Source organism: Gambusia affinis, linkage group LG02 (genome assembly GCF_019740435.1).
Source record: "Gambusia affinis linkage group LG02, SWU_Gaff_1.0, whole genome shotgun sequence".
Taxonomy (NCBI): domain Eukaryota; kingdom Metazoa; phylum Chordata; class Actinopteri; order Cyprinodontiformes; family Poeciliidae; genus Gambusia; species Gambusia affinis.
In genome coordinates this window covers 7,719,061-7,863,239 of record NC_057869.1, presented here as the reverse complement: position 1 = coordinate 7,863,239, position 144,179 = coordinate 7,719,061, and the positions used below count along the sequence as shown (strand labels likewise).

At 37.8% G+C, this 144,179-nt stretch overlaps 2 protein-coding genes and 1 long non-coding RNA gene across 9 annotated transcripts; 1 reads left to right on the top strand and 2 right to left on the bottom strand.

Moving 5' to 3' along the window:
• Nucleotides 1-46,236: 46,236 nt before the first annotated feature.
• Nucleotides 46,237-53,104, bottom strand: LOC122820408 (retinoblastoma-like protein 2). The gene is made up of 14 exons (XM_044097798.1): nucleotides 53,099-53,104; nucleotides 52,889-52,975; nucleotides 52,539-52,645; nucleotides 52,340-52,446; nucleotides 51,884-52,021; nucleotides 51,635-51,802; nucleotides 51,477-51,528; nucleotides 51,288-51,397; nucleotides 51,037-51,213; nucleotides 50,369-50,440; nucleotides 49,709-49,769; nucleotides 49,033-49,172; nucleotides 48,752-48,910; nucleotides 46,237-48,642 (listed from the first exon to the last, which is right to left on the bottom strand). Exons 2-14 carry the CDS (start codon nucleotides 52,960-52,962, stop codon nucleotides 48,442-48,444), a joined length of 1,566 nt encoding a protein of 521 aa, XP_043953733.1. The 5' UTR covers nucleotides 52,963-52,975; nucleotides 53,099-53,104; the 3' UTR covers nucleotides 46,237-48,441.
• A 3,195-nt stretch (nucleotides 53,105-56,299) lies between these two features.
• Nucleotides 56,300-143,276, bottom strand: chd9 (chromodomain helicase DNA binding protein 9). Of its 7 annotated transcripts, none has more exons than XM_044102526.1 (39): nucleotides 142,996-143,276; nucleotides 135,208-136,829; nucleotides 106,195-106,607; nucleotides 93,004-93,112; nucleotides 90,897-91,043; nucleotides 89,171-89,239; nucleotides 89,004-89,059; nucleotides 87,322-87,439; nucleotides 86,884-86,970; nucleotides 86,484-86,621; nucleotides 86,100-86,221; nucleotides 84,545-84,788; nucleotides 81,658-81,834; nucleotides 81,425-81,568; nucleotides 80,825-81,080; nucleotides 79,033-79,243; nucleotides 77,692-77,887; nucleotides 77,386-77,568; nucleotides 75,335-75,520; nucleotides 75,085-75,195; nucleotides 74,773-74,969; nucleotides 73,887-74,086; nucleotides 73,625-73,784; nucleotides 70,164-70,253; nucleotides 68,926-69,029; nucleotides 68,538-68,655; nucleotides 68,393-68,450; nucleotides 67,054-67,102; nucleotides 66,634-66,886; nucleotides 66,326-66,531; nucleotides 64,816-65,694; nucleotides 64,250-64,419; nucleotides 63,215-63,445; nucleotides 62,099-62,276; nucleotides 61,644-61,792; nucleotides 61,302-61,523; nucleotides 61,037-61,186; nucleotides 60,591-60,695; nucleotides 56,300-59,800 (listed from the first exon to the last, which is right to left on the bottom strand). In XM_044102526.1, the coding sequence occupies exons 2-39, from the start codon at nucleotides 136,741-136,743 to the stop codon at nucleotides 58,799-58,801; spliced, it is 9,024 nt and encodes a 3,007-aa protein (XP_043958461.1). In that variant the 5' UTR covers nucleotides 136,744-136,829; nucleotides 142,996-143,276; the 3' UTR covers nucleotides 56,300-58,798. The 7 variants fall into 7 exon arrangements, with proteins under 7 accessions (XP_043958461.1, XP_043958470.1, XP_043958485.1 ...); XM_044102535.1 differs by having other exon boundaries at nucleotides 62,099-62,273; XM_044102550.1 differs by having other exon boundaries at nucleotides 63,266-63,445.
• Nucleotides 110,656-114,088, top strand: LOC122823198. Its single transcript, XR_006369303.1, has 2 exons — nucleotides 110,656-110,787; nucleotides 113,597-114,088. It is a non-coding gene; the product is annotated as an uncharacterized LOC122823198 (long non-coding RNA).
• Nucleotides 143,277-144,179: the final 903 nt, after the last annotated feature.

The following is a 144,179-nucleotide window of genomic DNA, read 5'->3' as shown; positions in this document are numbered from 1 at the left end:
TAAAACATTCTCTTATTAAAGATCGAGGTTTTTTTATTACTTCTTTTGAGGACTTGAGGAAAAGGTCATTCCGTCTAGTGTTTCCTACATTAGGCAGAGACAATAAAGCTGACAAACAGGAGGAACTTGTTAAAAATCTAAAAGTAATGTAAAAGAGTATAAAAATAATCATGTGTAGACAAGCTTACCAGGTGATGTTCCCTGAACTCTGAAAGGCAGCTGCGCCATCAGTAGCACAATGCCACACCTTTTGGGAGCACAAGACTTCTATTCATTTGCACACTTTACAAATGCAAGCAAAAAAGTAGCCATTAAAAACAGGACGATTCTCAGTTCCTACCCTCTTCAGAATGTGTTCAAGGAGGCCAGACAGAGAGCATGATTTTTATTCAGGTCATCTGGTAGAGTCCCTCTATGAATGGAAACAAAGATGCAATACAGTAACTAGTTTGCTTCCATTCTTCCCCACAACACTCTGCAAAGTGGTCTCACAGTTAGCATCATAATAAAGTCCCTTTTAATGGCGCAAATAAGAATATGAGAGGAAGTGAAGTGCCCAAGGGAACGGTTTTGTCTTCTGATGCAGTGAATGTTTTTTTCCTAATCAAATCTGAACACATGGCTGATGAGTGGGGGCCCTGTGCTAATTGGCACCGCTTGTCTGCTGGTGGTTGTGCGCCTTTAAGGACCCAGCAGCATCCTGTTGGTATTCAGGGGACTACTTTGTGCTCCTGGAAGTGATGCCACATTATTAGTTGGAGGTACCCAGGACCCATCCACTTACTTAACAACGGGGTCTTTCCCTCAGCAGTAAGAGGGATCCAACCCCTCAGCTATGTGATAAACATCCCTTGAGATGATAGCTCTGGAAGGGTTTCAAGCTGAGAGCAACACTTAGGAACAAGCCAATCTCTGTGCTCAAAGCTAAATTGACAAAGGATTTTTTTAGAAGAAAAAAAAAACTAATTACGGTAGTTATAATTAACCTTCCATCTAAAAGTATAACAGTATTTATTTTAGGAAATTCTTACATTTGGATTTTGATGAGTTGTTCTTATGAACTCAAAATAGTTCCAATTTTGTAAAATTGCTCCGATTTTTTTATGCTCCGATTTTCCCCTTATGACAATCTTAGAACATTCCGAGTTCTAAGGTTGTCACAGGATTATCCTGTCTGTGTGGTGTGTTACATGGAACGTCGGACCGCTCCAATCTAAAATCGGGCATATTCAACATGTTTGATTGTCTTGGACCTTCTGTCGCAGCGTGTGGGGTTTTCCCTGATTGGGAGCGAGAACGCCACCTGTTGAATGTGACAGGTAGCCAATCAGAAAGTGTGGTGACGTTTGCACGGGGAATCCCAAGCAGCTGACATGGCGCAATCTAGAGTCCGATTTAGTGCAGCAAGTAGAGCTGCTACTCCCGCCGTCTTTTATCCAACGCTTTTTTTCTCCATTGCCTCATTAACGAGCCGGTCACCATATCATGCAGAGCAGGTTTGGAATGTGGGAATCATCTACTGGGATAAATCCATCCTCCTGTCTCTTCTCTGGGCCTTTCCAAAGACATTTGTTTACTCATTACTCATTTTGCTGCTTGAGAGCTCAATGTTGGCACGCAAGACGTAACCAAGAGAATTGGTTAAAGGATTTTCAAAGTAAAAACTCCTCCAGACTCACATAATACATAAAATGGAAATAATTAATTATTTCTTGTGCGACCCGGTACCAATTGTTCCACAGACCGGTACCAGTCTGTGGCCCAGGGGTTGGCGACCACTGCTTTAGATCGCAGGTGTCAAACTCCAGTCCTGGAGGGCTACTGCCCTGCAACTTTTAGATGTACCTCTGCTGCACCACACCTGGTTTCTGAGATTTTTTTTTTTTTCTGGGACACTGAATTTTTTTAGTTTTTCTTTTCTAGGTCACTGATTTTTATTTTATTTTTACAAAAAAATTCTGAATTTATTTATTTTTTTTCTGGGCCATAATTTTTTTTTTCCAGTGGCCCTAATCCTCTTCTGTATGTATGGGTTACAATAACATGCTGTACAATATTATAACATAAATACTGTGCAATTATCAGAAATAGTGCTCTCCGATCCAAGGAATGTGCAACTGAGTAGCATGACATATTTTAAGGCAACAGACTATATACAATTTATAAAAAATTAAAATGGTTCAGAAAAACAAATGTGTAATACCAGCAGAAATGTTATTTTAAAAATAATTAAAGCATACCAGCAGAGATGTAAACACTTAATGAGTTTGTTGGGAGCACTGATGGTTATGGAGTCTAACAGCTGTTCAGAGAACCAGCAGGATTGTATAAAATTCTTTAACAACATGATTTATCATGTTGTTAAAGCAAATATCACCTGGAAAGTAAAGAGAAGATTTGTGATACCTAGCTATGATTATTGAGTGATTCTCTATAAGAGCATTGTTTTATTATGTCAGTACAGCTTATAATAATGTAGGCCAAAGAACAGTGAATTATTCATCACTCTATACACTGACAAAGTCTCTACAATATGTTATCAAATCTTGAATTTTAGAACTTGCTCAACATTTAGAAAGAAATAATTGTCTATTGACTCTTGCGAGCAGCACTCTCACTTAAAAATTATCACATACTCTGCTAACAAAAACCACAAAGTTCAACCCCACCCAGTTAAATATTAAACATTTACATTCAGGAAAGGACAACATCCTCTAACCTTTGACTTCTATTAGCTAAAATATATTCAGAGATCACAAATGCCCCTCAATACTTTTCTTTTAACTTCACTGCAAGTTCTCTGCTCTGGCCTCATCCTTTTTGACCTTAAGAATACTATTAATATGTATATGTCAAAAATCAAGTTTAGCTTGAAACATGTTTCTATAAAGGTCAAGTTTTTATAGAAATGATGAGAGTTAAAGGTTGGTGATGAAAGGATAGAAAACATGCTCTTTTTTGATTAAAATAAGGGAATAAATGCTACTACTTTCTGTAAGTATATTCTTTTCAAGGAGTGTGGTAATATTAATTTTGAATTATCAGAATTTTTGGTGCTATTCCTATCTTAACATACATATTTTTTAGGAGTAATTTAATGCATCAGTTTGCCTGTTTAATTGAAGGATTGTGTGTGTTTTAATGGAGGTGAAGGGAGATGGGCTGATGAAGATTAATTTCATGTTTCATCTTGAAATTAATTTCTTTTGATTCCATCTATTCATAAAGGGGCAACAAACAAAAGTTATCTCAGTAGAAATATGCATTCATTTATTACCTCAGACTGATTATGGCTGCATTATTTATATGAACGTCTCTGTTGGCTTTCTCATGTGCTAGAAGCTGTTTGCAGATGGTTTCATTGGTATATTTGGTATATTTTCATATACAAGCAATAACTGGATTCCTACTAGCAGAGCTAAATTTCTGTATGACACCTAAGCAGAGCAAACATAGCATAATTTGTTATATGGATTGTCCTAAGATCATTATATAGCTATTAGTGTATCAATATCAATATATTACAGTTTTGCATTCATTTTGCATTTATTTTATATATGCACTATACTTTTAATCTTGCCAAGTGAAAAGCAAAACTTATTTTGTTCACTTATTTTTTTGTTCTCTTGTTACAAAACAAATAAAATAAAACATTTTCACCGACATATAATGCAACGAAATGTTATTTTTAGCTGCTGTCACACTGAAAGGTCTGCAACTTTGAAACCATAAACCACGTAGGAAACATGACAAACAAGTAGAAGCTACTGTTGTCAGAGAGGAAATAAACTTCTCTTAGTTGCATGCAAAATGTTATGTGTGGCACATGCAGTTGGACTGAACTCAACACATTTTGCTAAGAAGCATGGGCAGACTTTTAAATCTCTGGCGTTACAAAGTTGGCAGAGACAAATCCAGAATGACTTACAGCTGCAATTGCAGCAAAAGGTTGTTGTGCAAAGTATTGACTCAGGCCGGATGAATAAAAATGTATGCCAAACGTTTCAGATTTCCAATCCGCATATAAGAACTATGCACAACTTTATGTTGGCCAATAAATGAAATCACAATAAAATACTCTAATATTTATGGCTGTAATTGGACAAAAAACGAAAAAGGTCAAGGGACATGAATACATTGGAAGGTAGTGTAAAAGCATTAAATTTACAGAATGGAAATGTCATTGAAATTAGTCTTTTTTTAAATCGAAATAGTCTAGAGATTTTACTGTGACTGACAGGAAATTATCAGTGGAGGTGGGCAAATTTGTTTGATTTCTCTCATATTTCTCTAGCAGAATCAATGGATAAACCAGCATCTGCATTTGTGACTTGATTGAGCAATTTGAATGTGGGACTGAAGTAATTAGTCCTGTGTCGTTTTGGTGAGTAATGTTTAATTTTAGTTTTCAAATGCCTTAATTAGGTGTGCACCAATCCTCAAAGGGCCAAAAAGCTGTTAACTATATAATTCTTAGTGCTAAAACCTGCCAGGCAGAGAAGGAAGAGGGTGGCCATAAAAAAGCTGACAACAGCAGATGAGACAACTGTACCAAGTAACCTGACAATCTGTTTTGAAGGAAAATGTGTAAACAGTCATCTAATTTAAACTAAAACTAGAGGAAAAGGTCACAGGTCAGAGCACAGAGGCATTCCCGTACTGAAGATGTCTATTATTTCTCTTTGCTTTGTCCATTTAGCCATTCCTCTTGAAGATTTAAGAGCATATACCATGCTGCAGTATGTGCCCATATTTAAACACGCCTACACTGAGATAAACAAAAAGATAGACTGAGTACTGTTCCATGTATATATCTGACTTCAAATAAGAGGCAAACCAAAGCAGACAAATATAATAGCAGGATGAGCCTTGTGGTTCCCCAGCCTTGTTGAAAGCCTTTTAATTATATTGTATAAATAGATCCTGTTTAGATGAATTGTTGGCATGTCTTCAACAAACACAGATGAATCGTTTTGATCAGAGTTTCAGTGTGTATTGCACACAGAAAGAAGCTGTATGAATACTTTTTCAGTAATAATTTGGCAGATGTGACATGAATTCTGGAGAGTTCACATGCTCATTGCTGCACATCATCTGTTCATTTCTTTTTTTACCCCATAAAAGTTCATGTCTGCAAAAAAAAAAAAAAAACATGATATGGTATACTTAAAGTTTATTTTACATGATGCATCTGAATCTTTCATATATACAAAAGCCTCTGGTCTGTGTAGCCATGTGTTTTCTATACGAAAATAGAAAACACATGTCCTTTCCTCCGACTTTGAACCTCTAGTGAGTGTCAGAATAAAAGCTGTGACATAAAACAGCATAAACAAGGCAAACAAAGAAAGCCAGCTTTATACCTCAGGAGCAGCAACATGCTTTTTTTGGTTTATGTTTTGCCTTTGCCATTTCCTCTGTGGCTGAGTTCAGAGAAAACTGACTGTGAGTAAAGAGTCGAATAATAAGAGCACTCACTCATCCTGAGGGTGGATGTGGATTTAAGAAATGAAACAAAAGAATAATCCACTGATGAAAATAAATTAACATCAGCAGTTTTTTTAGATCGAATGAGAGAAAGTCTAAAAGAAAAATACAGTCAAAAGGAGGATATGTGACATTTAATATGATGACCTCAGTAAGAGAGCCCTGGATGTATGTTTTGTTCATTTGTGTCAAAGTTTAGGAGGGGCTCTGATATCTTTTTAAATTCAAAGTTTTAGGTTAATCTAGATTTAAATAATTATTAGTAATGGAGCACTTGAAACACATGGTTACAGGCTGCAAAAAACATTTTGAACTCTTGTTTAGTTTATTCCAATGTGCTATATGTGGTATTAAATCTTTGCACAGTACCACTTCAGAGCAAAAAGGAGCACCCACAAACTATCAGATGGCAATCATAATGTCATGTTGGGTGCATTGAAATGCTTATTGCATACATGGAATGTTTAACACCAGATGCTGCACAAGGGATTCTGCTTATTTTCTTAAGGAAAAACACAACTGTTTTCCCCCTCTCTATTTGCATCACAGAACAAAATGAGCAGCAAGCAAGAAATGAGGAAGCAATTAAACACCATAACAAAAAGAGTTTAACCTCATGTGTGCCATGTGGGTTTAATACACTGCTAACCAAATGTAGTTCAAAATTATTTCTTTTGGAATATTTTTTGAAAGTGATTTTTTATTATTTTGGTCCTCATCTGACCACATTTATGCTATTTTACTGGTATGTTTGTTATTTTAAGAGTGAAAGATACTTTTCCAGTGAAGATCAAAAAGTTCATAAGGGCTTGTATTATGTATTTTTCGGGCACATATAATACCATTTTACCTTCAGTTGTATTGGATCTGTGTTTACTTTCCATGTATTTTTAATGCATCGGATCATGATGATGTATCTGCTCATTGTCTCTGCTACACAGCAGAACTCTACCTACCTAATCCAGTATTAATTATTTCCAAATTTCACTTTTTACGCTTGTTCAAAACCTGCACATTTTAATAGGACCTCAGAGTTCAAACATCATAAAGACAAATTAACTGCAGATTTCCATTAACACTTGAAGATAATTTTTACTTTTACAAGAAGTAGTGAAGAGAAAAGCTAAATGAAATGTATCTTAAATATCGTGATGCCTTTCTGCATGGCTGCACATCCCCAAATTGACATTAATCTTGGTGTGAAAAAAAAGTAATTTGCAGTGGTTAGTAAAACCATCTCTGTTAGTAACTCTGTAATCTATCACAAGGAGTTAATGAGGAGGAGTTCAACACAAGCAAAATATTGACAAATAAATATGTGATGCTCTGAAATAAAGTGTACAGAAATTTCCTTGGTGTTTATGATTGCATAACATGCTTCCTTTGAATTACCTGCTCTGGTGCTTTCCAGCGGGGTGTATATATATTTCTCAGCAGCAACATGTGTTGTTTTGAAGAAGGACACACCAAGTCAAGCGTGCCTCAAGAGAGATTGTAAAAGGTTAACACAGCAATAGCTACACAGTTTCTCTCCACCACAAACCTTCTTTGTAATACCACCGTTTTCAAATGTTGGGTTAATTGTTTGATATCAGAAAAGTTGTCTTGTGTCTGCCCTCTTAAAAGGCAAATAATCAATAGAAAACCTTATAGAACTTGGGAAAATACAGTAAAATAAAGATTGAATATACCATGTTATATGTAATGTGTCAGAAAATAAGCAATGGTCAGCTTGGTTTGTTTTATTACAATCTTTCATCTGTACCACAGAAACCAAATTAAATTTAGAAAAATATGTCTCTCCTAAAGTAACTATAATCACTTTTCCGCATTAGAAAGTGTAATTTGTATGTATTTTGAAGATGTTGAAGTGATTTTGAAGATTTGAAGTGCACTTCAAATGAGTATTTGTGGTCTGTGCAATAGCTGGGCACCATTTATTTTTAAGGTGATTTTAAAAGTTGCAGAGGATTTTATTTAGGGGCATCAGAGCAAACAGGACTGGATATAAATACATACTATATGGCGTTTATTCGTAAAAAGTGAAATAAAATAAAATAAAATAAAAAATCTAAGAAACTCTGCTGTGTGTTGGTCTGTGTATTGTTTCCCTTAAAATACATTGTAGATTATGGTTGTAATGCATAAGAATACAAAATAAAAAGTTAAAAAATACAAGTACATTTGGAAGGCACTGGAAAAGATTTAAAAAATACATTAGGTTGCAAAAACACTGCATTTATATTAACTTCCACTGTCAAACAGAGCAGAATGAACTTGCAAAACACTTTGTGACTAGAACACTAGACTTTTCACATTTCTCCAACAATATGGGTATCACCAGTAATTAAGTCAGCCTAACAAAAGCACTGATGATACAGTAATGAAATAATCCATGTCACGATTTCTTCCTCGAAGTCATTTAGAAAACTACTGTAATTGAGGAGCAGTTGTGTTATTCCCAGTTCCATTAAAATTTCATCACTCTCACACATTTTCATGAATGCCATTATTCAAATTATGCTAAATCACATCAGCTTCTCTGCTTGGCAGTGCAATGTCAACCATTCCAATGACCAAGGCAGCAATCTTTAAGTCTGGAGAAGCTCTGCATGTGATTTGACTGCATGCTTTGAAAAATTACAGAGTAATGACCATTGATTTGAGATATTTGCCAACTAAAGGAGAAAAAAATACTGAAACCTGTGTTTTTATAACAGACATGTGCTTTATTCCTATGACTGATTTATTCAACGCAAACATAAATAATAAATATGTTTTCTCATAACTGAAAATGTTCCTACTCATTTTTCAGTTCAAGGGAGTTTGTATTCTGCTGCCCCTTTAAGCCACCTGCCAACATCTTAAGAGCTGCCTATCTTAACCTAAGCCACAGGAACATTATTATGACTATTGCAGAGATTTTGTGGTCTGGCTGTTAATATTACATGATAAATAGCTTGATGAATCGAACAAAGCGGTGTGTAATATTAGCTGACCCCATGTTATTAGCTCTGAGAGGAGCCATTAGTGGGTTGACTTAACCTGCCTTAATGAGGTCTCCCTGTTCTGGGAGTGGAGGGACAATTGGTGCATGCAATATAGAGGGCTGAAGTCATGGAACACACACAGTGCCGTTCACAGTTTCTGTGTTTTAGCTTTTTCCTCATAACACCAGCAATGAATGAGGGAGGAAAAGGAACTGGCAAATTTTACTTTAATGACAGTAATCTTTCAGTTTGAAGCATCTTGTTCCTGTCCTTAACGCAGGACAACCAACATCATGTAACCTGGAAATGTACGTTTGTTAAATTATTCAATCAGGAATAGAGGTAATGTAGGTGCAGCTCAACAAGTTCAAATATTGAAACATTAAGTTACTAATTAAAGAAGAGAAACTCATGTCAGTATTCAACAGAACTTTTTGTTAATTTTGGTGATTATGTTTTACAGATCACAAAATGAGAATAGTCCATGTGAGGTTTTTCAAAATATTTATGTGTTTTAATAATAAGCAGGGTGAGCTTGAATTACTTAGTTAAGTGTACTCCAGTAAAAGTTCAGCTACATTTTTCATAGCTCCTGTATCACCACAATACTACATATTTGAAAGTTACATTTTATAATTTTTTTTCATAAGAGTAATTCAAAGAATTGTAACAGAATTACATTATGTTATAGCTAAAAAACTAAATTAATTATTTTTAGAACATTTTGGGTTTGATTCAATGTGACATAATACATTTTAATGAAGAAAGTATGTGAAGTATTGTTAAACAATTAGAAAGGTCTTTTTAGAAGAGAGCCTTTAATAAAAAGAGTGAAACTTAGTGCAACATGTTACTTTTACCATTTCCACACCCTGTGATGAATTGACTTGTTGATGTTTCAAGTCAATAATCTGCCATCTACTGAGAAAGTTTACAGCACTTCATATTAACATTTACTGACAGCTTTTAGGAGTTGCCTATTTCATTTTCCAGCAGAAATTGTTATCTACCGGCACTGCGAAAAATACCAACACCTGCTTTAATAACCACAGTACCACCTTGCTTTACTGAACAGCAAATCTACTTTACCCAAACCTGCAGAATATATTTAAAGTATTCTCAAGCAGATGAGACGAGAGACACCATACCCAACAACGCAGACAAGCTGAATTAAAGGCATCAGGACTTCCTCTGCGTCTCATGAGATCCACAGGCTAATCACTTCCATGCCATGCTGCATTGATGCAGTAATTCATGCTAAATGAAATTACCCATTTACTGAACTGATTTTTTATTTTTTATTTTTTTACTATTTTTTGCTGTTTATACCTTTTACAGATTTTGCAATAGGCTCACACAGTAACCAGAGTAACTATTCACTTCACATCAGGCTTTTAGCATGAGTTAAAATGACAAATAAACTCCTTGAACTTTTTATCTATTAATCATGTGTAATAATACATTTTTATGAGAAATTCTGGGTTTTGCAATTCATCATAACCAAAACTGAATAAGAAATTAATTATATCATGGCGTGTCTAATGAGCTGCACCTTTTAAACTGACTTAATGTTTTCCCTCCTGCATGGTGATCAGGCTGACTGTGAACCAACCATGTTGTAAGCAGGTTTATTTTCAAATGGATGTTTTGTCCTTCAAGCAGTCAATGTTCCTTTTCCACTTTCCGTGCTACCCTGGCTACTGCTGTTTTTGCATGACAAGCAATAGCTCCATTCTTATCAGGCTCCGTGGAACAAAATATTCATTTTTCTGCACTACTCAGCAAAGCAGTTTTGTCAGCACTTTGTCACTCTCTCAACTCCAGCAAAATAATTAATGTCCTTGTCAATCACACATTAGCGTTATATTTGGAGATCTTTCACATGTGAAAGGGAAATCGCATGCTGTCTCACTGAGCAAACAAGAACAGATAAGGGGTCTTGAACTATGGCATTTTTTAAGCTGATATTGTGATGGAAGTGTGCATAGAAGTTTAGCAATTATGTTCAATTACGTAATATACTCATTTAAAGGGTTTATTTTTTTAGCTTTTATTACTTCATTGTAATTTATAATTTGTTACAGAAAACAAATGGACAAAGTAAATCAGAAATATTAAATGTCTGTATTTTGTAAAGTTTAACAAATTTTGGAGATTATAAACAGGAGCAATGTAATCCATAGTCACTTTTAAGATCACAGAAGATTCATTAAAATCAGCTTTATTATGAAATCTGATGGGAGCTTTTTCCTTCATTAATCGTGTTTGTGAAATGTCCTCAAGATAAAGAGTAAAATGTGCAATTGTGATGAAAAAAATATTGATGAGTTTTCATTGCAAATATTTTTTCAGATAACAATAATAAATTGATGTTTTGCTCATTTACAACTCACAGTGCTATTTATGAATTCTCTATCTGTGCTGGTTTAGAAAAGTAGAAGCATAAATAACAATGAATTGGTCTAAATACCAAAAATGAATATATATATATATATATATTTATATATATATATTCTTTTTTTTTCTGCGATGTCGAATACAGTTTTATTATAATCCAGTGTTTCCATTCTAGCTATAATTTTTCATGTCAATCACACTAGTTGAATGGCTAAATTACTAAAATGACACAATGTTCAGCAGTTAAACTATAACTATGGGATAATTTTATGCATCTCGTCTGTCAGTCATCAGCTGCATGTGAAACTGGCTTGAATCTTCTCCTCATGTGTCCTTGTGTGAATGACTGAGGAATGAAAAAAGCATTTATGTATCAAGATATGAAATCTTCTTTCACTGCCTGTTATCAGGGCTGTGCTTTATAAAGAGACACATCCAACCAAACCCTTCAAGCAATAGATGTCCATCAACTACCACTTTATAAACTTTTTACATCAGACAGTCTTTATTTAGTCCAAAAATACGTTAAAGTTTATCTTTCCAAACCTATTTTTGTCCTGTCTATACGTAACTGAAAAATCGACATTTAGAAAAAGCCTAACACATTCGTTTGCACGTTTAATCACCAATCTTTAACAATTTCTCAACTACATTCAGACATCAGAAATCACAGAGGACATCCCAATTAATAACATATCATAGAAAATGACAGTTGAATGTTTGCTTTTGTTTTAGTTTGTTTATCTGTATTTTCAACATAAATGATGCTTTCTCTTTGTAAAAAAACATCTTCCCCTCTGTTTAAACTGAGTTGCTCAAAACAGAGAAGTTTGTTGCATCAAGATCCAAATGATATGCATCCTTTCCATTGATAGTTTTTGGGAAACCCTCGACAGATACATGGGGAGACACAAATCTGACCTCCGGTTCTGAGCTCAGATCAGTGTTTCTCTCTGAAATTCCCTCAAGTTAATTTCTAATTGTCATTATTTTAGTTTCTTATAAGTAAAATGTGGTATGTGTTTGTGTTCTTAGAGGTTTTTGACATTTAAATTTATTCCCATTTTTCTTCTTCTAAGACCATCTTGTGAACAGCAGTTTTCAAGTCTTGCCACATATTCTTGATAGTACATTTAAGTCTGGACTTTGACTGGACCATTTTTACAAAGGAAAATGCATTGAGCTTAACCATTCCATTGTGACATGGTCTGTCTAACTAAAAGGAAAAACCTCCATTCCAATCTGATTTTTATGCTAATTTTTTTTACATGGTTTTTGGAGAAACTACAAATAGTGGTCATATTGACAGATTCTCCTACATGACCTGTGGATGTCTGCAACTCCTCCTGAACTACCATACACCTTTTGACTCTCTTTGAGTAATATTTTTCTTGATAAGCATGTAAGGTGGACTACCACGTCTTAGTAGGTTTTCAGGTGGAACATTTTGTTTTGATTTGCAGATGATAGACTGAATAATGCTTTGTGAGATGATTTGACAACCCAACCCTGCTTGAACTGCTCCACAACTCTATCCCTGACCTGTCTGTTGTGCTGCTTGGTCTTCATCATACTGTTTGCTTGTTTGCTATTTGAACAAGTTCAAAGCAGTCTATGAGAAATTGTGTGATTATATACCACAATAAAACAGCATTTGCATTGTTTAATTCTACACATCCACAAAGAGGATTCCTGGCTTGACATCTGAAGTCTTTTATGCCACTGTCTTCATGCAGGGTTCTATTTCACAAATGTTCTGCACTTGTACTTCTTGTGACATTTGTTGTTGTCAGAAGACAAACATTACTGCGTAAAACTGGAAATTAACCGCTGTCTCCTCTAACAAAAACAGTCGAAGGGAACAAGACGTCGACGTGACAAGTTTGCAAGGTGACATGTTGACATATTATTATTGTGGTTATTGTTTGAGGTATTATTTTGTGGCAGCGACTTGAATTTCTCCCCGTGGGTGTCAGGTGATTGACAGTCAGCACAGCATAAAAGAACACGGAGTCTAAGATGAAAACTCAAAAATCCAGCCGCAAAAAGAGGAGACAACATAACAGATATGACAAAAAAAAAAAAAAAAAAGCATAGACTTCACCCAGATGAGGTAATCTAATTTGTCATAATGAAATAATCTGGCTGTCTCACATTCTCTTGCTAAAAACTAGACATAAAATCTGCCTTGACATCTTTTGGAAGATAGCAGAATGAAGGTCGACACATATAACTGACCCACGTGTTTACAAGGTGAAGATGAAGATATATAGAGGGTATCTGGGTAAGAAAGGAAGATGAGGCAGAAATATTATCTGTCAGTCATGCGATAGACCCTCATTACACTCAGACATCACCAAAGCAGAACCACTCTGCAAGTGTTTATTACACTGGGATTCAGGGAGAAATCGATCCAAAATGACAGCTGTTAGGTCTCGTCCTGCAGAGAATGAAGTTAACCTGCACAGACTGGATGCCTCTGTGACTGGTTTACCAGAAGTTACTGTGTTCGACTGTCCAGGGGACAGATTCTATCTAAAGATGCTATCTGGTTTCATTATGGCTTCTGGCAGTTGCATGAAAAAAGGGGGCTGAGGAGAAAGAGAGGTTTAAAAATAAATATTGTATAGATTGTGTTGAGATGTGGATGTTCTTATCTGTGTAGAAAGTTAATAGAAAAAAAGAGACTTGTTTTACAGTACTGAAGTAGTATCAGATTGCAGTGATAAAACATACAGTTAAATTTAAAATTCAAAAGTTCAAATGATATCTTCTGATTTCAGTTGCTAGCTACAACAACACACCTGTTTTAAACAGTCTGTGATCCTTTTCCTTAGGCAGAACGTTGTATTTTGAATGTATATTGTAGTTCCCAGAAGGATAAAGACACGAACAACTGCAAAAAGGCAACACTTCCAGAACGCTGTACTGTTGTGGGTCTGTGGGGAGCCCAGAGCATAGCACAGCTGTTAAGTACTTTTAGCAGCGCTATTGTTCAGTGAAACAAAACAGCCCATTCAGGTTGGCTGGTTTCCAGAGCGCTCCTATAGCAGCCAAATGTTTATCATTGTTTTGACACTGCATAGGACAGGACAGCATGGGGTGTGTCTATAGATAGCAATGGTGGGTTTATTTGCAAGTGGAGGGAAAGAGAGGTTAAGGCTACAGAGAGCATCAATGCCACGCGAGCAAATTAGAGTTGCATTGTTATAGACTATTGGCTGCGCTCTCTGACATTTCCCGGTAATATGCATCATTATTTTTTTTCTTTGAGGACAACCCTATTTAGATGAAGTAGGGCTGATAATGCAAACATCATGTTCATCTCTAACAACAACAAGACATGCCTTTAATAGATGCATTTCCTGCAGAATGATCATGAGTGTTTGCAAAGATCGCCGGTTCCTCTGACATCAGTTCTACCAGAATTGGTCCAGTCTTAGGTGGAACAGCACAGGACTCATATGAAAGGTGCTACATTATCTGTTAAAGGCAGTCCGATAGCTGATTGTGCTTCCACTCTTTCCTTACTCGTTTAATGTCTTGGTGCATACAGCCAGGACAGTTCTGCTTTATTCTAATTGCATACTTTCGATTAAAAAAGCTTGTTTTCCTTGATTACTTTGATGTTGAAATGGGAGCAGGGGAGCAATTCACATTCATTCGACAGTATGCTCCCCCTCGTACCCCACCCGCCTTCTACCCTCACTCACTCTTTTGTGCTAACAGCAGTATTCCTATTTATATATTGGCAGTGGAACTAAATTACTGCAAACATCTCTGTGGGCCAGCCAGGCATAACAGATTGGCAGGGTCTTGCATTATGTCAGTGCCCCCTACTGGCTGCTTTTGGTTGCACACTATTGTTCATTCCAGGCACGTATGGCATTCAGAGTTGGTAGAAACACAGTGGAATGAGATTTTTTTTTTCTTCTTCTTTTTTACTGCCCTGCTGGAATATTTACTAAAAGAATCCTTCATGACTGCAGCTTCACTCTCCGTGTACCACTGTTTGCACACACCAGAAATAAGCCTTACCTATATTTTAAGCATTTAGATAGATTCAATCATTGTGTGCAGAATTCTGGAAAACATTCACTTCTCATTTATTTATAAAAATAGAAAGAATAGATTGTTAGCATCCATGCAGCCATGTTTAGGTCAAAAGGAAGATCCACTGATGCACAAACTGAAGTGAAAAAGCTTAATTATAAAGAAAATTAAATAAAATTAATCAAAAAGAAAACCTAACTCAGTTTACTCAAAAGTGTTCATTCAGTTCTTGGTTGGTGTTTCCCTTTGCATTAATTACTGCATAAAAGGAAGGTGGCATGAAGGTTATCGTGGTGAAGGGTTAAGGAAGTTGAGGGTTGCTGTAATAGCTGATTTCAGGTTGTCTGCAATGTTAGCCTGAAGTCTTTTATTTCCCACTTGACACTACCCCACAGTTTATGAGGTTTGGGTCAGGTGAATTAGCCAGCTCAGCAAAGTGAAGCCATGCCTGTTTAAACCGGGTATTTGGTACATTTGGCAGTGTTGGCAGGTGCCATGTCATGTTGGAAAGTGGAATCAGTATTCCCATAAAGCTTGTCAGCAAAAGGGGGCATAAAGTGCTCTAAAATGCTCTAAAATTCATGCCTAATCTCAAGCATCTTGGATTTTTTGTTTTTTATGTTATTTTTGTCTCTGCTTTGGGAGTGGCTCAACTTGAGTAATGGACTGTTGAATGGACTTTACTTTACAATTCTCTCAAGACTGCAGTCATCCTCTTTCCCTACGACTTTCCGCTTTTTCCCTCCTCTTAATTTTTCATTATTGTGGAAACGTTTTAGTTTGTTTGAAATGTAGCAATCTGTATGCAATAAATATGAGTTTTACCTTCTGAATAGAAGCACAGAAATAAGCTGTTATTGTAGTTTATGTATTCGCAATAAAATCATCTTAATCTCATATTTGAAGCAGTATCTCATCTCTTGAGATATGAATCCTGGAGAAGGGGCTGACAGGGCAATTTGCTGTATAAGAAAACACTGAAATAGGATGACATTGGGGGTTTAAGGAATTCTTAAGCTATACAGCTTCAAAATGTTACATTCTGAACCTATAACAGCCATACATGGAGCAAAGACATGATCATCTGTGTATCATCCATGGTATTCATTGATGCTAACCCACAAGAGTACAGAGGCAGGACTGTGGGTTGACTTTCCTGCTGAGATGTGAGCATCTCTCCCCAGAGTCCCATCACACAGCGCTACAACACAAGCAAACATCAAGGGACTTTTGCTCTTTTATATTTCAATTCCCTCCCCATTTCTTCTCGCCTAACAGTGGAAAGAAAAAGCAAGTTGCACCAAATGTAACAAACAACAAATAAAACTGGTCTATTAGTACTCACATACAAGTTCAATTAGGAGTGTGAACTGCAGAGTGCTCAGCTGGAGCAAAAGCCTGGAGATTAAAGCAAACAGATAAAAAACAGAGTTGTTTTTGTTGTATCTCTCTAAAGAGAAACAGGCAGCGATGGAAACAGAAGTCATGCAACAGAAAGCTCTGTTCAAGCTGAACTGCACCGTAATTAATGGCAGACCTAAACGGGGTCAAATGCGGCCAGCCTAACAGTATTATCTATGCAATATTTGGATGAAGAAATATGGACTGACTATGAATTAAATTTACATACCATTTAAGGCCTTGACACTTGTTACTACATAGACATTTTTGGAGCAACTCTAACATGACTTAAATACCAGTTTTGCCGAAATGTTTTAGCTTATAATACAGAAAAAATCTGTATTTTTTTTTTTTTTGTCAAGTGACTTCTCGTAGTTTAATGGACTGAGTCTACAGACAAGCTCCTTCCTTGTCCCGTGTCAAAGCCTGCGCCAGCTGCATCTCAGGATGAGGCTGTTTGTCTTCATTAGCATCTTGTGTTTCTTCTGTGTTTTCATTATCATGGTCCTCACATGTATTTGTCAACTTCAGTGAAAGGCTTTCGACACAACAGAAACTGGGTCACGCCTTAATCATTTTCATGCTATCTCCACCGCTCTCTGAGGTGTTTGTCTTCCATTAGGCGAAGAGAGACTTTCCCACACTGAAGGGGACGGGGAGGGGGTTTTCTTTTTTGAGCAGCTGCTACAACACAAACCTGACGGTCTTAAGAGCACACGGGAATTAAACTTTGGATTTTGTTTCCAAACGTACCTCATCTCTCACCTGAAAGATAGTAGCAATGACCCCCGGATGAGGTGAAGGTTAATTTGTTCATTTTGGAGAAAATCAGCTGCACAAACCCACTTAGCAGCAACAGCAGAACTGAGATGTTTACTGAGGAAACCGTTTGGTGTCCATTGCACTATTTAGTGAGAATGGAATTGCAATTATGTCGAATGTAAACTTTGAAACAAAATAGAAACTCTTGAAGTAATATATCAAAAATATAGACATACTGAATAATACATAGTCAAAATACCTGTGGAAGTAAACAAAATCCTGGTTAATGTTGCTCGGCTCAGGCACAGATGACATTCGGAGTTGTCTTTATGAATTAAAAAAAAGGTTTTATTTACCTTTATACAAAAATATATCTTGACATACGCAGGGCCTAACTAACTTTTCCCAGAAGAACAGAAACTGAGCACTGCACTCCAACTTTCCAGGAACACACATCAAAACAGTCGCATTCAATGACATAAGGGAAATATCAGTTACTAAGTTATCAAGCTACAATGAAAAATGAATTAACTTATTATAATAAACAAAACAAATTGGGTGGGGTGCCTGTGAACTATAATACACATAAACAATACAATAAATAAACAAACTAAAAAAATTCAGTGTCTCTCACATTAACTTATACTATAAGTGTATTGATGGCTGTGAAGGGGGAAAAATGTATTTTTCTTCTAAATCAATCAATTACTTTCACCTTGTTTTATTTTTATGAGAAATGTCTTTCATTTCAGAGAAAAACCCCATAATTTCATGAAAATAATTTTAAATGTCATTCTGCCAGGGATATGAAAAGATACTTCACTAGTTCTACTTTATAACTGCAGATAAAAGAGAGATTTTATGGACCACATCACTGAATGGTTACTTTGTTCCTTAATTTGGATTCAGAACTTGGTTGACTGCAGAGGACAAAGTACTTCAAAAAAGGTATTTATTTATTCTTTTATTTTTTATGAAATAAAAGAAATAAAATACCCAGACTTTTCTGCACTCCAAAAATGTCAACAGTTAATAAAAGCAGGGTTGAGTAGAAGAACTGTGGATTATTTTAAAGCTTTTTGAATTTCTAAAATAGTGTTTATTTGTCATAGTTTTCTGATTATTTTTGACCTCTTTAAAATTCAGATACTACATAAAAATAGTCATAAGTGTTCCTGGACAACACTGAGTCCGTTACCTGTGCATGAACTCCCACAATGACAAAACCCATTTCATGCACTCATATGAATCTGCCTAATTGTGTTCATGTAATGATGTCAACCTCAAACACGCTCACCCACCTCCAAACAACGGTACTAATGCATAATGATTATCTTGACCTCTAATTACGCTGCTTGAGGAGCAATAGTTATTATATTTCTATGTTTTGAGACTATGCTGTGGAGAACAAATTAAGGCACCGTCAGCAGTTTAATGAGCCTTTCAACTATTGTTTTAATCTTTTCTGTGGAAGCACATTCTCATTCCTTGCTCTCAACAAAATGAAGGCACATACTCCTCTTGGTGGGTACGTTTCTGTGATTAGCAGCTGTGACTTAATCTCTTTGTTAATTAACCTTGTTCTTTACTTCCATCCTTCACTAATTTCTATGAGAGACAATGAGGACGCTTCACCAACTGTGAGCAGGAATATTCTGAACACATGTTAACAGAGATATGCCATATCTCGTTGAGGGAACTTTAACAAGGGCGGCATAAAATTGACCGAAAAAATGATCTGAAATCATTAATTTTACTCTAAGTTCATCTTGTGGTCACACATATGCAGGTCCTGGCTTCACACACTCATTTGTTGTTATAATTGAAAATCAAAACTAAAGCACTGTGGTTCCAACTACCACAATAGTTGAATGGAAGGAGAGCTGAACAATATATTTCAACCATCACTGAAAAATCCATGTTGTGCAACTGAGCGACAGTCAGCCAAAGTGTAAAAGAGGATACACTATCGATGCACTTAATTGTATTTTCCATGGAAATATTGATGTGGGCTTCAGGTCAGATGGGTCTATTTCTTTCAAGGTTTTGAATGTTTTATAAAAATCAGCAAGAGCAACTAAGTGTAATTATGGATCCTTCTTCCAGCTGTGTTTTGTTGTAGACTACCTGTGTTTGTCTAATATACACATGGCAGTATTATATTCTAAAATCGTATCTTCTTGTTGTAATCTATCACTGAATAAAGTTAAAAGGAAAAGAAAACAGTTTGTGAGTAGTGAGCTTAATAACAAAATCAACTCTCATGAGGGGAGCTCTGTGTCCTCAAGCAGTCTGGGCTGAATAGCTGGAGGCAGAACATAAGAAACAGGTCAGTGTGTTTACTGATCAGGGCTGAGCTGCCAGAGCTGCTGGATAACAGAGCTGTGTAGTGCTCTGGTTTCCACTGTTTTCAGAGCCAGGGTTGGTACTACTGCCCTGGGCCAAACCCTGCAGGATTATTTATACATGTCATGAATATATCTCAGAACTATTTCTCTTCTTGGACAAACCTGTAAAGATGAAGTCCATTACATGCCAACTGCAATCCTTTAAGCCTCTACAATGTTTACCTTGTCTCTGTTAATGTAACGTGAAAACCAAGAACTTAATTCATAAAAAGAGTCAAAGATAATTAAATAAAATCAGGGTTCTTGGTGATCAACTGAATTTGAGTTGATTTTTTAAAACAAATGTGCTAAAATGTGCTGCCGCTGTCAATATGAACAACACATGCTTTAAATACAGCATGTATTGTTTATGTTGATAGTTTTGATATTTTAAAAATGCTAAAATGTTGGCCTGTTTTGTGATTTTAATGATGACAGCATTCCACTAAAATAACATACAGGCTGCAAAACATTTGCAGCCACATAAGGGAGCATTTTCATTAACAAATTCCGTATAAAATGTTTTACCCACCACCCTAAGAAAGTGAAAATCAAAGCACTGTTGCTGGAGTAAATGTGCAAAATTTAAATATGTAAGATATTTAAAAAAGAGAAGAAACTGACCTTAGGGTCAGATAATTGGAGATAATTTTGATTTATAGATAAATCTCTTCAGCTCCTGTTGTTAAACAGTTTTAAAGAAGAGCTAACCCAGTGCTCACATGCTTTCTGTGAGCTTTCCTGTTTACCACAATTGGTAGTATTCATATGTGTTGGAAGAGGATCCATCAAGGAAAAAGACACTAAATAATTAATTTAATTGTAAAATGGAAAATTGTAACATTATAACACTTCTTAGTAATCCCTTTAAATTATAAGTGTGTGTGTGTGTGTGTGTGTGTGTGTGTGTGTGTCCACTGTGCAAGAAAGTGCTGATTATTCCTATTAGATTTGTATAGTGTTTCAGGCAGAGTAACAGCAGTGTCATCTGCCAGTGTTATTTCATGCTCGGTTGGGTGTGAATCAATTTCATTCCCAGGAACAATTACTGAAGATTGCAGTTTTTTTCTTTTCCTTCCAATCATACCATTTGAATGAAATCATTGTGCTCTGCTCAACATAGTGCCACAATCAAAACACACTGGCTGCTCAACGCTGTGATCATGCGATGTCTGCGACAGATCATTTCTGAGGAAAAAAAAAGTTTTTTCTTTTGCTAACTGCAGTGTTTGCTTTGGTTTCCCTGGATTTAAAACCACAGCATAATATACTTGTTTTTTCTCTCCAGTTTTCTTTGAGTCAATAAATACCATTCCTGACCCAGTGACCTCTGGCTCAGAGAGTTTACATTGTTGGGGCAGGCCAGTCAAACAATAGCCGGAATGGGTAGGTGATTAAGCCTAACACACTCTCCCATTACACATATAAAGAATATGGACTTGGTGACGGACAGAGATCCTGGATTTCATCAGCCTGGTTGGGCCAACATTCCTAGCTCATCTAACTCAGATGGTGAATGAGGTGGAAAATGAGAGCGGGGCAGAAATCACAAGAATCCTCACTCCAGCAATTTAAAAAGAAGCTCATCTGACTCAGACTGAGCAGCTATCGCTAACATAGCAACAGGCATTCAGACCCACTTAGAACTACCTGGAGGAAAGAGTTGATCCATTATCCAGCCACTATGTTAAGATAGTTCTTATGTAAGATGTTAACCAGACCCCATCAATCAAACTATCTTTATCTATTAGAATATTTCATACTGAACAAGGGCAGCATAAGGTGCTTTACACAGAAAAAAAAGAAAACATAAAAAAAATGAACTAAAGAAGACAATAAACAAAATTAACAGAAGTGTGTCATTAACAGGGATATTGTTGATTTGAAGACATCACAAATATGAAGTGTTACTTCAAAGTATTACTATAATGAAATGTAAAAAAACAATGTGCAGTAAAAACCCAAGTAATTATAACTGAGTAAATACCCACCTCTGTGTAAGACTAAACAACAAATGAATGATCAGACCGTTAATTTTTGAGATTCATTCAGTTAAAGCTGATGTGAATCAAATTATTTTCTGTCTTGATTTGAAGGAGACAGTAGCACTTTTTAGAGTTTGATGTTAATGCATGGACTCTAAAATCACAATAGGTGTTAAATGTAAGATTACCAATAAAAATAATGACTATGAATGGACATTGTTTCACAATAACAATATGGTAAATAGCTTACACTCCACTTGATGGCTTTCTTGAAATGAAGTCAAGCTAAGCATAAACATCACACTGGTACTAAGTAATGAGGCTAAAGTCCAAATCCACCTGAATATAGTTTTCACCCAGCAGCAAATGCCACAAGGTTTTATGAGCAGACATGAAATCATACAGCAGCAATCTACTGTGACATGGGGACACTGAGTTTGACTATTCTCAACCAACTTATATAATAAAACAAATACAAAGTGGTTAAAGAAATCATCATTTGACCGTTTTCAAGCTGTTTAATGTTTTGTAATTATTTGTTAATTTGACAAAATGAAACCAAATCTCCAATTAGTCCTATGCTCTCTATTTGATGAAATGCGGCGAGATGTTATCTACAGAAATGTATAAAATCTATTGTTCAAAGCAGAATAAAATGAGATGATGTGTTTGTAAACATCAACTTAAAATTGAGGATTTTTTTGGGGCCGTTACAGTCTTAGTTAACATAACCACGATCATATATTTATGATCATATATTAGTGATTATCATATATTTGTTGCTTTTATCAAATATTCAGTCTGGTGATGTCAAATTTTATTTTGAAAACAGGTAAAGGATTTGTGGTAAGATGTATTCTTAAATCCACAAAAAATATCATGTCCAGACTCATAGTAAGGAAGATGTTTTATGTTTATGTCACAGAGAAACTGTTGGAATACAGTGTGCACACTGCATGCATGAATTACCCATCTTTTTCCTGTCCATATCACACAGATCACCAATTGCTTTCAACTGTGCTCTAATCATCAAGACCTGATTTTTCACTCACGTTTCCACTATATCAAGTTGACAGGAATAGAAGCTATTTCTGACAGAACCACAAAAGCATAAAAAAGCAACTAATGGAAGAGAAATCAACTGAGATCCTCATCTTTTTTTTTCTTTTTTTCCAGCATTGGGTATTTGTAGCGTGGTGCATTGTTCAGTGCATCAACCTCCCACCCACACTTCGCAGATCTCAACTGACACTGCGTTTGTTGTTTGTTGTGTTGCTCCGGCCTTATTTCTATTTATCCTGCAAGACAGCAATACAAATAGATGAAGTGCAACAACATGACATTTTCTGTACTTCAATTACTTTGCAGGGCTGGGCCACGTGGGTTAAAAGCCAACAAACCATAACTTTCCCTGACATTTCCTCCCCTCGCAGTGACCGTTGATGGATTCTCCCTGACAAAGCATTCATTATCGCAAAGAACAGAGAGTGCACTAAAATCTCTTCTCTTTTCTGCCCTCCCCACCTACCCCCAACTTTCATTCTGTGCCTCCCTGTCCAAATCGAGATGAACTCAGCTGCAGAAGCAGAATGGGTTCCACACACACCGTCAGAGGAGGAGAGCGTTGAATCGCTGCAGGATATTTACTGGCCATCAAAAAGTATATCCTTATAGCAGGCCAGCGGTTGTGGTGCGCTGGGCAGAGGGGCATATCAAATGGAAACAACTGCTCTGTGCCAGCTCAGATTTGATTCTAGTACAACGGAAAAGCCTGCTATGGAAATGAGCTGCGATGGCATGCCATTGAAGATTAACTTCCTTTCATCATTTATCTCAGAGTTCAGTGCACAGAAGCTCAGTGGTCCAAGATACATCAAGTCACTACATGTCTGTAGATGTATGTAGCTCAACATATAATATTCAGACAGCTCAATTTGTGGAGAAGTTTGAACATGCATGTGTAGCACCAAATCTTTTGGTCAGAAATATTACCTGTGCTTCTTTCCTTGTTTTTAAAGCAGACACAGTCAAACTTGTGTGAGGCAACCTGTCAGAGTCTCTATATTACATTTCTGCTTTATAGATACGACCACACATGTACACACACACACACAGGCCTTGTCCACCCAGAGGCAGAAGACTGATTGTCTGATAGCATTAGCATTCCTGTCAAACCCTGATAGAAGCAACACAGGAGCCAGACTCACTTCCAGAGCTTCGCAGACAGAAACATATCCATTCACAGTGGACAGGCTAATAAATAAAAGAGTAACCCTGTGACAGTAACAAGCCTATAAAGAATAGCTATGTTTTACAAGTGAATCAGACAGACAGACAAGAAAGATGGTTATCTTGCCAGAGTCACATACTTTGTACCTTACAACGCTTGGAGGACGTTGAGACTCAACTCAACTGTAGGTTGACTCTGCTTCCTCTGGATTTTGTTGTTGCATTTTTAGGCTAAGTTTATGTAACTTGAGTATAACCTGAATTCACTACAAGCTAAATAAAAACAATAAAGAGTTGGTCCTTCAAAAGTAAAGTGCAGCGATACCATTACTTTTTATGTTTAAGAATTTTACTTATCAGAAGTCATTTTGATTTTCCGACAAAACAAAATTATAGATCATAGCCTGAAGTTTAAAATGTATGTCCAGATAGGATTGTTCACCAAATTTTCTTTTCCTTTCTATTCAGGTTTGTAGCACACACTAGCTAAGCACACTTTCATATGTAAAATCTTAAAACTTAAAGGATTAAAAAAAGACAAGCACATGGGAGTTGAGAACATAGAGGAAAGAGTGCTTATCATTACCAATAACAAACGATGATATTTCGTTTGGTATGCTAAATCCTGGCAGCAGTGCAGGACTTATGAACACTCAAGAGAAAAGTAGTAGTAGCAAATGTTTCAGATTTCTGCTCAGAAAAGTGGTAATTTATCATGTGTGGAGGAAGAAATGTCACAGAGCAGTTATGTAGAGACTTAAACCAGCACCCTACCCAGAGATTTAAAAGCACCTGTTTGGTAAGCTCGGTCTACCTGTTATGGTAATTATAAAAAAGCTGTCATTTGAAAGACTTCAATTCTGGCACAATTTAGAAAGATGTTAAAATTTTAGCTATTGTTCTGAACAACGTTTAACAATACTAAGGGAGAAAAGTATCCTTAATAAACAGAACTAATAAAAAAGGAAAGGGAGGTCACTTTCATTAAAACATTATTAAAAGAAGTGTCATGTTATCAAATACTGTTATATTTATTTCAAAAAATTTACCAAAATGTCATCAAAACCCCTACAGTACTATTTATTTATCAATTTCTGTTCAAACTTAAATTATGTTTTAAAACAGAACTAAGGTATAGGATTATTCCAAAGTTACAAATCAATCTCTGTGTAAATACTTGAAACAGTTCAGATTTAAAAATTTAAATAGCAACACTAAGATCCAGGCTTATACAGAGAACTAAGCCAGAAGTGGATGTTACACAGTAGATCTGGTTTCTGGTTTGGCTGTCATGACACATACACAGCTGGAAGATGCAGCAGCACTAAAGAAAATGACTCCATGCTAGCATAACGTATAGATGTCAGATACAGGATCATAACCTCTGATGTTTTCTTAAAGAAAAATTGAAGTTCCACCCAATCAGAGCATCCTAACTATGTAATATCATTAGCTATGTGGCATAGCGTGCTAGCCCATGCCCTGTTCACTGACACTGTAATCAGCAGCACGCAGCAAACATATAAACACATTTGTTTTAATTACACTGTGCCACTTTGACTCCATCAAATCTAATACATATTAGAAGCGATGTAACACAGCTGTTGCCATGGTATCACTTCTCCTTCAAGAGTGGGGGCTGGGAAACTGAGTCCCTCCAGATAAATCAACAAATTAGTTTAACTGGATATCTAGATGCATGCATGTGGGTTTGTGGTCAGAATAAGAACACGTGTGCATACAGTTTTAGAATATTGGAGGTCATTCATGGTTGTGATGGTGGATGCTGTTTGGTGGATTAGAGAAACTGATGGCTTGTTTATGTTTCTGTGAGTAGGATGGGGGGTTGTGGTTTTAAAAAAAATCGAATGCCACACTCAGGTATGTCAGTGCAACCATGTGTCACATGTACCATATGCTTCCAGCAGCTCTGCCGCTGGAGGTACACTGAGCCATAATGTACACCCAGATCTGTGAGCTGATCCAGGGGGACAGTGTGTGCCACAGTTACAGGGAAGCAGCCTGGAGGGCCTTAAGAAGCTCAGGTTTCTAGACAAAGCCACAAAAGAAATTCAAACCCTTCTTATTATTTATTATGAACACAGTTGGTCATGTGGTGTCAGAAAAATATAAAGCTTTGTGTTATCAGCCTGGCTATGGTAAAAAATATTGAAATTCATCATAAGTTGAGCTTGGCAGCGAATGTAGGTATTGAATAAGAGTGGCCTCAAATAAGAGCCTTGAGGAACCCCCATTTGTGATCTTTATTCACTCAGATCAATAAGACTTAATACAAAATTTTGGTATGAAACATTTTACCATTGAATCAAACAACCACAGCCACTTTTTCAGCTTATTTATTAATGTATTATAAACACACAGCAGTGCAATTCAGTAGTAATAGGATCAAAGATCAAAGTTCATTACTGTTAGGATGTATGTCTTTCAAAACTTTTAATATTGAAGCTTCAATTTAGTGATGTAGTCTTGGAGCACAAAAAATATCAGTATTTACAGTTAAAATAGCTACATAGGAGCAAAAAATAATCTAAATTGTTAAAGATAAATGTATGAAAATTTTTACTTTATTATTCTGTCATTTTACCAATGATATTGGTTTGATATTGGTTTAACTAAGGTTTTACTAATTGTATTGGTTAAACTAACTAAAGAAGCACAATAAATACATTATTTATTGAGTTTATGAACTATTCAAACTGCCTTAATATCAGGTCAAATTGTCAACTAAAAAAATTTACAAAAATGAGAAGCCTGAAAATTAAATTGCTGTTTATTTGTATAAAAATGTCTTATTCCAGTATAAATGAAGAAATAATAAATACATTCATTATAAATTCACATAAATACATTATTAAGTTTTAGAAAATGTTTTTAAGTGAGTGTAAATGCATTTTCTAAAAGAAAAACCTTTTAAGAAATTCTTAAGAGCATGGATAGCAAAACGTTTTGTTTTTTTTTGCTGGATTTGAATCAGTCAGTCTTATCTTGGAGGAAAGCGGTAATTTCAACTCATTCTTGACCATGAAATATAATGACTTTTATGCTTGTGTTAAGAATGTTTTGGGGAAAAAACATCTTAACAGAGGCCCTTAAACTTGTCACAGTTGTCATCTTGGCAGATTTCCGGCCAACGGATACAACGTGTGACATCCAAAGCTGTTGCTGCTCTAATGTGCAAACATTGCTGTTTGAGCTCTTCTGGTTTGATCCAGCACTCTCCCCTCTGCCTCTTGAAGAGTGGCAACCCAAAGCTGTGTGCAGTTACACATCTCTGATCCTGTAATTAAAGTCATTTCAGTGCCTAGTAAAACCATAAGTGGAAACAGCTGTTTATTTGTTTTGTCTTTTGCTTTCCCAGTCCACATCATGACCAATCTAACATTTGCAAAATAGAAACTATGTTTTCAATGGGCATAAACCTGTTTGGTCCGAATTACACTTGTCTGTAACCACGAGCCAACAAAAAGTGGAGCACTAACATGTATGGCATCCTCTTCCATGCTCCAAAGGGCACAGGATTTGGCGAAATCACTGTCAAACAAGAGGTCCAGCTGTGCACCGAGCCAAACAACAAAGACAAAAATGAAAATGGATGCAACTGATGGGAATAACAAACATATGGATATGCTTAAATGGAGATATAAAGGTAACTAAAAGCATACTGACAGAAAAGAAAACAACTAGATGGTGAGAGATTGGAGTTGCATTCATGCAAACATTTCCCAGAGGCAGCTACATTGTGGGAAAATATAAACACACTTCCTCTGTTTTAATGGATGGGAATTCAAATGCAGAGGGTTTATTTTATTGTATTTAGAACTTTTTATTTTCAGTTATGTTCAGGCTTGTGGCAAACAGTAATTGAAGGAAAATCGTGAGCATTGGGCTCTCAAAAACGCTGCTGAAAGAATTATGTCACATTTACAACTCTGAACACCATAATCCATACCACAGTGATCACTTGAGATAAAAGTAGCAATGGCAAAGTCTGTAGTTCAAATGTAAGATTATTATTAGAGCTTCTATATGACTAAAAATATGCTGACAAGAAAAGTCAGACCAAATGATGTATAAGAACAGCAGCTTAGAGACCTATGAAAAAGGCATCCAAACCTAGGATTTATAAGCCATCTGTGGAATGCACCATTTGTTTTTAATTTGTGATAGTGAAGATAAATTGCTAGTAACAAAAGTGTAGTAAAAGAAATTATATAAAACAACTTGATCGCATTTGTTTCTACTCATGTTTTAACCAGCATTATTTCTTTTATGTGCATGGGAACCGGCTTTCTTTTCCTTCCAAACAACTGTGTTTCCAAAAATGTCCACATAATTCTGACAAATGCTGCAAATCAGTGGTCCCCAACCACCAGGCCGCAGACCGGTACCAGTCTGTGGACCAATTGGTGTCCGTTCTATGTATTGAGTCTGGAGGAGCTTTTATTTTGAAAACCCCAAACCGGATGCTGTCGGTTACGTCTTGCGCGCCAACATGCAGCAGAATGAGTAAGAAACAACAGCGTCGGTCTCGATCCTCACAACAGTGATGGTCTTGCCAAATCCTCTTCTCTGCTGATGCAAACATTGTATTCTTGTTTGGTGTTGTTTATTAGATTTTATGATAAAATCTGAAGAAACAAAATACTTTGGTAGTTTAACAATTCATTCATGTAGCAAACAGTCTCCTCATGACAGTCAGCAGCTTGGTCACACACTCCTGTGGGATGCACCATCATTCTTCAACCAGTATTGTCATGAATGTGGCGATGTTGATATAAGCAAATTGATGCCATATATAGTTAATAAGACTTGAGGTAAGAAATGCAGACTTGACCCTCCACTCACATAGTTCGGACATAGCGTCTGTTAAACCCTGCCCTGTGGGGTCAACAGTGGGGAAAAATGAGTTCTTGTAGCTGAAAGGTCAAACCCAGGGGGTCAGAGTGTATTACAAACACATTTTAAATGAATATTGGCTATATCTTGCAATTTCACTCATCATCAAGAATACAAAAACACAATAGAACAGAATTATTATAACCTGTGTTTTGCCCCCTGAGGTCAGATCAGCATTCACTACTCTAAAAAACCCAGTCTTTACATAATAACCCTTCATTTTTATTCTGTTTTCCCTGTGATGGTCATTGTTTGTATTCCTCCTGCCTGTATACATTACATTTCACAGACTATTGCTCCGTTCCCACATAATGACCTGCAGGATCTGCTGTCTGATTTGTTATAAAATGTGAGGAGACATGACAGTGAAAATGACTTCCAATTCAACTGTGGAGAGGAAAGCTCTGAGGAAAAACACACATCAGATAAATAACAAATAGAGAAGCAGACTCTGCCATCAAAATATGCAATCATGATGCAACCGAGCAGCACAGCAACAGAAAATACACGATTAAAGTTATCTGAGCAATCAAAACAGAGGAGGTATTTTAGGTTTGAACTGTGTTTTATAAAATTACATTTAGTCAGAGACTGTAGTTGGATTATAATTGTGCTTGTTGTTTTCATTTAGGAAGATTTATTCTAGTCTTGAATGATACTGTCATTCAAACTCTATTTTACGGTAATATAATATTTTTACAAACTGCAAACTCTAATAGGCTAAGTGAGATAAATCTGAAACACAGTGTAGATCATTTTACTGCTGACTACAATATTACATTTCTCAAAAATTAATAGACTTTACTGTAAATGTGCAATTATTTTGAATACTATTTATGTATTCTTTGAAACTGGGAAAAATCTGCACTGACATGCTGTAATGCTTTTTTAGTTTTGACCAAATGACCCAAGAACAACAATAATTAGATTTATAGGTACAGCTCATCGTGGATTCAGTAGTGACGATACGTTATGGTGTGATCAAGTACACTTCTCGATCTTTGATTCCTTTAACTAGGACTAGTCTAGGCCTCATATTCAAAATGCCACAATAGCTGCAACAACGCAGAATATTTAATATGTTTCTGTCTGCCAGTCCCCAGGAGCCAAGAAGAGACAGAGCACACAGGCAGCTATTCTAATGTGTGCTTGGCTCTCTTCCTTAACTCGGCTGCAACTATCATGGACAGGGAAAAGATGGTTTTTATATGTATCTATTTCTGAGTGGCGGCAGATGTTCCAATCCTCCAGCAGCTCTCTGTTCCAGGGGGAAATCAGAGAAAACTACGCACTATAAAATTAAACCACTGACACTTCACTGGGCCTGAAACCAAATAGGGCCGGCAGCTCTGGCAAGCTGGAGCCAATCCATCATTTCTCATTTTTAGAAGGTTCCATCTGTGCTGACTTTCATTAACACTGGCTATTTCTACACAGAGATGTTTTATTACACATAAACATACAAAGTCCAGCCGTGTTTGAAATCAGATTAAAATATACCAGGGCAGTCGGATAACATGTAAAATGCTTAAAGTTACATTGTAATCTGATTTTATCTGAACTGATTTCAGTGTCTTTATGCATGCTGCATGCAGTTGTGTCCCTCACAGGCAGAGAAGTAATGTCTCAGTGTCCTCTGGAAATCCCAAACTATTCCATGAAATCAGCAAACTTATCTAAACAGGTGTTCCAATCCGCTATAATCTGATCCAGGTGTTGCATATCAATAATAAATAAAAGGAGCCTTGAGAAGCACCTCTTGAGAGCAGATTTGTAATTGACCAATGACAGAAAGGAGTCCACAAGTGATGCCTCAAGTCATAGTGACAGATTACTTATAGCTGCGATGAAGTGTGTCAGTAACATGAGCCGAAATATGTGGAACCGTTTGTTTTGGGACACAAAGTAACTGACACAGTATATTTTAGTAAAGTTCTGACTTCTCTTTCATGATATTACTTGTAATGCTGACAAAAAATAAGCTGCACAGGCACTTATGTTGCTTTTGAAACTCATATTGTGAATCTGAAAGCCTAGCAGATTGTACTTTCATCTTACTTCAGCAGACATTCATTATGACACAACTGGATGTAATTTAGCATAATGAGATATAATTGCAAAATTTTGAGACTTTTAATATCTCAAGCTGTAGATGTTGGTGTATGATAGTAAAATTGCAGTTTGTATCTTCCCTTAACATCATGAAGTGAATAATATTTTAGGATTGCTGGGTTCTGTTTGTCTTTATGTTTATGAGCATTTTGGCATGTAATGAATTTGTGGCTAATGATAATAAGAAATGGTTTACAGTGTTATAAACCATAGAGGAAAATCAAGTCTTCATAAAATAAGAATGAAAAGGTTCTTAGATTATTTACTGCAGTCTGACTGGAGTCTGAAACAGCTTGCAGAATTTACCACCTATAAAAAGTAAAGAAAATGTTCATATAAAGATTGAAAGTAATTAGTTTTGTACATACTACTCATCACACATGATTAATATTTTTCAAGGAAAATGGCCGTTTTTTATGATCTCCATGGACATGCATTGTGATTTTAGTGACAGTAGTCGATATGTTTCCATGTTTCACACTGTGACCTTTTAGCCTCTAAAACTGCTTCACTAGTAGCCAACAAACACCCAGTTGAACCTGGATAAGGGGGTTAGGCCTCAGGCATTATAAAAAGAGTAAAGATCAAAAGAGACCCAGCAGCGGACAGAGCGTTCAAGCAGGTAGACTGGTGGAACAAAGCTTTTTTAATTACCCTTTTAATTGCCCCTTTAACAGTACGAATTAGCATTTTAATGACGGGGATGTAATTAGGGTGGAAAAGGCTGCGGAGCTGCAGGCTGCTAATAATGCCTCTCAGCTCAGAGATCACAGCAACAGGAGACAAGAGCAGCTGCACCTGAGCGCCAACACACACTGTTCCAGTCAACCAAAAAAGAACAGATGCTGAGTATACACATGCATACACAGCATGCACAGACACTCACCCAGACATATATCTGTGGCTGTCTGTAGACAAAGCATTTCTGAGAGGCACTGCATTCAACCTTATTGCTGTTTAATGCTCCGATCTCACCACATGCACATCTATGCAATATATTGGGTATTTTTGGTCACACAATACAATTGCAACACTTGATTTTGAGGGGTTGCTTTTGTGGAGAAAAAAAAAAGTGATACAAAGATATTTTATGTTTTTGGTCAGGTACAGTAACCAAAACTATTTCTATTCTTTTTATGTGAATGTAAAATATAATGAGAAAGATACTTTGACAGAATGATCTATTTCTTTCTTCAAATTTAGAAGTTCACATCCATTTCCTTTGTTATTTGGTTCCACTGCTTCAAACACTTAGAGCATTTTTTAAATAACTTTGGTGATACTACAAATGGAATGTTTAAAATGGATTGTTTTTGCTTATGAAATTTAAAAGAAAACAATACTGTAGCTTCTAATAAAAACTTGCAGTTCTGGAGTAAAACTCAGCTAAAAATGAGTTTTAATTCATTTTTAACTGAATTAAAAATTAATTGAAACTCATTTTTAGTTCAAACTATTCAAACAGATAAAAGGGTAAATACGTTAAAACAAACAAATCAAAACAATCTTAGTTGGCATTTATCTTTTACCTACCTACCTAACAAACAAACCAACTAACTAACCAACTAACTAACTAACTAACTAACTAACTAACTAACTAACTAACCACATAGATACTGTTCTAATTCAAATGATCAAGCAGCCACATAAAGACATTTTCTGTGGATTATGTTTTGATTAGTTTTTGTTTTTTGCATTTGCAACATGTCTGATATTTATTTATATCACATACTGAACACACAGTTTGTGATATAAATCCTACGTATTGGTCTCTTAAAGACAATACACAGGAGCCTAAAACAGCAATAAACAAACTGGAACAAAGAATAAAAGTTTCTTTCCACATGGATCCGCTCAACAATTCAATCATGCGCACAATATTCTAGAATCCAAGTTACAGTTCTCAAAGAGTTTTTTCAATTTTTGCTGAAAATATCTGTCCTTTCAACAGTAATGTCCTAGTTTTATAGAAACAAAGACATTTAGGTTGTAAACAACCTAAGAAAATCTGGGTGACGTTGCATTCCCTCAGACAATGGAGCCTTGTTCCAGTTTGGATCTCACATTTAGGACTAGTTAGGGAAACTCCACTGTTATACTTACTGTAAACATATCATCAGGTTGGTTCATGTAAGGTTTGTTTGCTGAGCCCTGTCTGTTCCTCAGGCACATAAGTGCCCTCTTACTCCTCCAACAACTAATGTTGACCTACCCCTAGACAGGGGTAGGTCAGTTCTTTTAGAGAAATACATAAATTTGTGAGACAACACTAGCAGATAGTAACATAAAATCCCCAGATGCTCTGCATCAGCGCTCTCCTTATTCCCAAAATCTGTCCTTGGCAATTACAGTCCAGGTTTTGGAAGCTAATATACATCCTGGAACTTCCACTTAAAAATAAAGGAAAACAGGCCCCTTGGTTTCTTGTTTCAGTCACTGGTGGTGCATAACTTTCCTGTTTGGTAAACTCCTGGATAGAACAGAGTCTTCAGTTCATCAGATCTGCATACTTGAACAAGGGTCAGTGTATTTGAATTATATTTACCATGTAAATCAAATTAAAAGTTGAAAATATTAGCACCTCATTTGAACAAATTACCAAGCATGGTGTTTTTTTTAAAGAAGCAATTGTACTCAAACTGTCCTTCACACAAAATAGGCCAACACAGCTAATTGGCGTATAGCATTTGTCTGGTACATCTTACAAATGAAACAGAACATTGCAACTCAATACTAAAACAATCATAGCAAAACAACTATTTAACGCAGCATCCTAGCCCTGAACTCTGCAACCTTAGGATTCACTTTGGTTGTCTCAATATCTATTTCATAAATGGCAGTCTGCAGAAAGTTGTTCACATTGACCAGATCATGATCATATGAATTGCCGAACACAAAGTAAGCTTTAAAAAGCTCATCAAAACAGGCAAGAGAACCTTGTGATTTACAAGGTATGGCATGTTTGTCAATCACAATGAAGTACTTGTGAATCACGCTCCTCTGAGTCCCTACTGCAAGCAGGTATGGTTGACGGCTTTCTGCGATGCCATCAAGGTGCTCCTGGATGCTGTTTCCTGTCTGTGGCAAAAACAGAATAAAACATGATTAGTCTTGGGTTTCAAAGAAGACAGGGTTCAAATAGATAAAGCAAATTACTTTTCCGGACCTTAAGCTACCTGATGTTAAACCTCAAGAGCCCTGTCTTCAGCAAAGTAAGGAACCTTTATTTACTGAACAAAGATTGTTCAAGCATAATACTAACACAGGAAGTTAATAAAACATTTTAGGAAATCTCTTTTAGCTACTTGAAAAAGTGTAATGGTTAGTATGTTAGTATGAAGCTTTAAAAGTAAGGTTTTAAAACTTTACCGAAGCAGCCCATGAAATACAGAACATTGCATTTATCCAGGCCATGGTAACATTGTAATTAGGTAATAAATATACATTATTATATGTTTTTTGTTTCTTTTAATGATTGTGTTTTGTGGGTTACAGTGCAAAAATTCATTCAATTTGGTTACAAATAATATAATGTCCTTTAGAAACTGTTTCAGTAATTCTCCACTTGAGGGCAGCATTGGCCTACAAATGACAAAGAGATCGACTGTGAAATTCACATACGCGCCAGGAATAAATAGTGTTGTATCTCCTCCCTGCATCGACCGATATTCACCAGATTTTTTTGTGCGTGTCGGAGAGCGCTGCCGAACACATTCATGTGTATGGCCTCGTAGACGGGTGGGGAAAATGCGTGACAGCTTCGCCCGTTCGCCACTGCAGAAACAGCTCTGGAAACTGTGCGAGAGCTTCTGCGGTGGCTGGAAACCCCGCGGTGGCCAATAGGCCGGAGCGGAGCTTGCTGCGAGGGCCGCATGACGCCGCTGTGCGGCTTTCATTTGCACTTGTTATGGTTAATATATATATATATATATATGTGTGTGTAATAAAAAGCATTTAAAATGCACTTAAATTCAAAAGTACACACACACTACAGGAAACCCCCATCAGTGTATCAGACACTGGGAAGCTTTGATGACCATCCTGTAGCAGTTCACATGCAGAATATTCACTGAAGAATAGAAAATGAAAGTTGTTTAGCTAAAGGCTTTCCAGCTAATTAAAAGACTAACCTAGTGTAGCCATGTGACCATTTAGATTCATTTGGCACTGATGCAAAGGGAAAGAGCTGTAAATCTCATTATGAAATGATGGTGAGGATCAAATTAGCGATCATCAGTGGAGCTGCTTTTAAATGCTTATCATCATGTCCCTGTTTGTGCATGCTAAGAAAGCTGTTCACCTGTCCAGGCATCATTTTGTAGAACATGTTCCAGTATTAGCTGGTTCCTCAGGGAAATTTGATTTAAATAATCTCCCCTAATGAGACACTCCTCAGGCAGTTGGTATGGCACGGTTAAATAGTGAGTAGTATACAAATTTGTGTGCAAGTAATCTTTAAAACTGAGTACTACAAATTCAAACATGTAATTCTGCAATTCTAAAATCCAAAATGCGTTTTAATATGCCTGTTCATTTTTGTTTTTACTAATTTGTGACTTTATTCAACAACCTGCTGTCTCCATCTGCTTGTATTTTCCTCTTTGCTGAATGCAAGTATTGGGTGTCAATTGCCAGTTTTGTTCAAATGCCAAAATGTTAATTTTATTTTTATGAATAATTTTTTTATTGAGTTTTGCACCAAATAATTACCAAAATATCATCAAATATTTTATAGAAAACTATCTCAAAAATGTCCATATCAGTTATGATATATTTTATGAGTTAAAATATTAAAAAATTAAACTTTTACTTTAAATGTCATCATTACACTGAAATGCATTTATAACTGAATTTAGTCTTTAGCATATTATTTATTTGTATTATATATTTTTATTAGAATTTGACATTTTTTGTGATAAACTTAATATCTAGCTCACCAGTCTTACAGTGTGACAATATTTATATAGATGTTTCGTCAAAAGAATCTAATAAGCAGTTAATCTTTCAAAGTAATATGCAAAGTAATAACTCCTCCTGCAGATTTCTGTATTTTCTCTCTTTCTTTAGTATTGGCACCAAAAATAGCAACTCAGAGTGTCACAATTCCTGCAGCCTTCTGTATCTATTACTAATTTATTGCTACCGTATATCTCTAACCCTCTTTAGAGATTGCTCATGTTGGGATTGCTTGACCAAAGCCTGGGCGATTAGATGAAGGTGGTGCAAACACAGAGAACAGCAACGTCTTTGTGCAGCGTTACTGCTGTGAGAAACAAGAGGGTTTCTCTGTGCGCTCGAGTAGCCCGTCCTAATTATTTTTCCCAGAGCTGAGGTCACATTCCTCATGGCCTAATCATGGAGTGAGAAGAGCTTGTTATTAACAATCTGAAGACAAACAAACATAATAGCGAATAGGGAGTTTTTTTTTCTCTCCAGCTTTTCCCCCCTTTTAGCTAATGGCACAATGATCAAACTTAAACAAGCGAATCTAGAAACCCATGGAGAAAATAAATAATAGATCATCTTGATATTTTAACCATGAGAGTTCTTACTTTAGAACAACAGAACTGATTTTTTCTCTCTCTCTCTTCCCCTGAGGCATTCAGAACTGTGTCATGATGACACAGCAGGCAATAATGCTATTAGCAGACTATTAGTGTTATTTGATGTGCATACAGAAGGCCTTCAGCAGATGGTTTAGTGATGCTCAGGGTATTAGGCCTGTTGTCATGGTGAACACAAAAGGCTCCAGCAAACTGTTGGGGGAAATTATTGTGATAATAAGCCTCTCTTGTCCTAATGGGTTTGTTTCCAGTAATGACACAAACTGAGCATTCAAAAGAGAAAAAAAAAGCAATCAGGAACAGATACATTCAGTTACTTTCCCCTCTACAAATAAAAATGTAAAATGTCTGCTGCGTTTGTCTTTTGTGTTGCTCTAATATCCTAAAAAAAAATAAAAAATAAAAATGTGCAAGCAATTTCTGCATGAGCAAACCATCCTCAGTGTGCTGTATCGGTAGCTGCTTGTCAGGATCTCGGAGGAAACAGCACCAGGCAGAACAAAGAATGCACAAACAGCTTCAGGATAATCTTTAAGAAGATAATTGTTAATTTCAGAAGAAATTCAAATATGTCAAACATTACAGGTAAAGAGTAGGAGTATGAGTACAATGGTTGTCACCTGGAGGCAAAGCAGTGAAGCCGTCTATAAGAAGGGACAGAGCAGACTGTTCTTCTAGGAACTTTAGGTCTGTTCAATGTAAAAAAAAAGAAAAACACAATAAAATGGGCTTTTTCTGTTCTGGGGTTTATTTTTTAGCTCTGGATCTCTTTACCGCCCACAGCCATCACCATAACAATTCTGAAAAAAACAACAACAAAAAAACATACAACAATATTTATTTTCTCTTTGTGAATAATACATTGCTTTGAAATTTGATTACATATCAGTGCATCTCCTCATGAAACAATCTTAATCTTCCAGCAAGGTAACTTTTTAAATGTGAGGCAGCCATGTTGGATTTTGAATTCAGAGTACCTCCAACTGTCTCAAAATTTATATTCTGAGCCAAGAAGATTAAATGCTTTTAAACATTAAGCAAGAAATTTAAAGTTGGCTATTAAAATGGATGCTCAGTATAAAACCCCATATTTACACCTGGTTGTCAGTGTGTGAATCCCAGTTTCCATGTGTAAGTTGTAAATTAGGTAAATTGTCATGATGTTAATTTATTGTTTGTTTAATTAAATGTTAAGGGTGAAGGACCTGGTGACCGCGTGTCTTTGCTTTGTGACCAGCTCAACTGCAATAATGTGCTCATTTAATCAAACTCGTTGTAACTAATTAGTGAGGAAGTGTGTTTTATGCCTTTACAAGGCATAAAACAGTATCAGTGTGATTCTCTGAATTACCTTCTAGGCAATATTGAAAGACTGAGATTGATGGAGGTGAAGCAGGAGGAGGACAGTGGGATGATTTCTGAATGCGCTCCACTCATGAGTTGACATCTCCCACAGAGATATCTTACATGAGAGCTCCTGTAAACGTGTTACTCTCACCACAACAAGCAGCAAAAGATTTTTTCTGGCAACATTTGTCAAATTTTAAAACACAACCTACCCTCTACTTTATTTTATTATTACTTAGATTTGAAAGTACTCATTTTCTCTTTCACATGTAGCTAAAATATCCAACCCACCTGAAAGAAACAAATTTAATGTGTCCCACGGTTTATCTCGCATCCCCAGAGGTTATCTGAGGACCAAACCAAAGCAACAACACAAACTGCATCATACACAATAGCGTCCAATCTGTCTAGATAACACAGTCGCATCTGACACACTGCTCATAAAGTGGCCTCCATCACACATTTGCTTTCACACAGACATTTTTCTTTTTCTTATCAAATTTGATATTTTACGAGGCACTCTCTTCCCCGTTTACAATGGCGAAGCTGATTCTGCTGAAGGTCACCTCGACATCCAAGCTGAATGAATGACATTTAGAGTACAATTTCTTATTTTTCCCCATTTCCTTTGAAAGCTGTTACAGTACATGAACAGAACATGCACAAATCCGGACTGCATATTTGTACATGTTGCCTTGCAGACGGATTCCAGGTTTTTCTATTTATTTATTGTTATTTGCTTTAGTGCAGTTGGCTGTAACTACAGTACCAACCAGATCACCTGAATCTAAAGACTTTCCATTAATGTGCATTTGTGATTTAGAAGCAAATTTAAATAAAAATGACAGAACCATGACATAATACACGATAACACTATTGAGAATAGCAATTTAATATTCAAGCAGGGAATGTATCATCAAAAGAGGAGGAACTGAAAGTAAAAAGAAATAAAAATAAATAAATAGTGTGGTTCATAGAGTGAGCAGAACCAGAAACATGCTGAGAGACATGAAACAGATGTTTAGAAACTCTTTAGTAAAATTAAATCACAAAAAGACTCTGTATGATTATTCACTGAAAATTTAATTTCACAGATTACAATCATAAAAAGATTAATCGTAAGCCTCCTATTATTTGTAGCTGGATTATAGAATGAGCAATTATAACTTCAGAAAATAACCAAAATTGAAAACATTTAAACATTGATTCCCATGATTTATTGTAACAACATTTAACAATTTGAAGAACAATTCATGAAATGGGTTTGTTAAGATGTGGTTTGTAGAATCTGATTTGGAATAAGGACATAATAATCCTGTTTAGCAATTTCTGTAGATTTACAGATGGCACTTTTGTTTATGTTATGAAAGAATGGTATTTATTTTCTAACCCTTTTGCAAAAGGACATGTCTCTTTCTGCGCCTATCCAGGTTAATCAAGTCATCTCTGACCTCATGCCTCTCCCTATCTCTCCTCCAGAGCCCTGACCTTTATCTTCAGTTAAATCTTATTTGCCTTCAGGACTTTATAGGGTTTTCCACTCCTTCATAATCTATTTGTAGTGTCCTACAGACTTTTCATTGCTATGACATTTGACCAAAAAAAAAAAATAAAAACATGGTAAGCTATTTTATACCCCACATTCATTTGTGGTTGACTTTTAGTGAAGCACTTTGAAAGCATTTGGATGAGATGGCTCGTGAGATCCGTTCTACTCCAGGGAATTTCCTCTGTTGTTGATGAAGATTACCTTACCTTACCCTCACATGTGTTTCATTAAGCAGCTCCCAAAGGAGGAATCTAAGCTATGAAAAGGGGATACAATTAATAAAAAAAGTAACTTTAAGTTTTCAGAAAAGGTTAACGATAAACCATTAATAACACACAATAAACTCTATCACTATGGGACATTTTTCTTTATATTTTTTGGATGGGAATTCACAAACAGGAGGGAAAAAAAATCAAAAAAAGTCAATTTGAGATAAGATGGAAGTTTATTTTAGTTGAATCATGACCTCTTGCCTAAACTGCATCATAAAGTGACTGTTACCCATCATCACATCCAAAGAAATTGATGCACCGCAGTGTGAAAAAGACTCTCTCTGCAGGCTCTGTTCTGTGGATACAGGGGAGGGAACCAGTCAGTTTGCTGGGATCTGTGACATTCTTCAAGGCCAGTGTTAGATTAAAGGCCAGAACTGCCATCCCTCTGATCATATATTCAGATTCTCTGTGAAAAACATGCTTTTAAAAACAGACTGTTAGAAAACAGGGCTGCTATTTGTGAATATTTGTGACAGCCCCATTATATGTATCAAACAATGTTCCACTGCTGAGTGAGACGATTAAGCCCCAGAGATTTTTGTCTTTTCTTTTCCTTTTTTTTTTTTTTTTTTGCTCTTCTCATGTTTTATTTTGCATCTTGTTTGGGAGTGTCATGTCCTCTTTGACACGTCACACAAAGAAGAAGTGGGGCTTCTTGATTTTAATGTTTCACAGACTTACGTATTTTTAAATTACACTTTTCTGCTTTTTCCCTACATAGACGGAATGTTCTGTCCACATTAACGTTAAAATAGGTTTTTGAACAATGGCAGCATTTTCAGAACAATCCATGAAGTGGTTTTTATTTACCAGGCTTCTGCTTGATGTGTGGAGTGTCATTTTAAACCAAGGTAACTGCACTATTATGTTGAAGAGCAAAATTTAATCTTATAAATATTGTAATTGCATGATTAACCACATATTATTTTCATACAAAACCTTGAACCATCCGCTACGAAGCTCTCTAGGGGGGTTCCACAAGGAGCTGCCCTTGGATCCTCATGTTAGCACTTTATAATAATGATTGGCCATATTATTGTCTAACTGCAATATTCAAATGTATGAAGATGATACTGTATTCTTTTTACTTTGTATCAATATAACACAGGTTGCAAATAAATAAAAAAGTAATAATCATGATCTAGATTCAAGATTGTGAGGACATTTCTGGTTTGTTTGTTTTTTGAAGAATATTTCCGTAACTGATTGTAGCTTTTTATATGGTAATTAATCTAAATAGCCTACATTTTTACTGTATTGTTTTGTTATAGTGCTATTGTTTAAATATTGTTTGATTTTTATATTTGGATCTTGTATTTATGCGGTGTGTTGCTCTGTTTGTTGATTCTTTCCGACATATTTTTATTGTGACTGTAACATCGGAGACATGAAATTCCCTTTTGCTAACTCTAGGTAATATGAGTAAGATCATGGAATTCCTGCAAATGTATTTACAAGATGCAAAATGTCATATTAATATGAGCTTGCTAGAAAATTAAATGTGTATTTGAGGTAGTAAAAGACTAACAAACTACAAAGACATATATGTCTTATAAGCTTATCAGTCCACTTCATCAGCTAATCATGTGTCTACTAGGATGCTTTTCAAATAACTATGAGATTCTGGAAAGAACATGAATAAACCAATCTGGATAGTGTTCAATGTCTGATATCCAAATCTAAAAGTTCTTGATGGGGTTAGAGAGAACTGAAAGTTTAAATTGAAGAGAATTTGATGGATTGAAAAAGCTGATAAGCTCATAGTTATCAGTGTAACTTCACATGGAAACATAGATCTTGTTGAGCTGAGAAAAAAAGCACTAAATGTCACAATAGTCTTTGTGAAATTGTAAAGTATTAAAACCCACTAACACAGCTTTCTTAGTGGGTTTGTTAGCTTGGTTACACTGAGTTGTTTTAAACTGTTAACTTCAGCTAAAACAGATGATCTAACTCTAACTAGTAATTAACCTCTCACACATTTAAGATTCATTTACTTCTTCAAAAAGCTTATGTTGATATTGATTTTTTTTATTTTTATGACAAGACCCAAAACTGTTACTAACAATACCGTCACAGAAAATCTCAACTAAATGTTTTGTATTTATTATTTGTACGCATTTGTAGAGTTTGATAAGAGAAAAACAAAGTTTTGGAACATATGGTAAACAGAGATAATGTTGCAAGTCCTTAATTATCTGTTGAGTGAAATATCCACTTTATTAATAACTTTATAAATAAATTCAGCATTGTTTTCTCTTGTATGTGTTATAGTCTATAGAAAAAGAAACTCCTACTTCAATCATACCTCATATTTCAAAAAGCCTGATTGGTCAATGTCAGAGGTTTCACAACAAAATCTAGTTCTTTGGAATCAAACCATGAGTAAATAAGGATGACTTAATACTTTTGCACAGCTGTGTATTTCTATGTAGCATGTGTGTGTGTATGTGTATTATACACACTGAGCCCAACAGCCTTGGGCTCAGTGTGCAACCAGCCACATTTATGCAGAAATGAAAAATGTCAATAGAGCTTCCTTCCATAATATTGCCTATTTCACTGGGACATAACACTGTCCTTTGACTCATGGACATAAATTCAGTGGACACAGCACGGCGAACTGAATAATGATTAATGTAACTTTCATCTTGGGTTTGCTTCACTTGCTGTGGCCTTGGCTCCTTTAATAGTCATGGAACAGTGGAAAAATGTGATTCTGCTTGTCCTTCAAATAAAATGTTTCCATAATGGCGTCTAATTAAGGGATATATATTCATATACAGGCACATTCACTCCACCAATTGCTTTGCCCTTTTTATGTCTTTCACAAGAGTGTTAATGAAGAACTCTGGTGGATCAGAGCTTTAAAGCACTTGCAAAGCAGCATAAAATATCTCAGCTGCTGAGAAGTATTAATATAATTATCAAGGTTATATCAGGTTGCTTTTAATTCAATTGTCTCAACATTTCTCAGCTATGTCAGTCAATGTGCCTGCCTTGTCTTCAAAGCAACAGAAGACTTATCCATTCCAGCACCATTAAAACATCAATGTCTTATTTCTGCTAAATGGCAGAGGAAAGATAATTGGCATGTGTGCATGCATATTAATTAACTGATAATGAGATGATAAGGCCCCTCTCTACCTGCAGGTGTGGAACCACTAATCAATTGGCAGTGAAATGGGGTAAAAACTCTGTTTCTTTTATCCCACCACTGAAATTAAAAACCTATTTAGCAGCACGTTTTCCAACAAAGTGCTTTTCATTTATCTTCTCCAGCACATTATTCAATCACAGTTTCCATTTGTATAATGGTAATATTTTCATGTAATTTCCCGCTGCCTCAGAGATGGGTTTTTTTGATATGGCTTTGTAAAATGGCTATTCCATTCCAGCTCCATTCACTCGCTGGTAATAAACTTACAACCTATATTTCAGATTAAATGTCTTCAGCAAATGGAGCCAGTCTCAGATTTCTCAGTGCTCTGTGGAAAGATCACTTCTGCTCCCTGGTGGCAACTTTAGGAACCGTCCAAGTGGGGCTACCTGCCCCCTGGTGGCAAGAACCTCAAAGTGTCAGAGAATCGATTTAACCCACATCTTGGCAGACTTTCATTTGCTGTGTAAGGTTTCCACGGTTTCTGACTGTCCAAGCAACAGACACCAGAAGTCTGATATGCAAAGCGAGCTGTAGAGTTGAGAGCTGCAAGGATTCCCAGAGCTGAAACATAAGCTGACTATCTTAAAGGGTTACTGCTTTTGCCTGCAGCACATTTGGAAATGTTTGAAAGAATGTTTTGTATCTATCGGTCCTGACCAGAGGTGTGCATAAGGAGAACTGTGGGGGAGGAAAGAATGAACTCATGAATGGCTGTGAAAACGGAGACAGAAGATGCACAGCATGAAAGGAGGCGTGAAAATATCTAAGGCTGAAAAGCAGCCATGCAGGATAAACTGGGTCTTGCAAAACACCCTTCTGCAATTTGTTTGTTACATTCACAGGCTTCAATTGATCTTAATTGGTTTACATGTCATAGACCAACAAAATGTAGTACATCACTGGAAAATAAAAGGAATAGAAAGAAATATTTTTTTACAAACAAAAAATCTTAAATGTTTGTTATGCAATTGTATTCACCCCCCTTTATATTAATACACATTTGAATAAAATCCATTGCAACAAATCCTTTTAAAAAACAATACAATATTTGATCTCCACCTGAGTACTTTGTAGGCCGCAAAGGTTTGAACTCTGGTGTACAAACAGCCTTTGGAGGATCAAGGAACACAGCAGAAAGGATCATTTATTCCTGCTTATTAATGACCTGAAAAGAATCACCTAACCTGGCAACCCAAACAAGAAGAGCATGTATTGGAGAGGCAAACTAGAAAATTTCTGAAGAAATTTAAGGGGGGCTGCCAAAGTGTGCCTGACGATTGGAAGCTAGAGTTCTGATGCTAAAAATTAGCATCAATGCTAGAGTAAGCTACTATCTACTCAATAGCATGTGGAGAGTCACAAGCATGTTGAGTAACATGGACTTACTCCATTCAGTATGCCTAGGTGCTACAAGTAGCATGTGGGTTATCACTGGCATGTTGTCTTACATTGACTTCTTCCATTCAGTGTGCTAAACATGGCTAATAAATAAAAAAATGGCTAAAGAGCTTATTTTAGGGAAAAGGCTACCGCTAGACTGCTAGTGGACTGTAGTGCACTACTACTGCTAGCGTCTGTGCTACTGTTAATGCACTGCCTTATGATTTTTATTTTTACAAAAGTAAAAATCTGATTTTTACATTGATTGTGGCACTTTGTTACCAGAAAACATCCTCATCTCTTAGCAACAGATTAACAAGAAATATTTTTATTGTTCAAAAAACATATGATTTCTTCTGTTCTTTTGAAATACTACTTATCTTACACCACTTAACAAGAATTGTGCAGATGGTGAATTTGGCAGAAAAGGGTTTTTTTCTTTTTCTTTTTGTCACTGGGGGTAAATATATTTTAAAAGTAAAAATCTGATTTATACTTTGTGGCGGTTCGTTATCAGAAAAAAAACCCCACTCATCTCTTAACACCAGATCAATAACAAGCAATATTATTGTTTATAAAACATAAGCACCTTTGAAATACTTATGTGGTTAGACACAAGAACTTTATAGTACAACATCTCTTAACAGCAAATTAATTATAAGTAATACTAGAAAATTTCTTAAGAAATTCAGACGGACCTGCCAAAGTGTGCCTGCCGGTTGGACCCAAAACAGGAGTTCTAATGCTAAAAATGAGCAACAATGCTAAGGTCAGCCTGTACTCAATACTATGTTGACTAATGTTACTTATTCCGTTCAGTATGCTAAAATTACTGTATAAGCTAAAATTAGCCAAAATGCTTATGTAAGCCTAAATGTTGTCAGTGGCATGTGGGGTATTACTAGGATGTGGTCTTACATTGACTTCCTCCATTCAATAAAAAAAAAATTGTAAAATGGTTATTATAGGAAAAAAGCTAATGCTAATTCACTAGTGGGGGGCAGTTGAATGCTAATATTTTTGTTAATGTTAATGCACCGCCTTGCAGAGCTGAACCTGATGACACAGAGGTTGATGGACAGTAGTGCAGTGTTGCATCCTCTTGCTGACAGGCCTTCTTTCACTCTCAGACAGGCCAATCTGTACACACACCATCACCGACACCACAGACTCCATCTCAGTCACCATGCAACCCATTTGTCAAGTCAAACAGCCTCAGAGAGACGTGGCTTTCTAGTTACAGAGGTGACCCTATCAAAATGACCCCTATGCAATGGCCATAAATCGCTTGCTTTATGTAGCACTATGTCCGTCTAAAAGGAGAACAAAGAGACATATATTGTGCTAGTAAGTATATTGTGCCATAAGATCTGAGAATCTGAGAGAAATTCAAAATAAGTTTCACGTGGAAAGATGTTTAGGACAGGGATATCTAGTTAAATCTGTCTTTTCATCTGCTTTTTCTCCAGATGTTAGTGTTCGGTTTCTCCTTTAGCATTTCAGCGCTGAGTCTTTGCTTGTATTTCAACCCGTTTGACTGATAGACAGCGAGCACAGAGCTGTTTTGCTGATGAGATCACTGAAGCTTCAAAATAAAGGCCATCATCTTAAAATCTCAGGGTGTTGTAGGCTCAGGTGGATTCGCTCTCCAAAGCATCCTGGAGAGTTGTTGTGTTTGGTAACTTAACCGTGTCTTAGCTTTAATTTACAAGCCGTTGTCTGCAAGATTATACAGACAATATGTTTTAGAATAACCTCCTTAGCAATATTGGTTAAGAATTAACAATAAAGCTTGCCAAACAATGACTACTGATAAACCCTTGCAGTCTCAGCCTTGGTTACCGACTTTCTGCCTGTAAAACTGAATAAGATGGGTCAAGTTTTTTGAGTATCAGTAATAGTAATAGTATTCAGTAATAGTTTTCTGGAACATAATTCTTAAAATTTATAATTTTTCCAGTATGTGTTTGAGGTGCTACCTTAAAATCTTTCCCCAGACGTGCCTCTGATGTTGTGAATTAGCCTTTTTAAAAGCTTAAAGTGTCTTGAGGTCATAAAATGGGTTTTATTTGTTAAATTATCATGGATATAAATATAATATATATATATATAAAATATTCTGAACATTAATGAAACAGAAAAAAATTTCTCACTATTGTGGCAATCTCTAGTATTTAAATACTGAAATGTTGAAAAGATTTACAACTCAAATCAATTTTGTTTAAAGTATCTTTAATTTAATATTTGGTTTGATATACATATTTTTACTAAAATAAAGCATATTTTGTTGCACACATCTTCAACATATATGGAAAGTGCACATCTGCTGCTGCACAGAGTTGTGACAAATACTGTTTGTTCTAACTTCAGTTCCAGATAAAATTAACCTGAAGATCATCAGCAGTTCAGCAGAAAAAAGCTAAAAGCTTTTTCTCCAAACAAAACAAAACAGCTGAAATGGGAAATCGACAAGTTGACCACTACTTGTTGACTATTCTGAAAAGCCTTTAATACAGTTATAGTGATGTTGGCTGATGTTCCTTGAGATTAGTTATGATATTTGGACTTTGCTTTGAGTGACTTGAGAGGTGTCACATAAATTCAGTCCATAAACCATCTGATCTTAATGCTTTCATTTGACTCGCTATACAATCATTTAAATAAATACTGGAATTTCTGGACATAGAAAAACAAAGTTCTCTTTCTTACAGCTGTTCATCATGGCAAATGTGAATAATAAAAGTTGTGCTTTTACTTTTATTACATGTGAATAAACAATGGAGTGAACACATTCAGCACAGTACAAAGGCCCAAGTATGAAAGTTAAAAATAGAGTGCTGTAAAGATAACGTTTCAGACTGTTCGTCAGTTTTGACCTGATGCAAAATATTGCTACAATAGATATAAATGGGTAACATTCCTCAAGCAAGATCTGGAGAGTTCTTTAATAATTTTTGTTTTATTGTAGGATGTATCATCCTGCTAAAAGAAGACAGCAGGGATATGCCTCCGTAGGTCAGAGTTAAGTATCCTGATCATGGACGGCAAGACAGAAAAAAAAAAAGATGTAAAAAAGATGTATGGGATGTAAACGAAAATGTGACTCTTCAGACTTTGCTATTGTCTTTGATTGCTCCATGGTCCTGTTTTACTGCTCAAGTACTCCATGTTGCTTTTTTTTAATTGTAGATAAGTATCAGGCCAGTAAGAACTGTTCCTTCCTTGGAATGCTGCAGACTGGAAACATCCCACTAAAGTCTTAACCTCGTTGTCAAACCACCAATTTTTACCCATATCCACACTCCCCCCACCCACTGGTGTGAACACATCAGCTTTAAAGAGAAAGTGTTCACTTGCTGCATAATATAAAATAAATTAAACACTTAAAAGTTATTAATACTGAAAATATCATGGAAGTTATAAAAAGAAAATATCTGACACTGGCTGACTTCTACAAATTCTAAGTACAAAAAGTCCACATTCTTTTATCGATCGTTACAATTGAAACATATTGCTTAGTGAAATAGTTTATCATGTGTTTGGGTTAGAAAGCATATTTTTCTGAAAAAAGACGCATGGCTTCAAAGGGAAATATTCTACCAGTCCCTGTTTGTTGATCTCATCTTTTTTTTAATCAAATGTAAGTTCACTATAATAGATTTAAAGCAGGTGTAACCTGGTTGTATTTCTCTTTTGTTATAATTACACAAAATATCTTTTTTTGGTTATTTGTATTGTTTCTTATCTGCCTGAAACACCTCTAAAAAAACTCTGTCATTGTTTTAACCGTGTTACTTTAAGAGCAGAAGCACCCCCCTTTTTATTTCTTCTTCTGTGGTATTGTCTTTAAATTGTTTGACCCTTAGACCCTCTCCTTTTGTTATGTCCTGCAGGAGAGGTGTGTGCCATTTATTTTTCATCTAAATATATCCAGCACTTTTGTGTAGGACTTGGAGCAGGCAGCCTAAAACACAGTTGTTGTGTTTGTTCTAGTCAGAATAAATTGAGAAATCATCCGTTTTTTAAAGACAAACCGTGTCACGGCCTGATCACTTGATAAAAGCAGCACAATGCAGAAAGGATCCGGTTACACAGGAACTGTTTCAATTAAGTAGTTTTCTTTTTTTGAGGAGTTTCTATGTTAAAAAAATGAAGATTTTAAACAGTCAAAACACAGATTTATAGTTAAGTTAAGTTACGCTCAATAAAATTGCACAAGTTAAAGTTAATCAGTTAATTTTCCACATATTTTTAAATAAAAAAATTGGGTTTTACAGTGAGTTATATGTACATTTATGTCAATACAACTCACTCAAAATGATCAAATTAGTTGAGTTGTGTAAACTTAAGATGTACAACTTGCACATACTAACATTTTTAAGTTTTGGAAACTTAATATTTTTGAGGCAAGAAGTTTGCATAAATTTTTAAAGTAAACTTCACTTATTGCGTGTTACAGGGTGTACTCTCAGGGTTGTTCTGCTTCTGTACCACTGACCGATCTTTTTGCACATTTATCAGTCGACTCTGCAGAGCTGACGGAGGTTCCAAGCAACTTTGCTTGGATGAAGGCCCATCTTCTTCCTCTGTTTTGAACGGTAGCGCACGTTTTTTGACTACAATTTTGGAGATCTTATGCAGGTCCTGTGTAAAGAAATAGGAATTTTATTACAATTTTGCATTGTGACCTGACATAAAGTGGATACAAAGATGAAAATGTATGTCCAGTGTAGTAAAATTCAATAAAAGTGACCTCTCTGGGGCTTTTGCCAAAGTTATAGGTGTGTTTGGGAGTATGTTGAGGGACATCTTGTCTGTTTAACGGTGAGACGGTGAAGTTAACACCCTTTGTTGGGTGATAACTTTCTCTCGACTGCGGTGGTGGCAATGGAGATATGGGAGGAGTCTCTCCCTGGAGAACAACATAAATATTAGTGGTTAATATAATATTTCACTTGGTTTATTTGCATTATTGTTTTGATTTGGTTTCTTGTTAAGGCTGATCAAGATGACTTTTGAAAACAACTAACACACCCCATAAGTTTGGGCAAACTTCTCCGCAAACGGCTGCAGTTTTATGCTGAAGAGGTGGTAGAAATTGATGAGGCTGCCTCTCTTTTCCTCCGCTGAGTTTTCTTCTGGTGTCGGAAAAGCAGCTCTATGGGTTCCAAGATCTGTCAGCGACAATGTGATAAAAGAAAACAAGTCTCAAACAAACATTTGAGGCTTCTTGATGTAACTAAAGTTACAGCAAGAGATTAAATTGGTAACTTCTTAGGGTCGCTTCAACTGGATTGTATTTACTGAGGTAAACATACATGAAGAAATTCAAAGCTACACATCCATTTTTATGACATAAAATTCCAACAACATGAATTTCAAATTTTTGTTTGAAATGAAAAAAAAGGGGTATGAAAACTTGAAGAATAGACAGACCCAGAAATGTGGTAAAAGTAAATTATTGTTGTGTTAGTGTCAGATATGTGTGCAAAGAGAAAAACTAAAATCTGAAGTTACACTTCTATGATAGTTATGTTACCTTTTAAACTGCTACAATATTGTTTTTGTTATTATGCAACAACTTTATAGCAGCCTTGCCAATGGGTAAAACTAAAGAAACTAAATATTATTGGGTGAATTCACAAGTTAATACTTCTATAAAAAATTATATTTAATCTCTGGTGAACACCCGAACAGACAGAAATCATACCCATCATCTCTTTGGGAAGATTTTCCAAAGGTGACTCTGAGTTCAGCATCTCTTTGGAAACCTGAGGGTGAAAATGCTCAGGTGACATTCAGCAACATCTGAGGCTTCAAAATATGGCAAAAATTACATTAGGTATGCATAAAGAACATTAATAATGAAGCTGCCACGCACCCAAAAGTATTCACATCTCTTCATTTTTTTCACATTTCTAGTTATAGCCTTATTCCAAATTGTACTGAATTAAATTATGAAATGAAACTCTTTCCCAAAGGTCTCTATGCAAATACTATTTGGAAATGTATGAAAAAAAGAAAATACATTTATGTGAGTAATCACAACCTTTGCAATGAAGCTCAAAATTGAGCCATTTCCACTGATGGTCGTTGAACTGCCCCTCCTCCACACCTTTTTTTTGCTACAAAATGTCTCTGTTTCAATTAAACCATGCTCTAAATATAGTTTCCTTATGAAAATATAATAAAACAATGGAAGTCATGTTATTCTTAATCATGAACATGATCTCATACCAATCAATACATGTTCAAATCAAATAATGATTAAGGATACTGAGCCAATGACAGTAAACATGGTGAAAAACTCCCAACACTTGGATAATCTAACTGTATTTATTCTTACTTAAGTCAGAAAAACAGTACTTACACTTTCATTGGTATATGGCTCAGTCTTGTAGTGCTCTACTATCTCCTCAAACGTTAGCTTGTTCTTGGTAGTCTGCAAAAGCAAACAACAAGAAAAGCCAGAAACTGAATTGGTGATTTTATAAACAACATATTTTCACATCACTCAGGGTGATTTTCTGTATCCTCACACTTTCTGAATTTGGTATTAGATTTTGCTCACATCTTTCACAGTGGTTCAGATCTTTTAAATTTGTCATTACCATTGGCAAACTTTCTTTCATTTTTAACGCAATGATTTTAGCCAAGTCCTTGTATCAGAGAGAATAAAAGTTACTTTTTTGTTTGTTTCAGCTAAACAACCTTCCGCATAATGGACAACGTAAGAAAGATCATTTAAAATCCTTCTCCAAAACTTTGTTGCCTTTGTTTTTGTTTTTGACTGTGTTGTTTTTATAGTCCTGTTCTTTTTCTGGTGTGTTGTGTATTTTTACATAAAACAGTGATTCTCAGTTATTAGTCTTTCACATCTAGACATATTGTAGCCTAACATATATTTCAAAAACAACCAGATGAAACTGAGCTTAGAGAACAAAATCAGAAAAAGAAAAAGTCTGCAGTAAAAAACAACATATGAAAGTATAAAAACATGGAAACCGATATGGGAGAGCTTAACAAATTAAAGCCCACCTTTGCCATGATGTACATGGTGCTAATGAGCAGGTGGTCCAGGTGACGGTCTTTCATGAGGGAAGTGTGCTGAGTCAAGGAATTCTCCAAACAAGTCCACATCTTTGACTTCAGCTCATCAGAGACTTGTAGTTTGAAACACATTTCCCTCAGACGCTCTCCCATCTCACTGTAAACCTGATCACAGGACAAAGCACAGCTGCAGAAAACAAATATTTTAACAGTGGAAAGTTCTGGGAGTAAGAACTCACCATCCTTGCAAAATGGTGAAGGAAAGGTTGCCCTTTGGGTCTGCTTACAGCTGAGGAGCAATGCTGGTGGTCTGAGGTCGTGGAAGACTCTGCTTCCAATATTACATCTGCTAATAAGCACACAACTTATTGTATTTTAAGCCTTTTTCAACAAACTTAAGCAAAAGGAAGTTTTATCACTCTTTGTACCTTCTTGTGGTTTAGATTCCGGCTGACCTTCGACATTTGTTGGGGAAGTCTGCTGTGTGTGGTATTAGAAACCAGTTTGGGTAAAGCAATACTGAAGTCTTTTTGATAAAAACTAAACAGATAAAAGTATTTTACGTTTTGTTTTTGCAATGGCAGACCTGGTGTTTGAAAGGTGGAAATCCTTCATTGTCTTTGATTTTCTCCCACAGGCGAGAGTGGCTGGCCCAAACGGAGCTCTCTAAAACACTTGTTCCAATTGGCTTAAAGCATCTGACCGAGTCCATGAATTTTTCCTTCCTGAATCTTAATAGGAACTGGTTATGTACCTGTGAAACCACAAGACAAAAAAAAGCTGAAGCAGGTAACTCAGATTTTATAGCAGGTCTTGACAGTTTTGTGTATCAAACCTCTAAGAAAAGGTAGGGATCCAGTTTGAAAACTTTGAGGAGCAAAGTGACGTCACTGACTCGAAAGGTTGATTTCAGGGTGATCTGCAAGCAACAGGCCACCAGGCAGCGGTGCCTAAAGTCATCCTCCAAGAAGTGCTGGATGTGTGATATCACAAGAAAAAAACTATTACGTCACATCAAACCAAAGATGTGAGAGAAGAACAAACAAAATTAAAATTTGGATTCAAAATTAGTAGTACACACGTGCATGTTTTAGGCGTTTCCCTGCTGCTGCACACCTGGTTTAAATGAATGGGTAATTAACATCTACAATATGCAGAACAGTGGGGCCAGAGGACCAGGGTTGGTGACCACTGTTACACACTATCTCCTACCCCAGCAATGCGACTGTCCATAAGGAAATTACATCCAGATACAGTTCTTAGTGTGGCCACACGAGGGCAGCATACTCACAGAGATGACACCATCGCCAGACTTTAATCTCTCCTGATTGGCAGTAAGATTTTCTAAGATGGTGTAGTAGAGTGATGTGGCAGCTGAGAAGCACTTTTCCTCCAGCTCTGAAAACACCAGACAGTTTAAATGGAAGCATTTTGTTATTACAATGTTCTGTAAACCAGTAATGGAGTAAATGGGACTCTTTTAGGGTTACCTCTTTTTGCATTGTCATGTTTATCATCCTTGCAGTGCTGCAGAAACTCTTGCAGCATGTTTTCCAGTCTAATTTTTATTCCCTGTGTGGGATCTCTGGAGCAGGTCCTGAAGTAAATGTGTTTTTCACAAGAAAAGGAAAAAATATGTACCAGAAATTATTTCTAAATGTGAATAAAAATAAACATTTTCATAGATTCAGTGGCTTTCCCAAAAAAACTTTATCTTATTTGTTCAAACACTATTGATTAAGCAAAGAATGCAGACATTGTAGCTTATGAATATTGATTTGCTAAGGTAACTATAAGTCATTGCCACAGGAACGAGGAACTGTTCTGTTGCAGCGCTGACCTGAATAGAGTGATCAGACGGTCACTGGGGCCAGGCCTCGGCTTTTCTACGTTAGGTCCAGGAGCGGTTGCCATGGTGAACTCTTCACTGATGGCAATCAAAGAAGGAGGGCGCAACTAACTGATGAAAAATAAGATCAAGAATTCTCAGAAACAGAAAAAAAAAAAAATCACATGTATAAATATTTGTGATACATAGATTGGGTTTTACCTGGCCAATGCCGACTTCTGATTTTCTTTGAAGTATGATCTGTCAATCCAGATTTTTTTGTTTTGTTTTCCAAGGACTTTGACACATAAAAGGGAAAAATAGTGTAGTGGTTGAGAATTTAAGATCTCCAATAAACACACATAGAAACAAATTAACAGCATGATTAAATATTGTTTACGATTGTTACAAACAATTTAGGAAACCTGAGTCACACCCTGCTTGTGTATAAAGTTTGAAGCTTAGAGAAATAGTTGGAAACCTCCTTGGTGAGCACTACGCTCTCTTCAGGTGTTCTCTTATATTTTCTACATTATTTATTTATTCAGTGATGCTTGTGGCGTGAATTTTTTTAGGATCTTTTCCTTTAAAGTGATTCAAGTGATGTATTTTTACACCTTTTAAACACATTTGAAGTTAAAAAGTCTTCATCAATCATTAATATATCACTTAAACAACTTTCAACCCTTTCAAAACAATAGAAAATATATTATTTTCACGTTTTTATTCTTTAAAATGCTGGTTTCATTGTTAGATGATTGCCTACTCCAAAAAAGACAAATTAGCATTTTCTCTCATTCTGAAAACCCCCACACTTCAAAGAAAACTAAAGATTTAAAATTTCTCTGCTATTATGGTATAAAATCACAAATTCTAAAATGAAATTAAATAAATTAGCCATATTTGGATTTTCTACTACATTTGTCATGATTTGTTTTTCCTATTGTTAGCCTTTTTCAGTGAATTCTTGTTTTTTGCAGCAGCTTGTGTGCATTTTTGCTAGTTAAAGTGTTAAAAGGGGTTGTAAACTTGAGGAAAGAACATAAATTAATTATAAAGGTTTCAATATTTAAATCTGATGGTGTGGTTGAATTTCTGAAGTATCTATGCGTTCAAAGTCAGTGACCTCCACTAACACATGACAGTGTTGTGTTTGTCAAGAATCACACTGCTCTTACAGACTCTGTAGGTCTATCTGGGCTGGGCACTGAAACGGCCTTAGTCAAATATGCTCAACAAAGTTTACTTTGGCTCTAATGGTATGATGTTATCTTTCTCTATCAACACACTGTATGTAGATTAGTCTTTCTATCTGACCTCATCCATTTATGTTTGCTGTTTGTAGATTTCGACTTTTCAAGGCCAGGCCATTGTGACTAGAGAAAGAAAATGATGCATTTAGCAACATTGTCATTGAAAATTGATTTTAAAAAAAGGTTCAGTGTATTTTCAATGAAAAGTGAAATGATTCGTCTACTACCAAAAATTTTTATTTATACGTACATTTCACTATATGTAATTGGCAGGAACCAAACTGTGTAATACATTGTGTTATTTTATAACTTTCTAAAATTTTGGAAATGAAAAAAGAAAAATATTCTTTTCCTCACTAGCTCAACCAACCACCTGTTCAAAAGATGTGAAATTAGATAATGATTGACTATATTGCTTTTAGGTCAAATGTAAACATATTCAGAATTCATAAAATATTAAATCAAATTGAAAAAAAGAGAGAAAATACTCAATTTTCCTCGGGGTGCTATAGCACCCCCTAGCGTCCTATTGGTGCAGCAACCGATTAAAGGCATTAGTTTTAGCTGCAAAACATAAATCACGATATATTGCATTGTTTCTTCTAATTTTCATCTTCCTTCAACGTGTGTACGCAAAGACTTATGCTTCGTAGCTGCAGGCCTATCTTTAAATCCCAACTGTTAATCTATATCTCTGATATATGGCTTAAGTTTTAGTAAAGCTGATTCAAATTTCCTGCCATTCACAGAAGCTTGTCGGCTGATGTAACAACAGAAAAGAGAGGCTGGTTCCCGTTCCCCCAGCCCCGCAGATGACGGTGTTATAAAAGAAAGAGTCACCTCATACGTTTTTCTTTTTTAACTTTCTAAAAGAAGGCACGCGGTTTTATTTTCTTTTCCTATTGAAAGTCCTGGACCTTTAACTGGTTAATACCGGCCACACTTCAGTTGTGCCTGGTCACTCTAAATGTCATCTTAAGTATGATACACTGTTATACAACTATTACAACAAGTTCTTACATTTGTTAATAAACAAATATAATCATGCAGCAAACAATTTAAGGTTTTCTTAAAGACTTACCGCATTACTTTAGTACGCAACAAGCCTTCCTGTCAGCTGACTGCGGAAATGCACTGAAAGCGCGGGAAATATCAGGGAGGCGCACGTGAATCAAGAACACATCCGGGTACTTATAGGAATGTCCTGCCCCCTTTTAAAAGGAAAACTCTACGGAGTGGAAGGGAGAGAAAGCAACTCCTGGGACATTTGGTGCAATAAAATAATGAAATAAGAAAACAACTGTGTTGTGTGAGTTTTGTTTGCTTCATCTTGCGTCGTTTCGCTGATTTTCTACATTTTAATAAAACGGGTATGAGAAATGAGACAGAAATTCTGACTTAATGACAGGTAAACAACCTCAACTAGAGGGCCAAGACTTAAAGAAATTAACAAGGAGTTTCTTATTACTTTCTTAATACATCATTTACTTAGAATTACATTCCTTTGTAACTTTTTTTCGCCTTTTTTGAAGAGTTTATGCCATTACAATGAAAGATACAAATGTTACTAAAACAGGTTGAGATGATTATAAAGTTATTTTATATGTTCAGAGAGATCAAAGTCAGTCAATTAATCTTATATTACTCTACAATAGCATCTGATAAACTGTTTGGCATGGAGAAACAATTTTTTACAAAAAATATGAAACTATAACAATGGCTGCCATGGCTCAACGTAAAACTGCATGGATCTCAATATAAATGCTACTTAAGGGAATGGAGTATTTAAATGAACAGCTGTCATTAGACAAATCATTTCTGCTGCTATTCATTAACTGTGAAGAAAACTGTTTAAATTGAGGGGATAAGCATCACAAAGTTACCACTATGATCCTTAATGATTGTGGAAATGCATTAGAAAAATAAATGGCGAGTTATATGACTAATTTTGAATGAATAAATATGCTCATTATGTTAGCATAAAAATAAAGAAAAAATAGAAATATAAAATAAGCCTTGGAATTACTACAAATGACTGTAATTTAGGCTTTTTTTAAAAACTTACTTGAAGAAGAGAATAATTTTAGACAATTGGAAATCCATATGTTCCTATAAGAACTGAACACAATAAAAACCCATCAGGCAAAGCAAAAAGCACAAGCACATGGGATGAATAGTCAGAAGAATATGTTTAATAAAAATAATTAAACCTCAATTTCCTCTATAGAACTTCATAGAAAGTAATCCAATAAATTACAAATTACTTTAAGACGCATTTTCCTGCACTACAATAATTATTTTGACTACACAGACCACATCTTGCAAGAATTACAACTTTCCAATGAGAAAAATAAAGACAAACTGACCAAGGTGACATTTTATGGTCTTATCAAGCTTGAACCAAAAATACAAAACCCACGTTTGCTCATTGTGTCCTCCTTTTACAGCAGTAGTGTTTTGTCACTCCCCTTGCATATTGGTCTCTGTTTACTTGCGTCAAGCCACATTATGAACTCAAACATTTCCGATTTGAGTCCTTTTACGTTCCCACTTCTGTTGTTTCAAGCCCTAGCACACAAATCAATTCACTGAGGCGTCGCTGAGGGGCGACAAATAATCATTCGATCAGTGGCTTACAGCAGACGGAGCAGTGGCTGGGTGTTTGCATAAGGGCACTACCAGTTAAAACAGAGCAGAGGTGTAGATATACAAAATGACAGTGGTATGTTTTGCTCAGACATAGAAAAATACCATACTGTTAGTAATCATTAAAAAATGCAAGTTGCATTGAAAGCAAACCATGATGAGGTCTATATAGAGCAGGCATACAAGAAAACCACTTTAAAGCAACATTAGAAAACAGACGTGTCTTCAGTCTTTGTGTTCAGACCTCGCAATTTTTTTTTTATTATTATTATCATAAAGCCCACTGGAGAGAGAAAGAGAGGTGCTACAGATACTTAAGAATTCAACAGTTTATCCAGGGGGCCCTTCTCCTTGGAAATATCTAACAGTCAACGGTGTAACAGCAGTCCTAGAGCAAGCACTGTTGTGCCAGAGATTACAAAAAGGTACTTCGGCTCGAGTGTAGTCCAGTGTTTATTTGTAACCTGGTTACAGCTCTAAAATGAATGTGCGAGGGGAAAGCTGAAGGAAACACACAAGCATGGTGAGTGAGTGGCTCTATGGGAGGATGAGGTGCAGGATAAGGGCACTTCTACATCTAGCTGAAGCTCAGTTTGTCAGCAAAACAGATTTGTGAATGATAAAATGAGACAAAGCTGCAGACTCCCAGCAACGCAAATTGAAATGATCAAGCCCTTCCTGAAGCAAACCCACCCAACGCTAACTTTAATACTCAGCTATAATGAACAATCAATACAGTCTTAAACAGGATTGATCCGTGTTGTGCTTGTGGCACTTGTATTTTTAACACCACAGGCTGTCATGCAACACATTAAACTTCCTTCAGAGTCCTGAAGAGGCATGTTTGAAGATAAAAGAACACTTGTAATGCGGTGTTCACAAGTCAAAACCAGTGAAGCTCCATAAACACAAAAACATTCAGACTGGAAAAGTTCTGGAAGCAGGAGTTACCGGGCCGTGGAGGGAGAAACAGCATCACGTAGTCACAGAGGAGCTGGGGAAACTTGGCTTCTGACACACATTCACACACGGTCCAGGAGAAACTGACAGACATGCATATGTACATCTGCACAGTGAAGTCAACTCTTTTAGCAAAGCTGAGGTAAAGACGCAGTCAAATACAATGGGATCTAAGGAATAATATCCACAACACTTTCAGGACATCTGAGGGTAAAAGGGCAGTTTTTGGCACACAGTAGAAACTGAATTTCTGTCATTAGTTGATCATGTCAACTAACAATTACACAAGTGAATATTTGAGGGACTACAAACTAGAATGTGTCATTCCTAGGGAGTAGGCAAATAAATGTTCTACTATCAAATTATTTCTGATTGTGAACATTCTACATTTCCCACTCAATATGTAATCCTGAATAAGAAAAAAGAAGGGAAGGGATAGGATGAATGAGTAGTGAACTGGGGGTGGAAACATGGCAGATGAGAGAATCTACAGCTTCAGTGACATTCATTAGCTGCCCAGGTTATTGCTGACATTATCCAACATCCATCTGCAAAGCCAAAGTGTCAACAAACCTGCAAATGTACTGGCTATTTTACAAGTGAAACCAAAGTGTTTGAAAAGTGTCAACCCCCCCCTCCTCCCCAAACAATCAAAATATATTAATAGTACTGCTCAACGAGCAAGTTGATGTAGTTTCATCTTTTTTGTTTTTTAATAAAATTAATCCTGACATAATTACAATAATGCCTTTTCTTCTGTTGCAATTGTACATAATCAGGTGGTACAGGTTCACAGAGTTCAGAAAGTCTACCAAAGTCTGACATGCAAAATGTCTCAATACAAGACTGTACCTTGTGAATAGACATGGACATTTTTTCTGGCTCCTTTAAGTCAGTTTTTTTTTTAAAGGTTTTTACAGTCTTTTTTACACAACGTAGTTAGTTCTTGTATTTACACGTAAAGAAATCGCAACATAAGTGCTGGAAAATCCATATATATGTGAATAAATGTCTACATTTCTAGGCAATACATAAATAAATTTTTCATTTTCTGTTCGTAGGTTCAGTCCTCGTCACTGGAGTCCGAATCACCAGAGGATGAGGAAGAGCTCCCGGACTCCGACGAAGATGACTCGGCTTTTGCTGAACCTTCAGGGCCGCTGTTTTCTCTCGGTTCTGCAGATTCCTCGTCATCCTCTTCCTCGTCGTCCAAACCCTCCTCAGGCGCCTCTTCCTCCTCTTCTTCCTCCTTTCCTGACGGCTGCTCCATTTCAGTCAGGGAGGACTGGGAGGCTGTGGGAGCAGACGGAAGAGGAGCAGCAGCAGCAGATGGAAGGGTTGAAGGGTCACTGTTTGAGCTCTGCAGCTGTGTGGCAGACACAGGAAGGTTAAGGCCTGGAGTGAGGAGCATCCCTGGGTAAAGCATACTGGAGAGTAACAAGGGGTTAAGAGAGAGTGGGTGACTGGTGGCTGCAGAGGCAGCTGAAGCACTTGGTGTGACAGTGGCAGAGGAAGCAGAACTGGAAGTGGAGGAAGGAGTCGTGTTTACGTCCTCTGTCCTTTCTCCTTTGGTTTCCAAAGTGTTAGAGGGGGCATTAGACGGCTCGCATGTTCCGCTGCTGTCGGTTCCCTTCGTCTTCTCTTCGGAAACTCCCGCAGCTTCCTGAGTAGGCTTTCCAAGCATGCTGCTCATGCCGAGCAGGTTTGGCAATCCGGCCATTCCAGAAAGCATCATGGGAAACATGGCGGCGAGATTGCTCGCAGCCAGGTTGCTGGCATCTGGTGGCAGTCCCATGAGGCCTGCAGTGAGCTGCAGGGACTGTAAACTTTGGAGGTTTTGCTGGAAGGCCTGCAGACTGCTGAGGTCCATGCCAGAGAGGAGTCCGTTAGCCAGCAGGGAATTTAAACCCAGGGCGGAGGGTGCAGAGCTGGGTGCTGCCGCAGCCGCCGCAGCCACCGCTGCCTTGGCCAGGGGATTCTTCGGTCGGCGTCCTCGTCGGCTCACCTCCTCGGGAACGATGGGTCCAGTCAGGATCCGGTCAAACATGCTCTCAGGGAGATAACCCTAGTTAAACACAACAGATACACAGGCTTAGAAGGAAAATTAAACAGGCTCAGTTTCTTACAACCATAAATGTGGATGTAAATGTAGCTTATTGGGGCCTGCCATAGCAATGGCAATGATTTGGAAAGCATTTCAATGATCTCCTATCCAATGTATGAAAAGCACCTATTATTCTACACCTCAAGACAACTGGCGCGTCCTTTCGCCGTTAATGCAGCTCATACTGCTGCGTGTCCCCTCACAATATATATTTCAACATGTGAGGCACAATTTGTTTTGATTTGAATTTGACGTGTTTTTTTGCTACATACTTTGCCATGGTTACTGGAAATGCCAACAAAGGTAATAGCACCCTTTCCCTAAATTAAGCTTTTTAGCTATTTTTTTTTATTTATTAAGCATGTGTAGCACACTGTATGGAGGAAGTCAATGTAAGACAACATGCTAGTGATACCTCACATCCCATTGGCAGCATTCAGGCTAACATTAGCATTTTAGCTAATTTTAGTTTATACATTAATTTTAAAATACTGAATGGAGTAAATCCATGTTACTTAACATGCTAGTGACTCTCCACATGCTATTAAATACATTCTAGCTTACTCTGGCATTGATGCTAAATTTTAGCATCAGAATGCTGGGTTCCAACCGATGGGCACACTTTGGCAGGCCACGTTTAAATTTCTACATACATTTTTCAGCTTTAATTAATGCTTTTCTAAAACAATTGAAAACACTAATGAATGCAGGACTTATTATTGCAAATTGTGAGAAAACTACGATGACTCACCGACTGTTTAACCACATCAGCCCATTCAGGTGGGACCCCATACTCTGGATTTTCCTGAAGGAACCGGCACAGATCCTTAAGAGGAGGAGCAAAAGCTCCACCGACCTACACAAGAGAAAACAAACCATGTGAACCAGTGTGCACAACAGCCAAAACAGATATTTACACACAGAAAAACTACTCATATTTAGAGTTTTTCCTATAAGAAATGTCCAAAGTGATTGATATGCATTTAGCTCCCTAATACTACACTGTGAAGCATGGTGATGGTAGCATCATGCTGTGGGAGTGAGCTTGTTAGCCGTTTGTACAATTAATGGGGCAATGGATGAAGCTAAATAGAAGACAATAATATAAATATTAACCTTTTAAAGTTTTCTTTGTAAAAAACAAAATTGGGAACACTTTAAATAAAAAAATAAAATAAAAAACAGACACAAACTCACCTTGCGAGCATTTCTCCTGTTTATAATCTGGACTCTTTCCTCGCCCGTTAGACTGTTGACGTCGATCTTGTTAGGGTTCCTGCAGCGGTGCCGCTTCTGCTTGGGTCGGCCATCTTGGAAGTGGAACTGCATCTGCATCTTATTGACTCCCTAGCAACAAAACAACAACACACTTGTTGAGAATATTTTAGTGGACTGTACATTCCAACATGAATCAGTGCCTCAGAACGGGATGAAAATAATAATAAAAATAATCAGTACTAACTGGGATAAAAGCTCCTGTATCTGCGACAAAGCCTGGGTGTTCCCTAAGCCACTGGTCTAGGTCTTTCCTCATGGGAGCGTCATCGCCTGCCAGTCGGGTGCCGTCCTTCAGGTTGATGACGGGGATTCTGGTGTCTGTGTCTGCAGGGATCTGACTGGAGTTCATTTGTGCAGCAGCTCCTGTGATGCCCACCTGGCCAATTCCACCCCATCCTGGAGCCACCTTCACAGACATATGAACATGTTGCTGATTTTATTTAAAGTTTACCTCATACAGTGTGCTTTGCAGAAGTTTTTTAGTTCAATTTGCAGAATATTAACAAGAGAGATTAAGAAATTTTACCGGGTCAGGAGTAGCAGATAATTTATTCTTGTTCATGAAGAGCAGCTCCATTCCTTCTACATTCTTCCTTCTCCCCCGTCGCTTCTTAACCACTGGCTGGCCGTCCATTACTCCGTTCAACCTTATCTGACCACTAACACCTGGAGTAACTGAAGGAAAGGCACCATGTTTGTCATCGTGTATATTGAAAGAAAGTAAATTGGCATTTTCAGATACTTAAAAAATTTTGCCTCAGTTTTATTACAAATTACAAAACTGCAATTTAAGTTTGGTGTTTCATCCTTCCACCAAACTTTCTATTAATATAATTAAATACAACAATTTGTTAACAGGAAGAAGTGCACAGCAAAAACATGATTTTGGTCCTAAAAAGCTTTTATACATGCTGCCATCTAGTGGCAGAGGAAGAAACACTGAACATATCCAGCTTATGCTCCAAACAAAAACCATCGTACCAGTCTGGAAAGAGCTTTGAGGCTTGGTTATGTCTGCCAGGCCTGTGTCCGAAGCGCTCTGCAGCTCATGAAGCCGGGCCAGATACTGTTGCTGGGCCTGGGGGCCCTCCTCAGACTCTAGGGGTCTCTTTATAGGCAACCCCTGCTTCTGGAAGGTCAGCTTCAGACCTCCTTCCTGCTACACACACAGACAGGATCATGAGAGACAACTCGAGGAAAGGCAAACTTGTGAAATAAATATTAAAATTAAATACCTAGAAGGTTCATCTGTGACCTTTAATTCATCAGAGATCACAGGATGTTCTTATTTATACTGTTATTTGATTTATTCAACAAAAAACAAATTATATCCCAGTTTATTCCTCTTGCCTTAACTTTTAAAGGTTTCAAATCTAATCTATCAAAATTTAAAGATACATTTACCAAACAATTACAGAAAACACTGTTCAGGTTGTTGTTTGTTAGTAGTGCTGGGACACATGAACACACAGTGGGTAGTGCTGAGCAGGGCAGTGGGTGAAGTCCATTTGTAGTCTGGACTGTGCTAAGAAGCCATGCCATAGAGATATCTGTTGTCAGCATATAATGTCCCAATTTAAAGGTAAAAAGTAGCTATGAAATGAATAAAAAAAGATGTTTTTTTTTGGTGTCTTTATCAAAAAGCGGCATCAAAAAAAGGAGTACAAGCAAATATGATTCCTCCTTAGGTTATAGCCATGTTGCCAACAAGCATGTTAGACAAAACCACCAACGGCAGAAGTTCCCATTCCAGTTAGATTACAGGCAAGACCCCTTCAGACCAGAGACGCTTCAAACAGAAGCTTATCATACGCTCATGACTGAATGATTTGTGTTCGTGTAATCACAGCCTGAGAGCCCAATTCAAATAGAGTGTGTGGGAAAAGAGGGGAAGGCTGTTATTAAATTAATCTCTCCTGCTTCCAGGCAGTGCAAACCGCTAATCATCCTCAAAGGAAAGCAGGCCGACGAAGAGCGAAGAGACATGCTGAACGCGGCAGCTAAGAGCGGTCATGGCAGAGAAGAGGCAGGGGTCCTACAGTTAGGGCTGAAGCGGAGGGAGGGGGACGGAGCGAGGAATTGAGAAATCAAACATACATCATTGAGCTTTACTGAGAACTCCTTGTTTTCTGCAACATGCTTGGTCACCTTTGACCCCTGTGGAGAGGCAGAGGGGTCCTCGCACAGGCTGTTGGCGTTGTCCAGCAGTTTAGTGGTGTAGAAGGAGGCGACCGTGCTGCCGGGCTCGTAGACCCGACGATGGCCAGGCCACTTGCCCTTGAGCACGGCCTGGCAGATGCTGTCCAGACGGTTGATTATCACACGGTCCTAGTCAAATCAAAATGAAAAATTTATGATTTTTTTTTTTTTTTTTAAACTCAGCCCTTGGCACCTCAACCCAAGCAGTTATGTTGGGCAATATGAGAGCTTAGTATCAAAATAAAATAACTGCAATGGGAGATAGCATTTAGTAAAGTTAGAAACTCTAATATCTGATAAGCTATTCACTCAACAATTAGTATTCATTCAACGTGGGCAATGTGGCTTAAAAATAAAATCTCAAATTTGAATCAATTTTTCTTCTTACTTACTTTCTTTTCGAAATAGTAATTACAAATGAAAGAAAATATTTTCAAAAAGCATCTTATTTCAATCATTACTTCTATACAAGGTAAATTTTTGTTTAATTACAAGGATGTAATAATAATATTTTGATAATTTGACTTGAAAAAAACATCTTAAAATTACAAGAAAAAAGTTTTTAATGGAGGAAAATGCTTAGTTATCAGGATCTGATGTGAGCAGCTCAGCTCATGTAGACCTTTCTTCAAAATAGACAATTGTTTGAATGATCATTTCAAAGTCCTGCTACTGATAATAATTTCATGCTGATGTTAAAAGATAAAGTATTTCTATTAATTATTATCTGTAAAACTTCATAAGATGCTCTACATTTCTTATTTTAATTCAAAAACCAAAAATATTGATTAATCGATTAAATCAATTTTTCGCCCAGCCCCAGCATCCATGCTTGAATAGCTCTGCAAGTGACCAGAGTTTTAAGTATTATCTCAAATGCAAACCTTAATCTGTAGATAACTGTAGACGGGAAAGAAAACAGGAGTTATTTACCTTGGGCCAGTACGACGCAGCCAACATGTAGCCTCCACCCTGGAAAGGATGGGCGGAGTTGTTCGTGACTCCATTCTCAGACACATGTGAGTCTTGCATTTCGTCCTGTGTGGTGCTGAGGGAGGCCACGCTGTCCTCATCAAAACCCTTAACACTTGTTGTTACAGGCACTGTGAAAAAAAAACCAAAACAATAAAAATCCAACTCAAACTTTAAAACTTTGTAAAGCTGAACAAGTTAGGAAATGTTTATGGGCTATACAAAACATATCCATTAAAATTCTTGCACAAAATTATTCTTAGAATTTAGGGTTTCCATCTGGTCAGTTCAGAGCCGACAAAACACGCTTGAGTAGGTAACGGGCTTTACTGGAGTTAAAGTGCCTGTCAAATTTGACTGAACAATCCGGAGGGTTTTGACACCAAAAAAACCTTAAATGATTCCCAAAAAACCGTGCTTGACCATTTTTAGGAGTAGAAACCCTAATGGAAGTAAAAAAACTAATATAAAAAAATCCTGACTTGATAACTAGGAAGAATTATTTTCTTAAAATCGGTGTAACTCACCTTTCTTCTTTGCTTCCTCTCCCTCACTTTCACTGTCATCAGAAGAGGAGGATGAGGACGACGATGACGACGAAGAGCCAGAGGAGCAAGACGAGGAGGAGGACGAAGAGCTGGACCCGGAATGTGAGGAGGAGGAAGAAGATGAGGATGAGGATGAAGAAGATCGTGACGAAGAGCTTGAGGACGAACCGTCCGAGTCTGACTCAGAGCCTCGCCGGGCCTCCCTGCGGCCCCTTTTGCTCGCCTTCTTGGGTTTCCTTTCTGTGGAGTTGGGTGTGAGCGGCTTGGTGCGCGCCGCCACCATCTGCCTCTCGCTGTCCTTCACCACGGAAACGGGCTTCTCCTCCAGACCTGTCGGAGTCGCTGGAGGCTGCTGGGGGCTCCAGCTCTCCCCCTGTCTTTCTTTAATCTCCTCTTCTTCTGAAGCTGCTTCCACTTTAGGCACAATCCCACAGGGGTCCGGGTCTCTCTGGGTGGGCGGGGGCAGTGGGGAGCCCGTCGGTAACGGTCCGGCAGCCTGGTACTGAGGGAGCAGGAGCGGGGTTGTTGTGCGTTGCTGCTGCTGCTGTGCGGCTTTCACCTGGCTGTAGTTGCGTTGGGCTGCCATGAAGCACAGATCGGGGTCTCTAAGAATGTGGTAATCCGTCCGACTGACGCCGTGCTTTGCGGCGCCGATCAGCAGGTCGCGGTCGTGAGTTCCGGCCTCCCACCACACGGGTAAGTCAGAGCTCATCTGGCACAGGGACAGACGTTCAAACAGCAGTGGATGTCTGAGGACTTGTTCCCTGACCTGGCGAAGCAGCTCTACTCTGTACAGGGTACGAGAGGCTCGCTCTTCTGTGATTGGCTGGATGGTCAGGGATGGATCCACTGCAGAATCTGGAACAAAAGAAGGAAATGTCGGTTTTGCTCTAAAGGTACCACCCAAAAGCTTGTTTGTGGCTACAGCTTAAGCGTCACACTGTTTGTCTTCCAGCTAATAATTAACCTCATCACCAGGCTACCTCCGAACTTCCCTCCTAAACAATCTCATACAGATGAGGAGCGTGGCATATATCTCTGCTGGTCTTCTTCAAGTTTGTAAAAATAATAAACTAAGTACACTGCAAAAACTGAAATTTAAGTAAATTTAAATAGAATTAAGAGTATTAATGCGTTGTTTCTTTTCTGACAAGATACTTTTTCTCACTAAGAGGTTTCAGTTAGAATATTTCCCTTATTTAAAGTGTTGTGTTTCTTAATTATCTTCATAAGAATTTAAAGCTTGACATTATGAATTTATTACTTATTATGAAGATGTTTATGCTAGAAAGTAGAATAGTTTTCAAAGAAAAGTAACAATAGAAAAAATTAACTTGTATAAAATTTAAAGCAACATCAGAAACATAAATACCTTGTCAATATAGATTCAGATAATTCCCAGTTTTCATTACTTAACTTGATCCTTCACAGTCATCAGAAGGCTAAATCAAAACAAGTCATACATGTTTTATATAAATAAGATTCTGACCTCCATCTTTGGGTGGCAGGCGACACACTCGTCTACACATAGCAGTGAAGGCGCAGAGGTATTTCTGCAGGCTCTCATCTGTTTTCTTATGCAGCCGGGCCATGGCCCTGAACTTGGTCCAGTCAAATCGCCCGAGGTTCGGGTCAAAAACGACACCAAAAGTGGACACAACCCGATAAAAATCGGCCTCTTCTCTCCTTGTCCACCTGCAAGAAGAGCATTTAGATAAGTCCTCATGCGTAACATGAGTCTTGGATTTCTGTTTTTGTAAATATTTCCGTTTTCGTGCATTTTATTTGCTTCCTGACCTCTGTTGGCGTTCAATCTTTGCAGCCATCTTGGGGTTGAGTGTGTCTTTGAGTGCGGGGGGCAGCGGGCAGATGGGGGCAGAGAGCATCATGGCCTGCTGGGGTTGAGACTGGGACTGAGTCTGGTGGATGTGCAGGATCTGCCGGCTCTTGGTGTAGCGCTGAGACGCCGTGATCAGTCGCCTCAGTCTGGCTGTCAACACTGAGGGGGAGGGCCAGTAGGATGTCTGGCCTTCCGTCACTGGAGGTGCGTCTGGTTGTAGCAACAAAAATTATAGAGACAGAATCCTATTTTTAGCCATTAAAATAGAAGTAGGTTGTTTTGCTCTTTCAAACTTTGAGATTTGTCCTGCGTAGGAAAGCTTTGCTTTTAATAAATTGTGATAATTCCACTTAGGATTGAAAAGATTTAATACCCACCTCCAGCATTATCAGAGACAACCAAATCTCCAGGGGAAGAGGCGTCATCCTGCGGGACGACAAACTAATTTTAGACACAACTGACTTTAAAAGAAGCAAACATTTTTACCACACATCTCAGGTGGTAATACAACAACAGTTGCACTCATCAGGAACTGCTAACTTTGAATAAAAACAGTAAAAAAATAAAATAAACCAACAGAAAATGAAGAGATTTGATTATCCACATTTAGGCTTCAAAGCAAGTGGCCCCAACATGGATCAAGATTTTTTTTCTCTAAAACATGAGTTGATGCATTAATGAATGTTGTAAAGTTTCACTGGCTTACAACACAAACAAGTGCTTAAAATATTTAAAACAGCTGGCAATCAACAAACAGGATGTCTACAAGGGATTCAACTGCTGGCTCTACCAGAGCAGATAGCTGAGCTAATTAACCAGCTGATACCAGCTTGTTAAACTCCCAGTGTTACTCAACAGCCAAACATATATTCAGTGGAAAATTACTGCTAAATTTAGAACTGCTTCAGTCTAAAAAGATCATAAATACATGCTATAAAAAAGACAATTTCACACTTTATTAAAATATTTTTGAAAAATTGCATTTACCCAATGTTATCTTACTGAGAGTATTTCATACTGGTCCAAGCCCATCATGTTGTTTACAAGTTGCATTTTAATATCCTCACTTTACCTGAAAACCTAATCAGTTGCCATGCTTTAACAGAGAAAATACGTCAATAGTTGAAAAGTGTTGAAAATATTAAAAGATATTAGCTGCTTAGAGTGAATAAACTAGGCTGTGCACTGAAGCCAAAAGGTGGCTGTGTAGGACACACTTGCTTGTGGGTTTAATCTTAAAAGTGGTGGTAATTTCTAAACAGAATCCAACCTCAACTTCTTCTTAAATCCTCCTTGCCTTGTCATGAGATACATGACAATGACATTGAATATGTTCTCAATGTCAGAAAATATTTCTGAATGCTGTTTTCATCAAAAATATTCTGTGTGCATCTTAGAAATACAGGGAAAGCTATTTTTTTTAAATCTTTATGGAAGTTTCTTGACATAATTCCCACTTTCAAATTAGAAATTACACACCACAGCGTGAATAGCTGTAGTCATAATGACAACTATTACTTTCAAGTCAAATATAATGGGGTTCTGATACCATAACTTAAATAAAATGCTAAAAACTCACATTTTAGTGAGAATGCAGGGATGACAAATAATCATAAAATTGTGAAAAAGTAGGATATAAAGTTTTCTTAATCTTTCCAATTAGTAGAAATGTTACAGTTGACATGGCCTTTTAATTTGTAGATTTTGTAGACTTACCTCCATGTCGTCTTTCAGAAGAGCTGGTGCAGGCTTGTACTCTGGATCATCCACATCCCTGCATTGAGATTATTGTTGCAGATTATGGAAGTTTTAATAAACAGGGTACAAGCAGAGCACATGTTGGTGCGGTGTGTCTACTCACCCATCCATAAAGTCATTGCCTCTCTGCTCTGCAGCGATGGCCTTCTCATCCGGTCGCCCGACACGGTCTAAGAAACACAGAGTTGGGTCTGCGCGAATAGTGTTGTACTTCTCATACCCTGGAAGCGTGCAGAAAGACAAACACACACCAAATTTAGCAAAAGATAGTGCTGGAAACATGTGGATAGCAATCAGGAAAAACACACAATCTGTCTAATTTCCCACTGCTATCAACGAAATCAAGTTTTGGTTATAAAGCAAATTTATTTGACTTATGTAGATGAGTTAGTGTCCTAAAACGGTAATTCTTGCAAAATTTTGAGAAATAGGTTAGAGGATTTTAATTTTAACAAATAGTATTCCTTGTTGAATTCTATTCAGTTTCTCACCATGCTTAAAGACACCCAGCAGCAGACATTTATCAGCGACTGCATCCCACCAAAGGGCTGGCAGCTCTGAGTGGTCCGGATCCGGAACCCAGATCTTTACCTCACTGTGTGATATAAAGAGAGGAAGATGTTGGAAAACTAGCCACATAGAGAAACAAACACAAACTAGTGCATTTTAATAAATTTGACTATCTTTTAAACTATTACACACAAAATAACCAGTGGGGGGGAACAACAGACCGACACTAGCAGATCACTAGTGACTATAAAACTTCACACTGGACCTTAAGCAGATTGGATTCTGTGTCTCGCCACGCTTCTTCCAAGAGCTGCTACTTTGATTACTAAACAAAATGCAATATTTACATTCACCTAAAGAAAATCCTTCCTATGGAAATCACTGCTTATGCAAGCTTTTATCTTCCACACAACTTTCCATTAATATACTTGAACACAACATTCTCTGTCACCCTTTATATGGAAGTTGTCCCTTTTTGTCTGAGAACAAATGTCAAGTCATATTTAATTGTCTAATTTTCTGATATCAATTAACAAAAATAATTGTTTAAAATTTTTATGTAATGAATGGTTTTCTCCTTAGTATTGGTGGTTTAACTTTTTATATACAATTCTGTTGAAATGCTGATTTTTCTTAAGTACTGTTTTTTGTTCAGAACTTAAAAGTTGTTCTCATCATGTTCTTATCAATTTGCTGCTGATAAAAAGACTAACCCATTGCAGACAAATTTATTATTAATCTCTCACCTCAATACAAGCACCGACTCCTACTTTTTACAGTCAACTATGGTTTCAAAAAGACATAGTAAGGTTGAGCACATCCAAACTAATTTCACCAGCAGGGGGTGCTGTGCATCCACTACAAAGAATATTATGAACGTGTTTCTACCTTCAACCAGTTGATATTAGATGCAAATGCACACATGTCCAACCCAGACAGAAAAAACTATTTCGACATTAAGGCTGCTTAAAATTAAAACTGTTGGCTTTAAGCAGCTTTACTGTCATCTTTGTAAATGTATGAAATCTAAACTGTCCATCTGACCTCAAACTTCAGCTTGGTGTCTAAAGTTAACTCGCAACGCTGTGATTTAGGACAGTTTCTGTTTCTTTTATATATAAATTAGTTTTAAAAGTCCCACACAAAGTTCAGTGAGAGATAATTTATTTGAGTGGAGGCATCTGAGCAGGACATCTGAATATACTGAAGATGAGCTCACCTGGAGTCCCCGCCGTCTAGCACCTTCTGGGCTTGACTTCCTATCACCTCTTGTTTCAGGTAGTAGAGCATTCTGACCCGGAGCAGCACCCTGCGGAGAGAAAACCCGGTTGGTCACAACAAAGCCCCGTCCACCCACAAAACGCTGAGAAAGCAGATCCAAAACACCCACACACACACACACACACACACACAGACACCTGCTAAATACAATGCAAATTAGCTAAATGTGTGACAATCGAGCTGTAATCCAAAGCTTGTACTGTACAGTCACAGTCCAACAATTTTACTGCTGTACTCACACATTCAAATCAAAAATACATCTGAATTTCTCCCTGTTTTTTTATTAAACTGCCATACATTACTCCCCTATCTGATCAGGTAAAATTTAAAAGTCTAAGCAACATTGAATAAGAAAACGGTGACCAATTGACTTGGTGAAACAGATGAGACAACATCGTAAAACAGCAGCATCTCTCTGCAGCTGTCTTGTGGAGTGGAAGGCTGGGAAGTTAAGGCTGACAAGCCAGAGACAGCGTGACTCACAGGGGAGACATTAGCTCTATAATGCATGATTGCACATCACAGACGTCAGCTTGGAGTGGAGACGCGCTGAAGTGGTGGGAACTGTGGAGTGCCAATCTACATTATAAAACTAGCATGATATGAGAGGGATTTTTTCCAAATGCAGAAACAAATATGACCACTTAAAAATTATTTTAAAGTCCACCTTGATGTTTTGCCACACAGTAAAGCCATGAAGAAAAACTAGACTCCTCCTTGTTTGGTCGAGGTGGCATAGCAGAGTTGATGTCAACCCTCTGGTAAACCTCTAAGTCAACAAGAGAGGTAATCACAGAGCTGAGTTAGTGAGAACAAGCGAAGAGAGGAAAGGCGTAGGCAGTGGTCTGCTTTAGAGAAGAACACTGGACCACTAGCTATTCCTGCAACTCCGACATGAAGTCGGAGTTGCAGGAATAGTGCAAACAGATATAGTGCAAACATCTGTAAAAATTCGAGACTAAAATTTTGAAAAATATCTCAGTCAGATTAAAGTAATTTTGCAAATAAAAACAGATCAAGCTGAACCATTTTTCAAATCTTGTCACATTTCTTAATTGGTTTTGCTTCTCATGTGTGACCTCTGTCTTAAATTTTCTTGCTGCTTCTTTAGGTTTCGTCCCAGTATTACCTTTTAATCAGCTCCATTCACCCTACCGTCGACTCATAACAGCTTCCCTGTCCATCATATCGAAAAGAAACCCCACAGCATGATGATGCCACCACCATGCTTCACCATGGGAATGGTGTGTAGAGTGTTAAGTGTTAATTCACTTTCACACGCAGCATTTTACATGTAACTCAGAAAATCTTTTTATTTTGGTGTTATTGGGCAAGAGCCCATTCTTGCACATTTTACTATGTCTCAAACTTGGCAGAGATGATCTTTAAGCTGTTTTTATTTACAATAACCATACCCATAAATTTTTTGTAGGGAAGTACCACAAACACTTTTCCTGTTGACTGATTCTCCCATCTAAGCTGTGGATATATGCAGCTCCTCCAGAGTAACTATGGGCCTCTTAGCTGATTTTCTCATTTAGACTTCGATTACCCACTCTGTCTCATTTTCAGGTGACGGAGTTAACGCCACAACTATGAAATGCACAAAGCTTGGATACCGTTTTATAACCCAAGTCTGCTTTTGACGGTCTTGAACTTTTTTTTCCACATTTAGGACTTTACCGCCTACCCAGGTAAAGAGGTAAAGTCCCGCTAGTGATAGAAAACATGAAACAAAACAGCAAACCTCACCAAAACATTCTGTATCGCTTAGTGGAAACTAGGCATTACAAACTTCTGAGTCCTTCAAAGAGCAGATCTATTTATACTGAAATAAAATTACTCCTTTTCCTACCTAGGTGACTTCTAACAGCAATTGAATGTGTAATCTGTAATGGGGTATGAGTACAACTTTTTAAGGCTTTTATTTGTAAAACAAAATATCATTCCCATAAGTAATTTTCTTTCTACTTCAATCAAGTGCTTGTCTGTCACATACAATTCCAATAAAATACACTCAAGTTTGCCAATGTCCAAGGTCCAACAGCGTTTTTCTGCAAATGTTACTGGCATCCACTATGGAGAGCTATCTCTGTTAGTTCAGAGCTGAACTGAATGGCTCCCTCCCCCTTTCGGTGTTGACTGGAGCCGCCCAGGACCAGCTGCCGCTTCCTCTGCCTGTCAGTGTAGCCCTTCATCAAGTCTCTCTCAAGCCTTTGTTAGTGGGTGGCGTCTGGGAGACACAGTTCATCCTGAGAGGCTACAGAGGAACTCTACACAGCTGTAAGCAGCCTTTCCAAAACAAATAAGACAAGTACGTCTGACAAAAGAGCCATGTATGAAATCCTTCATGCTCAGATGTTGTTTTAGCGTCCAACATAAAAAAATTGAAAGCGTTTTCTGCCTTTTTTGGTAAATATAGGAATCTGATTTTAAAAAAGTGCAGTAAAATATCTGGTTTGTGATTCCAGCTATGATCTTGATGCCAATTTATTTTTAAATTCTCAGAAAGAAATGTATTATAGATATTTTTTGCTACACAGGAGTCATGTGCTTCTGTAAACCTGCAGCCCTCATGAGGATACCAGCGAACCCTTCACCCCCAAACCACCAGTCACATTCCAGGTCCTCCGGCTGAGAATGCACAAGTCAGCAAACTCTGCAGAGCGTGTGTCCCCAACTGCCCGGCATGTCACACATCACACAATCACGAGATTCAGCACTACTGGACAAAGACACAATGGAGAACTTTCTATGGAAGCTGCAGAACTCTGCACCCAAAGCTCACTGAGTGAATGAATCCATCCCAAAGAGAAGCAACACTTTATTTAGCTTTCATATCTCAAACAAACATTTCAATAATAGCCAACTTCTCACTTCTGGCTTAAAATAAGAAAGATCTATGATGGCCATTAGCTGGTCTGAAGTTTAATAAGATTCTAATAGGGCTGCTATTTTTGATGCTATCCACGTTTGTTAATCAATCAGTGAGCTGTCAGCTCCAACAGAAGTTGGAGTGGTTCCTAATTACTGGTGCTTGGCAGTGCCACCGTTAAAATCTGAGCCACATGCAAATTGTATTTTTATTCACTTAGCCCCCATTTTATTAGAAATAAATGGAGACAATCACAGTTAGGAGAGAATAATCACCACCTGCTAGTTACTATAATGGCTTAAAGGCTTAAACATTAAGAACAAACACTTTCTATAGACGGTCAAAATGAGTCGTTTGCTACAAAACATCAAATTCTTATTGATGAAGATAAAGGCTTATCCACTCAATGCTTATTACAAAGAATCAAATGTGTCAGAGTTCACTTCGTCGGATAAAGTATTAAAATTTCTACAAAGTTGTGTGTGAAATATTTATAAAAGCTTGCAGCGCAGCGGAACACCTACTTGTTGCAATGATGTTTCAGATGTTTCTTGTAGCCGTCGTCCTGCAGCATGTGCTCAGGATTGTGTTTCCGAAGCCACTCGGCTTTGTGGATGTCAAAAGAACTAGTTTGAGTCTTCATCTTTTTGCCTTTTCTGCCTCTAGGTACCGGGGCAGACAGGCCTAGAGGGAGAAAAAGGAGAAATCATTTTGTGCTCCAATGAGGGGTAAAGGGTTTAGTTTTAGGATAGGATCAGTTAATAAAATTAAACGGAAAACACTCACCGAGGTGATTCTGCAGCTCCTTGGTACGCCCGTCTTCAGTCGGCGCTATGAGGTCCCACATGAAGCTCTTTATTTTGTCATCGCCTCGATAATGGACTAGGCAGTAAGCTAGAAGGGCTCTGCAGATGGACTCCACGTCCCATTCAGTCAGCTGCTTTTTAAAGCGACCGTGGTTGAGGATGTCTTTCCATCGACCCCATCTGGAAAAATAAAAGGCCAGAAAAACATTCAGAAAATGAAAATGTTTCTTAAGTCAAACTGCTCTGATGGGAATTTCAATTCAGGTAAAAACTGTAATAGAAAATATCATGTATTGCAATAACTAAATAATAGAAGTGGAACTTGCTATACTTATTACAGACAGAGGAATACAGTGTTTATTTCTGTTAATTTTGCTGAATGTGGCTTACAGTCAAAGAAAAGAACTGCTGACTTAAAATTAAAAAATACTTTGTTCCATTTACAGAGTGATTAATCTGAGCATTTTAATGGAAAATTAAGTGAAAGGTAAAACCGTGGTAGAAAAGTAGGCCCACACTAAAGGGTAATGTCAGCTTTGAGGATATTCTGTAACAAAGTCCATTCAAGAGTTTGATAAAGTTTGATTCAGGTGAAAACCTGGACTAGAGCCGCCAAACATCTTTGTCATTGCACTTATTTTCAGGTGAAAGAAACTCTTGTATTTTATTTAGAAATAAAGGTTCCAGAGTTTAGAGAGAGAGTGACCAAGGTTCTTAATATCCAGTGTGAAATTTCCATTGATAATTATCTCCTGGCCAAAGACATTATTAGCTCACCGTGTTTTTGTAGCCATCAGATCAACAGAAATCAACAGAAACGCCACTGAATACCAAAGAACCTAATCAAACACTTGTGTTGAACTCACCCATATACAAGCAAATTCTTCTCCACTCTGAAGCACTCTGTGCGGCCGTAACTGTTGAGGCGATCGTTTCTTCTGAGCTTCGGCTTGGTCTCATCGCTGTCACTTTCACCCTCTGACAGCTCTGCCAACTCATCTTTGGTGGCACTGAAAGGTCTCGTCTGCTTTCTTACACGAGGAGTGTCGATCACTAAGCTGTTCTGTGGTGGAGAGGACGATAAGTTTTCAGGAAATTCACCTTCTAGGTTTATTCAACACTGTCCAAGTAAAGGCTAATCTTTTTTAAATCTGCATCCACTGTAGTGCGGCACTTACTCTGCCATTGACCATATCCATATCAATGTCAGCTTTCTTGGCCCACTTGTCCCAGAAATTAGGGTCATCCAGAGAGATGTCTGTGCGGTTTCCAGATGCTACAAAGCTGGCCTGAAAGCACAAGCAAAGTTAATTTGAACACTTTTCAGATTTCTTGCTGACTCAGGATGAAAATTTGGCAAATTATACAAGAATTGAGAGCGAGTATGATATTTGTTATTTGAACACTTTTCTCCTTAGTATTGTTTACCTTGGCAAAAGTGGATCCTCGTCCCTCAGACTCAATTGTGATGGTCTTTGTCCTACGCTGAAGGATCTGGTCAATGTCCTCCTCACAGAATTTGGCCCCTTCATCTTCCTCATCCATGATGGCTCCATAGGCGCCACGTCGCAACAGATCTTCAATCTCTTTCTTGGACAACTGCTGCTGTGCAGCCTAAAGAAAGAACGCTCAGTTATTGTAAATAAATTCACAAATGCATTTCATTATTTACTACAAAACACTGAAACTAAATGTCACCAAGACACACATCCAAGTGCACACATGTTGGATTGTTTAAAAATCTGCAGCCCCTGATGTAACCCCAGCTGCTGTTTGGTATGCAAATATGCTGAGCCGACCAGATGTAGAAAAACAACTCAACCTCCATATAGTTCATTTAATTCTCAAAGGGACTCAAACTGCAGCTCAACATCCACCTACACTCTACACACACTGCTGACACACTTCCTCGTAAACAGATTAAACTAATAGGATCAGTTACACAGGGAGAAAATTTCAGCAGTGACTCTCATACTTTACTTTTTTTAATTAACTTGACATATTAATTGTTTTCCATATTTTCTGGTCTATTTAAGTATTAAGAAACATTACGTTTATTTTTATTTTTATTTTAAAATATTGAAAATTTATTCATGTATGAATTACTTAACCAATTTCACTTTAATCCATTAATTATCTGCAGAAAACGACAATAGGAAAGGTGATTATTTTGGCAAAAACTTTTCTTTCTTTGTGTGATAATCAGATCTGAGCCAAGTAGAATAAAAATGCACCCAATGTAACAAATATTTTCAAAAATAAATATATATTTTTTGATAATGAATAAAATGGAGTGTCTTGCAGAAGTATCCACTTAAGCTTCTCCACATTTGTCATGTTACAACCACACACCTCAATGCACTTTAATAGGATTATAAGTGGTACAACACCACAGTAGCACATAATTGTGTAGTGGGAGGAAAGTTGTAGAAAATATTTACATTTTTTACAAATTAAAAAAAATCTGAAAAGTGTTGGGTGCAAAGGTATTTGTCAACTTCACTTTGATGCCACAAAATAAATTCCAGTGAAACATGTTGCCTTCACAAATAACCTACAGGTTTAAGTAGGTTTAAGTTATACAACAGTATCCCAAACCTTGGACATCTCACAAAGTTCTGTTCAATCCATTCTGCAGAAATAGATTGAGAATGGCACATCTGCAAACCTACCAACACATTGCAACTAAAATGACATTGATGGCATCAATCAGAGCAGCAGCCCAGAGGTCTGTGGTAACCCTGGAGACACAGCAGGGATCCACAGCTCAAGTGGGAAAATCAGTTGACAGGACAACTAGTAATCATAGATTCAACAAATGTGGCCTTTATGAAAGAGTTCCTTGAAGAGAACCCAGTGTTGGTAGAAAGCCTGGTAGAGTTTTCTTGAAAGATTATCACATTCAAGTAGGAGGCGTGGCAAACAACTGGAACAGGTGATTTAGTCAGATGAGAACAAAATTCAAGCTTGGCCTACATGCAAAATCATATGTGGAGAAGAAAAACTAACACTACACATCACCCTGAACACACCACCTTCACAGTGAAACAATACTGTGCGGATATTTTTCTTTCACCATTGCCAGTGTTGGTCAGTGTGGAGCTAAATACAGGAAAATGATGTAAGGAAACACTTGGAGGTAGAAAAAAATTTAAGACTTGGGTAAAGGTTCGCCTTCCAGCATGACAATAACCATAAACGTACACCTTGAACTTCAGTACAACTGTTTAAATAAACGCATATCCATGTGGCAAATTGGCCCAGTCAAAGCAAAGCTCCTATTCCAGTTGCAAATCTGTGGCAAGAACTGAAAATTTAAAAAAAAAATTTCCTTCACAATTGTGCATAGAAAATCCCATAAAACAAATCAAAGTTGCTTTTTATAACAGTAAAAGGTCATGAAAGCTTTTGCAAGGCACTGTATAGTAAGCAGCTGCATGGTTTATGTGTTTTATAATCGAGATAACTCATCGTCTCACCCCTCCTCCCGTTCCTCCTCCAAGACTGTTGTCACGGCCACTCATGCTCTGCAGCACTGCTTTGTCCAGTCCCAGCTTCAGGCTGGCGCGGTCAAACATTTCTCGCTCGTACGAGTTCCTGGTGATAAGTCGGTACACCTTCACCGCCTTGTTCTGACCGATTCGATGACAGCGAGCCTGAGCCTAGAGGGAAAAACAAATGGGTAAATATGTACTCAAGGCAAAAAAATGCTCAACTGTACTTTTAACTTGTTTGGCATCTGTTCTTAGTATAATATTCATAGGTAGATGACATGATTTCTTTACCTGCAGGTCGTTTTGAGGGTTCCAGTCAGAGTCAAAGATGATGCAGGTGTCTGCTGCGGTGAGGTTGATGCCCAGGCCTCCAGCTCTCGTACACAGAAGGAAAACAAAGCGGTCCGAGTCGGGCTTACTGAAGCGGTCAATGGCAGCCTGTCGCAGGTTTCCACGAACACGTCCATCGATGCGCTCATACAAGTACCTACAGCCAAGACGAACACCATGATATAAACTTTATTAATGCTTTTTCTACGACCTTCGTCAACAGACTTTATATGTACCCAAAACTCTGGTTTTATTTTAAACCGTTTTAAACTGGAGAAACAATCTCAAACAGTGCTTCTTCAAAGAGCAGTTGCACTCTTTCACAGCGTGGCCATTCTCACCCCCTCCCACATCCGAACCCTCTGCCCTCCCTGGAGAAATCCACTTCCACTCTGGTGAAACCTCATAGACTCTCCAGCTTGTCTGATGTGGTGGAACCCCGAGGGCATCTGTAACCTGCTACTGAACCCTGTCCGAGGTCGGAGCTGCTCAGCTCCTCACATGCTTACAACCGTTTCAGGTTTGCTCCACATTCTGGCGTGAAGCCAGAGCAAAGAGAGAGAGAAAGGAAGGCGAGGAGACATAAAAGCAATCAGAAGATGATGAGGAAAAAAAAATATTAAAAATCTGCAAGCAAGAAAGTGGAAAACCAGAAGAGAAGAGGCATACACCCAGACTCTTGGCTATAAGTTGTAAATTCTTAAACGGTTTTATATTTCATAGCCAACAACCCATTTCAGGTTTTAAGGAGACTTCAGAGCTATACCAAAGACATCACATAACAGAAACGCCAACCACCCACACAGTGTAAGGCAAACAAGATGAGAGCTTATGATACTTTGATTTAAAAGCTATACTGAAACTCTACAAATCAGCTTTCGGATAATTGTCAGTATTTACCAACAGCTCCTGTTGACGCCTTGTGGAGTAAAACACTTTTAATACTGAGGCCTATTTGCAGAATGTAAACAATTTTAAAAAGAGTGATTTTATACAAAAAAGTGCTATATTGGAAATCTTTTCATGAACATTTGCATGACTGCAACGTTTGGTGATGAAAGCAAGATAAACTATAATTCTAGTTCAGGTGTTCAGTGTTTATCTAGTTCTCTGTATTTACATTCTTGTCTCCTGTGTCTCGTAGAGAACAATCCAACAATCTACCGTCATCTCTTCTTTTCTACATGCAGCCATTTAATCTGTGGAAATTTACAGTTATGATAAAGTTGCTCCAAAAATTTAAATTGTTTTTCCTCCTAATAAGAATGTGGTAAATAGTGTGTTACATTCAACAGACGTTACCTTTTCTGAATGAGGTAGTCTTCCAAGATATCCAGACAGCGCACCATTTGGGAGAAGATGAGCACCTTATGTCCTCCTGCTTTCATCTTGGGCAGCAGTTTGTCAATGAGGACCAACTTTCCAGCAGACTGCACCATCGCCTGCAGGTGAAAGTCAGCGGCAGTGGAATTGTGTACTTCCCTGAAATCCTCTAGGATCTTCTCTTCCGCCCCTAAAGTAGCAAAGACACAAATCTGTCAGCAATGCTGTATTTAACATGCTTAAGTTTAATTTCTTCTAATAATTCAACTCAGTTTATCCCTGAAATCCAGGTAAGGCACAAGATGTTTAAATCCTTTTTGGGCAAAATAAATGACTAAAAAAATGTGTGGGCTTGAGCAAAAACACAAGAGGTATTCATGATACTAGAACCTTGGCATATTGTGTCATTTTACAACCTCAAACCTTACAGAATTTAAATGGGATTTCATGAAATATACCAACACAAAGTGGTCTATAATTGTAAAGTCGAAAAAGATAATTGTTAAGGACTTCAAGATAAGGTTTGTTGTGAATTAGCACTACATAAATAGCCTGAATTGAATAAAAACACATTCAAACTGTTATTTTTATAAATAGAAATGAGAAAAGTTAAGCAGTATTGAGAAAAGTTCAGTATTGAGCCCCCTTGACTGAATCCAACTCAGTGTCAGCAACTGCCTTCAGAAGCCACCTAATTAGTAAACTGAGTCCATCTGTTTGCAATTTAATCTCAGTATACATACAGCTGCTCTGTGAAGGCCTCAGAGGTTTGTTAGAGAACATCAGTGAACAAACAGCACGATGAGCAAAAACACAGAATATAGGCCAGAGCAAAAATGGAGAAGTTCAAAGCACAGTTAGACTATAAAACCTTAACTAAAGCTTTAAACATCTCATAGAGCATTGTTTAATTTATTACCCAAAAATGGAAAGAGTGTGACACATGGCAGAGCAAGGCATGATTATCTGCATAAACTAGTCAGTGAATAAAACTAGAGCATTAATCTGAGAAGCACCAATGAGGCCAATTGTGACTCTGCAGAGATCAACAGTTCAGGACAGGGAATCTGTCAGGCAGCAATTAGTTGAAAGAGTGATAAAGAGTTACCTATTGTGGATAGAAAGTCACTTGCAATCAACCACAAGCCATGTAGTAAAAACAGTAAAAATGCAAAAGAAGATGCTCTGGTCAAATGAGACAAAAACTGAACTTTTTGGGCTGGAATGGGAGGCTGTTCTTTAGTAACAGCCTCCATCCATCCATCAGCTGGATGGAGGAAAATAATCCTGGAAGAAAAGTAGACGATGGCTGGAAAAGGAATTGAGACTGAGAAGCCAGAGCTGCGAAGGAAGGGTGTAGATCAAGGTATATTGATGTGCTAGAATGGCCCAGTCAAAGTCCAGCCTCTTGCAGGCAAAAAACATGAAAAGGATTCAGACACTCTCAAACTAATCTGATTAAGTTTGGGTAATTTTGAAAACAATGGGGACAAAATGTACTAGTCAGACATTCAAAGGTTCAGGTGGTTCTACAATGTGTTGACTTATAAATGCATGAACGTTTTAATGAAATAAAATTTCTGCATCTTTTGCATTCAACTTCACAGTTCAGTCATACTTTGTGTCGGTCTTCAATGAAATATAATAATATTTGTTACTATAATTTGAGAAAACGTTGAAAAGGTCTTGGAGTTTTAGCACTTTTGAAACAAACTGTAGATATTATACGCACTGAAAGGTTGACAATTTTAGCAACTCTGTATCGACTTACCTTTTATGAGGTAGGGGTGGTTACAACACTTTCTTAATTCCATCATGGTGTTGACCAGGTTGGGCATATTTGACTGGCCAGCTCCTTTAGCCAGGAAGGAGAAATTCTTCTCCAGGATGGCGCGATAGTATTTTTTCTGGATGTTGGTGAGCTCCACCTCAATGATGGTTTCCTCTTTGGGAGCCAGCTTCTTCTCCACGTCTTCTTTCAAACGACGCAGCATCATGGGCTTCAGGATGCCCTGAAGCTTTTGCACCTGTGGGCCAAATGGGTCACACAGTGAAGCAGCTGCATGTACAGGTGCAAGTTTAAAAATGCAGCATCATATGCACCGTTTTATTTTTTTTCCCCGTTTATTCATATCTCTTACAAAAGATTATGTAATGAAACTGTGTCACTTCTCAATATGAGGGTAAACATTTTCTGTGGCTTTTAGATCTAGCATCACATGCTGAGTTCTTGCTGTTACAAATAATTCTATGGGACTCCATGCTGAGAGACTGTGGGAGGAAAAACTACCTGCACTAAGATGACAACTGATATGTTTTTGGGACCACAGAGAAAAATATGTTTTATGCTGTTCTATATCTGTGAGCTCACCTGCTCCTCTGTCTTGAGGTCACCAAACTCCTGCATGAAGTTGTTCTCAGAGGGGAAGCGTGCCGGCTCCAGGAAGTGGAGGAGACTAAAAAGCTCCTCCACTGTGTTTTGCAGAGGCGTACCCGTCAGAAGGACTTTGTGCTCCTTAAAGACGAGGAAAGAAACACCACAAATTAAAACTGTGTTCAGCTTAAGCTGCAGAGCACTATTTTATTCTTGAATCATTTCCGCACCAGGTTCATGAGTTTGAAGCCCTCGAGCAGCTTGCAGTTCTTGTTCTTAAGACGATGGGCCTCGTCGATGATCACACAGCGCCACTCGATGGCATTGAGCTCGGGACAGCCGCCCAGGATCATCTCAAACGTGGTGATCACAGCTTGGAACTTGTAGGCACCTCGAATCACGCGACCCTGAAACACGTGGATGGAACTTGTGATGCTTCAATCAGACCGGCATCAGAACTGGCCAATTTCTTAATTAGTGTGAATTGGCACTGCGTAAATAAACTGACGTAAACTGAAGCCCTTTATTTTCTCCTTTTCTTTTGTGAGGAAATCTTTTCTAGCAGAAGTATATAGGCACCTGCATGTTGAGTCTTACTGCTGTTTATTTGTTGTCTGTCTGGGGAGGCTTTGCATTGCCACGCCTCTCCATTTGTATCTATTGCCTTGACAACAGCCCTCCAGAGATCCTCTGTTATCCTTTAGCTTTTCCCTCCCCTCCTCCAACAGCCAGCCAGCCGGCAGACGACTGGAGGAGCCACTCGTTCAGATATGCTTGAACAGCAATGACAGTGAGCTCCCCTTGGAGAGTGCTATGACATCACAGGCTGCCTTGGAGACAGCCGGGTGGCGGCTCCGTTCTCTTCTCTCCCTTACCTTAATTCCTGTTACGGTTCGTCTGAACACTAAAAGCTCCTAACTGCCTGATGCAAAATATCACATGCCCTGTCAACCACAGACAGCCTCTGTCCAAGGCTCACTAACTACCTCATAGTCTACTTATTGCAGCACAAGCACCCCTCTCTGGTTCTTGTTAAATGCCATCTTGCTAATGCAAAGCTCATTAAAATGATCTCACCACCAACAGAGGAAAAGGTTTGCTTTCATGGAAAAAAAAAAATCTATTGTGCAATTTGAAAGATTGAAGTGAAATCTACCCAGCATAGCACCCCTTTAATTCAGGGGTGTCCAAAGTGTGGCCTGAGGGCCATTTGCAGCCCTCTGAAGGATATTAGCTGTTCCAAAGGAGCAAATCTGAACTCCAAGCATAGGTGGTTGATACAGATAGATATATTTTCCACATCTTTTACATTTACATAACATTTCTTAAAAATATATTATGTACAAATAATAGATTACCATTTATTAATAAGGTTTTTGCATTCATCTTAATTTTGGAGTAAAGTAGAACAACAAACATTTATCCACTTTTTCCTAAAAGTAAATTTGATGTAATTGTTTTTAAATCTAAATATTTAAAAATGATGGGTCTTTTTACATTAATTTTCTACCAAAATCTGACCATTTTGTTAATTTCAATAGGATTGAAATTGCTTAGTTTACAAATGAGCAGCTAAAATTTAAATTAAAAAAATCACCACAGATTGGGTTTAAAATTAAGTAAAAAAGAAAAAAAGCTAATTTTTAGAGGCCTCAAGTGCTTTCAATTCAGTGTTTGCGCACAGACCTCATATATTCTACTAATGCAATAAACACGCCTTCCTGGGGCATGAACCTTGACCTACGTTAGTCGCTTTTCTCCAGGAGTGTGCTAGATTGTCATTCATATATCTGAACTAGATTTTTTTTCTAATTCTGAAATTTATATGGTTTTAAAGCATGTCATGTTGTTATTCAAAGCTGCTTCTGATTTATTGGTTAGTCCCACATGATGACTCCTCCCTCAGAAGCAAAGAACTTTGGAATCCAAGACAAAGATTTGTATAATCAGGTCAGAAAAGCCGTAACTTTTTAATAATCACTTCTATTATATGCGGTTTTTGTTGTTTGTTTGCATCATGCAAAATCTTTGTTTTAAAGCAATCTTTGACAGACTGACGACCTCTCAATAAAATGAAAGTTTAGTTCTTGCAACCAAGTAATAGGTCATAAAACTCATTCTTTGCCCTTGTGAGATACTGATAAAATATTGATGCATTTTATATTATAATCAGTTTATGCAACAGCATTTTTCATATTCATTCCAGTCAGAAAATGCCCTCCATAAGAGTAGCTTCTAGAAAATGATTGTTCTCTGTTTATTATTCATAATAATTATTTGCATTTCTTTGTTTCATTAATAATTAAATAGAAATTATCACAAATAAACACAAATTTAATACCTAATTTTGTTAGCAGTTACTTGTGTTATAGGCCTTTCACAAGTTTTAGATGAAGAGTAATTATTGATAGCTTTCAAATAATGTTTAAGCTTGATAAGTATACAAACATCTTACTAGATCTGTAACAAATATCCCTGAGATTGTTTTGATGTATTTAGCAACAAAAAATATAATATAACTTATGACTACAGTAAAGCCACAGAAATACTAGCCTTTCCTCTCAACTTACCCTGCAAAACCGTTTCACTCATGTATGAAATCAAGTATTTTTAAATAAAAGAGACACTGATATAACCAAGGTCTTGCATTAGTGAAAGAGAATGTGAAGTGTTTCTAGCTTTGTGTTAAATATGGTAATCACGTCCTGCCAAGCGTTTCAATGCGACTCGTTGTAGCCAGACCTGATATTCTGATTCATATAATTACATGGCTCACAGAATTTAGCGTTGCTGACAGTGCTGCTGTTTTCTAAAGAACATTTTGATTAAATTAATCAAAGTGAATCACTGCTTTCCACTTTAAAGTTCAGCAGAATGGTGCTGCTTTTTGTTCAACTGTCTTTAGAAGGTACATTAGATGTAGCTCAATCTTGGAAAAAGGCTCCAGAATCTTTTAAGATATCTGGTGTTAGATAACCGAGATATGCTGGATGACCTGTAGTCTTCCTAAGTGTATCTCATGGAGGTTTTTCTGGGGAAGCCGAAAAACACTGAACGGGGCACAAACTAATTTAGACTAAAATCTACATTATAGACATGATAGTGACAATACTTTACCTGTGCATCTCTGAAATACATCTCATACTGCTGCAGCATCTGCCTGCTGATCATGCTGCCGTGGTAAACGATGACATTAAGGTGAGTCCAAGTATGAAACTCTCGCTCCCAGTTTGCAATAGTAGAGAGGGGGGCGATGATGAGAAAGGGCCCTTTGATGCCGATACGATGGATCTCTTCCAGGAATGTGATTGACTGGATGGTCTTTCCCAGGCCCATCTCGTCAGCCAAGATGCAGTTGCGCCTGATGGATGTTAGGGGGAAAAAAATGGTTAGTGGGGTAAACCGTGCAATGTGGCTGCTTTAATGATGTGCGTAGGTTGGGCTGCAGGAGAGATTCCCACATCGCTATATCACAGAGAAAGTGTTGTGCATTCATCATGAGACTGTGTACAAAGGGGGAAAAAACTATTCCCAAGACACAAAAACAATAAACTACAAACAATGAGGGAGAAAACAACATCATCAGCAGTAATCACAGTATTTAAAAAAAAACCCAACAAAAAAAAACATTGGAAATCCAGCATAATCTCTCTGCTGTGTGGTGTGCTCCTGCAATCCATTTATTCAGCTGTCCAGTGGGTGGGGGTATAATGTCTTGATGCTAATTGCAACGTGCAGATATTCCCACTGGCCTCTTAAGCAGCCCTCGAGTTTTGATGAATCTCTCTGCGTAGGCATATGCTAACTCCTGCACGCTCACACATAACTAAACCAATTCCCAGGGTTAATGCATGCGCCGACACTTCACTCCAGATGCATAGCATTGCTTTTGTGATTGTGGATGAAGAAAAGCAACCGGTTGTGCATTTGGGTGCACCTCAACAGCAAATCTGACTCTCTTCCTGACCCCAAGCAGTCTAAATAGGAAACCTGCATGTGAGGACTGTGAGGCATAAGCAGGAAAGCTCATCCATTATTCATGACCTGTAATCTCAAAACACCCAGATCTTTCTAGAAAAGTACAATCGCAAGCAGAATATATCCGTTTAGTTGGGCATCTTTAATACATTTGAACTGTGAAATGTTATTTTATTTAAACACTTGTGTAGTGTCATAGTTACACAAAGCAATAGTTGACTATATCAAGGTTTCTGTAGGCTTCACCTCATCAAATTTAAGACCTTTTAATGAATGAATTTAAGGCCTACATCTCTACAGAAATGTTTGAACTTCATCCAGACAGATGAAAATAAATTTACACTTCCCCATCCATGATAGATGCCAAATAGCTAGCAAGGACATGTCAGCAGTAAATTGCCGGTAGCCTCAACCACCTCAAGTTACAGAACACAATGAAGATGTTGGCTTGTGACTCAAACTTTTGCCTGACAGAAAAGCCCCGTGAGAAAAAAATACATAAAATATACAAGATTTAATAGTCCTGCTGAAATAAAAGTTAAGATCTGTGATTAACGTATTTAAGCCCAACTTACTTCCTTTTTTAATGAATTTCAGACATGATAACCCCTTAATGTTAGATACATAAAAAAAATACTTTGTAAGTAAATCCATGGGGATGGCACTCCGGCCATCCCCATGGATTAAAACTGACCTGTTGTACCAGTTGAAAAGAAGCCAGTTGACTCCCTCCAGCTGGTAATCCCTGAGAGTGTTGCCATTTCTGTACTCCCTCGACTGCTCCCTCTTCTTCCAAAGGTTGGCTGGAGGCCGCTCCTAAGAGACAAAACGGATAACATTACATTTAGATTTTGGATCAAAACTCAGAGTTTTCTAAAACTACTTCAAACTGACAAAAAAATTTCAAAAGCACTCAAAACTTGTTTATCTACTGGATTTTGTCAGGGGTTTTGGTTCTTTCAAGCAGGAAGAATTTGAGAAAAACTTTTTACATATTTAAAACATACTAATATCAGAAAAGCTGTTGCTGATCAGAGAAGAAATCAGCAAGATGTTGGGAAGCACTGCTTCGTCGTACCACTCTGCGCGAGTCTGGCTTGACTGCCTGCAGCCGCTCAAACTCTTCAATTTTGCTCTGATCGACGTCGTCCTTCAGCTCCCATGTGCTGTCCTCATAAGGCAGAGAACACCACTTCACCAGGTAGTACACCACTTCCTGCAGCAGACACAGGACAATGAGCACTGGAAATGACTAGAGCGAGGCTAAGCTTTGCTTTTGTAGCATTTTCAAAGGCTGTGAGGCAGCCCATTAGGCTGGCCTTGGGCACTTCTATGATTCATAGATATCATTACAGGCTCGAAGATATCAAAAGGAAAAAAAAAAACAAAAGTCAGAAGGGATAAAACATTTTCAGCAACAAAAACTAAGAGCACACGCGCTACTCTGATATGTGCTTAACAGAGAAAATTTACTCTACCTCTCCTGTGTCTTTGTCCTCGCAGTACGACACTTCGAGCACTCTGTCGACTTCCACATAGTCTGGGTTGAAAGGTTCCTCATCCATCTGAGAGGAACAGAAGATACAAAAACAGAAAGAGCAGATGCTAAGTAAAAGAACAAATCAAAATCCCACGCACCATCTGGAAACAGAGAAACAACTCTCCTGTATTGGCTCAGTAAGTAAATAAATTCAAATCAATGCACACAGATGTGCCATTCCACAGATATCAAACAGAAAGCTTTTTAATATCCACACCCACCTCCATCACATGCATAATGAAAACAATTGTCATAAATGATGTAATAATATAAAAAGAACAATCCTCTTATTTGAAATCTTAGAATGAGGAAATATAAAGCGGTGTGCAAATAAATGGAAGAGTCTGTTTGCACACATATACACATGCAGCCTTACATCTGTGAAGAAGAGCGCCCTCTGTGCTTGTTTCATCTTGAAGCGTTTGATCTTCTGCTGAATCCTCTTGTCCTTTTCTAGCTGCTGCTCAGTGGCCCATTCACAGTGGAGGTAGGAACTGACAAACACAAAGGGAGACAACCATGAAAATCTGCTTTTACACACTGCTCACATCACCGGAGGGCGATCGGATTTTCTCACTGGCCTTATGTTTCAAATCATCTCAGTCATTTTTAAGTGAGAAAAATAAACAGTGCCATTAACATGTTCATCATTTTTATTATTTGGCAGAAGGGAACAGAATCTCGCTCATCACAGCTCAGTGATTTCAGAGGCTGCTTCAGGCTTTTGGAAGAAAAATTAATTTGAGCTATGAAAGCTGTCCTAAAGATGTTTATACATGTAGTGGAGTTTCCTTAGATTTTACCTTTTTCTCTACTTCACTTTTCTCCAGGTCTCTTTATTATGTCAAAACAACTCCATTTCCATAGGTGGTGTCCGAAAAGTGTCAAAGTATGAAGAATAAATGATGGCTGGTTGTTTTTAGAACGTCTGTTAATATTAAAACTACCATTATGTCAAAAAAGGTCTAGAAAATTATATCTACAAAATGAACCTCAATCCTAATTTATTATATCTAAAGCAACAGGAAGTTGACACTTTTGGTCTCACCAAGTGTAAAAAATGTTTTAGAAAAAGCTAATTTCTTTTTCCATTAGCTCTATGACCTAAGCCCTCTTCTGATTGGAGGATCTGCCCCTTCTTATGACTCCTTCCCAAGAAGCTTAGGCTCTCTGGTGAGCTGCTGAGTTCCACTCAGAAGAAATGTTAAACTTCATCGAGAAGTTTTTACCTGTTAGATAATTATTCATGCTTTTGCGATTTGATTACCATAAATGTTTTCATTCTCAGCATATTGTCTCTTCCCAAAGCTTTGCAGGATTCAACTTTTCGTCCATCAACCTGGGATGTCTGTTCAGTATAACTTTATAACTTCCATTTAAAGTATTTCCTTTTGTATCCAACGAGATTTCAGAACCAAAGCCAGAAACCAGCAACACATCAACAACTGAAACCAACAGTCATGCCTGTTTCTGAGTTACCTTTTGGCCAAGAGAGGGAACTAGCAGAATAATGAGAAGTCCAGTTGGTTTCATGAGTGAAATGACCCGATTTCAAACCAGAGAGACATACTCAACTTTTTCTTTAAACGGTGGTTTAAGCCCAAGTGGTTCAAGGACTCTGCCTTTCTCCTTTTAATGCCATACTTTAACTTAAAATTAGGGAGTGGAATCAAAACTAGACCCAAGTTTTTCATTATTTTTACATCTTCAAGCAGTTTCTGTATTTTGAATGTTTCATTTCTCGTCATTAAAACATAAAAGGCTGTTTTAGACAAGGAGATGTCTGTGTGACCAATAATATCTGGAAATAAAATCATTATTTGTACAATGCTGTTTTTCCCCAGACTTGGAAAGTATTTAATTCAATTAAATAAAGTACTTTAACTCAATTATGTTTCAAAGCCACGAAAAAGTTTCTCATTTAGCTTGAATGTTAAAACTTTAGGCAGGACAGCAGAGAAACTGAAGAAACAGATAATATTAGTTCCTTCATGGTTTTATGTTCAATTAGAATTTTACATAGACAAATAAAGATCAACAATAGAAAATGAAACTTACTAGTTTTTGTATTTTACAAAAAACTCTTCCACTTCTACCATTACCCCTGGAGATACCTAGAAGAGGTTTAAAGTAACAAAAACGCCAATAAGTATAACAGAAAAATAGAAGTTAAAAACAATTTAATTTTAATAATGGCTGATGAGAATAGGGTGATGTGTAATTACCTCTTTCTTCATGATACGAGAAGACATGATTTTGTCAACAATAGCAGCATCCTCCTCTGTCGGATTCTCCTGAGGGACAGTGAAGACTTAGGTCTCATGTTTAATTAGTCTCCAGATCAGACAACTTAAAATGAAGCCATGTTTAGGCAACAGAAACTCAGGTCAGATATTTCCCACAACGTACAACAGAGAAATCTCATAAACAAGAGGTGGAAAAAACAGTCCCATTATGTCTCTCAATATGACTTAAATAAAACATTGTAAGGAAAATAGATTTTACATTACAATGTGATGTAAACCTGAGTTTTCTAGTTATATTTTTGTGGAAAGCAGTCATAATTTCCAAAATATTGCAAATATATTTTCATTCATGTGAGAAACTGCAACAAATTGGATTCCTTTTGAAGTCTACAAAAAAAAAATCAAGCAGGATTTATGAGAAGGAAAATCAGCCAACTCTGCTTAATCCATCAAAATATTGATTGTTTTTCTTTGAAAAGGAAATGGTTTCACTAAGACTTGTACAATCTGGGAAAAATGTTTTGCATCGAGCTCTACTGGCTCATAATATTAACTGTAATAATGTCGCCCTCGCAAAAAATGCATAGGTAGTTATATTTCTGCTATATTTATATAGTAATAACTGTATTCTCATTACACATGATTGCATAAGCACCACACTGTTCATTTCTGTCCAACTCCCACATCTTTTTAGTTGCAAGGCTACCAAATCACTGAAGAGGCTCAAAGTAATTGTAATTAAGCTTTTTTTTTCTTTCAGGTATAATTAGTGGGAAGCATTTGTGGAGCATTTACAGTCATCATAATATCATGCAGCAGCAGGAGTTCTTCTCTTTCCCTGCCTGCAGCGAAGCAGGTGGTGTATTTCAAAGCTGCAACGGTTTCCACAAGCTGATTTCGTGAAACAAACTTCCTCACAGATCTGAAAACTTGTAAAATTATGCATCCAGGTGGCGAGTGATAGTATTTGGTCAACACTCTTCTCCCCTCGGTTTTCTGTATGTTTTTATGGACAGACCAAATGTATAGCAGAGGTATCTGTGTCACTACCTCCTGACAGAGGTTTTTGTCTTTTACCCATACTGTTTTGGTATGGGTAAAAGCCTGTTAGGACCCAGCTTAGAAAGAAAAATAAGCAATAAAACTGTCCTGTGCAAAATTTGTTTTAACTTTTTTTCATCCAATTTAAGACAAAAACAATAAAAACAGGGAACCTAACCCTTAATAATAAGTTTAATTAGAGCTAAAATAGGAAAAACTTATAGGCTCAGCCTCCCACCATTGGTTTAGTCACCTACATATCGAATGTGGGTCAGTGCACTGCAATTGCTATTTTCAGCTCCATCTCTAGGCTTTGTTTGCTACCTTCTGAGTCGCAATATTGTCTGGTGCTGATAATAAATGTTGCATGAAAAGATGTGTACAGCTCTGATTTGTAGAGTCAGTTGACACTGTAAAAAAAAAAAAAAAATCACGAACATTTGTTCCACTTTTAATATGTGGGGATACTGAGCTGAAAGCAATTTATATTAATAAATGAGTCCAATTTGCTGCGCTGGAAGCTTAGTAAAACCCTCTTGGGTACATTTCTTGGATATTCAAAAGTATTGGTAGTTCAACCAATGTTTAGTAATGATAACAGAAAATTTACTTTGATGTTTAATTTCATCTAACTTGCCAGACACATAAAAGCAGGTGATCTTACAACAAACAGCTGAACAGAAGGGTCCTTGGATGCAGCAGTGTTGCTTTTCTTGGCTTTCACAATAACTTTGACATCCTCATCTGACAATCTGGCCTCCAGCTCTTCAGCATACTTCTTTCTCTTCACCTGACGGTTCGACCGCCTCTTCTAGAGAATCACAATAAAGAAGAGGTCAATTAACATACAGAAGAATAAATTGATACCAATATAACAGGTTCATTTGTTGAAAAAAATAATGCTTTCATACAGGGGCCCTGTGGTTCCATACACAAGGCTGCTTAGTAAGGTTGGAAATGGCTTTATTTATCCTATAAGTCTTTTTTATAATTTCATAGCAGTAATTAATTTAATCGATAGTGCCACCTTGTCATTCAGACAAAGGACCAGGAGTTGATTTTTCATTTACCCCTCAAACAAAATGACCCTCCAAAACTTTTCCTCCCTTTGTCTACTAGACTAGACTCAAATTAGATCAGAAATTTTGATCTTGTAGCTACTGTTTACAACGTTTTACTTTATACATTTCTTTTTTCTACAGACCCCATGTTTGTGTGTGGATAAGGTCCAAATGAACTTCCCATTTTGGACTTTAAAACTGGAATTAGAATTTGAAATAATTTAGTCTTAATTTGCTGAGAATACAACAGGACAAAAATGTATAAAATCAGTTATTTTTGATAAACAATGCATGCTCAATGACTCAGAATTAGAACATTACTTACAAATGTTGAGTCCTATATTTATCTATAAAGAAACTATAACTATCAGAACATTATAGCACAGCAGCTTTTTAACCGAATTATACCGACTGTCAGACTGGGACTCAGTGGCAACAATGTCTTAAATAACTTGGATTAGTTTTGGAGACAAACAAATCTTGATTATGACACATGTAGCAAAAATATGTCCCACTGATTTATTCAAGATCTTTTGAAAATCCGTGGCAAAATAGAATAACCTAAGTTGAAAATTCAGAAGAAAGATTAATGAAAGGGGGAAAAAACAGGAGAGCTTTGAAGTCCAGCTTTTGTCTCTGCCTTCCTGTCAAGGTTTTATAATTATCTTATGCGTGGGCTGCTGCATCCTGCATCAATACAGCCCCTCCTAAAGATAATATGTAGTTAATTAGGAATAAATGCTACTGAGCCAAAGTTAATTAGGTGTGTGTTATAAAATCCCTGAGGAGACAGACCCTTAAATCTGCAAACTCAAGATGACCAGAACCAGAGAGTCAAACCTGCCACTTTCCAACGCAACAAGGACGAAGCCCTGAGGAAACTAGGCTTCTGTTGTAGCTGTTGGACATGCTACCTCGACTTTTGTCACTCGATCATCTTAAATGAGTCATCAACAGATGCTTTTAATTAAGGCCAGGAGCGCCATCCAACGGGGGTAATTATATCAGAGGATAAAGTCTGGAAAGGTCTCAGAAAACGGGGAGAGGGGTGATGAAGCAAAGCGTGTGCAACAGATTATCCTCATGTCAATTACACGTCAGCAAATTCAACATGAGTTGTTTAAATGACCAAAACATCTGAGCAAATATTTCATTTTGAATAATATCCCCATATCAAATTGAGAATGTGTGTTTAATAAAAAAAAAAAAGGATACCAATGAGGAGGGGGTTTCTGATGCTGTATGGTAGACAGTGCAGCCAGATTGTCAGTTTTCTCCATCATCAACAAACAGAGGAATGTGTACTTGAAATAGCCACCCACTATCTGACCTCTGCATGAACCACATTCAACCCTTTCAAGCTCAAACTAAAGCTGTGAGCCTTCCTCGTTGCCCCACAGCAGCCTGAGCAGCCGTCACCTCACTCAGTGTTGTCAGAACAGTAACAGAAAAAGAGCCAAGTGTCGTCTTTGTGCTCTGTGAGCCAAGGTGCGACACCACAGGCAGCAACGCCTAAACCACATCAGAACCAGATAAAAACTCACTCAGACGCAACTAAGTTCTCACCTGACATCAAAGTGTTAGGAGGAAAATGGGAAAAGTTTTACTATGCCAATGTCATACTGAAAGTTTTGATTAAAAATGACCACTGTTTTGTGTTTTCTGAAAAAAAATAATAAATAAAAAATAAAAATAAAAAATGGAACTCACAGAATCATCATCCTTAGAAGAGTGACGAGGCGGGGGATCATCATCCGACTCCTCCTCTGACGAATCTGGCTTTCGCTTTTTCCTCTTTCCAATCTTGATGACAATTTTCCTAAAAAAGAAAAGGAGAAAAAAAGAAGTAACACCATGAGTGATGAAAACTGCTCTGAAGATTAGAATTATTAAAAATTTCCATGTAAAGAAAGCTCTCTCACTGATATCTAACATTTGGTACCGCTTAGCTCCAAAACTGAAATTTAAGCAGCGGTTTTGGAAAGTAAAACCATGTTGAGGTGTTTAACAAATACCAGCAGCATCCAGCAAAAAATTATATTATCAACCCAATGAACTGGAGAATTCAATAAGGGAAGATCAACACCTGCAAATACTAAAGATGATGATTAATTATAAAAGCTATAGATATACTTTTCAATGCATGAGTTACAATTATCTTGCAATTCCTTTTATTTTCTGCTGGATTAAAAACTACAACCACTATCAAATAAACCTTTAGTCAGAAAAAGGTTGATTCTCACCAGACAGAGTGAGAATCAGTATTTGTACCCAATACAGCTCATGAGAGGCATGAAAGCAAGAAGTCGAGTTTTGTACATAAATGCCTAAACTTTATTCCAGCTGTTTTAGTATTTTACTAGACTGGGCTCCCAAACCGAGGTTTATGCAATGGCTCATCACAGTGAAAACATTCTGCCAAGGAGGAAGTGGCATTTCTTAGAGAATGGCTAATTTTGCAATAAACTTTACTTTCATATGCCTATTCTACTTGCTTAGTGAGTCATATGGGTTACAAGGCTATTTGTGGCAAAATTAAGTAAAGGATAAGAAGATACATCATTTAATGAAGTGAGGCAAAACTGTGTTACAACAGATTTATCACAACAACAGTTAATATGTTATGTGAATTTCAAAGATGATATTAAAGCAAAACCACAAGAGCCTGTGGAGAACGCTCACAGGTATTAGCATGCTTATAATGCTAGCTGTTGGTGTTTCTGGAGCTTTGCATAAACCTCCTTGCATTTTCCACACTATTTATCTTATACAATTTTATACAAGGACAGATTGCTGCTTAATAAGCAATTGGACTTCAAAGATGGGAAGAGCAGCATAGTGAATAAGGAACAAGCTAGACTTTCTGCAAGTCATTCAAGTACCTATTCTTTTTTCCATTCCCAACCATATCATTGGGTGACCTTTTTGAATATATTTTCTCACACATGCAAACACATCCTATCAAGTGTTTCTCTATTTGCGTTCTCACCAGCAAGAGAGAGGCACCAAATCTCAGGGTTGGTATAATAACACAAAAAAAACATAAAAACACTGTTGTTGTAATATTAAACAGTGCTTTTTCTCCCCTCACACTCTGCATTTGTATGCCAAACCCAACTAGGATAAGGCAATACAGCGTTGAACACAACTATGCATTTTAAGGCTGCCAGGTGAAAATGGGAAATACAACATTTATGCTGGTTTATTCTGCATGCAAATACAAAAATCCTGCTTTAAAGTGAGCTCTGCATCAGTAAACAGATTCAAATGCAACCTACCCTAACTAATGTCAGTTCATAAGAAAAAAGACAGATCAGCACCGTATTGTAATAAGACACAGGTCTGAGCCTTTCCTTACAGAGAAGTCAGTGTCAAAAAAAGTCATTATCAGATGTCTAACTTAAATGTTTATCATTTTAGACTACACAAGCAGTGAAAAATAAGATCTATTTATAGGAAATATAAGATTGTTTCAATGTCTGGTGTTGCCAGAAAAAGGTAAAAATATATTTACGGTTCATTATTGCGGGTCGCTGACATTGAGACCTACTGGGTTATCAGAAGAATAACAATACCACTTGTATTAGCCACATCACAAAAAAACTTAAATGTTTTGCGTATATTAATAACATACTTTCAATAAACTATTTTTCTATGGTTATTAATACAATGTAGTTGTGTTACTTTCTCTACAACACCACATTGTGTTTAATTTAAAACTTCTCATGAGTGAAATCACAAATGTAAACAATCACTCAGCTCATTTCCTCCAATGCATCACTACTGAAAAGAGGGAAGGTAGAAAGCTTTAGAATGCATTCCCAACTGTAAAGTACAGAGGTGGATGCATCATGTTCTGGGATCGCTTTGCTGTGGGAGGGACTGGTGTATTTCAAACATTAATGTCCCAAAGAGGGCAAATAAATAGCAATACTGAAGCAACCATAAGCTCAAGAGAATCAGGAAGTTGTTGTTTGGGGAAAAATGGCCCTCCAACTGGACAATGAACCCAGTTCTGTATTGGCAATAATTCCGCTGGTTATTATGAAAAGTTGTTGGGAGTCTAACAATTCTTATTATTTTGGTAATCTTATCTCAACAAAAACAGGCAATATTTACATTTTTATGTCGGTGAGAAAAAAAAGAGTGTCCATGAGAGGTTTAAACTGTTTAATCACGGGCGTGCTCATGCAGGCTGCACGAGGAGGTAAGTGGACATCTACAAGAGATTGTTTACATAAGACATTTTGACACAGTGTATATGAACAAAGAACCCCATATTGGTCAATACTCCCTCCTTTTGATAAGCTGCCAGACTTGGTTCTTCAGACAGTGAGGGTATTCAGTAGACAGAGTCAGCCGGCCAAAGAATTTGTAAGAAAGAAAAAGTAAACAACTCTGCAAATAAAGCAAACCCATCTCCTCATTTCCACTTTGTTCATTAATCCCCGGATATAGCACTTAAATGAAAACTGAGATTCCCACGCAGTGTCAAATTAAGATTTGATTTACCCTTTCTCCTCCCTTCCCCGTCTCATAACTCTTCAAACAAATGAAACACTGAAAAATATATTTTTTTTAAAACCCAGCTTTAATCTGTTCAAATGCAATGTTCTAAGCAAGTCAAAAAAAAAGAATATTCCCCTTTTCAGCACTCCAAATGTGGTGTTAATTGTTTTCCTATTAGGATCTGAGATGGAAACAGCTTCCTAGCATGTGTGAATGGTGTTAAACTTTTTTTAATTACATTGTGGGAAGAGCAGCAGCACAAGTAAATATGCTTGAAAAACCATGTAAATATTACTCTAGACTTTGATCGTTAAACACACTGGTTTTTCCAAAATGGTTGCTAATCAGATTATCAAATTGCTGTACAAGCAACGGAATTGTGTTGCTGCCAATTAGATATAAACTTCAATTGGAGGACAATTGGTTAACTGGATAGGCCATTTTCATTACTATACTAATGAAAATATTATCGTATTCAAGCTGCTTTACCTTTGACTTCCCCCAATTTATTGGACACTTATTGTTTGAAGCATAGAAATGTGGCATGTATATTTATCCAATCCTTTCTAATTTGATACTCCTAAGTAAAATCAAGTACAATCAATTGCCCTTAGAAATCACTGCTTTATAAATAGAGTCTAATTTAATCTCTGCATAATTATAGCTGTTCAGGCCTTGAAGGTTTGCTAAGACAACATCAGCCAACCAAAAGCAACATGTAGACAAAGTAACACCAGACAGGTTAGTGATAAAGTTTACAGATACTTAAAGCAGGGCTAGGCTTTACAACAGTCACAACTGTGAGACAAAATGGTGGCAGCATCATACTATGGGGATGCTTTTCTTCAGCAGGTTCAAGGAAGCTAGCCAGAGACTGTAAACCAAAGCATATTTGTTTCTTAGAATGGCCTAGTCAAACTTTACACCTAAATCCAACAGAGAAGCTGTGGGGAGAGAAGGGTACAGAAAAGTTCAGTTTACAGATGCAATTCATCCAACCTGATTGAGCATGAGCTAAAAATGGGCAATTAAATTTTAATCTCTGGACAGCCAGCTGAATGTCTGCCATAGTTTTCTTAAATAACAAAAACCATGTATCCGTTTCTCTCCACTATACCATTATTCATCACTCTGTCTTGGTCGATCAGAAAAAAATCCATTAAAAAAACATTATGGTTTGTGGAGATTTCCTCTCAAGCACATCTGTGAAGTTAGAAAACAACAGAAATCCCCAGCAGATTCATGCAGCTGCCCTTTAACAAAGAACCGCCACCTCTGAAGGCATCCCTGCTCCTGTTGTGCGATATTCCATTTCACGAATCCCGGTGATGGTCTCAGATTACCGTTTCTTAGCAACATTCCCTTAGGATTGTATCCTGGTGTTGTGCACAGTAATATTCATTTCAACATCACTTCCTGGCAAAGAAGCTCTTCATGTTCCCTAACAACTTCAGGTATGTGTTTGACATATCCACTGCAAACCAAAAATAAGCTAACGCTGCTTTCTCATGGGATCTGCCAGAACGCAGCACAACCAAGACATAATTCGGGTTTGATACAGGATGATAAATTTTCTTAAGCAAAATAAAAAAATCAGAGTCAGATACCCAACATACAGATGGAAATCTTGATCATAATTAGTAGCTACCTTGGTTAAAAAAGGCCCTAAGCCTATTAAAAAGTATAGATTTAGCATACATCCTGTGTGTGTACATTCCCCTCATAAATGCAAACAGAATTGCACAAAACCTAAACCACATCTTAGCAGTGGGTATAGTCTGTTACACCCTGCTGTGGAAGATAAATCGGACCACCCAGAGATTTAATAACATTGGTTCAAATGTACAAGCTCTTTTTGACTCAACAGGCTCCCAGCTAGCCTCAGAGTTTTCATAAAAAGAAAGAAAACAGATTTTCAAACAGAAACAGGACCCTGGAAGCAGCTACCTTTACTCCTCAGAATCCTGGTTAAGAGACTCTGATGTTAAAACATTCCCCACAGAAATGACACTTATTGTGTTCATGAAGTGTTCATACTTTATAGGGTAATTAAATGGTGAAAAGTTGAATTATTTCAGTCATTTCTTCAAAAACTCCAACGCAAATTGCATAAATTAATGACAGTAATATTTCAAGCTTTTATTTTAGTTACTCTTGATTCTCAGCAAATTAAACCACAATGTTATGGTCCTCAGAAAGTTAGAATATCACAATGGGAAAAAGAATTTTGGTCTTTTTACAGAACTGTTCTCATATGTCCCACATAATCAAGGAAAACCTGCTTTCTTGATAGTAGTGCAGAACACAGACTGCTTTCGCTGAAGGAAAGCTACAAAACAACACTGTTAATGAAGAATGACTTTTCACTTAATCCTGTTTTCTATGCTCATTAGCATAAAGTTGAGTGAAAGGAAAACAATGTGTTAAACAACGTAGCTGGATGTAAAGTATACCTATCACTACCACTCCAAGCGAAGAGACTACAACAAAAGTGTCCTGCCAAGGCCAAGTGAAGAAACAGGCCCATTCTATTCCTCAGATAAGAGTACAACTACCAATTAATTTTGAAATCAAGGGCCCAGTCAGGGATGATTTGGGGATATGTGTTATCTACTGGTGTTTGTTCACTGTGTTTTGTACTCCAAAGTTATCACAATCTGCCAGATTGTTCATTTTCCTCTGCTGAGGTTTGTGGAGATGTTGATTAGATTTTCCAGCAGGAGCTGACTCCTGAACACAACATCTGCTCTTTTTGTCTCATGCTATATTCATATTTTCATTTTTTTAAAATCTCAATGTTTTAATTAGCAACAAACCATAATTAATCAACATAATAAAAACCCCATAAAATATATCACTATGAGTAACTTGTCTATAGAGTTTTACTTTTTGAACAGACTTACTGAAATAAATTAACTTAACTTTCAAAGCTACTCTAATTTAGGACAAGTTCCCTCTAGTTTTACCTCTGCAAGCTGCTCTTACTTTTTCTAAAATTAAATTAAATTTTTCTATTTGGCTCTCCCTGAGGAATTTCTGCCATCTAGCATTTCTAATTAGACTACAGCTGCCCCTGATCTGACATTGCTGAGTGATCCCTGATGATCTGCAACCACAAGCTTTTCCCTCAGAGTAATGGGCTGGTTGCTGTTCAAGGGTTTTTTGGCTCTGGTTCTTCTATTGTGCCAAATAACCCCCCATCCCTTGTCCCCACAGTTTTGTCCTGGCCTACTTGGCATGCAGCCACAGGAAGTGTGCGTTTCAGTTTTGATTTTTAATGGAATCAACACCGGTTATGGCTTTAAAAGCTCAGACTATGATGGCGCTTCAGCACGCCACGGAGACTGCCTGCATCGCATTTTTGTTGATCTACTGCTGAAATTCTTGCTAGATAGGACCAACTCATCCTCAAAACTGCCATTAGGTGTGCTCTGAAAGTGTTTGCTTATCCTAGGCATCCTGTGGGGCTTACTGACACAGCCGTGCTCGTTCTTGTTGGGGAAATCCTCCCACCCCTTCTTATGAATGGAAGGCTATAATCTCAGTGCCACACAGCTAAGAGGAAGCGGTAGTAACGACATCAATATGGCCCCTCCAAAAGACAAATACTGTATCAGCACAGTGCACATGGCCACACAAGATCTCAGCTTTTTTCAGAAAATGCATTAAAAAAATAAGCAGTTCTCCTGGTCTCACTTCCACACACACACACAAAACCAAGAGCCACAAACATGTTCAAATAAACCACACACCAGTACACGTGAACACATGTGCACCCTGCAGGGGATTAACTAGGGAAAAAACAATTAAAAAACAGCTTTGGCCTTTCGTAATAAAAAAAAATTGAGGGGAGAAGAGATTAGACACCTAGGACGAGAGCTCTGAAATATGAACAGCCATACTCTGTCGCATATACACTAGACTTAAACCTCCATTTTCTATCATGTAATTGATCTCACAAGCTCCATTTTGTTTGATATTTTCCTGCTACCCTGCTGCTTTGTAATGTAAGCATTTCATGAACATGCCTGCTCACAGGAAACACACTGGGTGCACTGCTTCGAGCGAGCTTGAAGAACTGCATTTATTTTAAGGGGGAAAAAAGAAAACCTGAAGAGGATACGGGGAGAGAGAAACAAAAAGGAGATGAGTGGCATAGTGCTTTCAACGGATGATTATGAGGGTACTTTTCAGCAGGTAGGCTGCGTAGAAAAGCTAATTTTAGCCCTCAGAGACCGGTGATCGGTCAAGCCTGACCCATAAAAGAAAAAAAAATTAATCCCTCAAGGATAGATTATGATGCTTCATATTTTTAGCTCATAAACATTACCTCAATAAAATACACAAATCCCATGTATAATTTTATAGTATTTTTGTAATGCTCGTCAGTTAGTTCTTTTAGGAAAAACAAACTGACAATAATATTCGACATTGTTTATGCTCCAGTTTCAGTCATTAAAAACAGAAATTGTTTAAACAAAAGTTGCAATATCACATGTCCAAATAACTAAAGAAAATGTATATCTATACAATCTGAACAAGCTCACCTTCCAGTGAAAACAATCCTTGCGCAAAAGACTTATGTGACATGAAAGACCAATTAAACTTAGCCAGAACTGGAGAAGTCAGTAACAACATCAGATACAGTTTAGCTCCAATTTCAAACTGCTGCCAAAGCTCAACACAAGTCAGATCTGGAAAGTACTTCACACCTGATATAATTTGCTATACGACAGCGACTGCATAAATAACTGGCTTTTAAGGCACGACACAGAAATTACACCTACACAGATGCATTACATCTTGAAGGATTTGTTAAATCGTTTCGAACTGTGGTTCTCTGAAGGTGTTCTTGATATTTTTGATAGGTGTTTCTGTCTTTAGTCTTCTGAAGCTGAAGAGTAAAGCTAGGCGCTACTCAATGTGGGGCTCAAACCCAAGCAGACTACCAGATCAAAAGAACTTAATAGTTGCAATAAAACTTTCACAATGGGGTTACTTTTACATCAGTTTGTTCTTGTCTGTTTATTTAGACTAAAGACAGTGTTTATCTCTTAGCAATAATAGTCAATCTCAATGGTTTATTGCAAAACTAGACATGCAGAGTTACCAGCAGTGAAGCTATCAAACAAAAAATGCTGCTTGGTCCCAAAGAAAACATGGCAATTCAAATGAAGAGTGTTTTATTGCGTTTTACAATAAAACAAAGAAATTAGGTTAACCATAATCTGGCAATTTCAGCCTCATTGGTGACTATTTAGAAGCTCAAAAATCCAATAGTTTTTTTTCAATCAGTGAAAGAACTACTCATAAACATCAAATTGTGGTGGCCCTTCGGTTTAGAAGCTTTTACTGAATGAAGACAACGCTACGTTTGCTCTTTTTGGTTTTAGAAAGGTGCTTAAAAAAGAAAGACATGCAATTTGAAAGTTAAGAGCATTTTGTTTGAAACACCCTTAGATATGTCTACGGCTCATCGAGGCAGTGAGAGGGCAAGAGAGACCAAGACTTTCAGTATAAAACAGTAAAACTGAATGGAAATTGTTGTGTTTTATCTGAGTTTTTAGCATCCGCCATTAAAATGCTGAATGTAAAAACGTATACGGTGTTCTGAGAGCTCAGAATTAAGACGAGCTCTACATTTCTTCTTTAATCACTCAGAATGATCTTAGTAATACTGGTAAAGATAACTGTGTTAATCACATAGATGATAATAATGATATCATATGGTCTGAGAAAATTTTGATTTAATGATTTTTTGCAAGGTCAGCCACACTGTTCAGAGAAAGATTTTGCAAGAAACATTGGAAGATTTACATTAATTCCAAAAAAGCCCACAAATCTGCATCAGAGTTTGAGCATTTAGGTTTTTCCAAAAGTATTCTGATGCAATTTCTTTCTTGTGACAGCTTGGTGACATCTTTGCACTGATTAGGACTCACAATAAATTCAGCATCTCTTATTAAAGCTGATAGCAACATCACTTCAAGCTACAGTAAAATAACATGCCACTTGATATGTCAATAACCTCCATGTTAGTGGGCTTTAATAATGCTCAAATACATTTACTTTGCCAGAGTATAAATATAAAAATAACTTATATTAATAATTTTAACATAGTTATAACAGTTTGTTAGTGCATTCTTCTAATCTGCTCCTTTTATTTACTTTAGTTATCAGTCAGGCAGAGTTTCCACGATGATACAAATTCTTTTTCCCCTTTCTGAAGCCTTGGTAGAGCAAACAAGCTAAACAATCAGAAGGCACTTGCGGGAAATTAAAAAGAATTAATTCTAGTGGAAACAAAGCAAACTGTATGGTGGTCTCAGAGAAAAAGACAGTTGAGCACACAGACAATTAGGGTAATAGTCTTATCTCAGGCTCCATTCCCTGCTTAAACAACTGTCAGATGATGCAATGGAAGTCTGAGCACACAGTGAACACAATACACACATACACCTCAGGTTTTCCGTGTGCTGTCTAGCACATTCCTTCAGACATAGGCTAAAGTGATGACTGTAGAAGTAGGTTAGTACCTCTGCTCCCAGGAAAAATATTTTATGAGGAGATTCTACCGGTAAATGGTTGTGAACCTGTAATAAATTGTTCACCATGTCTTGCTTTGCCTTAAAAAATGCCTTAAAACCCTCTTCCGAATTAAGTACTGACATGCAGAATGGTAGTGACTCACACATACAAATGCATGTTGCCCCAGTCATTTAAATATGACAAACAAATAGTAGGGAACAAAAGTACAACCTTGCTTCATCAACTCTCAATATCCAAGTGAGAAAATGACCCATATAGATGATTTAGGCCCAGTTGCAAAGAGACAAAGTCCAAAAGAGATTTTGAAACATTATACGATCCCCATGGCCATGAACTAATTATATCTAACGCATTGTGTATACAGAAAGCAGACGTTAGAGTTTATTATTCAATGCAAAGGTTAACTTTAAAAATTTATTGCAGCAGATGCCATGCTAACACTGTTGCAACAAAAGATACACCCGAGCAGTGTTGTATTACAGCTGGAGTGTACTGCTGGGTAAGAAATTTTCCTCCTGTCATTCTAAAGTCTACAGGTAGTCACACACCCCTTTTAACAAATATACTTTAGTTAAAGTCATCGAGCTGAAACTTCACTGTTTACTTATGAGTTAATCATAAAAGCCAGAGTTGAAATTTGAATCATGAAAAGAATAATTATATGGCTTTAAGACAAATGTGGTGGTGTTTGCATTGATGTTTCAATGTTTGCTTTGCAGCATCACAAAACTGTGATTGTTCTTGTTTTTACCTTTCATGGTAGGAACATGTAGCCCACCTGAATGAAAATGAACCTTTCTTGCAGCAAATTAAGAAATGTTTGCTTCTCACATCAGACTTTTTTTTTCACGATTCATATTAATTTTTTTTTTTAAGTCGAACTTGTGTTCCTCATAGAGAGCTTAAGACTAATTAACATCTTTCCTCCAATATAAGCCATGAAGTATCCTTTTTCTGATTATTAGAAAAGCAAAAGCTCTACAAGCATGGAATCTTTCAGGCTAGGAATCTTCACACCTTACATGAAGCAGTCACACATTCCCACAAGTCTCTAGTAATACACAGACAGTTAAAGATCACTGTCATGTAAAAAATAAAAAAAATAAAAAACACACAAAAGAAGGTAGTAAGAAAATGAACAAACCATGTGCCAAAGAAATGTCAAAAAGTCTCTCCTAGTTGGCTGCTCGGCTAATACAGGTACAATCCATGACTATTCCAGCAAGAACTGGTTTGAAACACTCCTGTAGAGTCTGAAGTTTTACTAAATTCAAGAACAATCTTTTAAAACTATTTTTAAGGAATGTGCAAGATTGCAAGGAGCTTAAATCACATATTGCATCTCGTGTTTATATTAAATACCCCAAACTGAAAGTCTATTTCCTGTGCTGTGATTCTAAGCTTTCTTCTACAAAATAAATAAGTAAAATAAGTTTTAAGGTCACCAAGTGCAGGATTTTAATAAAGACTGTTGATCTGGCTATAATCTTACTATTAATTGGACACATATTGGAACGCCTAAAGAGGCTGCACAAAATTAGGGAAATGCGAGATGTGAACATGTTGGCGGTTATTACCATAACAATGTGACTAGTGAAAGTAAACAAATACTTAAACCTGTGTTTATTTTTTCTGCTTTAGATTCTCAGATAATTGGTAAATATGCAACTACTAGAAAAAAAAATGCATAATTTCCGTTTTGACAAAATTTTGTTATTGAAAATATTGAATCCATTTCTGTTTGCTGTTGAAACAACTAAACATTTGAAACAACTTTCTTAATGACTGCTGCATTAAAGAACAAGCATTACCAAATATATAACTAGCAGACTAATGACTTATTTAGCAAATATCTACTGCTGTCCAAGCAGTTCACTGCAAACATTATGCAATAAAAACTTTGCCATGATGCGCAGCCCAAATCTAAAGTGAAATATCTTTACACTTCATAATAGTTTATCAAGTTATTTAGGAGATATAAAAACATGCACTCAGTAGTAATAATGAAGCATTCTGTTCTCTGAATTGAATATAAAAAGGTCCTTAAAATAATTAGAAAAACTTCACTTGCTAAGGGATGATGAACCGTCTTTCTGTTCACCAGCTGCAACACTGGAACTGATTTGAACTCTAAACAATTTTAAGATTGCATCAACATGAGTGATGACACAATCTACTCAAAGTTTCAGCTCTAACATTTAATCAGACAGCTCTATTTTATGTTTGCTCTGGAGGTGCACCAAGAAGAATGCCAGTGACTGATTTTATTTGAGTGTATTCTGGACAAGAATGGGGATAACCTCAGAAAAATAGTGATCTTTCTTTTGATCAGCATATGCCCCAGAAGAGTGAAAAAGACAAACTTGGCTATTTTATGTAGAAATAATAAAGTGAAAAGTAAATTTAAAGGTAGCAGAAAAGGCTTAGGCACAGTCTACAAAAGCCTATTTATGGCGGTGTTTCACATGTTAATTTTAGGCTGCTACTTTTGAAAAAGAATTAGACTTCAACAAACAACCAGAAGCTAAATGTATCCAAGCAAACTGGTTTTATTTATTCTCTTTACAATTTAATTTTCTTTAGAAATATTACAGTGAATAAATAAATTAATAACTTAGGAACCAAACTCTAAATCTTTAACATTTTCTTTCTTTAATAGTAAATTAGAAAGTTATTTAAGAAAATGGATCTTCAGAAACAAAAAGGTAAAATCTTGTGATGCAGCTCACTTGAACTATATTTTTAATAATCCACAGAGACAAAGTGTTATAATCATAATTCCACCTAATTGGGGCAATTTATGTAGATAACCATTTTTCATTTTGTTATTTTTTATTGCTTATAGAAAAATCTGAAATACCTTTATAAAACTCAGTGATCTGAAATTGGTCTCTCTTTATCATCACATGCTAACACACCCACAACAAATGAAATCTATCATGTTCAACACCTCTCCTCCTCTGCCACGCTCATCTAATTATTAACCAGCCCAGCTGCTGGTTGAAGTGTTGACCGCTGTCAGTCTGCCACAACAGGTAAAAAAATAAATATTGCTCATTTCAGTGCTCTAATAAATTACTGCTCCCTTCTCCCCAGATTCAGTTCAGTCTGAAATTACTGCATTTAAACATTAGTCTGCTCCTTTGTCTTCATGCCTCTGCATTCACATCTGCACCAACTGATATTTTAATAGCTTGTGTGGGGTGTGGCTTATAGCTCCACACTTGCATATAGCAGTTAAGCATTGGGGGATGGTAGGTGGATTACGATATCTATACATCAGGACTTCTTCCCTTAACGTCTGAAGCAGCAGTATCTCACATGTAAATGCAGCCTTTGTTTGGTCCTCCCATGTCTGTGTTGATTAAACCTGGTTTATTGTTATGGCATGTAGTAAAAGTTGAACTTTGAGCTCCCATCTTGGTAGCCATAGGTAGAAACTGTACAAAGACTACATCCATTGCTGCTACCTGGCAGAATATTTGTGTTCAATAGATTTAAAAGTAACATTTCTCCTTACCATCATATAACTATCCTTGTCAACTCTGTGCTGTACTGTGTAATAAATAATTCATCAATGGAGCAAATGATGGCTATAAATGATTTATTATTATTACAAACATAGAATGATTGCAGCTCTATACTGGCGGGCTGGAGCACAGCAGAATCAAGCAACCGACCAGAGGCATGTGTCACATGCTAATTTGAGCTTATGTATTGCTGCGGCGATTCAGGCAGGAATTAAATCAACAAAATAATGATCAAAGGTCTACTTAGTGCGTTATTCTTTCATACGCTGTGCGTTTTGGCGGTTAAATAAAAGAACGAAAGCCATTTACATACCCGATCTTGGTCTTTTGCTTGGACTTTGAGGAGGGTACAATGCAAGCCTTCCTGGAGGATTTCTCTTTGGTCCGGGCCTTCCCGTTTCCCTTGTGCTCGCGCTCACGGTGGCTCTTGTACTGAGAAGAAGAGCTGGGGAAGCTCTCCGGGCTCATAACTCGTGGGATGTTCTTCTCTCCTCGCTGTCGGGCCTTGGCGATAGCTTCTGATATTATCCTATTGGCCTTCTCTTGCTTCTCATGCAGATTTGACTCCATCTGATGGTGTGTCCTCCGTGGCACCCTCTTCTCCGATGAGGAGCTGGATGAGGATGAAGACGAAGAAGAAGAGGAAGAGGAGGAGGAAGAGCTGCTCTTCACAGGGGGACTGAGGACCCGCACCTGGCTACTGGGACCATTGGGGTTTTTTCGAGGCTAAGAGGAGAGAAGAACAGTGGTAGAAATTTATTATTAAAAATTACCATACTTTTCTCAAACACATTTCATAAATAAGACAGACATGATATAAATACCACTTCCTTGATTATCCAAAGCAATATTAGAGATACCACGGCACCAGGACCCCTGAATAAAATAAAATTTCCTCTAGGTGACTTTCTGCTGACCAAAATTGCTTATTGTAGTTAGAAAATCAGATTTCCTTACAGCAAATTGTACAGAATTACTTTTAATTGTGTATTTTCAAAGCAGGTACAAATCGACCCTATTGTGGTTTCCAACCTGGCCATGGTTTCATACAAAGTGCAATTCCAGAGATGGCACCAAAAGTCCAAAACAGAAAAAGTTAAAAATGGCAATAGCAGTAGCATAACTGTTTTTAATAATCAAGGAGAAAGTTTCTGGTAGACCAATCAGGCCCAACAAAGGCTTTTTGCGTGAACAGTGTCCAGTTCAGTGTGGTTTTTTTAAATGTTATCCGGGTTCAGCTTATTTATATAACTGGATCGATACAAGGTCTCTTGGGAATTAGAAGACCTGCTGTGAAGGTCATTCTGCCATTCGAATCAACAGAGTTGGAGCAGAGATGCATCTAAAAACAGGCAGTACACCGGGCCCTTATTGACTGAATTTGGACACCATCAACCTAGTTTGATGTATTTTTATCTTTTCTTTTTCCCTCTGGGGGGTGTTTTGTGGGCTCTAGTGTCCCTTATTTGAAAGTAGTATGACAGGAAAGGTGGAATAAAAAGGGATAAAATATGCGGTAAATGTCGACGGGTCTGAGAATCAAACCCGCAACGGCCGTGTGGGTCATGCTATCCCCTACGCCACCACAGCACGCCCGTATTTTTATCTTTTATGCGTACCATTATTGTTAATTTTCTTTAATAAGTTTAAGAAATTTTATTTAACATCATATTGTTACAAATTGTTTTGTAATTCCAGTTTTGAACCAGAGAACGTTCAACTTCTAGAACTAAGGGGTTTGCAGTGGTGATGTCCCTGAGCCTTGCTAAAAACCTCAGCAACGTCATTAGAAAAGAAACTCAACAGTATTGCAGCGCTACATTCGAGTTACCACAATCTGCCAAATTTTTCAAGGAGTCAAGAGATGAAAACAAAAGTGAACAGTAATTTTCAAAGAATCCTGGACAAGAGCAATTAGGAAATGTTTTGTTTTATGCTCATTTGGCCTCTTTGCTATTTCGTACGTTTGTATTTTTGGCTCTATTAAACCTGATTCTTTGGATAGTTTTCACCTTTCGAAGATCTAAAGTGTTTTTCTATAATTTAATTAGGTTTAATTTAAGGAAGAGTGATCATTTAACAAAAAGAAATACCTTTTAGCAGGAAAGTTTTCATTGCTATTTGATCAGATGTAATCTCTCAGTCAGCTGGCCAAACTGAACTTCAAAGAGTAAAAGCACATTAAATATTTATCAAATAGTTACTACAGTTTTTTAAATAATTTTACTTTTAAAGTAATTCATCTCTCTAATTTATCTAAAAATACTTAGCTACCATGAGAACTGAACCAGTGTATAGATATGAAAAGGTCTGAATGTTGGTATGAGAAAGGGAAGATAATTGCCCTTGGGGGTATAAAAAGTTGATTCCAAGGGGAAACGTAACCCAGAGCAGTCGGCAGCATTAATCTGCTACCCTTCATATGAATACATTCACAGTAAACAGTTACATTCCTTTATATATTGCAGTAAGACGTTTTAACAAGCACACATCATGACTTAAGGACCAAGAGGAGACTCAAAATCCCAGGGGTTTATGAGGAAGACCAGGAAATTGAACTCAGTCCTACACACTTAAAGCAAATGAAAGGGTTTGTTTGTGTTTTTGTTTATTTTTTTTAATAAAAAGAAGGTACATATTGTAAAGTTAGTTTGTCACCAAATATGGTATAATAGCATAACTAGGTATGAGAATATGATCTCTGAAAGTAAGATTGTTATTAAGAAAGCAGAGACCTATTGTAGGCTGTGTCAGACAGCGGAGCCTCTTTCTCTGATGCTGTAGGTGGGGGGTGGACCAGTCTCACTCTGCCCGTTACTCACTTCAACTCTCACACACCCCATCTAACTCAAACTAGTGGAAATGTAGCAGGAGGGAAAGATCAACGTTCCTGTGGAGAATCTTTTCAGATCAGGTGGACACCAGTTGACATGAAAAGTAATGTAAATGTAAATGTTATTCTTCGACTTAGTCGTTGACATAATCACATGCTTGTTGTAGCAGGTTACACTGTGCCATGCAGACATAAATAATCCAGCCTCTGTGATACATGATAATATGTGAATAATGGATGCAGTTACTGCAGTTATGCCTCGTTGTGGGCTGTCAGCCCAGCGAAAAAGAGAACTCATAAATGGATGACCTAATCTAAAAATGTGTTGCGTATGGCTACATGGCCCAGGCGCGCCTAGATGCTTTTTTCTCCCCCTCTCCACACTGCTAGCAAAATAAAAGAGAATTAGCTTAAACCTCAATACCAAAGTGGGGGGAGGGAATGAATGATTAGCAATTCTTCTGGAAGAAAGTAGAGGAGGGGAGAAAAAAAACACATACAAGAGCTGCATTATGATTTTCACGTGTGCTTCTCTGCTGAGGTTATTAGGAAGAAATTTCCTGGATCAAGCTGGAATGTTCCCATTCAAGTTAATGGTTAAAAAAAAGAGAGGGAGGAGTTGAAAGTAATGCATAAGAAAACAACATGAACACACATGAAGAAGGAAGGGCAAAAAAAAATAATACAAAACAAGCTTCTATCAGCGAAGCTAAAGAGAGGGAGAGAGAAAAGATAAAATGCACCAAAACTGAGAGCGCTGCAGCTGTGTAATACATCTATAAATAACTGAAATTACAGCCTGCCAGCACTGCAGTGATTTCAATCTCTCTCACAGCACGCAGTCCCGTGAAAAACGGCGGGGTCCGACAGAGCCCACGAAAAGGTAGAGTAAGCTCCATTTAGGTTGGACACCTTTTCCTCCATGCCCACCCCTCATTTCCACATGGAGCGGGCTCTCTGGTGACTGACGGGCTGAACTCGTGGAGGGCAAACACACACCACACGGTGCACTGAAACTACAGAGCAGGACAGCTGTAGGCGCAGATCAACAGGAGAATGACAAAGTGATGTGTGACATGAAAGGCCGAGAGCGGCTGGGGGAAATTAGATGAATCCGCCGCGTCTTCATTATGCCACACGCAGTAGAAAGAATGAGAGTAAAGCGGAACACGGGGGAAAAAAATAAAAAATTAAAAAATTCAGCAATGAGTTCAAGATGGCGGCAGTGCAGCATGAGCCAGTAGCAGAGGAGGTTGTTCAGTTGCTGCCGGCCCCTCCTCCTCCTCCTCTCACCCCCCCACCCTCGTTCCTCCTCCCTCCCAGCTCTGAGAGCAGCTCACTTACCCTTCCTCTTGGCCTCTTCACTGTAGACATGGTGAGTTTTTTTTTCTTCCTCTTTGCTCCCCCTCTCCAACCGGCTAACAAAAGCCTTGCCCTTTCACCGTGTTCCTGCTCTCTCTGTTGCTCACTCACTCCTTCTCTTCCAAACACTCCTCTCTTTTTTTTTTTTTCCACAGTCCGGTTTCTGTCACTCTTCCTTGAGCTGGTGTCCCCCCTCCCCTCCCTTCCCTCACTTGCTTGTTCCTGGTTTTCCTCCCCTCCTCCCTCCTCCTCCTCCTTTCCCGGTCAGCTTGTCTCCTCGGGCGAGAGTGAGAGCGGTGCTGGAACCGTTCCGTCGCCTCCTCCCCCAGCGGGCAGGGCTCAAGAGGAGCGCATGGGGAGCTCTCTCTCTCTTCCTCCCTCTTTCGTTTCTTCACAGGGTGATGAGGGAGCAGCGCTGTTGGCGGTAGAGGAGGTGCGTGGCAGTCCAGGAAGCTCTCATTCTGCTGCTGCGTGCTGCTTCGCCGTCGTCCGGCTTCAGCCTTACTCTCTCTCTCTGCGCGTGTGTGTCAGAGTTGCCTTACCCTGCCTCCTCTCTCCTCCCCCCCACATTGAGTCCCCTTTTCCTCCTGCCTCTCGTGAGTGTGCTCTCGGTGCCTCTCTGGTCCTCTTAATTCTCCTTCTTTACGCCGTTTCTGCTCTGTCGTCTCCCTTATTACGTCTCTCCTCGTCTTCTTCAGCAGACAGATAAAGGTAGGTTTCTCCTCTTGTTGCTTACAGAAAAGGCTTTGTTTGACCTTTCTCGGTTGTTTGGTTTGGTTGGTTTTCCCTTCTCTTTCCCCTCCCTATACTTATCCCTTTCCTGGTCCTAGCTTGTTGCCCTTCTATCCGCCTGGCTGGGGTGTGTGGCGAGCTTGCGACTCAGGCAGCCGCAGCAGTGGAAAATGAAAGCACAAAGAAGCAAAATGCATCAGCATGAATATTAGAGATGTCGTTAAAACCCAGACTCGTTTTTCTCTCGCTCACTCACCCCCTCTCTCTCTTTCTCTCTCTCTTTGTGAGGAAGTAGGCCAGCAGATGGTGCTAGCAGTTATTACATTAACTTTCTCAACTTAACCCCCAAAGTACTGGATATCTCCCATGTTGTAGATTTGCAGAATGAGTGCTTCCTTTTTTTGAGTCCTTGCATCGGCTTCTATGTGCCGATTTATTTACAGATTGCCAAAACACGCAGATAAACCAGTTCCCAAATGTTAAAATTGATTTCAAATCAACACCAGCACTTAAACAAGGTCAAAGTTGGGCCATTATGCAACAGTGCTGAGGAAGAGTGTGAAGACAGGAAGGTAAGAAAAGTACTAAACAGGCATTTCCTGACAAAAGCTGAACGCCAGAATAAAATCTGAGAGAATGAAAACACCTTTAAGGAAAGTCCTGACACCACAATCCAGCGGCCATGTGCATCAGCTCGCACATGGTACTGGGAATTTTTCAGACACGCGACTGGCCTGAAGCCAGGTACAGCACTCAGCACTACTAGGTCAGTTCTCAGTCACTAATGCATATAACTAGAGGTGCATCCAGTTCATGACACAATGGGCTACAAGAGAGAAACAATGAATGATTTGTGTCATATTTGGGAGACAATTCAATTCCCCTCATCCCATTATCTTGCTTTGTAAATTACAAACTATGTTTTTCAACAATGTTAAAATTGTACTAAAATTTTCAGAGATGGGACTAAGGTCAGTGTTTTGCAAGTCACAAATATGAGTAAATCCGTTCAACTTAAGACAAGTCCCAAGTCAAGACATTCAAGTCCCGAGTCATGTACTGTCAGGAAATTGAAAGTACTAAACTTGAAATTTAAATCTTTTAAACTTAACTTTTTTTTAAGTGTAGTCATTTTCAAATAAACTTTGCATTTAACAGTAAATAATCAACAAGTACAACATAATTACTATTTTTTTCCCCCTTTTTTAGGCCACCTAATTTTTTTATTGAGTTAAGGTCAAGTAAATACAAATTGATTTTAAATAATGCTATTTAGGCTTGCCTGCAAATATAAACTATGAACATTGCTCTGTACAATACAGTCTGATTGATAGATACTGTCATCACAAGATCAATGTGTGCTAAATTGTTATTATTATTATCTAGTAATAACTATTAATAATGCAATACTTGTTGGTCACATATTTGATGTTTTTTTTGCCTGCCTATTTAACAGTCTACCTGCAGCATGTGCAAATGTTATTCGTAACAGAAAGTCTAAGACACACAAGAGAAGTGTGAAAAACATGGAGCAATATTTGTAGCATTATCCATGTATAATGGAGCAATAGTTTCATTGTTGCATTGATTGATGCAATCTCTGCATTGATCAACGATATGGGCCAATGAATAATTTTCTAAGATGATAAAGATATAACTCTTTTGCTACTTTGAAGTCACTGTCAGAATCTGTGTGTAAAAACAATCAAATATATTTTAAAAAATACCTTAGGACACAACGGCCCAGCCCGATTTTTATAAACTATGGTATGTTTAATTAGTTTCAAGAAAATAGGTAATATTTTCGTTTAAAATACTTAATAGGTGACATTTCTGAAATGTCAATATTTTCATTTCAATTTGCATTGTAACTAATGTTTTTACTAACAAATATTCTTGGCTGTTAAAGTGACAAAATGAGAAAATATGTCATAAAGGTTAACTGATGTTACTAAGAAAAGGGGATTGTGGGTAGTTGATATAAACTGACTGAAAATGAATAAAATTAACAGTTTCAATGCATAACTGGTACAACTTTCTAAATAAAATACCCTCAAAATGACATTGGGGATGCACAACATGACAGCAGGCATAGGGAAATTTACTCAGAGCTGATACATTTTTAGAGAAATAACTTTAAACACTGTGTCTTTTCCACTAAAGGACGTGGTTCACTCAGACAACATGTCCGAAAAACCTCTCTGCTGTTGGATGTAATCTAAAAATTTGTGCAAGATAGTTGCAGTCATGCATTTATGCATGCGAAATTCAGATTTGATGTGGAATGACTGTTTACAACATATGACTCAAACCATTAGCCCTCTCTTACAAACAGCACCTAGTTACTCATCTCTGTGCCAGTCAGACTGACTACAGGGCAACTGATTCAAAAAGATTAATTGAAGAGCAAAATAACAGAAGGAAATCAGAGAATTTCAATAAATATGAGCACCCTGACTGCCAGTCACAAACTTTACAGGCTATGCATGCTATATACTATGCCGTCTTATGTAATCTCCACCAATATGGTTCCATTCCAACCCCCAGTATCACTTATTACTTGTGAGTTTGCTGAGATGCAGTGTGAAATATGTGGGTGACCATATGTGGGTAATAACACAATATGGCTGTAGGTTCTAAACAACCAGGATGGTGTGGACTAGCTCTGAAATTACACAAGTATTCACGTGGGGATGAGGTCATGTAGGTAGAAGAATGATTGTAGAGGCTCTCGCAGTACCTCTCTGTGGTTTTTGTTGTTTTACATCTCTCTGCTCTGTGTCTCCAGCAGAGACGGAGACAGCTTCCTGGAGCGCAAAGTAATGGCTGCTCTTTCCAAGTTTCAGCGGCACCGGCAGCAGCAGGCTTGGGATCAACCTGCCAAAGCACAGCCTTGAAGTTTGGACTTTAAAGCGGACCGCCTGCTTGCTGGGAGGCTGAGCGGGACAGCCCCTCCTTCCCGCTAAACAAACTGTTAGATAATGCCCACCAACGGTACAGTACCTGGGGATGAGTTGAAAAAGCACGCATGCCCAGTAAAATGCAAACAATAAAAGGCCCCTTCACAAATCCCTGTGTCCAAATAAATAAACATGCTCGAAAAACCCACGGTGGTTTCTCCCTCCTGTCACATCTGATGAGCAAAGAAACTGACTGAGCAGGAGGTGAAAAACCTTCTGAACTGAAAAGTCGATTTTATGTCCTCATGTGTCATTCATTCAGAAAATATCAGTATATACTTCCTGATTTTACCAAAAGAAGAATAAATCTGGAAAATGGAGTAACAGCTAACATTCACAGGCTTCAACGGTCAAATGGCATGAAGCCACAGCTCCCTGGCAAGTAGACAGTTAATATGCAAACGAGGCAGGCAGCACTTTCTGGAAGGGAGGGGCTTCCTTTTAGGACAGATGACAGAGTGGGGAGGAAGAGGAGGGAAGGAGGAAGAAGGGGAGTGGAGAGACAACACTGGTGAAAGGAAGTGGGTTATAAATGAAAAAAAAAAAGGCCTTCCCGCCCAGAGAGGTAGAGCTGTTGCAAATATACAGGTGTCTGTCTCTAAACACTATTACTATCAAATGGCCTGTATTAGTGAGACGGTCCTCTGTCCCAGGGAAGAATGGTCTATAACTAACTAACCATTATGGAAATGAGAGCAGAAAGCGAGCAGTGTGCTGACTGGAGCCGACAAGATGGCAAGTTCATACCCGTGCTTCGGGGCATACACAGAAATGATCCAGCAGAGGAATATGATGTTACCTAGTGTTATCCAGGGCACCATCAACGGTTAGCTGAATGAGAACAAGCTGTTTGATCCATCATGGACAGCAGCCAATGGTGGATGTTTGATTTGGTAAATGGCTCCTTCAGATTACTGCTTTCACAGTAGTAAGGAAAAAAAACCAAACATTATTTAGGGCAGATATTGCTGCTCGTAGAACTGGATCACCCTCCTGAGGGTGACTTAAGCCATTAAATTAACTCAAGACCAAGTCTGATTGCTTTGTGGGTGACCCTTACTATTTAAACCCGATTATGTATATATAATATGCTGCATTTTTATTAGTTTTATTATTTAATTTGAAGCCAAAACAGACTTATTAAAAGAAGCTTTTCAAAACTGCAACCTGGGAATATTTTTTTCTCCCAGAATTTGAGATTATTATGGGTTATAGAATCAAGTCTTTTACATAAATTAAATCTCGACACCAAACAGGTAATTTAATAAAGAGCCTCGCGTCATAAAAACCAATGCTGAGATTTTCCACAGTTTTCATAACAATTATGCTGTACAATTTATGTAGAATGCATAAAACAAGTAGAAATGTGCTAGTATAACAAACTAATTTAGCCAGCACAGACTTCCAAGATCCCTGTGTTTGTGAGCCGAGTCCAGGACAGAAAAGAAAGAAAGAAATCTGGTCTAGATAACATCATAATTTAATTTAATATTTCACATTAGTTACACTCTAATGGAGTAAAAGCCATCTTAAAATCAGGAAAAGTTTGGAACAGCTACATAAATTTAAAATTTTGTTTCTTTCAAACCCCAAATCAGTCAGTGATGCCTCAACCTGTGGAGTGAAAGGGCTGAAGGGCTGAAAGTGAAAGACGGAACCGGATTTAACTCGTTCATTATTTCTAATAATGTTAATGCAATCAATGGAAACATTTAATCCCAGCCACTTGTGTTGATGATATTTAAACAAAAATAAAGACTAACTTTTGAATGAATTAAAGTTGATATAAAATATGTAAAATAAAAAAGTTTAAAACTTAATCAAAATGCTTGGAATATGTAAGATGGAACACACCTTACATTTCAAAAATATCAAAACACAAGGTAAATAAGTATCACCAATTTCTTAATTGATATGTAGAAGTTATTTTGGTTTAATTCCGACTCACCTAATTAATAATTGAAGATCTTATTCTGGTTAACATCAACCGCAGCCTGAACCCTGAGGTTCAGTGCTTAGTCATTTTCCTCTTTACAGGAAGTTGTAATACATTCAGACACTGCCAACAAATGAGTGCCAGCCTTCCTACTTCACAAGAGTGGGTATGAATATTGTCTCAAAGACATATTGATCAGATGTCATTCATTTACATTTGAGAAATTCTAAATCAACAGCAAAAGGCTCTTCTACAGCCTTATTATCATTTGCATCAACAGTTCCCTGATAAAGCTGTTCATTTTGACCGTACACTTACTTTTACTATAAGCTTCCTTTTTCACATCTCCATTTCAGTGCTGTTCACTTAGAGCATACCTGACCTGTGAAGTTTATCGCACAAATAAAATAATTACTGTTCATGAAAAAGAAATATCCAAGAACAAAAGTCAGATCTATTTATTAGACAATTAAGGTGTCTAGGTGTACAAGGGAAAAAAACAAAACAAACAAATAACCTTGTTAATTAGTCCAACTGCTAAAGGCCAGCTTGCAAGCCAGAGCAGAGGCTCTGGCAGCAGCTGCAGCGCTGATAAATGAAAGGAGACATGATGCACAGTGATGCTTCCTCAACCAATTAAAAGCAGTGCCATGCATTAATGATCGTTGGTTCAGGGTCAAGAGTAAAACTAGCTAGGCTGAGCATGCTGCCCTAAGGGGAGCATGTTGAAAGTATAACGGAGCATGGTTACTGTAGTCCGGCTGTGTGCTGCGACAGGAAGATAGCACGCTCACGACGCAAATTCAATTCACAACAGCCGACTGCTGTTACTGCAGGGTCAGAGGTTTCAAAGAGGGAGAGAAGGTTTCTCATTTACTTTCCACCAGCTGCCATGTTGTGACGTTTGCTGGCAGCAACAACAACCAAACTTAATAATTAACTCAAAGCAAAGATGTGAATGGAAGGGAATGATCTGAGTAATGTAATGTGATAAATAGAGTAACTTGACACCACTTTTCTGTCACACCTACCTACACAATGCCCATCAATATTATCCAATTTAAAATTAGCTTTAAATGTACAGTCTAAAGCCAAAACAATCAGGACCCTGTGTGGTGCAGCTGCATGGTCAAAAGGTCAGAGGTGGACAGGAAAATTCAAACCAGACATCTTTTTTGCTTGTTTCAGAAGGCACAATACGGCTTAGTTACAGCTGCTGAAGCATATCGCCACTCGCCAGGCTGTGAAATTTGCAATAAACAAGAATAAAACTAACACATGAGAACCTTTTGTAACCATTAAACCTGCCTCAATTTTGAACTAAACAATTGTTTTTCTTTTCTTGCTTAAAAAAATTATTAACCAACTGGTCCAGCAACAGTAAATATAACAACACTTCATTTGAGTCAACAGGCTTTTACAAATGCAACATTTAACCCTGTTGCCATACAAAAAGAACAAGAAGATTTTCTGATCTATTTTACCAAGCTTAGTACATAAACATAAAGAAATACCCCTATAAGGTTTCCTGGCTGCCTTTTAGATTTTTATTCCCCCAAGGAATATTGCACATAAATCAGAAAGAGGGTTTTTTAATCAAGGCATTAAATTCTGATCTGACAAAAAAAAAGAAAAAAAGAGAATCACAAGAATATCCCCATTTATGCATCAAAGCACATCCCTTTTCTTTATCAGATTTTTACTGATCCCAGAATAGTGTTTTAAAGTGAATACATTAGGTTTATAGAGCAAGGATTGTTAGGAATATTTTTGTTTTGATTATTTTAAGTAATAAGATAAAAAGATTAAAAAAACTGATTTTCATAATTATTCATATCAATCAGAGCTAATTTAGGGATAACTGATTTCTCGTTCAGTCTGATTTAATTGGCACATAGTGATATCTTTTACCAACACAAAGATTTTTGAGTTTAAACAGATCTGTGTGTAGAGACGCATATTAAACATTTTGATGGGACATAGGTGAACACCAGACTTACTGCATTTCTATACATACTGTATAGAAATGCTGGTTAAGGAGAAATTCTCTGAACATTTATGAAATATATTGACCTATTTTTATGATCTTTTATGTGGTATGAGAAAGACAAAAAAGAGAGAGTTGTACAAACCTAAAGTGCACAGCATACCAATAACAGCCAGTCTTAGAGCTCTTTTATATTCATTGTTACAACTTGTTCCCATCACAGCATCACTGGTACTCACTGTTTGCAATGGCGGTCTTCAAAAATGCTCCCTGCAAAATAGATGAATGAATGGACTGAAATCCAGTTTTCTTAAGGAACTAATGCATAAAGACCACACACAGTGAAACAAAACCATTTAGAGAACAGCCAAGGCCTGACTTGGCATCAATCAAGCTCTATGACTAAGAGGAGAAGGCAGTTATTCTAACTAGGGCATTTGCTCTTCTTCATTCCCTCTTCAAGTGTCAGCTTAGAGGGCAGCTGCTCAGCATGATTTAAGATATTTTAAGGGTGTGTGCACTAATGAGCATAAGTTAGATTTAAGAGAGAATCTAAGACGTAAATTCTCTCTTAAATCCCACTGATGTTCAACCATCAAGCAATAAATTTTGATGTTTTCTGTCAGTTTTACCTTAGAAGAAGCACAAAGTTAAATCTGAAAGAAGGGCTTTTGGTAAATGATAAACCTGACTTTATCATAAAATGGATTTCATCCTCTCTCAAACTGTTTTTACATCTTCTTCCTGTTAAGTATAGGCAGCGGGAAAGGCAAATTTCACTATAAATAAACTCCCTTATCATCATCATCATCATCATAATCATCATTTAGCATTCTTTGGTTAAGTTTAAACTTGAATTCACTGCCAATATCAAGATGTTTTAAAATACAATATCATCTAAAGTAAATTTATCTCAGTAATTAATTTTAAAATAATTGCAATCAAATAGGTTCATTACACAGAAAGTGATAAATTGCAACTGTATTGTCAATGGCTTGAATATCAAACATGATCAATAAAATGGATTTCTAAACAGAAATGTTTTATTATACGAATGTTGTGGCCCACACGATTATGGGACAAATACAAGTAGGATACGTCATTAGAAGCTCACTGTACAGAGTGCTGTTTCCAAAATAATTATTGGAAAGTTGAGTGGAAGGAAAAACTGTGGTAGAAAAAAGATGCAAAAGCAACAGGGACAACCACATATTTAACAATGAAGCAGAGACAAGTCAAATGAAACACAGGGACTCGGTCAGTTCTTTAAAAGCCACCAAAGAGTGTGGAGGCACTGAATCCAATTTTCTTGAGATCCAGTGTAGATTTCTACAGCCAGTGAGGATTTGGAAAGCCATATCATCTGCTAGTGTGTGTCTGTTTTCTGAAGTCCAAAGTCATCACATTCCTCTTTTAGAGCACATTATGCTTCCTCAAGTTGTCCTTGGATGCTAATTTCACTTTGCGGCAGGACTTGGCACCTGCTCCGATTGGCAGTACCTGGTTGAATAACCTGAATTGGCCAGCTTCTAATAGCCTAAAGCTCCCTGCATGCTGTGCAATTATCAGCTGTTGGCAAAAACATTTTGTCATGAAAGAAAATCTCTGATAATGTTAGGTACTCTGTGGTGGTTCAGGAACCAATTCAACTCTCTCTCAACCAAAGACAACCTGAGATAAATTTGCAGCAGATATTTTTAGCTGTGTTACAGCTGCATTGACTGGTATTTACATACAAGTCTCCATCCCTAACTTTTTCCTATAAATGCAGTGGTTTTGAAAGTATTTGCAACCTTTGAAGAACTAAACATTTTTGCTGGTGTTTTGTGATTCATCTACTGCAAATGTAAGAAACAAACTTGTTCTGCCTTTCAAACCAGCAAATGTTTTTTGTGGACTTTACATGATGGGTTACAAGCACAATTTAACCGCATCCCTGCTCCCCCTTTAAGTCTCCTCCTAAAACTGTGGTTGTTGAGAGTAATGATGTGCTGCTTTCTGAATCAAAGATGGCACAGCAGGTCACACGCCAGGCACTGAAGCAAAACTGAACTGTACAAAACAAGCAGGCTGGATGATGCTATTCATTAACGGGAAGGTCGGAGCAAACTGAAGAGTGGAGCTGAGAGGAGGTCCCTCAGGATGCACTAGAGAGCGCCAGACGGAGGAGAGAAAGGGAAGTAGAGACATGAGTGAGGGATGAAGTGCGAGGGAAGTAAGGGGCTTACTGCCAGACCTTTACAACTCCTTCATTATTGATTCGGCGCAAGGAGAGAAAAGGGCCAATGCCTGCTTGTAAGGGAACAAAGACAGCGGTGAAATCATAACAGTGCACAGGCAGGACACGGTGGTTCCCTGATTAGTCAACCTCCAGCCTTCAGGATGTGATGAAGTGAGGATTTCTTTTGTCTAGTCTTGGTTTCTACATCTTGGCAAGGAGTAAAAATCCTCATAAAGACTCCCCTACATGCATTCATTACTCAGCATTCTGAAGTAAGTCCTCATCATATTTTGAGTTTATGTGACAGACCTAACATAAAGCAATGCCTAACTGTGAAGAGGAAGAACATCCATAGTTTCTAAATGTATTATAAATTACATTTGGAAAAAAAGGTATTGTGCGTTTGCTTTCTAACCCCTGTACTCTGAAAGTTCTCTGATACTCTAATTTAATCATAACATAAACCAAGCGTCTGCTGTGTTAGAAAACATCAGTGAACAAACAGCATCATGATAACAAAATGGCACAACTCCAAAAACACCAAGACATGCATGACTTGGTGTGTTTGGCCTATCGAGTTCTGGAGGAGCTACAGAAATCAACAGCTCATTCTGAAGTATCAAAACTTTGTAGAAAGAAGCGACGAGTAGTCATATTGTAAAATTCAGTTGGCAGCATTATGCATTTAAAACAGGACACAGTTTTTGGAAAGATGAAATCTGAAGAGACTTCAGACAAAGACTCGGGTTCACCTTTCGGTCGAACAATAATCCCAACTATAAAGCCAGCTGTGTGTTATGACTTTAATAGCAGAGAGCAACACGTCAGTTCAACTTATTATGTATGGAGCAGAAAGTTTTCCCAGGTATTTCCTTCTTATAAAACAGCTTAATTAATTTGGTCTTAAGATAAAAGCTTTTGTTTACGGTCACAAGATCCTGACATCTCCAGGCATTTCATAGGCAGCACGGATGGTAAAAATCCCAAAATTTGTCCTTGGAAAAATAATAATTTGACTCAAAGACAAGTTTAAGTCATGAGAGTCTTTCTGGATATTCTGATCTGTACGTTTGTAACTCCAACACATGATTCTTTCTTTCTTTCTTTACATCATCTTGATTCATTTAAAAAGCAATGGGTGTCTAAAAAAATGACAGACATGATTCAGTTTATGTCTCCACGTTATTAAAGTGCAAGTACAATGTTCGGTATAAAACCTATTTTCAAATAATTAGTCAAATATAAATTGTGGATTTCTTTAATTTGAAAAATAGAGCGTCTTAACTATTTCTGCATCTACTCTCCTGTCTATGGTTTAATGGTACTCAGTAGTTCAAATAGACAGATTTCTTGTAACTATGTGATTTGAATCGCTTCGGCCACTAAAACTGAATTATGATATTTATGTAAAACAACCAGGTTGGCAATTCTGACAAGAGTGTGCAACTTTCTTCAATCAAGTAGGCAGAAATTGAGCAATTTATTTGTCATGTCAGCTAAAATTGAATGTTTTACTACAATCACAACGCTCAATAAACAAAGTCTTCACATACAGATGCATCCATGGCAACAAGCTTATGACTTCCTACTGACACAGAACCTGTTTGCTCAACTAACAAATTAGTAACTAGCAAGTCGCCATACTACTTCTGTGTTTAATGTACTTAAAATTTACTTAAATAACAGAAATACATGAACCGGAACAGAAGTTCACATGGAGCACCACAGTTCATCAAGTTTAACGTCTCCTGAAATTAATCCAAGAGTGTATTTGAAAGGTTTTCACAGGCACTCCCATTAACACTCTTCACCCACTGTGTCGGGTAAAAACACAAGGACAAAGAGGTCATTAAACCTTCGTGTTTCTGGTTTAGTCTACCGCGCGCAGCTCAGAGCTACTCTACAAGTTTTTCTCCTCCTGTCTTGTTCAAATTAAGCCGTGGTATAATCAGAGGCACTGCTGTGGTTCAGCTTTAGTGTCTGCCAGTGAGAGGTTAACTCGAGTTCATGGAGCTTGCTTCATGTCACAAGTATCACATTCCAGTTGCACAGAAACTCAGGCAACAATTCAACGCTGATTTACAGTACAAACAAACCCCAACCAATTAACTCTGAAAAACAAAGGATTCAAATACTCTCGATCTCTACATAAGGTGGCAAAAAGAGAGCAGAAAGGGAAGTAAAGCAGCAGTAAGACTCGGTTAAAATTCAGACCTACTGTAAAGTTGGGGCTGGCAGCGTTCCCACATGCTCCCGATACACTCACTCCAAGTACAACTTCCTCCTCCCCTCACGCTCTGAGCCCTCCCCTTCCGGCCAAAGCAAAACCCTCATGACTTCCTGTTTACCTCTGACCCTCAATTATCCCCGCCTCCGCCCTCATCTGGCAGGTCTCCAGAGAGACAGGACGATCAGGCCGGATGAAACCGACAGACTGCTTCAGAGAGCAAGAGAGAGAGATAGAGAGAGAGAGACAGACTAAGAGGGAGGGATCTGGGGATGTAGGGGGAGGTGAGCAGAGAGAGAAAGTGTGTGAATAAGTCAGCTCTCCACCATGTGGCCACAGAAACAGCAGATTTCCCAGGAGTGTGAGTGTGCAGAATGCTCCTGTGTTGGTGTGCAGCCCATGAGGGTGTTGGGATGAGAGCCAGGGTTGATGCTTAGTGTCAAGTTTCAGGGCTGATTATGGCATTACCCTCCCAGTCTGGTTTGCTGGTGTGTCAGGACTTGCAGAAGCTTCCAGCATATTAAAAAAGAAAAAAGCAACCCTGCCACATATCAAAATTAGTTCAAAGAAATAAACTCCCAACCTTCCCAAGCATGGTGTTATTTTTATTTTTAATTTTACTGGTCAACACCAAAAAAAAGGAGAGGGGAAAGGAACTAATACCCAGTCAAATAAATCTAAGGAAACGATGCAGACAGGCAGTGATGAGGCACCTGCTCACTGTCACTGCCAGGGGGCCTCTAGTGGCTACAGCAGCCCAGGCCATCAGTATCCATCAGTGTCCACCAGTCGCTACTTCCATCTCTTTTCTATTTTGCTCAGCACAGCAGCCGCTGGCATTCTCACATTTGAAGCCTTTGCTGTGATGAAAAGTACTAACCCTACAACCCAGCAGCAGTGCAGGAAAAAAATTACAATAGAGCTTTCTGTTAAAGCAACAGTGACTGTAACACACATCAATGTGTGAAACAAAGGAGATTGGCAGCAGAACAAAAGGTTTTAAGGCTAAAATGGCATCAAATGGACGACACCAAGGTTTCAGTTCAGGAGCTGCTTTTATCCACAATAATCACAGCTGCTCTTAATGCAATACACAATTAACTGAAATGTCACTTAAAAGCCAAAGTCAGTAACTGAATTAAAAATATGACTGATATTTTTACAGGTTGATAAGACTAAAGTGTGACATGTTTCAAGCATTTATTTTGATTTCCAAATGAAATTCAAAATCTACTTTTACCCAAAAAGACGACTTTGGAACAACGGTCCAGTTTCTGATGTCAGATCTGGTTCAGTACTGGCTTAGCACAAAGAATGTAGCAGTTCTGCATATGTTCCCTTACCAAAAAAATCCCATGAAAATCACATGTGACTTTCACCTGTGATCACATGTGGTTCACACAAATTTTACAAGTGAATCATGTGAATCACATGTGAAAGCACATGAATACGTGTGATTTTGGAACGTTTCGTGGTAAAATCACATGTGATTCACATGTGAATCACACATTTCCACATGTGATTCACACATTTCCACATGTGATCACATGTGAAAATCACACCAAAAATCACATGTTTTCACATGTGATTTTCATGTGATTTTCGTGGGATTTTTTTGTAAGGGTTCTGGGTTGCAGTGCTGCTGTTGCTTGTACCATACCATACCAACTTTATTTATAAAGCACTTTATACACCGACAGGACCAAAGTGCTATACGCAATCATAAAATACAGTGCAATTATAAAATAGAAAAGATTGAAAAATAAAATACATACAGACACAATAAAACAAAGTAAAACCTCTCAGATTGTGCCAGAAGCCAAGGAAAAAAGATGGGTCTTCAGAAGGGACTTAAAAACAACAAGAGAAGAGGCCTGTCTTATGCCCAAAGGTAGACCATTCCATAGATTGGGAGCTGCCACAGAAAAAGCACGGTCCCCTCTGAGCTTGCACTTTGTTGTTGGTATCTTCAGAAGCAGCTGATCAGCTGACCTGAGGGGACGGGAGGGTGTGTAAGAATGTAACAGTTCAGACAAATAGGGAGGGGCAAGGCCATTAAGAGCTTTAAAAACAAATGAAAGGATTTTAAAATGAATCCTAAAATGTACTGGTAACCAATGTAAGGAAGCTAAAATAGGGGAAATATGGTCATATTTTCTTGTTCCTGTTAAAAGACGTACAGCAACATTTTGTATCCTCTGAAGCTGGGAAATATATAAATCACTGACTCCTATGTAAAGTGCATTACAGTAATCTAGCCGTGTGGTCACAAATGCTTGTACTCCTTTTTTCCTTCCACTTGACTTTCCATAATATGCTTAAATACAGCATTCAATGAACAGCCAACCCATTTAGAAATGAGTTTCTGTGTTCACACAGCAATATACTTGCTGGGGAAAATGTGTGTAATTATACATTTGTATTTCAAATATATGTATGTTATTTAATTATCTTTGGTAATTTAATTTTCTAATCAGTTGAATCTTGGGCCTTGTTATCTGGAAGTCATTTCAAAATGAACAGTAGTAAATGGATAAAATACATCAATCTGTGTGGCAAATTTGATTAGTTTTATTACTCTTATTAAAAATAAGGTTTTGATTATATTGTAGTGCACTAAGATGAGCCTCAAGTAGTTTGCATGTTTCCACCAAAGATCTCCATCAAGCGTAATCAGTTTGAATAATCAACTGCAGATTTTCTGCAAAACAGCAAAGCCAGTTCATTTATGTGGTTATCTTATTCTGCTGAGATATTTAGGGTAAAGCCAAGTATTCCAACACCTCCACAAACTAAAAATACGAGCATGTAGCATTTTAGTAAGCGTACATGGACAGATGCAGTGATGCACTCAAAGCAACTCCTCCAGCATCAGTTCAAAGGTAGGCGTCTACCAATCTGTCCACACAAAAAAGATGAAGAAAAACTAAATAGTGCGAATGAAGAGCTGCCAGAGTAGCATAGGAATGTAGTTCAAGAGACTGGCAGTGCTGACAGAGCAGGTGTGCTGTTTGCTGCTCGTTATGCCTCTGGTCTGTTATAGTTGATGGACAACAATGTTTCAAACATTTAAAGTAAAAATTCTTAGCTTTTGGGTTTGATTAATTGGTCATAACATGTTAATTATTTATTTATTTATTTATTTATTTCCCCCTCCAGGGGGTCTTTTTGTGGCCTCTAGTGTTCCTTATTTGAAAGTAGGGTGACAGGAAAGGGGGAAGGAGAGGAGGGAAGATATGCGGCAAAGGTCGGCCGGGTCCGGGAATCGAGCCTGCGACGGCCGCGTCGAGGACTGAAGGTCTCCAGACCTGGGTCGCGCTATCCCCTACGCCACCACAGCATGCCCCCATAACGTGTTAATTTAACTAATTTTTAAAAATAGACTTTTGCTGTGAAGAACCGGTTTAAACTAGATTTACTGACTTGCAGTAATAAAAGATTTTACACTTTTAAGGCAGTGTGTCACATTTAGATCTTGTAAAGTAGAGCAGAAAATGGGGGCCAAGCAAGAGAGACACTGTCTGCAGTGCTCTCAAAGTTCAGGATTCTCTCAGAGTTGATTGAACAAGTAACAAGAAAAACTCCCATTTTAATGTTTTAAATGCACCGCTGATGTCCTACAAATCACTAAAACCAGTTTCCATCTAGCCTTTGGGGCTAATTTTAATTTGCACCCATATTTAGCTCAGACAATTCAGACAGATGTTATACAAAACATACATTAATTAAGACAAAACATACTGAACCAAAAAATGGAGATGTCAGTCATTGTTCTGCAAGGCAACAGAAAAAAATTGAAGGTCTACACCATAGGTGTTAAACTCCAGTCCTCAAGGCCTGGTGTCCTGCAGTTTTAAATGAGCCACAGGTACAAAACACTGGAATGAAATGGCTTAATTACCTTTTCCTTGTGTAGATAAGTTCTGCAGAGCCTTGCTAATGACCTAAAAGTTGCAGGACACCGGCCCTTGAGGACTGGAGTTTGAGGCCCCTGGTCTACGCCTTTCCTTCAACATTTTTTTCCCGTTTTGCAACAAACTGTCATAGTATGACAAATCTGTATAAGAATAGCATACATTTGTAATATTATGGGTTTGCAAAAAAAATAAAAATAAATAAAAGATGTATAACATTATTTTTTGTAATTTGAACCAATTATTTCTGAAATATTCTACTATATTGATCATAACAGGGATGATTTTCTGAAGTATTTATTCATTGTTAGTTTGAATTTGATACATAAAAAATTTTAATCAAGTAATTTACTATTTATACAAAAGTTTCAACAGGTTGTGGTTTTAAGTCAGCTGCAGTTTTTTATCATAAGATTCCTGCACTTCAAAATCATTTTAATGAGATACCAGAAAAAGCATAAACAGAGTTTCTCTGTCTAGGCAACGCATAGAGTAATGAAGTCTTACCCACTCTGCACTCTTGTGCATTTCCAGTTAGTTGGCTGAAAGAAGGATACTCAACTTTTCCTTCACAAGAAGGACAAATTTGTCTCTGTGGAAATATTAGAGAAAAGATGTGGGAAAACTAAAGGGCCACCAGCTAGCTTCGTTGCAGGGATTTCTATAGTTTTGCTTTTAAATGGTAAATGGACTGAACTTATATAGCGCTTTTTCAGTCATTTTGACCACTCAAAGTGCTCTACACTAGAGTGACATTCACCCATTCGCACTCACAAACACACACGCATTCATACACCGATACGCAGATCAGTAGGCAATTTGGGGTTAAGTGCCTTGCCCAGAGGCACATCGTCATGTGGCAGGAGGAAGCTGGAATCGAACCTACAACCTTCCAATTGCAAGACGACTACTCTATCATAGAGCCACATTTGTGCAAAACCTATTTTGCACAAATATAAAAAAGCAGAACTTCTCAATGCTCACTCTGCCAGGACACTGGAATTAACAGGTCTATTTTAACAATTTTGGCAATTTTCCCAATACTGCAAGCCCCTTGCTGCAGAAATCCCACAGGGCAGCACATTCCTTCTGTGCGAGAAGAGGTGCTGCAGCCTCCTGTGTCCTGCAGTGGTTGCAGGCACAATCCAAGGCCTCCAGTCAGGAGATTTGCAATGTGCTGCCACAGCAGGAGGCATCAGCACCCACACAAGTCTGAACAGTAGCTATTTAATAATGCACGCTAGCCCCAAACTGGACAGGGCATCCTCTACAGGTGGTCCTGCCTTACAGCTTAGGAAAAAATTTAAAAAATTGTGACTTAAGTGCAGGAAAACTCCACCTTAGGTGACAATAAATGCACGGTAATGTTTCACTAACACAGCAGCACAAGTGTGTCGCATTAGGACCTGAGTCGACAACCCCCAGGGGTTAATGAAGTGTTGAAAAACAAACACTGTCACATTTAAGTGTGAGTCAAACTGTCAAAATAATTTATGATACATATGGTTAATAAATACAATTGGTAAGGAATATTTGGTTGCTATATTAAAATGTCTAATATTAAATTTAAAAAAGGTGTAAAACAGAATTGCAATCATGACTGAAATTAGTATTTTTACTTCATTAAAAATTCAACTCATGCCAAATATTTTGAACACAATAAATGAATAATGTCATCTGTTTTTGTAATATAGAAGGTGGCACATTATTAGGTTTGTCAGGATAAATTTTATAGTCGATAAATTGTCCTAAAGATTCCTGAATGATAACCTAAATGATAACAGTTTTGGGACAATTTTCAAGTAATGTAGTGAGAGTGGTATAATAATGCAAGTTCCTCTAAATGACTCATACACCTTAAGTACATAACACTCTACGTTGTAACTGAAATATATTTTAAATATCCAAAACAAAACAAACAAAAACAATAAAAAGGAAATAAAAACCACACAAAACCAAAAGCATTAAAAATGAATTATGAGAAGGCCAGATTTCCTTTTAAAAAATAGTGAGAATAGAAATGATCAAGCTCATTTTAATTTATCATGCAATTAACTGATTAATTGCTTATTGCAACAGACTAACACGTTATCCCTATTTTTTGTACTTAAAAGTGCACATCTTAGCATTATGTTCATGATATGCAATGAAAGCCAAAGTTTATAGTAAAACAGGCTTTGATTTTCAGATAAACATTCAGCTATGTATTTTATTCAAAGAATGTTGATACCAGATTGTTTAAAACAAGTAATTAAAACCCTAAAAAAAAAAGACAGTAATTGATTTTTTTGACACTACATGTATCACAACCCTACAGTATATAAAATTATATAAAATTTCAATATCAGTTTCTCTACCTATGTCACATGTACAGAGTTTGCAACTACACCAGTCTTCCTGTCTGGGTTTCTGAAGACACACAACAGTATCAGACTTGTGACCGACAAGACGTGAACACAAGCACCACAAACCAGGACCCAGCCCAGCGAAGTATCGCTTCACTGCTTCAGGCAAGCTGCAAGGCCCTAGCTGTTATCATGGGAGTCAAGCTAATAACCAGCTACTGCACACTAACCTGTTATACTCAAATTAACTGTAGAACACAGAAACCTGGGCCACTCAATCAGTGCTGAGCCTTGGCTGCTCATCACATATGCAGCTGACCATTACAGTCACTGGAAACCCTAATTAGTCACATTCACTGCGGGGGAGAGGAGAGTGGGCCGCTTTCCCCTGATGCCCTGCCTGTTCAGCAAACACGCCATCAGCAGGCTCTTCACACATCAGTGCACTTGAATAGCACAGTCAGCCTGTAAGCATCAACACAAGCCTGGATGTTGACACAGACAGGGAGGAGGTTCTTGCGTATGGCTGTGCTTCAAGGCCCTTTTTCAATCAAGGACCTCTGCAGATGAGTCAATGGGCAATGAGGATGAGCGCCGGTTAAGGAAGACCATAAGTTTTGTTGTCATCTGCTGAGGAAAAGTCAGGGTACTCAAAACACCACTTGTGTTTTGGCTCAGGGCCACAGATCTGGTTTCAGAAGCAGCGACACATGGCAGGTCTGCTGCCAGGAAACAGACCTTGTTTAGAGATCAAAAATTAGTCACTCAAGCAGGTCCTGCAACCTTGTAGTTACATACACAATTACTACACAAAGAACGTAAGAGTAGAGACAGAAAAGACGAGGATAATATAATGCCAGAGAGCACATACATACATCTAAGAGGGTGTGTTCAATTACAATAACATTGAATTTGCAATTCATTTTCAGTCAGTTCAAAAAATGAAACTTCTACTGGACAAATTCACTCCACATGCATACACACTCAAACATACACTCGTAAGTATAATGCAAGCAGTGACGTCATGACGTCAGTAACGCATTACTAAGTAACGCGTTACTGATGTCGGATCACTTTTTTCAGCAACGAGTAATCTCACCCTTTGCCATTTCGAATCCAGTAGTCAGACTACAGTTACTTAACGAAATCACTTTGCGTTACTATCTTCTTTTGGAATTGAATTTTTGGGGAGTGATCGCTGTTTTCATGCGACAGTATGAGCAGTGACAGAAACATAAACAATGGAGGGAAGAGGGACATGCGCATTTTGTTGATGGAAAAATAGGGACTATTTTGAGTTTCTGTTGCCAAGTCCGATTATTATAAGCGGCTTTGGGCTTGTCTTTTTGTTGTTGTTGTTTTTTTTAAAGTCGCTTGCAAATTTAATGAGTCGCGGGTTTCGCCTTTTTGGGCTTGTTTTTAAACATGAAGTTGCTCATTTGGGCTTGGAAATAAGCAGAGACTCATAATAAATCCCAGAATTTGTCTGACATCCAGTTAGTTTTAGTCCATCATTTCCCGGGTGATCCGTCCCACTGTGTCTTTGTTAGTGTCAAGTTAATATATTACCTCTGAATGACGTTGAGCTTAGTCTTGAGCTCCAGAAAATTGCAAACATCGAGACTAATATGAACAACACAATAAACGTGAAAACAGCCACCAATGAACGAGTCCGTAAAGTTGTACAACTAAATGCCATTATAATCAGTAATATTAAGATAAGTGTCACAAATCTGTGCATCTGAATTGTGGAGCCCCAGGAGGAGCTCTGTGTGCTGCGCTCTTACACCAAACACAGGGCTGTAACGCACAACCTGGAGGCTGGGGGGAGGGCTGGGGGCTTTAAAGTCCTTCTTAGAGTTTTCCAGTCTATAGTGGACAACCCAAAAACACACACAAATTATTAACGTTTTTTTGTACTGTTGTAACCATTAAACAATCTCCCCTTCAGTTCAACCTTCTAAGTGGAGACACATTGTTGATGTTACCATTATAAAATAGCTTGCATTTAAGTACTGGCAAAGCTCGATGTAATTTTCACAACGTTGTTGTTAGCAGCTGCTGAAAGTAACTAGAAGTTACTTTAATGTAACTTAGTTACTTGCCTAATCAAGTAGTCAGTAATCTAACCGAGTTACTTTTTTGAAGAGTAATCAGTAATCCGATTAAAGTAACTTTTTCAAACTAACTATGCCATCACTGATTGCAAGTATGGCTGCAACTAATGAATTTTTGTAATAGATTGTTTTGTTACAGTTGACACATTATAAAGGTTTATTATTACCGATTTAATCCTTTTTTATACAATATAAGAAATTCATTAAAAAACTTCAGTTTTAAGTGAAACATTACAGACAAACATGTTTTTATCATTAATGTAAAATTTATTTTTTTTTTTTGCAGTTTTAGCATAAGTACTCTTCTGAATATGTTGATTTTCAGTAAATTGTCTTTTTATCAGTTTCTATACATCAATTAAAAATGAATGAATCGCTAAATTAGTTGGTTATTTCAATAACTTAATAGTTTCCGCCCGAATCGAAAGTACTCATTTCTAGTAATTGTAACGATTATGGCTCACAGCCAATGAAAGCCCAAAGAAGCATTTTTCAGCATTTTTTTATATTCCATAAGATTAATAAAATAAGAATTTTGAATGCATAAATGTTATAGCTATATTATGTCCTACAAAATCATGGGAAAGGCTTCTGACATGATTGTCCAGCAGAACCAAACATGCTTAATGGAAAGCTAAGTGGTAGAAAAAAATGCACAGGCAACAGAAATAAAGAAAAGAGAGCCTCCAAACACAAATATCCCAATGAAATGGGCAACAATTGTCACATTATTCTAGATAAGCCATGCCTGAACCAATAATACCATCAGAAGTGCCTTGCCAGAGAAAAAGGATTCGACTGTCCCTCAATGGCATGATCTAAACCTGGGGATGCAAGTTTTAGATGCATCCCCACTCTAACACAGCTGAATAAAATGACTGTGTTAGGGCACAGTTTCTTGAGGTTTATTGTGATTCACAATATTATCTAATCCAAAGTCAGAGCAGCCAGAGCCAGAGCCTTTTAGAGAGCTTTATTCTTCCCTCTGCTGGCAAGCTTTATGGGGATGTTCATGCTGCAAAATATACTAATACCTGGTTTAAGCTCCATAATGGGGGTATACAAGATATGTCATAAATGCATCGTACCCTTAAATCCATGAATCTGGCCTGCCCTTATACAGGTCACGTGACACAAGGCCACTTGGCAAATCATGGGTGAAACACCTTGAGGTGTTTTGCGAAAGGGGCTATTGATACAGCAAGTTATGCAAAAGTAGCACTGACGAAGTACAGAGTGTATATATTATAATGGATATTTTTCAGTATACCCACATTTCTGTATCAAAGATACAGAAATGGTCTTAGGAATTATCCTCATTTTCTAAAATACTGAATTTCGGGTTTTCATCAGATGTAAATTATAATGTACAGAAAGAAATCTTTAAAATTAGGAATATAATCGACCAATATTTATTTTATTATTAATGTCATTTTTTTTTCTTAAGGGGGGAGCAGTGTTTGTTTGATCATGTCACAATGACAGGGCTGCAGCATAGGATTGTGGGGAGTTTAACTGAAGCCATGCTGAAGTCAGCAATGTGGTCATTCATTTTAGTATGGTGAAAGCGTCGGGAAATTATATATCCAATATTATTTGCATAATATTGGATATTGATACCGGTCCAAATTTTCATATCAGTGCATCACTATTTGAAATGTAATCACCCTATGATTACATTTCTGTCATTTTTTCCACTTTCTGATTTGAATTAGTGACTCAGCTTAACTCAGTTAATTTCTCTTTTTATTGTTTCAATACAAGAACTAAAACAAGTTATTAAAACAGGACCACATGTTGCAGTTTAGGTGTCCTATTGGCATTTGCAAAGGAACATGAAATGCCTGCCGCATGTGCTGCTGGTCATGTGTCACTCTGGGGCTGGGAAGCTGCATGGATGCTGCTAAGTTACCAGCCAACTGAGGTCCAAGAACCGCCTGAAGCCTGTTACAGCCGGCTAATGCATTCTCTCCACCTCCCCCTCCACTTGTGTTCTCTCTCCCTCTCTGTCTCTCGCTCTCTTTCATGCTCTTCCTCCCCATCTTTCCCATCCGTTCTTTCCTAAGCTCTCTCCTTTTTCCATGAGCTGCTGCCCTCTCCATCGCCAAACCTTCCCCCTCCCCCGCGTCTCTCAAGTGCTAACCACTCTCCTACAGCAAGCTCTTTCCCTACTGCTTGCACTTACATACACACGCACTCGCAGAAACTGTGGCAGCAACCACAACAGTGTGCAACCACCCCCACACTCCAGCAAGGCTGTGTGCAAGTGCCTCTGGCTTGCCCTGACCCACATCTTGATATAGCCCTAAGTATGCTTACAGCTAAGTCCTGAAGACACTCCTGCCACTCTTAGCCTAATCAGGCCTGACCTGCTGTCGGCGCACAGGGCAGATAGACAGGCCAGGCTAGACTGACCATTATCATGTTGAAAGCCTTTCAAACTGCTGTAGGAACCGCCTAAAATCCACCTTCCCCCACTGCACCACTGATTGCAGGTTTCTAAGCAGAGAGGCACATGTTCTACCTCAGATAGTTAAACATTACACAAATGCCTGGTATCTGTGCCATGAAACACAAGATTTTTTTATTATTATCTTAAGCCAATACATCTGCTATGTTAGTTAAATGTGCATACATGTAAGTTGAGGAAATAGGTTAAAGGGCAGTAAAAACAAGGTGGGCTGAGAATATGACAGGGCCGGTTGGTGATAATCCAGGTGTCAACCTCTGCAGTGTTCGGTCAGCTTGTTCTAAAGGTCTAATGTCCTTTTACAGTTATTCAAAGTACCAGAGAGACGAGAACTTCCATGCTCCCCAACCTGTTGCTGAAAATTGCTGGTCAGCTGGCTGAAAGAAAGCTTAAATACTTTTCCCTAAGTAAGACCAAAAATATGGCTGCTTGAAAATGTAGGATTTCCGCAGTTTACTTTTTTTTGTTAGCCTGCTTACTACTAGTCAAGCAATTCTTTGTTTAACTACTTTTCTTCTCCAGGCAATTCCACTAATCTTATTAATGCTTTCTTCCTACAGAAACTCCTAGGGCTGAAAAGATTCCTCGAGCGATTCAAGTTTCTCGATTATTAAGATTCCTCGAGGAAAATTTATCTGCCTTGATGCTTCGTTAAGTTATGTTTTATTATTTAGCGCACCGTGTTCGGCTGGGTTATTATTTGCGTTGCGTGGAGCTCTCACTTCCGTCTGAGTTGTTGATGGAAGCTAAGCGTTAGCAGCATAACGTCCGGTTTTCAAGTTCGGCTTTAGAAGATTTTATTGATTCATGATAATCTCTGGGTCTTCTTCGTTTTTCGGGGGACCAATAAGCATCCTTAAAATAACTGGCGCGATGCCTGGAGTACGGCAGCTTTCTCCTCCCGGAGCTGCTTCCTGGTGGCTGATGTTCAAAGCGAACAGCGGGGAAGAGTGCTGCAGGTGTCTTTATACAGGTGAGCGGATAGACTGAACACCGCGGGCGGCTGCGCATTATATTATTAAAGTAAGTGTAGCTTTACGGACGAACCAGAAAATGTATTTCATATCATCCAGCTCTCAACAAATGGGTGGCAGAGCTTATTGTGGCGGTACATAGCTGGTAGATGTGTTTTTGTATGTGACGAACAAAGGTGTCAAAACCCGTCACTAATGTGGACACAAAAGCTCTAAATGTTTGGGAAAGGTCAGAGTTCATTTGTTAAACTCACTGAAGATGAATACATAAACAAAAAGCTGAAGTATAGACATTTTTTATAAGCGCATTTGTGAGCATGCCTCTTTATTATTGAATTGAATATAATTTCAGATTTTTGTATAACTTTTCTTCAGGTTAACTTGGAAAGTGAGCTATTATTGTTACAAGTTAACTTTCTAAACTACAGAAAAGTTATTGTTAGGAAAGCTCAAATGTGAAAAATTGGACTGACGTTGATATGCAATAGTAATACTGCTGTTATGTTAGATTTACCAATGTTTTACTTTATCTTTTTTTAATCGGATTACTTGATTAATTGTAAGGATAATCAATAGAATACTCAATTACTAAAATAGTCGTTTACAACAACCCTAAAAAGTATCCTTTACGTCTTCCTTTAGCTGCTAACTCTGAGCGGGCTTCTGCTGAAGATTACTTCCTGTCAAAACAGAATTGTTACTTTTGACTTTTGCCACTTGCTTAATTAGGAGGACTGCTGCCTAAACAGTGGCTAAGTGTAAATCGATAGGTTTTGTTACACGGATAACTTTTAACAAATTTGACATGCGTATCTAGCAGCTGACTGCAGGCCAATTTGCTGAATAGATCACCAGACAAACTAATATCTTCTTGCTATGCCATATTTCTCAAAAAGAAAAATAACTATAAAGGGACAATATCAACAAAAAACACTTGAACAAAACAAATAAAAATTGCAGAAAACTTTGACTTGTGCTGAAATATGCGTATCAAAATCGAAATAAATGTGTCATTATGTTCTGTTATATACATGATGTTGGCAGCAATAGGACTAAGTGTTGCTTTGCTGTTTAAAATAAAATATAAGATTGTTACACATTTTTGTTTTAAATTTGTGGAAATACTTTGAACCTATGGTATTTCATTAGAGGCTATCAAAACTTTAACTCATACCTGGCCAAATCTAGCCCAGAGAGAACCACATAACGGCTACGGACAGATCCATAAAAACCAATTTAAAATATTACCTTCTCCTCTTTGCATTCGATAGCTGTTGGTTTCCTGTTTTCGTGCCCCTTCTTCTGACTGGAATCAAACCAAGAACAGCTGGATTTGTCCTGCTGCCTGAAAGCGTCCTCCAGCTGGGGGAGCAGATCAGGCAGGAGGTCAGGAGCATCCAGGGCTTCCAAGTCTCCATCCTGGGCCTCTGAAGGCATAATATTGTCTCCAAAAGCTTGGTACCCATTAGTGTTAATAACCCCGCAACTGATCTGCTGCTCAGAGGGTAGGTGGTTTGTCATGCTTGGATAGCAACTCACTGACTCGCCGAACAGCTCTGATGATTTGCAGACTGCATGGGTTTCTCTAGAACAGCGTAAGGCTCTGAAGGGACACTCGTCTGCCTGGCTAACCGTTGTTCCAGAGTGCAGCTGACTCACATGTGCTGTGGTCTGGAACTGGCATGCTGTCCCAGGCAGCCTAGGCACTGTAGTAGTAATTGGTGTAGTAGTGATGGGCCTACATGAAGACTGCTGACTGAGACTGGGTATTTCTGGCTCTCCAGGGTAGGCAGGGAACTCCGTCGCTTGGTAAGCATGAGCTGAACTGACAGAGCATGCAGGCAAGGAGTGTACTGCAGATGATGGATGTATGGGGAATGAAAGGTGAGAGTCCTCGAGTCCTGATCCGGAGAAGGCTGGACCTCCCCTGACCAGCTGGTAGCTCCCCTGCTGCTGACGTGTTTGCAAGCAGGCCCCACTCAAAGAGGCATTCTGCCGTTCCAAAAAAGGCTTACATGGAAGACTCCTGGAATGAAACTGGGATTCTCTTACAGGTAGTTGATGCGGAGAATGGTGTATCTGCTGCTGGCTGCTGGACTGACCTCCCTGGAGAAAGGAGAATGTGGGATGATGCTGCTGTTGCTGCAGGCAAACACTGGCTGTGGTAATCTGTTGATGCTGGTTTAGCAGCTGTTGCTGATGACTGTGCTGTCGTTGGAGCTGTTGTTGTCGCATTCTCTGTTGCTGCTCAGCTTGATGAGCGGAACGGTGCTGCTGCTGAGTATGTTGTCTGCCATGAAGTTGCTGGTTGTGCAGTTGCTGATGACAAAGTTGTTGTTGTTGTTGTTGCTGCTGCTGCGATACATGGTGAAACATGTTCCCATTTTGGTCTTGGTTGCCCCACATTGGGCTTCCAGTACTGCAGAACAGCCCGTTGGGTTGAGGTACTTGGCTAATGGTGGCACTATGGTACTGGCCATGTTGCTCAGGACCCACATCGCACCCTGTGCTTCGAGAACCAGAAAATACCTGCCCCAGGGGATTCTCTGCCTTAATGCCAGTATAATGAACCATGGGCTGGTTATAACTGGGCACAGCTTGTTGGGAAGAGACTGGTGGCATCATTTCTTGGTGCTTCCCCGGACCAAGTGCCTCTACTTGAAGGGGTTCAAAACCAGCACTGAGATTGAGCTCATCCACAAGCGACGGTGCTGAATGGAAACCACCTTCATCCAGCCCATCCAAACCCCCGACAAAGAGGTTGGGATCGTCAAAAAAGTCCATGACTGAAATCAGAGGGCACCTCTGGATCAAAGATGGTCCCAATGAGTCAGTCTTCACAGTTAGAGCATCTCCATTATGTGGTGTTCCTGTCAAAAAGACAAAAAAATATTTAAAAGAAGCAATTTCTTTGTGATATATATTTATTGAAAATGATGGTTTGCATCAATGGAGCAAAGCAGCTGGTGTAAACCATTCACCAGCAGGTGCCTCTTCCTGTACCCCCAACCCTTTCACAAAAACACACACCGATATGCACAAACATGCACTCACGTCAACCCCCCACCTATGAAAGGCTTGAAGCTGCCTGCTCTGCTACTGCAGAATGTGTGGGAGGTGCAGACAGCTGATAGAATTTCAGCAGCAAAGGGCAGAGGCTGAAGAGGCCCTCTAAGCACATGCATGCGAGTGCTCTGCAACCACAGACCAGCGGAAGATGACAGAAGCTTTCCCAGGTCAGTCATTACGTGCTGACTTGCACTCTGAAGCCCAAACACAGACATATTCCCTTTAAATGTTGAACATGAAGCTTCAAGAATGGCTTTGTTCAAATATATTAAAGGTTTAAATTAAATTAAACATAAAAAGCTTTTAGTCATATTACAACAGCAACACAGAAAGTTATTTGGTTTTTTTTTTACCTATAAAAACCTAGAAAGCATGCCATGCTTTTGCAATCAGTGCTTTTCATGCAGTTGATTTGAAAAGGCCTCAGAGGTCTGTCAGAGAACAACAACAAACAGCATCATGGAGACCAAGGAGCACACAGGAGAGATAGGTGGATGGAGCAAAAACAGGCCAACCACAGAGGACACAAATATACTCAACGTTGCAGTGAAAACTTATGTCAAAATATTGCTATGTTAGAATGGACCAGTCACTGACCAGACCTAAATCTAATTGAGAACATGTAGAAAACTTGAACACAGGTTTTCATAGGTGTAGATAATCTACTGACAATCAGATTTTGAGCCACTTTGCAAATAAAATAGGGAATAAAAATTTCAGTCTCTAGATATGTGAAGCGGGTGGAAATATAAATAATATGCTACAAAATTAGTGGTAGCCTTCTTGTAAAAATGACAGGCCTTTTTTTTACTCCATTGACAAAAGCCATCCATGATGCACAGAAGGCAAAAATCACTAATGAAAGTAAATTTTTTTGTTTGTTTTTGTGGAAGAGCAGGTCTGTTTTTAATTTCCCTGCTATTTGCTAATGGTTTTCTTTGTACTATCAGTTATCAAACAGGTGGTGTGTCACCAGCTCAAAAGATACAGATGCAAAAATGTTCAGTTCCAGTTAGAGGTTTACACTAATCCTGAACATGAATGTCAACAATTCTAGCTTTTATTGATTTACTTTAACTGCTAATGTAGTTCTTCTTACAGGGTTAAATAATGCATTGCTACTTATTAAAACAAACAAACAAAAAAAAACAACCCTTCATATATATCCACAAATTTTGAGACACGTTCCTTAACAGATTTTAAAGAAACCACTTGCTTTTCGGGCTGAAAATTTGACCTCTAACAACAGTAATGATAGACATTATTTAAACTGGGTTGTAGATTAAGCATAGACAACAATTTGTCAACAGGATTGAGGTGTGGAACATTTCAGAAGCTCTTTATTCATTTCAGAAGCAGTGTCAGTATGTGTTTGGGTTCATCATCCTGTTGGAACTCCGAACTCTAAGAAGAATTTGGAGGTATTCCTTCTAATTCTTTTATCCATGTTTTGCAATGCATGTGTAGTGCCACTTGTTGCAGGAAAAACCCTCACCAAGAACGTGCCACCAACAAGCTTGACAGTTAGTTGAGTGTGGTTAGGTTTGAAAATCTCAACTTTGGTCCTTCAAACACACTTCTTGTTATTGTGGCTAAATATCTAAATCTTTGCCTTGTCTTAACTGTAAAACGTACTACAGAAAGCATATAGTACAAACTTGTGAAGTGGTTGTTTTGGAGCAGGCAAGTTTTTCGTGGTCAACACCCTTCCTGTCTACGTTGATGTACAACAGTGGTTAAACAGTTTATAATGGGCTTCAGTCCTTGCTGGTTACTGGCTTAGTCTTCAATATCCTGATCATTATTATTGTTTTATCCAGGAGTGGCATTTTGGGTTAAATGGATAAATTTGGATATAATGGGTTGCTCAACAAAAAAAATAATTTCAACCAAACTTGCATTGTTCACCAATCTAGTTTGCGGACTATGCTTCGTAGCCAGGCGTGTGCCAGAAAACCTTTCAATTTAGTTGAAAATTTACCATAAATATTCAGCCAAGATTATGCCAGAAACATTCTAATGATAACAAAAAGAGTGTAAATGGGGTGCAAGGAAGCTTAAAGAAATATTATTGAGCGTTATGTATAAATTTAATTCCATTTGAACCAAAGAGAAAATAAAATCCCCCAAAAAATGTATGAGCACACTTAAGTAACTTTCTTCTGGAAACCACTGAAGTTATGTGTTCTATAATCATTTAACCCTAGAAAAAGAGCAGTATAAATTCAAAATTAAAGTCCAATATTAATAATAACTAATGACTATATGTAAAACCGTTAAATGAAACTATACATAAACATTTTAAAATGTATAGTTATCCAGCTGTAAAATCAGATTTAAAAAAAACCCATCACAGATATTTCAGGTTGAGTCTTTTTCTTACTATGCTAGACACTGTTAACAGTTTTATCCTTTTTGCATTATGTATTTCTATATTTCAAAGCATGGATGGAAAGCGATTAAATAGAGAATAGGTCTAAATCTGGATTGACATGTCACATGGTTGAAATAAAATCTGAATTTTCCAAGATAACTGCAATCAGTCTTTGAAATATCACAGGATAATTACCGGTAATCAAAATCAATTTAACATACTGCTAGTAAGCATGCCCCATGACTAGATTAATGGAAAGTAGTTCTTGCCTTCTAGGACGTTTGTGTCCTGCTCTAAAAACCCACCAAAAAACTGTAAATCTCTACTTTGTACAGTCAGTAGCTCATCATATACAAAGCATTTTTCATTTATTAAGAAAAATAAACATCCCCAAAATTTATTTTTTTTAATAATTTGCATGGTCAACATTAACCTTAACTTTATCTTTGTTAGAGAAATGTACTTTAGGTCTAGTTTTCCACTCAGATTTTTTTATGAGTAATTTAATTTACTTAAAACATTTTAGATCTGAGTAGAAACCAACTATACATTTAGGGACATGAGTAAGTCTTAAAGGAAATATGTTTACTTTCAAAGTGGAATGTCACACAAAATAGGCTCAACATCACATTCACCTTCGACTACAGACTGGCAGCAAACATGAAGTCATCAATAGAGATTCAATATGTGTGCCCTTTTGACCGCAACCCTAAAGAAGTTAATTAGCACTAGCAAAATAGATTATCCCACACTGGAAAGTATTTCCAGATAATTTTTTTTTTTTGAAAAAATATTTTGGTCAGTCTCTCAAGCATCATCAATATTCTAATAGAAAAGTCCATGAAGGAGAGAAAACAGCTTAAGATAGATTTATCAGACAATATCTAGTATAAAGACTTGCTTCAATCTCATACACTTGTCATTATTCAGTTTGATCAAAAAGACACAATAAGGAGAGAAATAAGAAAAAAATACAAATATGAAAAAGGCACAGCACCATGCAAACGTATTCATACTTCTTGAGTTTTTTATCATTTTGGCATGTACTGTGAACCATTATGATTATAGAGTTCTATGTAATAAAGTAGTTAATAGTGGACAATTGTCATAATAAAGGAACGCTATGCTTTACTCTGAAGACCATCAACTAAATTTAGTAAAACCAGCTGTCTTGAGTAGTTATGTAATTAGTAGAACAGACTCCACCTGTGTGTAATTTACTTTCTGTATAAATGCAGCTGTCCAGTGAAGGCTTCCTAAGCTTGTTAGATAACATTTGTGAACAAACAGCATCATGAAGGTCAAGAAACAAAGCAAACATCTTGGGGATAAAGTTTGGGAGAATTTCTAAAACAATATGAATTTTTAAGATTATCTTTTGATATGGAGGCACTGCCAGGCTGCCAAAAATCCAGCCTGCAGTTTGAAAACGTGGAAGAAGGTCAGACAGAAACTGAACTTTTTGGCTTATATGCCAATGTCATGGCTGGTGGAAAACTAATGCAGCATGTCTCCATAAAACTGTGTCTGCTGCAGGAGCTTCAATGATTTCTCAAACATGAAAGAAGAATAAAAGTAACAATCCAGGTATGTTTTTCATGAGGTAACAACATTTTAACATGAGATGCCACTCAAAGATGTGGATTTTATATAATTATCCCATTTTTAACCAGGGATGTACATCAAACCAAAAGTATTGTGAACCAAATTACTGTTCACAGTACATTTACATAAGAACCGCCAGGTCTGCAACAAATGTTAGCTAAAATTTTAAAGAGAATGCATTCAAGCTCTTTATTGCTGATGTATAAAATGACACTTGTCGTTTAAAGCAGCATATGTTTTAGAAGGTAAAATGGTGGTAAGGTTATAAAGTCATTAAAGTACAAGTAGAATGTCTCAATGTCTAAAAAGCATATTTCAGCCAGTATCAACTTTTCAGTAAAACCTTGTTGTTGAGATGGCAATTATAAGTTGCATTAGAATGTTTTTTTACAGGAACTGGAAAAACTGATTATCTGGAGTTCGGCATTCGCTATGGAACCAAATCGGAAAGAAACTTTAGTTATCGCAACATTTACCAATATTATCACATATGCCATGTCTATGTTTGTGCCCTAAACCTTCAAATGGCATGAAAATTTTTGTAAGGTATGGTAACTTTGAGTCTTTGCTCCAGGAAGATTCTGGGAGGGTATTTTCCTAATTAATAATTACAAACAAAGCAGCAAAATGAATATGACAAACTATCACGGCATGTCACAAACTGTACCTAAAAGTATTAATGTTTTCATTAAACCCAGCCAAACTAATAAAAGTAAATCTCTAGAATAACAATGTAACACACTACTAATGTCATATTGCCCATGAACTCAGACTAAAACTAATATGTCTGCTCATTACTGAATTAAACGCCTCCCAGCTGGCTTCAGACACAGACTCTGTTCCTCCTTGTGGGTTTCCAGCTGTTTCCTTCATAATCATGACGTCCACGCACGTGCAGTTCGTGTAGCACATCAACAGAAATTTGACCCCTTAAAAACTGAGCCCTGAAACAGCAAGTAAACCTAAAGGACTACAATGGCAACTTCTGCGCGAGTCAATCCGTTTAAACTGCGACTTTGGGAATATAATCCTGGGATTAACGAGTGCAGAGCTGGCCATTTAAAAAATAAAATAAAGTATGCAGAAAAATCGTTGCTCCAGAAAGTAAAGTTTAATTTAGAAACTTTTGTACCCCTATGTAAAAGTACAAACAAGTCCCATTTCGTAACCTCTTTTAAATTATTTATTTTCAGCTACACCGAAACAAACCAGACCTGCACTCTGGGGTGAGCAGCATCCATTTGAAATTCCTGCAGAAATGGCTTCAGCGCCTGTGAGCTCGCTGTTTGATGAGCCAATGAAGCGGCAATGTGTTGCGCTACTTTTAAAGCACAACCGAGCAAAAACGACACGCGATGCACGTGGGATATTGGCTTTAAACAATGTAAACTCTCAGCTCCGAGCTGTCCGGAGGGGGGCGTCACACGTGGTCAAACCTTCACTTTGGATTCACAAGGTGTCGTGACGTTTTTCCACGGAGGACATAGTGGAGGAGGGGGAGAGGAGGTGCTGGTGGAGGCCGAAGATGGATGGAGAGGTCGTCCGTGATGGTGCCTGAGATAATAACTAGTTTGACTTTCGTTTCCATTGAATTGTTAAACTATCGACGTTTAAATCCTGCTTGCATTTACATAACGTTCACATTCTGACTCAACCCGGTTGGTCGCTGTCAGTTCAGGACCACCACCAGAACCACCAAGACAGAAGAACTACTTTAAAGGCTTATTTTTGGTTACCAGACAAACTCTTTAAGTCAGGCTTGTTTATTCGAGTTAGTCTAAAGGTGAACTTTTAAGTTTCGGCTGCTCGACGGTGTCGTGTCTAGCAGGAGGATACACGCTCAGATAGGCGGTGTGTCATCAGACAGCTGAGCCGACCCTCACCAACTGACTGTCCGATATTTGACAGCTCCGAGCCTGAATGAAACAGAACCGTTCGAGTCCAAATTCTGCCTGCCACAAGAATGAAAAACAGGTGTTATTTCTTACCTGGATGTAACCCCTAAAGCGCAACTCCAGGCGTCAGTGTTGGCAGAGTGTTATCGGGCGAAGTTGGAGCTGTGTTGTTAGTTGTACTCCTGCTGGCGACCACGGCGCAGCGGCTCTGGTGCTGCTGACGTGACGGCGATAACAGCGCATTTGCATATTAGTGACTCTCTCTCTGATTGGACAGGCTGCAACCTGCTAAAGTAACCCAGTTTAAAGTAAAATATAGCTCCGATTTCCTGCGTATGTGTACCAAGGCGAACTGTGCGCACTCGGCTGCCCCACTGAGATCGGCTGATTAAATCATGTTATCAGCTGTATACTCACTCTGTTGACAGAGTGCATAAGATGGCCGCGTCTATGCCACAGCCAATCCGGAGAGGTTTTACTTTCGCACATGGACCGGAGTGGCTTCTAACTGCGAACGTGACAGAAGTGAAACCCACGATCCTCACTGTGGGTACATGCTGACCTCTAGTGGTGTTCACATGAATGTTGACAATAAACACACGGCTGTGTACACAAATATGGATGTCAAAAATGCAACATCTTAAAAAGCACACTGAAAGTTTTCACATATTTCAGCTGGATTTTTTTTGTGATTTTTCATGAATCACTTATATTAATTTTGAAACGGAAGCAAAATCACACGATAAAAAAAATCCAAATTCTGCTATCATGGTGAGAGAATATCTCCAGGATTTTGTCCAGTGTTAGCTTTCCTCCACTAATTCCATGTCAGGCTCATCTAATCGGAGCATTTCTCGTGTTTGCTGCTTTAATGCAATTGTTTATGGCCCACTTTACATGGCTTTCCTTTAGCAGTCTTCCATGGAGGCCAGATTTGTTGACTGCTTCGCTAACAGATTCTTCCCCTGAGTTGTGAGTTATAAATAGCTAGATATTTATGGTTTTTAACTGACAAAATGTAAGAAAGTTTGGGGTGTATTAATACTTTTGCATGGCCCACCAAGTATAGTGCTATGGAAAAGTAATTCTGTGTGTTTTGGCATTAGTAAACACTAACAGATTTGTCAGATTTCAAGATGGATTCCTAATTATGAAGTTAATATAAGTTCCAATGTGTTCAACCAGATTGTTAGCTTGACAACTTCTTTACCATAGTTACGAGCCACAGTTGTCTGTAATTATGTTTATGCCCCTCTTTGACCTTTTCCATCTGATTT

Bases quoted from the DNA above. Each gene is read 5' to 3' on its own strand.
- LOC122820408 (XM_044097798.1), bottom strand. From the start codon at position 52,962: ATGGCAACCGCTCCTGGACCTAACGTAGAAAAGCCGAGGCCTGGCCCC. The intron at 51,803-51,883 runs GTTTGATACACA...GTGGTTTCACAG, and splicing joins ATCCCTACCTTTTCTTAGAG to GTACATAACCAGTTCCTATT. The intron at 48,643-48,751 runs GTCACTTTTATT...TTCTTTACACAG, and splicing joins TTGGCAAAAGCCCCAGAGAG to GACCTGCATAAGATCTCCAA.
- chd9 (XM_044102526.1), bottom strand. From the start codon at position 136,743: ATGGACTTTTTTGACGATCCCAACCTCTTTGTCGGGGGTTTGGATGGG. The intron at 64,420-64,815 runs GTGAGTTACACC...TTTTTTTCACAG, and splicing joins AGAGGAAGCAAAGAAGAAAG to TGCCTGTAACAACAAGTGTT. The intron at 61,793-62,098 runs GTACGATGGTTT...CCTTTCCTTCAG, and splicing joins TCAAAGCTCTTTCCAGACTG to TTACTCCAGGTGTTAGTGGT.